The sequence below is a fragment of the Muscardinus avellanarius genome, assembly GCF_963383645.1.
Source record: "Muscardinus avellanarius genome assembly, chromosome: 16".
Classification (NCBI taxonomy): Eukaryota; Metazoa; Chordata; class Mammalia; order Rodentia; family Gliridae; genus Muscardinus; species Muscardinus avellanarius.
Window position 1 is genome coordinate 48722579 of NC_137802.1, and position 140805 is coordinate 48863383.

A 140805-nucleotide genomic window follows, 5' to 3' on the forward strand; every position below is an offset into this window, starting at 1 on the left:
CCCAATCCCACTTCCTGGCTGGAATGGAGAAAGGGTCCAGGGCCCTTGATAGAGGGGTTTTGTGGTGTTAAGGGCTGGGGAGAGGCAGGCCTTGGCTTCAGGAGTCAAAGCTGAGGGCCACAGGCCAACCGACTTCTAGGTACTGTCACAATGCCTGTGTGACGAGCTGCTGACCTCGAGCAAATCCCTGCCACCATCATGATCTCAGAGGGCAAAAGTAAATAGCCCAGCGCCTCTGGCTCTACGTAATCTTCACCCAGTGCCTCTGGCTCTACGTAATCTTCACCCAGCGCCTCTGGCTCTACGTAATCTTCACCCAGCGCCTCTGGCTCTACGTAATCTTCACCACTGCCCAGTCCTGCTAGTCTCTGTTCCTCCTCCTCATGCAGAGGCTGAGTCTTTGTCCCCAGAGGTGGAAGGCAGAGCTAGTACAGCTGGACGATTGTGCTCAGTCCACAGCTGGCCTGGGGGAGAAGAGGCCCAGGAAAGAGAGGGCTGTCAGCAGCTCTGGAGAGGGGAGAAGGCAGGCCCTTGGAGAGGGGCCTTGGGATTACCTAACGTCCCTTGGGAGAGGAATCAAGGCAGGGACTGGCTGAGATCTGCATAGCTGTCTGTGTTTTCAAAAGAGGATCTAGGGCTGGGGGTGGAACCCAGTGGTTCAGCCCTGGCCAACCACGTGCAAGGCTCTGGACTCCATCCCCGGCACCGCAAAAAAGAAAATAAAAATGAATAAAAACAGGGTCAAATGGAGGGGACTCTAGGCAGATCAATGGACGGAACACTACATCTGTCACTTTTTTTTTTTTTTTTTTTTTTACCATTTTCCAAATTTTCTCAGCTTTGCTGGACTTGACGGGTTTTACCCCTTGAGGGACACTCCATTGGATCACATAGTAATTACAGAGAAAAAACTGAAGTGGGAGGGGAGTGTCTGATGAAATTTTATTGACCTATATTCAGATACCTCTTTTTTCAGTGCTTTCAGCCTTGTGGGAAAATGGTGGGCATAGCTGAGCATGGTGGTGCACACTGGTAATCCCAGTACTTGAGGGGCTGAGACAGGAGGATCACAGGTTCTCGGCCAGCCTTGGCAAACTTGTGAGGCCCTCTGCAACTTAGTGCGACCCTGTTTCAAAAATAAATAAATAAATAAATAAATAAATGCCAGACGTGGTGGCGCACACTTGTAATCCCAGTACTTGGGGGTCTGAGACAGGAGGATCAAGGTTCTCTGACAGCCTCAGCTACTTAGTGAGGCCCTCTGCAACTTAGTGAGACCCTGTTTCAAAATAAAGAATTAAAAAATAGGGCTGGGGGTGTAGTTTGGAGGTAGAATGCCTCTGGGTTCCATCCCTAGTACTGCAAAAATAAATAAATAAATAAACAAACAAATAAATAAACAAACTAAAATAGGACTGGGGGTGTAGCTCAGAGGTAAATCCCTCTGGTCTCAATCTCCAATACCACACAAAAACAAAAACCAATACCAAGCATGGTGGCCTACACTCGTAATCCCAGCATTTGGGAGGCCGAGACCGGAGGATGGCAGTTCGCGGACAGCCTCAGCTACTTAGTGAGGCCCTCTGCAACTCAGTGAGACCCTGTTTCCAAATGAAGAATAAAAAATAGGGGAGGGGGTGTAGCTCGGAGGTCGAATGCCCCTGGGTTCCATCCTCAGACCTGCAAAAGCAAAAAAACAAACCAAAAAAAAAAAAAAAGAAAGAAACCCATGGGCATAAGGGACAAATGTAAAAATAGCACAAAACATTAGAAAAAACGATTCCCCCCCCCCCCGCAAGGAATTTCTCCTTGTTTTATCAGTTCAAGTGAAGAGTCTCCCTTCCCTTCTCACCAAAATATATCTCCAACCCCATCAAAAGAAATGAAGTACTCTGTCACCTTCCCTTCAGCAAGGGAAACGGCTCTGGCTCTTCCCCTGGGAGGAGCAGGCAGCAGGTGAGGACTTCCGCCAGCTCATGTGGCTGCGCAAATAAACAGATGTTAAGCTCATTGTTTCGGGAGCCAAGGGTGAGATCTGAAGTCATCACTATCCATCTTGTCGAGGGTCTCAACAGGCCCAGAGGAATCTGTCAGAATCCACAATCTGCTTCTATATTAAACTGTGGCCACGGGGTCCTGGCGTCGCCCCACAGTATGCAGAGAATGACCTGGGTTTGGGGATTGTCTCTGCCACCTACTAGCAAGCCACTTAAAGGGGCTGGCACATGGTAAAGGCTTAATGGATATACAGCAAATAAATAAATAAACAACATAAAAGTCTGAAACTCAGTTTCCTCAACTGGGAAATGGGGCAGCAGTGTCTCCCCAGCCTGCTGCAGTCCTGCAGGTAGAATCGTTCCTGGCAGCACTTCTTGTGGGTCACCTGGGGCTGCTCTAATGCAGGTCCTGACTTAGTGGGTCTGGGGAGGGTAGTCCTGAGCCCCACATTTCCAGCTAGCCCCAGGGATGCTCATGGCATCTCAGCACACTTTGTTCATGGTACTGGGGATTGAACCCAGGGGCATTCTATCTCCAAGCTACATCCCCAGCCCTTTTTATTTTTGTTTCTAAACAGGGTCTTACTAGGTTGTCGAGGCTGACCTCAAACCTGCAAATCCTCCTATCTCAGCTCCCAAGTACTGGGATTACAAGCATTGTGCCACCACACCCAGCTCAGCATACTTTGAATAGTGAGGCTCTAGATTGTACAGTGCTCAAATGCTTAAGATTTTTAAGATTATTTCTTCAGCCCATGGGATGGGAGAGCTGCTCCAAGGATAGCATGCCCCTGGTTGCCCCAGATCTAGCAGACTTGTGCGGCACAGGACTCTCAGCATTATAAACAAGAGAGTCTAGAGCCACCTCGAGCAAGTGGGCCACCCCGTCAGGATAATGGGAGAGAGCAGGATGCTCTAAGTTGTGCATGAACTGAAAACAAACACGAGGGGAAGGTCCTACCCGGGGCCTATTAGTCTGGCGCCCTCCCATCTCACAGAGGTGGGAACAGGCCCAGAGACGTTCAGTGGCCTGACCCACGTCCCGCAGCTACTCAAGGACAAGACCGGAGCCCACGCTTCCGCCTTCTGCCTTCGTGTGTAGCTCGGCACCTTCCAACACGTTCCTCTTTATCTGGCAAACATGGCGTGTTTATTTATAAATAGGCTGGTTTGGAGCCTGAAATTTGGCATCGTGGATTGGCTGTGAGGAGTTCAAATTTTTTCTCTTTGTTTTGGTTTGCTAAGTCATGTTTTGTGAGCAAAAGAAACACACACACACACACACACACACACACACACACACAGTAATAAAAAACAAAGGAAAGCGTCCAGAAACGTGAGCATGTCAACTCAGATTTATTTTGCATCTCTAGATAGTAGATGAAAAACGCATGAAGGTGACTTCCAGGGATTTACAAACTCAACAGCTGGGGTTGCTTCTCTAGATGTTTGAGCCGGGGCAGGAGGTTGGGGAAGGCAGCCACCTGTGGTGGGCCAGGGGCTGTTCCTGTGCTCCCGGGGAGGCCCTTGGTGAAGATGTCAAGACCAAGGGACGTGCACCTCCAGTCCTTTCATTGCATTTTGCACACAGCAGCGGTTGTAAAAGATTATTCCCTTTTATTATCAACACTGAGAATCCACGTGAAAGATGCGAACACATCGTGTTTAGGACAGCTGGGGTGCCTCAGCCCCAGTCCTGCCAGGTGCGCTGTAAACTCAGGTAGGTTTTTGTTGGGAGAGAGGGACGGCTGCATTTCACCTGTGACGGCTTCTGGAGTAGCTTCTCTCTGCCCGGGATCTAGGTGCAGCTCCTGAGCGCTGCCTCCTGCCAGCCTTCAAGTTTGTTCCAAAACCTGGGGAAAAGTCTCCGCCCAGCCTGCACCCAAATGAATGCCCAGCTCAAGTGGCAGATGCTGTGCCTGGAGCACGTGGCTGGCTGGCGGCTTTTGCCATTGTCTTAATGTAACAAACAAAGCTAAAGGCTGAGCATAGCTACAACTATGTCCAAAGTTTTAGAAATAAAATACATGTGGGTGTGCTTACGTACACACACACACAGGGAGGGATATATTATACAGGGGAGCCTTGGTAAAACAATTTTTTTTTTTTTTTGGTATTAGGGATCGAATACTAGGGGTATTCTATCTCTGAGCTATACCCCCAACCCTATTTTATTTTTCATTTTGTTTTTATTTTTTGGGGGGGTGGAACCCAGAGGCTTTCTACCTCCGGGCTATGCTCCCAGACCTATTTTATATTTTATTTGGAAACAGGGCCTCACTAAGTTGCTGAGAGCCTCACTAAGTAGCTGAGGCTGGCTTCGAACCTGCGCGATCCTCCTGTCTCAGCCTCCCAAATGCGGGGATTACAAGCATGCGCCACCATGCCAGGCTTATTTTTCATTTTGAAGCAGGCTCTTACTAAGGTGCTGAGGCTGGCTTGAACCTGCGATCCTCCTGTCTCAGCCTCCCAAGTACTGGGATTATAGGCGTCTGCCACCACATCTGGCTCATACAAATTGTTTTCATAGGTCCATCAAGAACCTGTAATTGTGACTGAGGAGAATTTTTGATGGCAGGCTCCAGGCTGAAACCTGAATGAGAGGCCTCCAGAGGGGCAGGGCCTGCCGGGGTGGGCTGGTGATACTTGACTGTGGCCAGAGGGAGGGAGGTGGCCAGCACCAAGCTTTCTAGTCAAGCTTGGGCCCTGGGGTAGGTGTTGTTGGCTGGGCTCACAGGATTTGTGTTTTAGAATCAGAAACCCCAGGGACCTTACTGGACAAGGTCACAGATCTAGGGATGGGTGAGTTAGCTTAATTAAGGGTCCTGGAACAAAAAAAAAAAAAAAAAAAAAGCCTCCTAGGACTCTCTAGTCTGTCTGAACAAGATGGACAACTTCCCAGTCCAGTTTCACAGAGTAGAGACCTCTTGTTGAGTGATGAACATGTGCTTTCATGGACCCTAAACCCCTGGATATCAAAAACACTACGTACACTCCATAGAGAAGGCGCCTCCCAGCTAAATTGCCGAGGTTGGCCTTGAACCTGTGATCCTTCTGTCCCAAGTACTGAAAAAACAGGTGTGCACCACCATGGCTGGTCCCTTATTTTATTTTTTATTTTGAAATAGGGTCTAGCTAAGATGCCCAGGCTGGCTCCAAACTTGGGATCCTCCTGTCTCATCCTCCCAAGTAGCTGGGATTATGGGTGCGGGCTTCTCACTTTTGAAGCACAGCAAGTCCGGCACTCACCCTCACTACCGAGTCAACCTGCTGTCACTCTTGGGGTTAAACTCCTGGGTCTGTGTAACAAACACTTATCTCATCAGAGACCCTAAGGATAGTCTGGGTCCGGCATTTATTGTGAGGTCCTTGGCTATTTCTTGGGAATCTTGGTCTAAGTGGGTCGACTTGAGAAATCCAGGGCTGTTAACATCCAAGGCCTCTCTCAGTGACACATCTTTAGTTCTTTCTGCTGTAAATAAACAAGGCCGCCTGCTGCCAAAGAGCTCCTCTGCCCTCACCGCTGACTTGCCACTGCCAGGCAGGCCGGTCTGCCGGGGACCAGCGAATCCTGAGCTTCCTTTCTGCCTTTCTGCACCTGCTGAGGTTAGCAGCTGAGGTCTCCAGCATCCCTGCCCCCCTCTCCACTCTCAGCCTTCTTTCCCTTCCAGGAATTCAGAAAGGTTGGCTGATGAGCTCAGCTGGGAAGAAGTGTGCTACAATTTGGGAGTGGGACAAATGGTGTTGTCCTCTCCTCTGCATTTGGCTATAGCAGGAGCTTCTCCTCTGGCCATTTCAGACCCATAGCTGTTGTGGGGGCGTTTCTGGTTAGGCACCCGAGAAGGTGCCGGGTCACTTACATGAGAGTTGTTATAGATCCTCTGTCTTCTGGAGCTTGCAAAGAGCTCTACTTCGCTGCACTGTCTTTCTTCTTTCTCAAATCCTGACCCCCCGCCCCTTCCACCCTTCTCCCCCAGCTCACCCTCCTCTGGTTTGTGAGAAGCAGAGCTGAGATCCAGCACGTTTATGACTCTGCTTGTCATCAGTGTCCTCACTGTGGATAAACCGTGGAGCAGCTGAAAAACCGCGTCAGTCCAGGCTCTGGATGGGGCTGATTATTTGCCGATGGCCTGCCCTTCCCTGCACCGATCGCCTGGTATTCTAACTAACTTTTCCTCTGCAGCATCCCTTGTGACAGGCGCAAAGGGCTGTGACCAAGTGGAGACTGCGACAACATTGCTGCTATATTTTTTACTTTGAATGAGGGTGCGCTCTAGATCTGAATTTCCAATGCCCTTCAGAAGCAGCCCGAGTTCATCACTGAGACAGAAGTCCCCTCAAACCAGGCTAAGTTTGGGAGCCTGGACTCCCTTCCCCCAAAACTTCTAGCAGAGCTAGGGAGATCGAGGCGACTTTCTGGGTCAAGGTCTTGTGTTGAGAGTCCCTCTCTTCCAGGCCAGCATCCTCTGTCCCAACCGCCCTGGCAGCTTCGCTTTTCACTGGGGTCCAACTGAAGAAGCTCCTGCTGAGTGGGTCTCCAGGACCCCAAGCCTCCTTGTCTGTCCTCCCTGGGTATAAAAATCCAGTTCAGAGGAGGCAAAATAGGAACCAGGTAAGATGTGCCTTTGGAAGTGCTTACTGGCACTGACTGAAGAACAGGCCAGTGGGTAAAACAGACACCAGACCTGTCACCAGAAGGAGTCACCTTCGAATTCCTCTGCTGCGCAGGGCGCAGCGGCCAGGTGGAGGGAGGCGGCAGGCCAGGGTAATGCCCGGGTCACAGGCTGCACACGCAGAAGTCCTGGGTCTCCACAGAAAGAGCAAGGGAAGTGAGCAAAGCCTGAAAAAAATCTACAAATTTCCCCACAACTTCTCTCTCTCTTCTTGTTTGGCTTCTCTCTTGTGACAACCTGTCCCAAGGGCTGGGACATCCCAGAGGAAGAAAACCCCTCCTCAGGCTCCCAGAGCCACAGAAGAGGGGGCTAAGCACACCGCCTCCAGACCCATGAGGACCAGCCCTTGAGTCTATGGACCCTGGGAGGCAGCAGCCCCAGCCTGGACTTCTGGTGGCCTGTGTCCTTCAGGCAGCCTGGGCAGGCACGAGGCAACTCCAGGTAGCAGGTGGCTCTGGGCCAACCACAGAGTAGACTGCTGAAAGACCCGGAGGGCATTTAAACCATCTAAACGGCAGAGATTTTGTTACTGTTCCTCGAGAAGCCCCACCTGGTGCTGTTCTGTGCCCTCTTTATCTGGACATAAGGACTAAACTACAGCTCCTAGGCCGCTGTCTGCCCAGCCCCCCAGCACGCGCAGAGGAAAAAAAGTCACTTCTCCTTTTAGCTGCGACTCGTCCTCTTTGCCGTCCTGGGGTCTTCTCGCCTGGCACCCTCAGCACTGCTCGGCCTCCACGAAGCCCTCCTTCTCGTGGCCCGAGGGCTCGACCTCCGTGTAGCTGGAGTGGTTGGGGTGGTTGCGGAACTTCATGGTTGGCCAGTGGTGAGGTCTGCGCTGCAGGGGGGCACAGAGACAGAGTCAGCGGAAGTGACTCTCTGTGGGAACCCCACCCCCATGGGCAGTGCCCAGGAGACAGGGCAGAAGAAATAAAAGAAATAACCCTATTGAGAAGATAGTGAAGGCCCCTCAGGACCTAGGGGGTGACTGAGACACCCCAAGTCAGCTGGTGACACTAGACTGATGTCATCCTCACAGACTTCCTCCTACGCGCCCCTCATGGAAGTCTCCTTTATTACTTTTTTTTAGTTTTGGGGGGATACTGGGGACAGAACCTAGGGGCATTCTACCTCTGAGCTACACCCAAGTCATTTATTTATTTAGTTAGTTATTTTTGGATTATTTTGGGCAGGTTTGGGGATGGAACCTAGGGGCATTCTACCTCTGAGCCCTATTTTTTATTCTTTATTTTGAAATAAGGTCTCACTAAGTTGCAGAGGGCCTCACTAAGAAGCTGAGGCTGTCCGTGAACTGCGATCCTCCTGTCTCAGCCTCCCAAATGCTGGGATTACAAGCGTGCACCACCACGCCTGGCTTTTTTTTTTTTTTTTTTTTTTTTTTTAACAGAGTGTCACTAAGTTGCTGAGTCTGGCCTCAAACCTGTGATCCTCCTGTCTCAGCCTCCAGAGTACTGTGTTTATAGGCATGTGCTATTGTGCTCAGCTGAAAGTTTCCTTTAAAAGAACGGGTGTGCCAGGTGTGATGGTATACCCTTGTGATCCCAGTACTTGGGAGGCGGAGACACAAGGATCAAAGTTTTGAAGCCAGGCTTGGCAACTTAACAAGGCCCTCTGCAACTTAGTAAGACCATGTTTCTAAATAAGAAATAAAATCAGGTTGGGGGTTAGGGTGTAATTTGAGATAGAATACCTTTGGGTTCAACCTCCGTACCAAAAAAAAAAAAAAAAAAAAAAAAAAGACCTGTGCTGGGTGTGGTGGCATTCACACTTGTAATCCCAGTACTTGGGAGGCTGAAGCAGGAGGATCACAGGTTTGAATCCAGTTTCAGAAACTTAGGCTGTCAGCAACTTAGCAAGACTCTGTTTCAAAACAAAGATAAAATAGGGCTGAGGGTATAGCTGGGAAGTAGAATGCTCCTGGGTGCTTCAACCCCCAGTACCACAAAAATTGAAGAGCTGTGAACCCCCTAAATGTGTCTCTCACTCTGAAGGTGGGCTGCATTTTCCCTTGGATGTGTTTTTCTTGCTTTTCTAAAAATATATCTCTGTCTCTGGTGCATGCGCAAATTCTTTTCCATCACCTAATTCAAGGGCCGATCCTGAGTCTCGTTCCCCTCTCTACAACTTGGAATGCCTCCGGAGCCTTCATGGAATCAGCCCTTCTCCTGTGACAGCAAGACTGTCTCTGTCGAGGGCTCTGGCGCCCTAGGTACCCTCTGGAAGCCAGATGACAGTCAGAGCCACTCTCCCTAGGAGACTCTCTGCTATGACGCCTCAACCATGGGAAGGGGAATCCTGCCAGGGTTTGGGAGGAGGCTGTTTCAACCCTCACTGCAGAATGCACAGCTAAAAGCTTCAGCAAAAGAGTGGAGACCTGAAACTTCAGAAAGCATTGGAATGGGTCACAGGTGACAGTGATCAGGGAGGCTGTGGAATGCCAAGATAGCCTTCCAGACAGTCTGCCTCAGAGGCAATTTGGGGCTCAGTGAAATGCAGATTCCTGAGCCCACCTTAGACTAACCCATTGGAGTCTCCACAGCCTGGTGATCTGCAGTTCCCAGGTGATAACCAAGTGGGGTGAGACTTCAGAAAGACTTGTTAGGACCGTAGGAAATGGGGTCATATTTAAAAAGCAGAAGGAGCCGGGTGTGGTGGCGCACGCATGTAATCCCAGCATTCGGGAGGCTGAAGCAGGAGGATCGCAGTTCGTGGACGGCCTCAGCTACTTAGTGAGGCCCTTTGCAACCCAGTGAGACCCTGTTTCAAAATAAAGAATAAAAAAATAGGGCAGGGCGTGTAGCTCGGAGGTAGAATGCCTCTGGGTTCCATCCCCAGTACCGTAAAAATAAATAAATAAGCCGGGCGTGGTGGCGCACGCTTGTAATCCCCGCTCTTGGGAGGCTGAGACAGGAGGATCACGCAGGTTCGAAGCCAGACTCAGCTACTTAGTGAGGCTCTCAGCAAGTTAGTGAGACCCTGTTTCCAAATAAAATATAAATTAGGTCTGGGGGGATAGCCGGGAGGTAGAAAGCCTCTGGGTTCCACTCCTAGTACCACAAAACAAACAAACAAACAAACAAACAAACAGCAGAAGGAACCACCTAGGCCTCAGGTAATTAGGTCAGAGGGCTCGTGACCTGTGTGGAGGAGACTGAGGTTCCAGAGGGGCCACCACTATGCCCTTTGGAAAACCTCTGAAATGATCCTCCTGACAAGGATCATGAGAAAAGTTCTCTCTGATACCATGACATGTGTGTGGTTACTGGGGAATGAACCCACAGGTATTCTACCTTTGAGCTATACCCCCAGCCCTATTGAGTTTTTATTTGGAAACAAGTTCTCGCTAAGTTGCTAAGAGCCTGGCTAAATTGCTAAGGCTGGCTTCAAACCTGAGATCCTCCTATCTCGGCCTCCCAAGTACTAGGATTATAGCCACCACCGTGCCCAGCTTCTATAATTCCTTCTAAGGGATTTTTTTTTTTTTTTTTTTTTTTTGCGGGTCTGGGTGTGGAACCCAGAGGCATTTGACCTCCAAGCTACACCCCCTGCCCTATTTTTTAGTTTTTATTTTGAAACCGGGTCTCACTGAGTTGCAGAGAGTCTCACTAAGTAGCTGAGGCTGTCCGTGAACCGCGATCCTCCAGGTCTCAGCCTCCCGAATGCTGGGATTACAAGCGTGCGCCACCGCGCCCGGCTAGCCTTCTAAGGGATTTACAAAGGGCACTACCAGACTGAGAGCCCTTGGAGGGCAAGGTCAGGGTCTTATTCATCTTTGTGTCCTCAGATCTTAGCAAAAATGGTGGACCCAGGAGCCCGGCATGGTGGTGCACGCTTGTAATCCAAGCATTTGGGAGGCTGAGACAGGAGGACCGGGGTTCCTGGACAGCCTCAGCTACTTAATGAGGTCCTTTGCAAATCAGTGAGACCCTGTTTCAAAATAAAGAATAAAAAAAAAATAGGACTGGGGATGTAACTTGGAGGCAGAAAGCACTGGGTTCCATTCCCAGTACTGCAAAAAAAAAAAAAAAAGGTGGACCCACTGTGGGTCTTCAGTCGAATTCCATAGAACAAACCAGATCCTCTGGAAGCTATTAATCCGGCTGAGAGTGGAAGGTTGTGGGTGGGAGCTGCTGAGCTCTGGCTCAGAGTGACAGGACTGAGCCTCACTTCCCATGCTGCCCTTGGGCTGGTCCTTCAGGATTCTGGGACGTTCAAAACTGCCGCATCCTCCACTAAAACTTCCAGAGAGCACAGCGCCCGTTATTACTTTGGCTTGCTGTTGGTCATCGACAAGCCCACAGAAGCAAGAAAACAGTTTGGTTCTATTATGGCTTTGGAAAAGTCCTGAGCCTGGAACTGGGGCATGAGAGACATAAATCATTAGGAAATGGCTACCTGGCCACCAAACAGGCACTTAATAGCATTTTTTGGCTTTCTTTCCACTAGAGGCTTTCCTAATTTCACAAATGGAGAATAGAAGCAGACAGACTGTTCCACAGGGACAGGGCCAAGGTGCCCATGCTGGTGTGATGGGCTCTGAGGGTGCCACCCTGGGAGATGTGCCTGGATGCAGAGGTGAAGGTTCCTCCGGTGTGTGGCGGGCAAGGGATGAGATGGGGAGAGGTAGGCACGGGTTGGCTTCTGAGAGCAAGTTCTCCACTGACCTCGATGAAGAAGAGCGCGGCATTGGAGTTGGGGTGGCCGTTGATGTAGATCCCAGCCAGAATGATGACCGCCACCAGGAGCATGGCTAGCACGATGCCCACGATGGTGCCCAGGTGCACGGGGGGGCCCTGTGTCTTCGGGGACAGGTTGTCCTGAAGGTCTGTGGAGAGATCATCAGGGCAAGAAGGGACTGTAGGGAAGTAGGGAAGGTTGGGCCATGGAATCCTGGACCTGACCAAGTCCCAGAGATGAAAGCCCGTGGAACCTTTGGGTCCACTTATCAAAAACATGACGAGGTGGGCAGGATTCGTGGGATCAGTGGACATGCGGCATTAAGGTTGCCCCTAGCACCTTTCAGGTGGGTTCCCAAAGTCACTTAAAAGTTGTCCAAATGTCTAATATGGATCATAAGGGAAGTTCTCCCTGACACCTGTGTCACGTAAGCATTTTTAAGGAATAATTCACAAAGGGCATGTGATGGTTAAAAGTTTGGGATCTGGAATCTGGCTGCTTGGGTTCAAATCTACCCTTTGCCACTTACTCGTGTGATCTTGGGCAAATTACTTAATTTCTCTGGGTCTCTATTATCACCTCTGTAGAACAAGAATAATAACTACCTCATGGATTAAAATGAGATAATTTATGTCAAGCTCTGAGGACCATGTCCCCCACCATGTAAGATGTCATTAAGTGTTAGTTTTTATGACGGCAAATTACCATAGTGGTTTGGGTTTTTGTTTGTTTGGTTTTTGTGGTACTGGGGTTTGAACCCAGGGGCATTCTACCTTCTACCTCGGAGTTATGCTCTCAGCCCTATTTTATTTTTATTTTAAAAGTCTTTATTTTTTTTTATTTTTATTTTTTTTTTTTTTGCGAGTTTGGGGGTAGAACCCAGGGGCATTCGACCTCCGAGCTACACCTCCTGCCCTATTTTTTATTCTTTATTTTGAAACTGGGTCTCACTGAGTTGCAGAGGGCCTCACTAAGTAGCTGATGCTGTCCGCGAACCGCGATCCTCCTGTCTCAGCCTCCCAAACGCTGGGATTACAAGCATGCACCACCATACCAGGCTTTGAAACAGAGTCTTGCTAAATTGGTGAGAGTCTCACTACTTGCTGAGGCTATCCTCGAACCTACAATCCTCCTGTCTCAATCTCCCAAGTACTGGGATTACAGGCACGGGTCATCATGCTGCAACTATACTTGTTTTTACCTGTCACTGTCTACTACCAGATTAAATGCTGTATCTTCTTCCTCCTCCTTCTCTTCCTCTTCCTCCTCCTCCTCTTTATGCTCCCTCCTCCTCTTCCTTTCCTTCTTCTAGTGGAACTGCAGACTAAACCCAGGGGTATTCTACCTCTGAGCTATAACCCCAGCCCTTTTTAATTTTTGTTTTGAAACAGGGTCCCACTAAATTACTGAGGGTCTTGCTAAATTGCTAAAGCTGTCTCAACCTCCCAAGTGCTGGGATTACAGGGGAGCACCACCGCGCCTGGCTCAGGGCTAGGGTCTTGTTCATCTTTGTGTCTTCAGCTCTTAGAAAAAACTCAGACTCACTGTGGGCCCACAGTTGAATTCTATGGAATGAACTAGGTCCTCTGGAAGCTAATAAGACAGCAGGCATGCTCTGAAAACATCCCAAGGATTTGAAATACATCCCAAGGAGTCCTTTCTCTAGACTGTATAGTTGGCAGTTCATCCAGTTCCACTCTTTCTTATAAGACTAAGGTAAGCCGTGCGTGGTGGTGCACACTTATAATCCCAGCATTCGGGAAGCTGAGACAGGAGGATTGCAGTTCACGGACAGCCTCAGCTACTTAGTGAGGCCCTCTGCAACTTAGTGAGACCCTGTTTCAAAATAAAGAATAAAAATTAGGGCAGGGGATGCAACTCAGAGGTCGAATGCCCCTGGATTTCATTCCCAGACCTGAAAAAGAAAAGAAAAAAAAAAAAAAAAGACTAAAGTAATGGAAACTGAGGTTCAGCAGTTTGCCCAAGGACACACAAATTCAGGGCCACACCAAGCAGTTCCCTGACCTTGTTTGGAGTGGGGAAGGGGTTTGCTATCTGCTTCTGCACCATACTGGAAAGCAGAGTGGAGAAAACGAGGTATAGAAGCCTGTGAGCATGTATTATCAGCAACAGAAATAGGGAACCCTTTTTACACAGCTGGTGGGTGAGAGGGGAGGCTCAGGGGGCAGGGCTTTAATAGGATGTTTGTTAGATGGGGTCAAAAGCATCCTCCTCCCATCCCTGTTCTATGCTGGGCAGTCTGTATGCAGAGGAAACTCAAGAGAGAAACAGCTGTGTGGCTACTGCCTCTGCCTAGCAACAGGAGGGAGAGTTGAGGTTACACAGCTCGCAGCCTGCAGCACCCCTGAAGGTCCCACCCGCTGACCTTGGCTGACAAGCGAGCCAGTGGTGCGGTCCCCACCCACTCCCTCCCTCTGCTGCCTGGAGAAGAGAAACGGCTCAGCCTCTGGTGGGAGATGCATCAAACATGTGGGAGATGCATCAAACATGCTGCCGGTAACATTCCCCTGCGGGAGTGGAGAACCAGCCCCAGGCTGTGGTGGCCTCCAGCGAAGTGAGGGAGAAGTGCCCGCCATCCCTGTAGAGCGTCCCTCCCCGGCTTCCCTAGACTGGGAGAATCCCACCTTGTGGCACCCTGTAGACTTTGCACAACTCCCCAGTGCTCCCGGGGTCAACCCAGTAGGGAACTTGATGTCACAGCACCTGGGTTCCCCCTTGCAGAGGGTGAGGCCTGGCAGCTGACTCCTGCCCCTTTCAGGATAGTGACTGCATGAGAAAGAGGCTTGGGTAGACCAGTTCCTTCAATCTGCGGCCTGTGCCCAGGCTGCCTCCCTTCCCACCCAGCAGGAGGCTGGCTCCTGCACCTTGCCTGCTGGAAGGCCCAGCCCCTGCTGCCCTCAGGATGGGATGGGGTGAGGGGTCAGAGCCAGTGGGTGTGATGAAGAGGGCAGACAGGTCTATACTCACCGTCTCCTCCTGCATAGGGGTTCAACTTGGTGTCATCTTCAAAGAGAGGACAGAGGAGGAAGATCAGTGGAATGGTTATGGCCATTGTTACCCAGGGTCTGGATGAGGCTTTGGGGAGGTTCCGGCCAACTTTTCCTCCTTCCTTCCTTCCTCCCTCCCCCCTCCCTCCTTTCCTTCCTTCTTTCCTTTCTTCTTTCCTTCTTTCTTTCCTTACTGGTGCTAGGAATTGAATCCAGAGGCATTCTACCTCTGAGCTACACCCCCAAACCGATTTTATTTTTCATTTGGAAACAGAGGCTCAATCAGTTGCTGAAGCTGGCCTTGAATCTGCAATCCTCCTTGTCTCAGCCTCCCAAGTACTGGGATTCCAGGCATGTGCCACCATGCCTAGCTGAGTGGTCATCTTTCTGTCGTTAGCTGTCAATTCTTGCTCCTTCTAAGACAAGCTCTTGTATTCCATGTCAGTGCCCGTCTCTCTTTGCAGTAAGTTCATGGGCATTTACTGCAAATGGGTGGTCTGGCCCGCTGGAGGGGGCGGCATTTGTGTGTGTGTGTGTGTGTGTGTGTGTGTGTGTGCGCGTGTGGTACTGGCAATTGAATCCAGAGGCATTCCACCTCTGAGCTACACCCCCAGCCCAGTTTTATTTTTTATTTAGAAACAGAGTCTCACTAGGTTGACAAGAGTCTCACTACTTGTTGAGGCTGTCCTCAAACCTGCAAAACTCCTATCTCAGCCTCCTAAGTACAGGGATTGCAGGTATGAGCCAGCATGCCTGGCCCTGATTTTTTTTTTTTTTTAATTTGGAAACAGGGTCTAGCTAAATTGCCAATAGCCTCACTAAGTTGCTGAGGCTGGCTTTGACTTGTGACCCTCCTATCATGGCCTCCCATCAACTAGGTGCACACCAGGCCTGGCTCACAAGTCAAGATTTGAATTGGGCTCAGATGCTGCATCCTGGGCTCTCCGTGCCCGTCACAGCCACATCTCCAGCCTCTGACATTGGGGTTTAGTCAGATGGTGAAGCTGAGTGTGTGTGGGGGGTGTCTGTGCCCCCAGCCCAGTGCTGGGCTCATGTCCTGTCCTCTAAGCATAGGGTGAGCTGGTGGGGTGACTGACCAGGGGCTGCCCCCTCTGCGCGGAGCTTCTTTTAACTGGAAGGTTCTCCTGGGCTCAGCTATGAACTCCTCAGGGCAAGGTTTATTTATGCTTCATTTTTATTTAATCCCAGGAAGCAGCAGTTCTTGGTCCCTGAGTTTGATGTAGGTCCTTGCTATTCCAGGCAGCCACCTCCAAATTAGCCTCACTTACAACCCTTTACTATTTTCCCCTATGCCCTGAATCTACACAGACCATTTCCATTTCTTGCAGCATCCAAACAAGGCAGTGATGTCAAGGAAAAAGATCGCTGCTTTGCAACTGGTTGACACCTGACTCCGTTTCTTCCTGGCTGTGTGACCTGGGCAGGTCAACCATCTCTCTGGGCCTTAGTGTCTTCTCTATAAACAGAGATATGCCAGTATTGTCAGGAGAATTGTTGGGGGACTGAATATTGATTCATGCATGACTTTTAGCACCCCATATGGCACATGGCCAGTCCCTTCAAAAGAGCTCTTTTTTTTTTTTCAGTACTGCGGTTGGAACCCAGTGGCATTCTACCTCTGAGCTACATCCCCAGCCCTATTTTTTATTCTTGATTTGAAACAAGGTCTCACTAAGTTTTGGTGGGCCTCACTCAGTAGCTGGGGCTGTTTGCGAACCTAGATCCTCCTGTCTCAGCCTCAGCCTCCAAGTACTGGGATTACAAGCATTTGCTGTCACGCCCAGCTGTTGTTGTTGTTGTTGTTGTTGTTGTTGTTGTTGTTGTTGTTGTTCTTCTTCTTCTTCTTCTTCTTCTTCTTCTTCTTCTCCTTCTCCTTCTCCTTCTCCTTCTTTCTCCTTCTTTCTCCTTCTCCTCCTTTTTGCAGTACTGGGGATTGAACTCAGGGGCATTCTACCTCCAAGCTACACTCCCACGGGGCCAGCACAGTGGTTCCACCCTGTGAGTGGCATCCACTTGGTCTAAACTTGCCTATGCTTTTCACCAGCTAGTGAACTGAGCTCTCTGAGCTTCAGGCCCCCCTCTGTAAAGGGGCAGGGCAATTCTTGTCCATGGGATGGTCCCTCAGGGCCCTGAGTGCCCAGGCAGTAGCTCTTCCCATGCCCTCCGGCTTTACCTTCAGTGGTGAGACTGTCGATGAAGAGGGAGGAGGAGGTGGTGGTGAGGTCGCCATCTGAGGGGCCGAAGGAGCTGTCAGGGGAGGCCGAGTAGAGGTCTTCATCCTGGAAGTCCTCACACGTCCTGCCCTCTGCCTGCAACAGAGACCCCAGCGCTGCTGCCCGGACAGAGCTGGGCCCTGAATACATTTTTTTTTTTTTTTTTTTTTTTGCAGGTCTGGAGATGGAACCCAGGGGCATTCTACCTCCGAGCTACACCCCCAGCCCTATTTTATATTCTTTATTTTGAAACAGGGTCTCACTGAGTTGCAAAGGGCCTCACTAAATAGCTGAGGCTGTCCACAAACTGTGATCCTCCTGACTCAGCCTCCCAAATGCAGGGATTACAAGTGTGCACCACCACACCAGCTTATTTATTTATTTTTTAGACTAGAAAAAGGCAGCTCACTGAGACTCAGACTAACTTAATAAAAGACCACGGTGAGTGCGTGGTGGTGAGGCTCAGCGCCTCTAGCTATGAGTGGCAGGCCAAGTCATCAAACCCCTCAGTTTCCCTGTTTGCCCAATGGGGGAGCTGGGCGTCATCTTAAATAAATAAAGAGCATGTGCAGAGGAGCACAGAGCAATGTGCTTGAACTGCAAGAAGAAATGGGGAGAGAAAGGGGGCAAAGAGAGACGCAGGGATGAACGCGTCCGTTGGCGTTAGGCCAGGGTGAGAGGATTACGCTCCCCATCCAGAGACAAAGTGTTGAGTATTCTGGGAAACTCTAGCAGGGAGAAGGAGCCTGTATGGGGTTCTACGTGGGAGGTGCTTGGTACAACCCTCCTCACCCCTCAGCAGATGCTCTATTCATGTCAGCAGGCACACAGCTTCCCGGGGACCCAGCCACGGCTGAGGCCATGCCCAACGTACCCTCTGCAGGGACCAAAAGTGTTCCTGCGGCGCTGCGTGCTCAAGGCCAAGTCACCCAAAGCTCCTGTCTCAAGGACCCACAGAGCCCTCTAGGACCTTCCAGAGTGGTCTGATCAGCTCAGAGCAGTCTGGAAAACAAATCTTAGATGGAGGAGAGGATAAAGACACCAAGGGCTACAGAGACTTTAAGAAGAGCCACCCGGGCACAGGGGCTGCAGCAGCTCACTCCTGCCTCTTACCTCCTGGGCACAGCCATAGGCCAGCCACTCCTGGCGGTAGCGGTCGAAGCCACTGGAACACCTGCAGGGGACAAAAGGTCAGCGATCAGAGGGGATTGGCAGAGATGCTATTTTCAAGGTCCTGTTCAGTACAGCTCTCTGATGATGGTGAAAGATGATAGTGGTTAGGCTTCCTAAGGCCGCTTTCAGGTACCCTGGTCACGAGGTGGCCCTGGGACCTGGAGTCAGACCATCCTGCCCTGCTACTAATATCCTGGGAGGAAGGAAAGATGTCGGTGGATCCCCACCCTCCTTCTGACTCGGCTCTCCTGGACTAAGGCCCCATCTGCCCAGATGTGTGTGTGCTGGGAACATGACCTCTGTGACCTGTAAGTCCCCTTGACTCTGCCACCACCGCACTGCTGCGAACTGAGGAAATTCCCACCCACGCTCTGTGCTCTCTGGAGGAAGGCTTGCTCGTCCGCAGGTTTCCTCATCAAATGGCCTGAACTTTGAAGCTGGACCTGGGGCTGGAGGTGAGCAGTAGCAGATTTAGCTGAGACGTCTCTGTGTGATCATTACAGGGCAGAAATGAGGGTCCTGCCAGAGGCTGGGCGAGATTAAAAACTGGCTGACAAGGATCTCCAGAGAGGACCCTGAGCGCTCAGCTGGGCTGGAAGAGACCGAGCACCTCCCTAGGGACAGGGTGGGGGCACGAGGATGAGCCAGAATAGGCTCTCCACAGCTTCATGCTCAGATTTTCATTCTTCACTCTGGTGCCAGGGAAAGCCACCAATCCCCGACCAAGCTCACATGCTCTTTGGGAATTCCTTAAAAGTGCTCAAGTTCAGGGACATCTGCATAGGAAAATAACATCCTGAGCCCCCAGGGCAGAGAAAGGATTCCCAGCAAGTTAACTCTGGAGCAGCGGCTGCCAGTCATCAGCCCCAGATCCAGTGGGACCAAGGCAAGCCTTTCAGAGACTGCCAGTCTTCCCTCTGAAGAGCCTCCGGGGCCTGAGCTGCAGAAGGATGGCTCCTTCTTTCAGGCCCTCCATGCCCACTGCTTTGGGGCATGGAAAATGGGGTGGGGGGTACTGGAAGCTAAAGACTGATCCCTTCAAAAATTGAGCCGCTAATATAGGTCTACAAGTATCTCATTCTAAGCCCTGAGCCAACCAATTCAGATTCAAAGAAGGGTATGAGAAGGCCGGGTGGCGGCCAATGCTTGTAATCCCAGCATCTGGGAGGCTGAGACAGGAGGATCATGGTTCGCGGACAGCCTCAGCTACTTAGTGAGGCCCTCTGCAACTCAGTGAGACCCTGTTTCAAAAGAAAGAATTAAAAAATAGGGCTGGGGATGTCTGCTCAGAGGTAAAATGTCCTTGGGTTCCATCCCCAGTACTGAAAAAAAAAAAAAAAGAATAAAATAAGGCTGGCGATGTAGATTGGAGGTAGAATGCCCCTTGGTTCTATCCCAGTACCGCAAAACCAAACCAAACAAAGAAGGGTATGAGAAATGGCCATTTACTGAGCGCCTCTTGAATGCCAGACTGCTCCAGCACCACCTCCCCACACTGGGATGCCTGCAGTGGCACTGAAAGGTAAGGCAATGGCCATGATCCTGAGCTAATCTGGGGTCTGAGGTCACCCTTCAATTCCAGAGTGGGCTGAGGGGGGCTGGCGCGGGATAATGGTTAAGTGAAACTGTCTCAGTTAGACCCAGCCAGGCAGAGAGGGGGAGCCGCCCAGGGAGGCTGCAGAGGGCAGAGCAGATACAGGGGACGAGAGAGGAGAACCACGGGGGCCCCACTGCACCAGCCCTACTCCTTGGGCCCTTCATGGAACGTCTCTTCTCCCATGATGGCCCCTGGGTGTCTGGGGACAGGGTGGTTTCCAGCTGGCATCAGCCTCAAATCCTCTGGTGGAGTGTCCCTCTGTGGAAACTGACTTGGCCACAGCAGAGGCGGAGGCCCTGCCCTTCCCACCTGACCTGCCTGTTCTTGTTGAGCTGGGCGATGCTCCTTAGCTGTCATGGTCTCTGAGTCGGGGCATAACCACTAATTGGAGGCTTGTGCTATTGTCTGACTCATGGTGCAGTTCCCATGGCTCAGCGCATGCTAATAGCTGAGTCACAGGGCAGCAGCCCCAAGATCTCAGGGCTCATCTGAGGTCACCCTGAGCGTCTCCCCAGTGCTGCCATGGTGGTGCTCTACTTTGTGCACAAGACAAAACCCATCCAAAAACCAGACTTCTGAGATGCTGGTCCCAGGTGTTGTGTGGACTAGGGACGGGGTAGGAGTCTGTATTTCTAACAAGCCTCGCAGATGATGCTAGGAGCCTCACACTGTGCAGAGGACTCCCCAAAGCTCCCTGCAGAAAGAAAGAACCTGGCTTTACATCTTTACAAATTCTCCGTGAGGCCTTGTGTCTTTCCTGTGGAGGCTCCTGCCTTCTTTGTTAAAAAAACAAAAAAAGCTACTTGCCATGGTTAAATAAGGATGCGTTCCTCTCCCTCATCTCCCTGAATCACATGGCCACGGCCCATTTTACAGGGTAAACACACTGAGCTCACAAGACAGTGAATAAAAGCACAGCAGAGCCGGGAGTCGTGGCACATGCCTATAATTCAGTACTTAGGAGGCTGAGAAAGGTTCGAAACCAGCCTCAGCAGTGTAGTGAGATGTTCGGCAACCCAGTGGGACCCTGCTTCAAAACAAAAAATAAAAAGGGCTGGGGGATATAGCTTGGAGGTAGAAAGCCCCTGGGTTCAATCCCCAGTTCCAAAACAATAAAATAAAATAAAAAATAAAAACAAGGCTTATCTGTGGGAAGAACACCTGGAAGGTCTGATACTCCCATGCCTCTCCTCCTGCACTGCCCGCTGCCTGTAGAGGCCAGAGCGCCTACTTCTGCTCAGTCATGTTGGAAAGGAGCAAAGGAAATGCTGACAGCTTCGCCACAGCTGTGTGGGAACTCAGAGACCGTAATTGTGCAATTTCTGAGATCGCCTTAAAGGCTTTTAGAGTTCCTAGGGCTTCCACTCTGCTGAGAGCCCTCGTCTCCAACCGCGTCCCTTCCTCCCCTCCTGCCACTTAGTTTATCTTGGACGGGAGACCAGAGCTTGAATTATAAATCCAATCTGCGAGGAAATGATTTCAGAGCGAGGAGTGAAAGACAAGTTGGGTTTAAGAACCTTATCCCTGGAACTGCGATCTCACCCGCAATTTTCTGGGCTTCTAAGGCCAGGCAAACCCAGCACTGCGGCCTCCCCCAACTTTCCACAGATGCTTGCAGCCATCCACACCCTGGTTTTCAGGAAACCCGCTGCAGCCCGAGAAAGCTCCTGGGGAGGTATTTCGGGGTCATGGGGCTCTCACCCAGTGGCTGTGGGCCTTTGGCTCCTGGCCTGTCTCCGAGCTGGAGGTCCCTCTCTTTTGTTTGGGGATGAGGTGCCATGTTAAAATGCAGGCTCCTGAATTCCCCCCAGAGATCCTGGTGCCAGGGCCTGGGAATATGCATGCTTAAGAGGAACTCTTGGTGGCTCTGGGATACCCATGCTGTAGCCTACCCTTTGAGAAGCCCTCCTCTAGGATGAACCAACCCTTCCTGGGTGTGAGGAGGGAGCTACAGCAGCTGGAATCCTTCATGATCTTCCAGAACCTAGTACCAGCCCAGTTCTCACCCTGCCATCTTGATCAGCCCCAAATCTTAGGGAGAAATGCTCTTCTGTGACATTCTTGTCCTAAGGGTCAGAGCAGCTTTGGACAGAGATACCTCTTGCTGGAAGACTGTGGGCCATGACCTGAGGCCAGGAGCAGGGCCTTGCCACCATCTGGTCCTCCTCCAGGCTCTGCTTAGGGGACTCAGTGTGTAACCCTGGGTACAAACCTCTGCAGGACGTGGCACCAGCTGCAGTTGAAGGTCAGGTCCGAGGACATGCAGGCGTCACAGCTCCGATGCTGCAGGCAAGCTACAAGAGAGACGGCAGCGCCCGCTCAGCAGCAGCACCTCATAGGCTCTGCAGGGTTTGAAACCTGAATTCTAGATCCTTTCAGAACTTCGCAGGAACCCTCTAGGTCAGTGTTATACCCTCACTGAGTCCAGCACTGATTCCTTCCTTCCTTTCATTACAGCGGTCAGGTTAGGCCCTGAGCTGGTGCTGGGGGTTTTGCGGTAAGATCTGGTCTCTGCCTTTTTGCTTTTCTATCTCTGAGCTATACTCCCAGACCTATTTTATACTTTATTTGGAAACAGGGTCTCACTAAGCAATTGAGAGACTCACTCAGTAGCTGAGGCTGGCTTCGAACCTATGTGATCCTCCTGTCTCAGCCTCCCAAGTGCTGGGATTACAAGTGTGCACCACCACGCCTGGCTCTAGGTCTCTGCCTTCTTGGAACTATAATCATATGAGGAGACAGACACTGATACTCAAACAAAAATAACTATATATCAGGGATGGTTGTGCATGCCTACAATCCCTTCTATTCAGGAGTACGAGAAGAGGATTGCAAATTTGAAGTCAATGTGTGCAACTTAGCAAGACCTTGTCTCAAGGTTTTTTGTGGTGGTGGTGGTGGTGATGGTACTGAGCTACACCCCTAGCCCTATTTTCTCTTCCTTTATTTTGAAATGGTCTTAAAATAAGTTACTGAATCTTGCCTCAAAACTGTGATCCTTCTTCAGTCTCTCAAGTACTGGTATTACAGACATGTACCATCAAACTGGGATCAATTTTTTTTGGGGGGGCTGGGGATGGAACCCAGGGGCATTCTACCTCCAAGCTACACCCTAGCCCTATTTTTTATTCTTTATTTTGAAACAGGGTCTCACTGAGTTGCAGAGGGGCTCACTAAGTAGCTGAGGCTGTCCGTGAACCATGAACCTCTCGAATGCTGGGATTGGGATAAAAAAAATTTTTTTTTTTTTTTTTTTTGGTGGTACTGGGGTTCCTGGAAGCCCTTCTACCTCTGGGCTACACTCCCAGACCTATTTTTACATTTTTATTTGGAAACAGGGTCTCCTAAGCCAGCGTGCGCGGCTGGCTTCGAACCTGCGCGATCCTCCTGTCTCTGCCTCCCAAGCGCAGGGATTACAAGCGTGCGCCACCACGCCCGGCGGGATCAAAATTTTTTAAAAATATATTTTTTAAAGAGAAAGCTGGAAGCTGGGTGTAGTGGTGCACATTTATAATCTCAGTACTTGGGAGGCTGAGACAGGAGGATCACAAGTTCACAGCCAGCCTTAGTAACTTAGTGAGGCCCTCTGCAACTTAGTGAGACCCTGTTTCAAAATAAATAATAAAATAGGACTGGGGATGTAGCTTGAAGGTAGACTATCCCTGGGTTCAGTGCCCAGTACTGTTAAAAAAAAAAAAAAGGAGGGAGCTAGAGCCATGTATGGTGGTGCACGCTTCTAATCCCAGAATTTGTGAGGCGGAGACAAGAAGATTGCAAGTTCAAAGCCAGCCTAGGCAACTTAGAAAGACCTTCAGCAACTTAGACCCTGTTTCAAAACAAAAATAAAAGCTGTGCATGGTGGCGCACGCTTGTAACCCCAGCATTTTGGAGGCTGAGACAGGAGGATCGTGGTTCACAGACAGCCTCAGCTACTACTTAGTGAGGTCCTCTGCAACTCAGTGAGACCCTGTTTCAAAATAAAGAATAAAAACCAGGGCTGCAGGTGTAGCTCGGAGGTCGAATGCCCCTGGGTTCCATTCCCAGCACTGCTAAATAAATAAATAAATAAATAAATAAATAAATAAATAAAAACTAAAAAGAGGTGAAGGCATAGCTCAGATAGAATACTCCTGGGTTCAATCCCAGTACAAAAAGAAAAAAAGAAAAAGAAAAAGAAAAAAAAGAGCGGGGGAAGTAAGTAGTAATGAAGTGTTTGCCTGGCATGTGCAAGGAAGGACCTGGGTTTGATTGTGAATCCCCAGTACTAATTATGCACACACACACCCTGTAGACTTATAATTGTCATGAGGTCTAAGGGAAAATTAGAGGGTGCTTAAGTGTGTGTGACTTTGGGGAAGTCATACTTCTGGGCACAGTTCCTAGATCACAGGCTGGACGGGATTTTCAAAGATGTTCTGGTTTGCCCTCCCTGGCTGACTGGGGCCCTCACTACCCGTGGCAGAGCCCGGGGAGTGATTGCGGCCAGAGTCCCACACACTTGCTTCTGGGCTCTCCGCCTCCCTATTGCTCATTCAGGTTCAGTCAGCAGCTATTTATTGAGCACTTAACGGGGGCCGGTGTTCTGGGTACTGGAGACCCAGAGGCGAGCAGGAAAAGACAGAGATGCTGCAGTGGGTGGACAAGTTTACCTCAGGGCTATGCACACCTGTCATCCCAGTACTTGGGAGGCTGAGACAGGAGGATTACAGGGTCAAGGCCAGCCTCAGCAATTTAGTGAGGCCCTCAGCAATTTAATAAGACTCTGTTTCAAAATAGAGATCAAGCCGGGCATGGTGGCGCATGCTTGTAATCCCAGCATTTGGGAGGCTGAGACCTGAGGATCGCAGTTTGTGGCCAGCCTCAGCTACTTAGTGAGACTCTTTGCAACTCAGTGAGACCCTGTTTCAAAATAAAGAATAAAAAATAGGGCTGGGGGTATAGCTTGGAGGTAGAATGCCCCTGGGTTCCATCCCCAGACCCGCAAAAAAAAAAAAAAAAAAAAAAAAAAAAAAAAAAAAAGAAAGAAAGAAAGAAGGAAGATAGGAAAGAGAAAGAAAGAAAGAAAACAAATAAAAGAGGAAGTCGGGTGTGGTGGCACACGTGTATAATCCCAGTACTTGGCTGAGTACTTGGCGCACGTGTGTAATCCCATTAGAAGGCTGAGACAGGAGGATCACAGGTACAAAGCCAGCCTCGGCAACTTGGCAAGGCGTTCTGCAACCTAATAGAGACCCTGTTTCCATATAAAAAATAAAAATTAATAAAATAGGGCTGGGGGGATAGCACAGAGGCAGAAAGGATTCAATTCCTGGTACTCAAAAGAAGGGGGACAGGGAGGCAGAAGGAGAGTGAGGAGGGCATCACTCAGGGAGGCCGAGGAAGGCCCTTGGGGGGAGGAACTTGGGACAGAGATGGGGGGCAGCAGCTGGGCGAGGGGAGCAGGAGGCCTGGGGGCTGGATTCGAAGAGTTGTTCACTCGCAACTGAACGGTGCCCTTGCCCTCCCCAGTGGGCCGGACCACCTCCGAGTGGCAAATAACTGTCACAAAGGCCATGCATTATTGTAAGGAGAGGCAGGCACGGACCCAGCACACGGGCTCATCTTAGAAGGAGCTGAGCAGAAGACGATGGTAACAGCAAGAAGCAGCAACCAACTACGGGAAAGCCGGCTCCTTCGGTAAGGAGCATTTCTCCCTCTGTGCGTTTTCATGGACGATACCACAATCCATTAACTAGGGAGGCAAGATTTCCATTCCATGGAACCCTGACAAGATGGCAGCTGGCAACCAGCCCAGGGTGAGCAGGAGAGAGGCTGCCGTGGGCACAGTGTGGCCACCTTTGGTGGCTCTGTGGGAGGAACAGCCAGTTGGTGGCCCCGTGTCCCTTTGTCTGCCATGGCATTGCAAGCCCCGGAAGGGCGGATGGACAGACACAGGCAGGAAAAAGAGGGCCTGTCGTGAGCAGGGCCGCATGCTCGCTGGCTCTACGGCCCCGGTGTGCCCGGCGCGTGCCCAGCGCATGGTATGGGAATCCATGGGTAGATGCTCTTCTTATATCCATTTTACAGACGTGGGAACGGAGAGAGTCATGGAACTAAGGTTGGCAGGTCTGGGTTTGAACCAGGGTCGTGTAAACACAGAGCTCTTAGTCTCCAGGTTCCGCGGGGGGTTCCCCTGGCACCCAGCCTCGCCCCAGGCTTTCTGTTCATGGGTGTCTCTTAGAAGGAGGGTCCTGCCTAGAGCATGATGGCCATCCACACCTCTAGAAACATCTTGGGTAAGTCCTCCCCACACTCCAACAGCAAAGGAGAAGCTGGGGAGGCAGGGAGTTCTGATGGGACAAAGCAACTGGCCTCCCACGTGGGCACCCACACAGGAGCCGTGGCCTTGCCACTCCAGCGGTGTTAGAGGCACTTACAGCCCCCAGCCAGGACAAAAAACCCGGGAGACTCGGGGTGTTCAGATACCTACTGACCTTAATCTCATCTCATGTCCTGCATGCTATTGATTCCCCCTCCCCCGCCCCGTAGTGCTGGGATTAAACCCAGGGGCGTTTTACCTCTGAGCTCCACCCCCAGCCCATTTTATTTTTTATTTGAGTTGCTGAGAGCCTCACTGAGTTGACGAAGCCGGCTTCAAACCTGTAATCCTCTTGTCTCAGCTTCCCATCATAGACTGGGATTACAGGCATGCGCCACCATGCCAGACTTTTTATTATTGATTTACTTTTGTACTGGGGCTTGAACCCATGGCCATTGTACCTCCAAGCTACACTCCTAACACTTTTTAATTTTGAAACAGCGCCTTGCTAAGTTGCTGAGGTTGCCTTGAACCTGCAATCCTCCTGTCCAACCCAGGGGTATTTGACCTCCAAGCTACACCCCTGCCCTTTTTTTTTTTTTTTTTTTTTTTTTTTTTTTTGCGGGTCTGGGGATGAAACCCAGGGGCATTCGACCTCCAAGTTACACCCCCTGCCCTGTTTTTTATTCTTTATTTTGAAACAAGCCCAGATCAATTCGGTTTCTGAATTACCTTTCCTTGAGGCTTAGTCTGCATGTTCTCAGCGATACATCTTACTGGAGTTGCAAGTGTGTGTTAATGACACTAACTGTCACATATCAGGCAAACCACACCCAGGCTGGGGACACACAGCCCATGCCAGAGCTGCCATTTCGTGCTGAGCTCCACCCATGCAGCCCTAGTCCTTACCACGGCTCTGGGACGGAGGTGTTATAGATGGGAAATGGAGGCCTGAGAAGTTGGGTGGCCGCAACTCTTTGGGGGTGAGTGGTGGGCCTGGGACCTGAACCCTGTCTGACTCAAAAGCCCATTCCAAGATGGAAGGATGCCCCCCATCAGCGGGAATGACTCCTACTCACTTGGCAGTGGGGTGAACTCCACAGCCGACCTGCTGATGATCTTGCGTGAGTCCAGCTCCACGCGGTGGTACTCGAAGATCGTCCTCCGCCGAGATTCTGAAACACAGGTGGAGCCTGTCATCAGGGCAGATCACAGCCAGAGGGCTTGGAACTCTGGACCCAGAGCCCAACAGGGCTTAGTGTGCAGCTGTTGAAGAAAACCCAGCCACCTTGTGACGGTGAAGCCACAGAGATGAGCGGGCAGGAGAGAGAGCCTTCTGTTACATCCAGGTTAAACTACTGGACGCAGGGGCCTGGCTGCTCGTGGGGTGAGGACCTGGGGCATTTTCTGCCTCTCCCATCTCTGTTCTCCGCAGCTCCTGTTCCTCAATTCTGGTGTTTTTCCTCCCTTGCCTCTGGTCTAGCTCACTCTTGCAGCTCCAGATCAGGGAACACCTCCTCTGAGCTCCTTTTGGTCAGCAGGCCAGGTGCCTTCCTCCCACTGCACTCTCCACCGTGGTGAAGACCATAGGGTCTATCTGAGGGGTGGGGGGCATCAGACTGTGACCCTCTGGTCCCAAATCCAACCCACGGTGTGTGCTCTGAAAAAGCCCGCACTTCCATCTACCTTGATGCCTGCAGAAACTCCCCTCGGACCCCAGAGTCAGGAGACCCGGGTTCTGATTCGAGTTCTGCTTCTGGCTTGGTGGATAACCTAAGGCAAGTCATTGGAGCCTCAGTTTCTCGCCTGTGAAGTGAAAAGACAGAAACACCTGCAGCGGTGCCTTTGGGGGGAAACGAGAGGACTTCCTAAAATGGCAATCTCTCGTGCTCTGATATTTCCCTCTTCTCTGCCATGCACAGCCTAGAACTTCGACTTGGGGTTGGTTTCCTTCAGCTCTGGAAGGAAGGCAGCCAGTCTCTGATCTTTAAAACTGAGTTTCCCCACAAGGGGACAGGGCACTTCGTGTGTGGTCTGCCCAACATCCCTTCCTCCTTCTGGGGTCAGCATTCCCTTCAGGGCCCAGCCCAGCCCTCCATGTGGACTACACAGGAGTGCCATCTTCCATGATTCTGTCCCATAGGGATTGGTTGAGAACCTGGTGACTGATTTGAGCTGGACCAATCAGAGCTCTTCCCTGGGACTTTGCAACTGGAACCGAGAAGCCTATTGCTCTTTGGTAAAATCCAGCTGAAAAGATGCAAGCTCAGAGCTTATGAATGGATGCAGTTCAGTCTCATGGCCAGACAATGTAGCCATTTTGTGGAGAGAAACAGGAAGTGCTGTTGGTGTTCTAGGACCTGCCCTGGCCCCGTCCTCCCAGCCTTTAGCTCTTCCTTTAGTCCTTTGGTCTATTTTGGTATTTCCCAATGCACCCCCTTTCTGCTTAAGCTAGTTTGGGTTGGGTTTTGGCACCAGGAGCCCAGCGTAGGAGGGAGATTAGTTTCTCATTCAGCTGAAGATGGTTTGGAGAAAAATTTCCCAAGATGGCAGTGGAGCTCAGGAGGGGCCTCATGCAAGGAGGGTATCCGTGCAGCTGCTGGGCACCCCTCGCACCCTCCTGTATGAAGACTCTAGCATTCGCTGCTTAGCAGAACAGCTCAGCTGTATTTCATCATTTACTTCTTAACCTTTTATTGTCTTATTGTTTGTTGATATTGGGGATTGAACCCAGAGGCATTCAACCTCCAAGCCACACCATCAGTCCTTTTTTATTTTTTGTTTTGAAACAGGGTCTCACTGGGTTGCTGAGAGCCCCGCTACATTGTGGAGGCTGGCTTTGAACCTGCGATCCCTCTTGTCTCAGCCTCCCAAGTATTAGGATTAGGATTACAGGCTTGTGTCACTACAATCTGGCTCTCTTTTCCATTTTGAAATGGTTCCCTCCTACTTAACCCAGGATTGAAACCCCGCTGGTCTAGTGTCAAAGCACGCGGTCTCTGCACCACCCCATGCTGCCCTTCTGCAGGTCACAGTGCACACCTCAGCCCCCTGAAACATTCCAGACCGCGCGTCATTCCATGAGACAAAGAGGAACTTGCTTTGACACTGGCGCTGGCAAAGTCCCCGGGAACTAACCGGACTCTGTGGCCTCGAGGCGCGAGCCGGAAAGGCCGGCGCACTTGCTCCCGCATTGAAAACCCACCTGTTACCCATGAGTGAGAGGCCCTGCTCTGGGCTGGGTGGGAAGGAGAAGAGGCTGATGGGATTGACAGAGACGTGGGCGCAAAGCCCTGCGCTGGAAGGGTGAGCACAAAGGAAGGAGGTGTTGGGTCCCTGCAAGCAGGCAGACAGGCTCTGTGCCTACTAGCTGGGTGGCCTTGGACGAGGGATGTAAGCTCAGTGGGCCACATCCAGAAAGGAGAGTAGTCATGCTTCGTTTGGAGGGTTGTTCTGAGAATTTTATTTTATTTTTTATGTTTTTTTTTTTTTCTTAGTGGTACTGGGGGTGGAATCCAGAGACTTTCTACCTCCGGGCTATACTCCCAGACCTTTTTTTTATATTTTATTTGGAAACAGGGTCTCACTAAGTTGCTGAGAGCCTCACTAAGTAGCTGAGGCTGGCTTCGAACCTGTGCGATCCTCCTGTCTCAGCCTCCCAAGCGCGGGGATTACAAGCGTGCGCCACCACGCCCGGCTTGTTCTGAGAATTTTACAATTAGAATTGTAAACACAAAGCACCTGAACTCCAGGAGCTACTTAAAGCCTGGGACCCACTCTTTCCTCTCAACCCTGGAGGCTTGTAATCCCAGTACTTGGGAGGCTGAGACAGGGGGATCGCAGGTTCAAAGCCAGCCTCGGCAAAGTAGCGAAGCTCAGAAACTTAGACCTTGTTTCCAAATAAATTAATAAAAAATAGGGCTGGGGGTATAGCTTTGGAGGTAGAATGTCTCTAGGTTCAATCTTAAGTACCAAAAAAAAAAAAAAAAAAAAGGAAAAAGAAATAAAGCAATAGAAGTAGGGGCAGTGCCCAGGTGGTGGAGAGGCCTGGGCGCTGGGGTTGGGTGAATCTCCCATGCCCCTCTGAGGGCTGCTTAGAGAGTACTGATCTCAGAAGCTCTCTGGTACAAGAGTGCACGCATGCACACTCACACACACACCTACTGGCCCTTGCAGGGAGAGCAGCTGGAGGACCTTGGCCTTGGCCTCCCTTTTCCTCCAATCCAGCCTGGGGCACTCTCCCTCCCCATGGACTCCTTAATCAGAGCCTGATGGTGTGAGATGAGATCCAGGCCTCCCCTGCTTTCCTCTCCCTCCCTCCCGTCCCACATAGCCCCAGGAATGTGCCACTCCTCAGACAAACAGCAGGGAAGACTGGGTGTAGGTGCCCAGCCAGGGAGCAGGGTCCAGGCAGGGTCCAGGCGCACGCTCTGTGAGAGGGGTGAGGGGCCGCGGCTCCGGACACTCTGACACTCCAGCCTGGAGGCGCCAGGGAGCTCGGAGGCCCAGCTGACCCGACGCTCATTTCACACAAGGGAAAAGCAAGGTTCAGATTAACCTCTGCACTGAAAACCATGTGTGACATTTTATAGTGCACCAAGCTTTTCCACGGCCTTAGTGGAAAACACCATGGTCACTAAATAACGGCACCAAAGCCCCGCTCCGCTGCTGCCACGTTCGCTTATCACTCAGCCCATGGGCATGGGCACCTGCTCTGCCCCGGGGGCCGTGCTGAGTCCCAAGCACTCAGTGACCTGCAACACGGTCCTGGTGCTAGCCACCTTGGTGCTCATACCAAGAGCTTACCTGGATCGGTGTCATCTCATTTGTCCTTTTGACTTTCTGGGATGCACAGACAAGATGTCCCCATGTAAAACTAAGACCTTGTTGCTCGGGCAGCTCCAGAAGATCTTCAAAGGCATGTGTGCAGATAAATGCTCACCAGCTGCCTGGGGCGGTGGGGAGGGGACTGAGAGGTTCTTACTTAGAGCTTTGGGTGATTCCCATGGTGTAAACACTTCCATGGGAGGGGGGGCTTTCAAGTGGTCCATTCAGTTACTGAATGTGGTGTTAGGGAGAGAGAGGTGCTCAGCTGGGTCCATGGCTTAGTGTGACCTTATTTGTCTTTTTTTAAGAGATACACAAATGTGTGTCTTAGAGATGTGGGAGCCGGCAAGGTGATGTACGCCTGTAATCCCAGTGCTTGGGAGGCTGAGACAGGAGGATCACAGGTTCAGAGCTGTGAGAGAGGAGCGACTTAGCAAGACCCTGTTTCAAAATAAAGAATCCTCAGCTGGGTGTGGGGGCGCACGCTTTGTAATCCCAGCATTCGGGAGGCTGAAACAGGAGGATCGCGGTTCGCGGACAGCCTCAGCTACTTAGTGAGGCTCTCAGCAACTTAGTGAGACCCTGTTTCCAAATAAATAACAAAATTGCCGGGCGTGGTGGCGCACGCTTGTAATCCCCATGCTTGGGAGTCTGAGACAGGAGGATCGCGCAGGTTCGAAGCCAGCCTCAGCTACTTAGTGAGGCTCTCAGCAACTTAGTGAGATCCTGTTTCCAAATAAAATATTAAATGGGTCTGGGAGTATAGCCCGGAGGTAGAAAACCTCTGGGTCCCACCCCCAGTACCACCAAAATAAATAAATAAATAATAATAATAATAAATAGGGCTGGGGTGTAACTCAGAGGTAGAATGCCCCTGGGTTCCACCCCTAGTACTACCAAAAAAAAAAAAAAAAAAAAGAAAAAGAATCCTCAGTACCACACACACAAAAAAGGATAGTTATGTGGGACGGAAACATTTACAGAACTGACCTGTCTTTAAAAATAAATAATTAGGCTGGGCGTGGTGGCGCACGCTGGTAATCCCAGCATTCGGGAGGCTGAGACCTGAGGATCACAGTTCGCGGACAGCCTCAGCTACTTAGTGAGGCCCTCTGCAACTCAGTGAGACCCTGTTTCAAAATAAAGAATAAAAAATTGGACAGGGGGTGTAGCTCGGAGGTCAAATGCCCCTGGGTTCCATCCCCAGACCTGAAAAAAATTTAAAAAATAATAAAAATAATAAAAAATAATTAAGCCAATATCCAAACGACTGCATGATTGTGTTTATTTTCCTCCTAAGCAGCCCTCAGTCTAGAGGAAAGAGGCCCAGGAGGCAAGCCTCAGAATGGCAGCCAGTAACTTCCAGGTCTCCATGAGGTTACTAAAAGGAGAGGCTCCCTTCAAGAGCTCAGTGGGTGAGGGCCCACAGAGCCTGTCCGTGTGCATGCACCTCCACAGGCACACAAACACACGTGTGCACCCACAGACACACACACATATACACAAGGATTCTTTTTTCTTTCCATATTTTTTTTTTTTTTTTTTTTTTGGTGGTACTGGGGTTCCTGGAAGCCCTTCTACCTCCAGGCTACACTCCCAGACCTATTTTTACATTTTTATATTTGGAAACAGGGTCTCCTAAGCCAACGCGCGCGGCTGGCTTCGAACCTGCGCGATCCTCCTGTCTCTGCCTCCCAAGCGCGGGGATTACAAGCGTGCGCCACCACGCCCGGCCTTTCCATATTTTTGACAAGCATACTACCACTGTGCCACAGCCCAAGCCAGGCATGGTGGCCCACATCTGTAATCCCAGTACTTGGGAGGCTGAGACAGGAGGATCTCAGGTTCGCTGCTAGCCTCAGCTACTTAGTGAGGCCCTCAGCAATTTAATGAGGCCCTATTTCAAAATAAAGAATAAAAATAGGGCTGGGGGAGTATCTCAGAGGTAGAATGTCCCTGGGTTCAATCCCCAGGACCACAAGGAAATTTAAAAAAGTAAAATAACGTCAGCCCAGAGCCCAGAAGAAGCAGGCCTTTCCTCCCCCGCCCACCACAGATTGCAGCCTTTCTCAAAAGGGCAGTGCCTAGATAGCCACAGAAAGACAGACAGACCTCTTCCTAGGTTAGAGTCCATAGAGGGAGCAGAGCCGGCTCTCAGGACCGTCTGCAAGGATGGAGGGGAGCGCTTGCCCTTGGTCAGAGGGAAAGTGAAAAGGGAGGGACAGAGGACTCAGGCAAGCTAGGTGCTGTGACGTACACCTATAATCTTGGTACTTGGAAGGCTGAGACAGGAGGATTGCAGGTTCAAAGCCAGGCTCAGCAACTTAGGGAGATCCTGTTTCAAAATATAAAATAGCCCGGCACAGTGGCACACATTTGTGTTAAGTTGGGTCCTGCACTCATGTGACTTTGTGTCACATGACCTCTGCAGGGCAAGGGAGGGGCTGAAACCCCCGCGAGAATTGGGCATTCCCACGAGTAAAACCCCCATCTCGCGAGATGCATGCCTTTAAAAGGAGAGCCCGCGTCCTCTAGCTTCGGACAGGCGCGCGGGCCCCACGGTGCCTCGCCCTGATCCCCGGGAGAGCCGTGCCATTAAAACTTTACATGCCACGTGTACCGGACCTCTCTCGTGTTTTTCACACTCCGCCGTACGCACATTATTTTTATTTTACTCGCATTTAATTTTTTATTTTACTTATCAATTTGTAATCCTAGTATTTGGGAGGCTGAGACAGGAGGATTGCAGGTTCTTGGCCAGCCTCAGCTACTTAGTCTCTCTGCAACTTAGTGAGACTCTAAATTGTGGGTACAAAAAAAAAAAACATTTTATTTAAAATAATTAAATATTTTATTTAAAAATAAAATAATAAAATAGGGCTGAAGGTGTAGCTCAGAGGTAAAAGTCCCCTGAGATCAATCCCCATTATCACAAAAAAATTAATTAATTAATTAATTAATTAAAATAAAAGATGAAATAGAGCTGGGGGTGTAGCTCAGAGGAAAACCACCCCTGGGTTCCATTCCCACTGCAATACACACACTCAAAAAGGGCTGGGGGGGTAGGTAGGTGAGAGGTAGATCTCCCCCTCCTTTGTCCAATCTTTCAATCTCCAGTCTCCCCCCCACAAGATCCAGGACTCAGGCACACTTGGTGTCAAGGAAGTTCACTTCAAGGACAGACACTTGTGGCAGTCTGGAGGGTGGAGGGCGAGGCTCCTGGAAAGCTCCACCCGAATCCAGGGAGGAAGGGGTTGCAGAGCTGGGGACCCGTGCAGGATTGCAGCCAGAGATGGCCAGATGATATCCCCAAACAAGTGCAGAGACTGAACCCAGGGGGGCAGGAGTAGTGACAGTGGAAATCTGTCTCTAATCGAAAATTCTGGCTCACTTCAACTGCCGACTTGTGCTTTTGTGAGTATATGGCTTTGGTAATATTTTATTTTTTCGTAAACAGAATCCCTGCCTGAGTAACTTGCCTTTGGATTATTCACCAACATCTGGGGCTCACCCAGCGACAATGATATCCATCTGCATGGCCTGCAGATCATTTCCGGAAGCAGGACGGGGACTGCCCCAGAGCCACATTTCTGGCAGTTGGAGACAGTTCTGTTTTCATCTCTGCTCCCAATCATCCAAGATTCAGACACACGGAGAAACCTGCTGGCCCATCAGGACATGGTAATGGCTCCAGAGAAAAAGCTACGCTCCCCGTTTTGTTTCCATATCGGCCTCCAGGAGGAGCGCATTGGGTTGGTCAGAAGAGCATGGGGTTGGTCAGGATACTGAAAGATCCAGCCGCCATCGTCTCCCAAAATGGGAAGTCATGGAAAATGTCAGATGGCGGGTCTGGGCACAGCCTTTATTCATACATTCCTTTGTTTAATTGATTATTCACTTGATTATCATGACTATAGCCCCAGCAGGGACCCCAAGGGGGAGGCAGGCGGATTCCGCCTTGTAATGAAGCAAAGTAGAAAAGGGCCAGAGAAAGAAGAGACGAGTCTCAGGGACAGAGAAAAGGGAGAATGAGCCCAGGCGGATTAAAATCCTCCCAGGAAGAGTTCTTTGAAGGATCCTCTATCAGGGGAGGTGCAGTTGGGCCAGATGTGGTGGCCACGCCCCTCCTCCTCCTCACGTCCTCCCTCCGCAGCCAGTGCAGGACCTCCCCCTCCCCCAGCCCAGCAGCCTGGCACAGGGGAGCAGCACGGGCCACTGACACACATCTGGTCTCAAGACTGCCTTGGAAAGGAAAGTTCTGGAAAAGGAGGAGGCCCACTGTGTTAGGGTGGTCCAAGGCCGTTCCGGGGCCAGCCAAAGGGCAGGCTACAGTTTGGAGCCCTGGATAATAAAATCCCCACCAGCCAATTCTACTAATTCAGGATCTGTCGGCTCCGCTCAAGTTGCCTTGATAGTATCCGTGAAATGAAGAGTTTCTTAAGCTAATACGCAGAGGGAATTGGACTGACTTCTGGAGGTCCCTCCAGCCAGACTGAGTGGCTGGGCTGCCCCCGGACACCCAGGCTGCTACCCGTGCGTGGGGTTTCTTTCTCTTCATCAAAGGCACCCTGTGGACTCTGCTTGAAGGGTGCGCGCAGAACAGTTGACAGAAGGAAGTCATGGTAAGAACAGCTTCTTCCCTCAACCCTTGGTAGGAGGCTGGCGGAGCCCTCCCCCAACCCGGCCGCGGCTGTGGGAGGTCTCTGGGGGAGGAGTCACTCCCCCCACGCGCAGGTTCTTGAACACTGGGGAGCCAAACCCCATTCCTTACATCACCCCGTGCAGGAATGAACCAAGCCTGGGTACAGGACCGAGATGCCGCTCATTCCGGCTTGGCTCCAACAATGGGAATGTCTGTGAAGAAAATCGGGTCTGCAGGCCAGCAGGCTCTCCCTGAACTTCTCAGTTAATAATGCCAGTTATTTGGGGCTTCATGTTATTTGTAACTTAAGATAATCCAAGTTCACTCTTCATTTGCCAGGTTGAATATCACACTTAGAGGAATCTGACCTCTTAGCCACAGACAAGCCTCCACTCCCAAAGCAGATGCTTATTTATTTAAAGCTATTTTTGTGGTGCTGGGGGTTGAACCAAGGGCCTTGAACATGCTATGTTGCCTGTTTTAAAAGCCAGTGAAGGAGGAGAGACTGTCCCAGAAAAATTACTATGAGTATGTTCTGCTTATATCTCACTATTCCATATTAGAGTCTAGGCTTGGTCCCCCATACTAAAACTACTGACAAAAAGCCATACAAACTGGGGGAGGTGGCGCATGCCTGCAATCCCAGTACATGGGAGGCTGAGATGAGAGGATTGCAGTTCAACGCCAGTCTCAGCAAATAAATGAGACCTGTTTCAATAGACGGGGTACTGCGGGTGTAGCCAGAGGCAGTATGCCCCTAGGATCAATCCCCTGTGCCCACTCCCCCCAAAAAAGGAATGCAATTTCCAAAACACTCCCAAACTCAAGTGGCATCAGCCCCTGGTTTGTTTTGTTTTGTTTTGTTGGTACTGGGGATTGAACCCAGGGACACTCAAGGTCACTGGGAAGAAGACAGCTGAGTTCTGAAAAGGTGCCAGCAGAATACTCTGGACGGAGAAGAGGAAACCAAGAATTCTGCATGAATTCAAGGCAACATCTGGGCTGGCCCAAGGATGGGTAGGATTATGACAAGTGGGAGAAAGGATTGGGTGGGAGAGGGACTTTTTCTACAAGGGAACCATGTCACACAGATGTGGCCAGCCCTATATCCAGAGAACACAGGCCCAGGCAGACAGCGGTGGCTGAAGGGAGGGTTTGGACATGAGCCAATATGGTTGGCTGTGCCCAGCTCTGCAGGATCGTGAGTGTCACCCTAAGAATTTTGCCTTGATCGCCGGGTGTGGTGGCGCTTGGGAGGCGGAGACAGGAGGATCGCGCAGGTTTGAAGCCAGCCGCTGGTGTAAGAGACCCTGTTTCAAAAATATAAAATAGGTCTGGGAGTGTAGCCCGGAGGTAGAAGGGCTTCCAGGAACTCCAGTACCACCAAAAAAAAAAAAAAAAAAAAGAATTTTGCCTTGAGCTGCAGGCAGTAGGGAGGTGGAGGATGGCATGATCAGATTTGGCAGTGGCAATAAGAAATGGGGGCTGAGGTGGAAGGGAGACAGGCAGGGAGGTGCTGGGCAGTATCTGGGGGCCGGGTGCGGGTTTCACCTGGCAAGCTGACCTAACCACGTGAGGGGTTAGACTCCAGAGGCTCCTCCCACAGGGCCTCAAGGGCCCTCCTGCCTTGCTGTCTCCCTGTTATTTTAGGTGGGTTGTGCTTCCTCCCGGACCTCTAACCCTCCCCACACCCCTTGGTTTGCTCAAAAATAACCTTTCATTCTAGAATCACAGAGGAGTCACAGATGCAGATCCCGGGGGACCCGACTTCACCCTCATTCAACAGTTCAAGCCAAGACACACTTCCTGAGGCTCAGCCCCACGCAGAGCCCCAAGGGAGGTAGAGAGGAGCCCACCAGCCCCACAGCTTCCGCGTACAGGGGATGAGAGGAGCCCAGGCACCAGGAACTGTCCCCAGAAGCAGCCTGGGGTGTCTGTACCAAGGGCGGGTGTCTGGGGGAGCCAAGAAAGAAACAATTCATTCCTCTGGTTGGAAGGGGGCAGGTCAGATTAAGAAAGGCTAAAGGGTAGACTCTGGGATGGATCTGTTGTGTTTTGATTTTTCAGTGCTGGAGATGAAACCAGGGCCTCAAATCTACTAGGCAAGCGCTCTACCACTAAGCCACACCCCAGCCCCTCTTCAATTTTTTCTGTGTGTGGTGGTACTGGGGTTCCTGGAAGCCCTTCTACCACCTCCGGACTACACTCCCAGACCCATTTTTATATTTTTATTTGGAAACAGGGTCTCTTAAACCAGCGCGGCTAACTTCGAACCTGCGTGATCCTCCTGTCTCTGCCTCCCAAGCGCGGGGATTACAAGCGTGCGCCACCACGCCCGGCTCTTCAAGCATGGCAGGATAGACCGCTGACTGTCAGCCCCATATCTAATAATTTAGATTGGAATTAGGACTCAAAGGACAGTGTGACCTCCATAGCATGATGCCAGAGAAGATATAATTTTTTTTTGTAGTACTGGAGATTGAATCTCGGGGTGTTCTACCTCTGAGCTATACCCTCAGACCTTTTTATATTTTTTATTTTGAAACAGGGTCTGGCTAAGCTGCTGAGAGTCTCACTGTGATGCTGAGGCTGTTCCGGATTCCCCTGATCCTCCTGTCTCAGTTTTCCAACGACTGGATGACGGGCGTGCACCACGGCACCCAGTTCCGGGAGGACACAAATCTGAGCTCAAGGAAGAGTTTTCTGCTATCACCTCTTTTGTGTGAATTCAAAGATGGCGCTACACACTTTCAACCAAGGAAGGAGGGCAGTCCAGTCCTGCTAGTGAGAAATGCAGACCATAAGATGTAACAAAAAGCCGGGCGTGGTGGCGCACGCTTGTAATCCCCGCGCTTGGGAGGCTGAGACAGGAGGATCGCACGGGTTCGAAGCCAGCCTCAGCTACTTAGTGAGGCTCTCAGCAACTTAGTGAGACCCTGTTTCCAAATAAAATATTAAAAAGTTCTGGGAGTATAGCCTGGAGGTAGAAAGCCTCTGGGTTCCACCCCCAGTACCACCAAAAAAAAAAAAAAAGATGTAACGAAAAGCGGCGGGGACGGTAGTGTGGGTAGTGGATGCCTTTTTTTTTTTTTTTTTTGGTGGCACTGGGGATTGAACCCAAGGGTGTTCTACCTTCAAACTACACTCCAGCCCTGTTTATTTTATTTATTGAGTATTTATTTATTTATTTATTTTTGCGGTACTGGAAATGGAACCCAGGGGCATTCTACCTCTAAGCTGTGCCCCCAGCCCTATATTCCTTATTCTTTATTTTGAAACAGGGTCTCACTGACTTGCAGAGGGCCTCACTAAGTAGCTGAGGCTGGCCTTGAACCGTGACTCTCCTGTCTCAGCCTCTCAAATGCTGGGATTACACACATGTGCCACCATGCCTGGCCCTATTTTATTTTTATTTTGAAACAGGGTCTTGCTAGGTTGATGAGAGTCTCACTACTTGCTGAGACTGTCCTGGAACCTGTCATCTTCCTGTCTCAGCCTCCTAAGTACTGGCATTACAGATGTGTGCCACCACACCCAGCTAGTGGATTCTTTTGAACATCCACAGAGTTTGGTACCTGCAGAGTCCCTGGATCTCAGGTGACAAGTGTACTTAAAGGAAGATTTGTAACTTTAACCTGGTAGCTTGGTTGACTTCGGTGTCTTTGGGGGGGCGGGGTGTGTCAAAGGGAGGGGATGGGAAACAGCAGTCAGGGACAGAAGAAAATCCTAACCTTTACCGTATATCCTTCTGTATCTTTTGAATTTTAGACCAGATACATTAATTCATGAAAAATACATATAATTTCACCTATAGACCCAGCTATTTGAGAGACTGAGGCAGGAGGGTTGGTTGAGCCTAGGAATTCAAGACCAGATTGGACAACATAGGGAGGACTCAGCCAGGTGCAGTGGTGCGCACCTGTAATCCCAATACTAGAGACGCCAAGACAGGAGGATCGCAGGTTCGAAACCAGTATCAGCAACTTAGCAAGACCTTGTTTCCAAATAAAAAATTAAATAGGTCTAAGGGTATAGTTTGGAGGTAGAATGTCCCTGGGTGCTGATTCAATCCCTAGCATCACATACACACACACACACACACACACACACACACACACACACAATAAATAAAAATAAAATAAATAACATTTTATAAATGAATATAACAAAAAGTGTCAGTAAATAATAGTCATTCATGGAACTGGCAACACTCTTAAATCCTGGTGTGCAAAGGAGGGAATTTGGAGGAAGTCTGCCACTAAATCATGTGACATTTTGCTTCTAGTCACAAAAGCCACATGGAAGAGCTATGGTTGTGTCCTCTGACCTGAGGGAGCAGCTTCGGGTATCACCAGCTGGCTCAGATTCCTGCAGCGTTTGCCACAGTCCCAGGAGTCTCTGGGTCACAGAGCCCTGAGCTGTTACTCTGGCTGGGGAGGAGGATGTTGGGCCAAACACCGTCTGCCCACCGCTGCCTACAGCGCCACAGTAACTGTGGGGCCAAGTGCGCACCAGCAGCTGAGACACCCATCAAGCAAGAAACCCAGTGAAGTTAAGTGGCTTTCCAGGGGCCACAGGCAGGTGGGGAGCTTGGACTCCAGCCCAGGCTTCAGCTCCTGTGCTATCCCGGCAGTCTCGCACACAGACGGTGGGTGCTGCAGGAAGCCTTGAAACTCTAGCCTGGCCCTTTCTTGCATTGAGGACAGAGTCTTTGCAGAGGAGGAACTCCTCAAGGGCAGGACCATCTTCCTCTTCCTGGTGTCTCACCTAAGCCCGACACATAGCAGCCTCAGAACATTGAGCCGGTCACAGTGGTATGCACCTGTAATCCTAGTACTTGGGAGGCTGAGACAGGAGGATCCTGTCACAGGTTTGAAGCCAGCCTCAGCAACTTAGTGAGACCCTGTTTTCAAATTAAAAATAAAATAGGTCTGGGGTGTAGCCTGGAGGTAGAAGGCTCCTTAGTTCCATCCCTAGTACCACCAAAAAAAAAAAAAAAAAAAAAGGAAGAAAGAGTAAAAGAAAGAAAGAGGAAAGGAAAGAAAAGAGAAGAGAAGAAAAAAGGGAAAAAAAAACATGTATACTGCCTCCCTAGGAGTCCTGGATTTCACAGGATGGTGGTGCCTGGCGCCTCTGCAGGGGCTTATTCTCACCCAGCCTAGCATGGCTGGGAAGAGTTCAGAATGTCCCCAGTCCCAGCGGGCACTGGTGGGAGGGAGAACGGACAATGGCTTTCCCCAGCTCTGCCTGGGGTCCTGAAGGTCACATGGTAGATTTATTTATTATTTTTTTTACGGGTCTAGGGATGGAACCCAGGGGCATTCAACCTCCGAGCTACACCCCCTGCACTATTTCTTTATTCTTTTTATTTGAAACAGGGTCTCGCTGAGTTGCAAAGGGCCTCACTAAGTAGCTGAGGCTGTCCGTGAACCTCGATCCTCCAGTCTCAGCCTCCCAAATGCTGGGATTACAAGCGTGCGCCACCCCGCCACCCCGCCCGGCACATGGTAGAATTTTTGAACACACAACTCCCAGAAGAGGCCAAGGGTCTGGAAGCAGTGGGTGGTGTATCCGCAGCCTCCCCATGGGTGTGAATCACGACTCTCCTGGGCATGGGCTGGGTTCTAAAGCAGGAGAGAAAGAGCGGTGGTCCCCAAAAATGTCAGCATTGAGAGAGAGTTGGGAGGAAGCACCCCTCTAGTTACTCCCCCGTCTTACAGAGGAGGTAACTGGGACCAGAGAGGGTGTGGTCTGATGAAGGGCAGAGCTCACAACACGGCTGAGGCTGGATTCCCTGGCTCCCGACAACCCCAAGTGGTGCTTCAGTCACGTGGGGTGGGCGGCCATTATGGTTGCCTTTGGGAAACTCAAAAACTCCTCACCTGGCATCTTTGGGACCTTTCATTTTCTGGAACTGGAGATGAAACCCAGAGGCATTCTATCTCTGAGCTACTCCCCCAGACCCATTTTTTTTTTATTTTCATCTTGAAACAGGATCTCACTAAGTTGTGGAGGGCCTCACTAATTAGCTGAGGCTGGCTTTGAACCTGAGATCCTGCTGTCTCAGCCTCCCAAGTACTGGGATTACAAGTGTGCACCACCACGCCCGGCTTGTCTCTGGGGCTTTTCTAAATAGAAAAGGACTAAACGGAGGACTCTGGCCTCCTACCAACAACCAGACCAGTGTCTACCACTGGTTGGAATAAAATGGTCCCTGTGCAGTAACTAGAAAATGCTGGGACTCAGTGTGACCCTTCAACCCTGACACCCCTCCACGGCCCCCACCGCCATCCCCACTGGCCGGGTTTGCACTGAGCTGGGTCCTATCCCAAGTCTCTGTGGGATCCCTGGGGACTCACCTGGCACATCCAGCGATGGGTTGAGAATCATGAAGGCATCTGACAGGCCCGCTTTGACGGGGTGCTGAGAGGAGCTGATTTCCAGGACAGACATAGGAATCTGCAGCAGGGAGAAGAAACTGCATCTACCTCCCAAACTCCCTCAGGCCAGCAGACTTTCCCCTCTGAGCCATCAACCTGCTCAGCGTCATCTCTTGGAAGACTCAAAGACACCTCGAGCCCAAACTCTCATCCAAATTCCAACCCACCTCCACGTGACCTCCAGCACGGTCCTCCATGTCAACAGGCAGGAAGCCGGGGGTCACCTTGGCCCCTCTTTTTTTCCTTTCCTTCTCCATCTAATATATCTCCAAACCCTGTCAATAAGCCCAGCGGCTCTCAAATGTGTTCAGTTATCTCCATCTCCCTTTTCCAAGCAGCCATCCCCACTACCCTAAAATATCTCCCAGCCTTCCCTCTGAGCCTCAATCTCCACTCTGAAGCCAAAGAGGCCTTTTTCAAAGGTCACTTGGTCATTCCCCTGCCTTATCCTGCCCCCCTCTACCCTCCAGCCATGCTGTCTCCTTCCAGGGCTTGGAACCAGCCACACTCTGTCCTGCCACAGGACATTTGCATGTGTTGCTCTTTCTCCTGGAACACTTTCCACTTTCCTTTTTGCTTTCTTCTAATCATTCTGCAGACTTCAGCTCTTTTCCCCAGGGAAGCCTCCTCTGGCCCCAAGATGGGTCCCTCTAGCACCTTTCCTCAGAAACACTTGTCATAGCTGGGCGTGGTGGCGCACACTTGTAATCCCCACACTTGGGAGGCGGAGACAGGAGGATCGTGCAGGTTCGAAGCCAGCCTTGCTGGCTTAAGAGAACCTGTTTCCAAATAAAAACATATAAAAATAGGTCTGGGAGTGGAGCCTGGAGGTAGAAAGGACTTCCAGGAATCCCAGTACCACCACCAAAAACAAACAAACAAACAAAAAGAAACACTTGTCATAGTAAGGATTCTGCATTTGCCCCTAAGATACGTTTTTTCTTTGTTAGAGTACTGGAGATTGAGCCCAGGGGTGCTCTACCTTTGAGCTACACCAGCAGCCCTTTCTTTTTCTTTTCTTTTTTTTTTTTTTTTTTTTTTGCATTACTGAGGATTGAACCCAGGGGCATTTTACCTCTGAGCTACACCCCCAGCCCTAATTTTTATTCTTTATTTGGAAACAGGGTCTCACTAAGTTGCAGAGGACCTCACTAAGTAGCTAAATCTAGTTGTGAAACTGCAGTCCTCCTATCTCAGCCTCCTAAGTACTGGGATTACAAGTGTGTACCACCACGCCCGGCCCCCCAACCCATTTTTATTTTTTAATTTTAAAACAGGGTCTCACTAAGTTGTCGAGGCTGGCTCAAACCTGTGATTCTCCTGTTGTAGCCTCCCAAATACTGGGATTACAGGCGTGTGCCTCCAGATTGTTTTATCCCTGGGATTATCATCTGTCTCTCAACCAGACTTACAGTTTCACAAGGACAGGGTTCACAGGTAGGCCCGCAGCTGTCTTAGCATTGAGCCCCATGCCTGGATCACTGCAGATGCGCTCTCTATATTTATTAGATGCACGAAAGGCTCCAAGACCCAGCTGTCTCGGCCTCCAGGCCCACTCACCTCTTTGTAGCCAAAGACGATGTGGCCGTCGCGGTGCAGAGCTGCCTGGAACGTGAAGCTGCCCCTGTCCTCCCGGCCTTGGAGGTAAACGTGGTCCCACTGAACAATAAACACAGTCCCTACAGAGAAGGACAGAGATCCGGCTGGCTGGGGAGACCTTCTTGGCAGGACCCTATGAGGGTCCACCCTAGAGTGGACTGCTCTGGCTCGGGTCCCTGTGGGTGGTGGGGGCAGTATGCAGTGTGAGAGGGCAGGAGCTGCGCAGCGTGGCTTCCACGCGCAGAGGAGCCAGAAGGTCCCGCTCAGCCCCCCGGGTCCTGTGCACAATCACCTCTTACCTATCCAGACCCCTCCAGATGCACAAGAGAAATGGGAGAAATGTCTCTTCTGGGGTAGTGTGATAGCGTGAGAAACGGTAAAGGGGCCAAACATTTAGCTCACCTCCGCTAAGCCAGGCTCTTCACCTCATCTCCGCAGACTCTGCTAGGCAGCGGGCACTTCTTACAGAAAGCGGGCAGCGTGGCCCGTGTGACCCTGGGCAAGCCCCTCACCCTTGGGCGCCTTGGGCTTGGACCTCAGTGGGGCTGGACCCAGGGATCCCTGCAGCGTGGCACCTTACACGCCGAGACCTGGCCTCACCGTTGTCAAAATAAGCGACTGTGGAGTTGTCAGAGTAGCCAGGATTGAAGTTGGCCATCAGGGGCGCCACGTACTGGGTGGCCGTGAGCATCCGGTGGACCACGTCGCCCATGAAGATGAAGCCTAGGGCGGGAGAGGCGGAGGAGCCACATGAGATGGCCTCTGGGGCAGCCTCCACCCCCGTCCACCCCACCTGGTGGGCTTTGGGCCTGGCACGCATGGAGCAACAGGGCCCCAGGCCAGAGGAGGTCTTCTCCCTGTGCCTCAGGGTGGGCATTCACTGCAGGGTGAAGGGGCAGGAAGAGGGGGTGCCTCCCACCTCCCCTGCCCCTGGAGAAGCGGGGCACGGAATTGAACTGCACGGGAATCAGAGTGGGTCCTCATAGCAACAGGGGCCCAGGATCCCAGGCTCTCCTCTTCCTCTGAGACTGAGAAACACAAGAATCACACTGGCCTGTGTTAGTCTAGAAGGATATACACACGCATGTACACACACACACACACACACACACACACACACACACACACACACACAGGTTGCTCCTACATTCCCTGTTCTCCCTTCCGAAAATGGAGCTCCAAAACAGTCAAACGCGGGCCCCGCCCCAGTCCATCTCCCCATCCTCTCTAGTGAGTTCAGTATGAGATTTCTAAACCCTCCCCAGGCCCCGTGCCTCGGCCTTACCTCCAGTTGCTATGGTGATCTGCCGCAGAGGATGCCCGTAGAAAGGGAAATCAAAGGACAAGACCACTCTCTGTGGGAGACAGGAGGGAGTCAACAGGAGCCAGGCCCCAGGCGCAGGGTGGGCGCCCTCACTGCCCTATACTTGTCCGGATAAACAGATGCAAGCACATCGAGGGCAGGCCTCTGGGTGTGCAGGTGGGTACCCCACTCTGGCTGAGCCCACGGGATCCCCTGAGAGGTCTCTCCCAGGTCACAGGCCTCAGACCACAGCCATACCTGCTCCCCAGCCCCCACCCAGACTGCCCTGCAGGACCGGGGCACTCACCGAAGCCTGCCGGTGGGTGTTGGAGAGGATCCTGTGGACCTTCACTTGGCTCTGGTTGGCCTCGGTCACATCCACCCACAGGTCCCGGCTGCGGGGCTCGCCGGGGCCATAGGCGCGGGACACGTAGTAGCTGTGGTTGTCCTCCTGCCGGGGCAGAGACAAACCCACAGGAGGCATGAGGCGTTAGGCAAAGCGGACGCCATCCTCTGCCCCTCCCTGCTCACACTAAGGATACAAGAAGCCCCCCTGTCCAGGGTGTTGGACCAGTGGACCAGATGGCTGGTTTCAGCTCAAGAGCCCCTTGGCCTGGGACAGATAATCACCTGATTTTTAACCATTCCCCAGATCCACACCTGCTACACCTACACCCAACACTGACATTCCCAGACAAGCCAGAAGGTCTATCCTGTAGCCCTGGATGCCTTCAGAGTATGACCAAGGACAAGTTCAGCTTGAGACATAGTAACAGACAGGACAGCCCCACACAGAGGCCCTGACTTCAGAGCCTGCCTGTATTCCCAGTACTTGGGAGGCTGGGGCAGGGGGACCGCAGGTTCAAGACCAGTGCGCAGTAACTTAGTGAGCCCCTGTCTCAAAAAAAAAAAAAAAAAAAAAAAAAGGGGTAGGGTGTAGCTCAGAGATAGAATGCCTCTGGGTTTAATCCCCAGTAAGACACACACACACACACACGCACACACGCACGCACGCATGCACACACACGATGTCTAAGCTGAATGCTGAAGACGCAGGAACCTGCTGAGGAGAGAAGACAAGTCACCATGCTACCCAAAGGCCAACCTGGGCAAGGGCGAAGAGTGACTACCGGTGGCCAGAGATGCTCTGGGGGAGACTGGTAGGCAGGTGGGTGCCCACATGGGGGCAGGAGAGGGGGAGAGAAGCGGAGCCAGAGGGAAGGGGCTGGCTCACGCTGGCACCTCGCATGCCAGCCTCAGAGATTTGAGCTTATCTCCAGGACAGCATCTCACGGGAGCCCCAGCGCTGTGAACCCCGCAGGTGCTTTAGAAGCAGAGGGGACACCCCACTCTGCTCACATGTCTTCTCTCATTTTCCCCCAGGGTGCCCTGGGGTGACCCCAGGTGCTCAGAGTGTGTGGTTCGCCAGAAAAACAGAGCCTGCTTCCCGGCAGGTGAGAACAGACACCCCAGGCCCTGCGCATGCCGAGCCCAGGGCAAGGGCTGTCTGGGCAGCTGGCAGCTTGGCAGGGAGGACATCGTTTTCTCTGCAGTGTCTGCAGTCTCTGCTGCAGGGCTGCGTGATTAATGACCCATGACGCCCAGGGCAGCTCTGTGGTGTGGCTGCCAAGAGAGGCTGCCGCCCTGCCTCCTGACTGCCTCGGCAGGTGCTCTCAGGCAGCCTCAGGAGAGTGCGATGACAGTGCCCGCTCCCTGGCCCTTCACGCTTTCTACCAACCATTTTTCCAGTCTCCTTTAAACCCTGGCCCCAAATGCTCCTCTGCAGGAGAGACTTCAGAATGAACCCCAGCCCTCCGCATTCTGACTTCTTCCTTATGTGATCCCTATGGGCCACACAGGAGATTCAAAAGGAAGCCTTGAGCCAGGCGTGGTGGAACATGCCTGTAATCCCAGTACTTGGGAGGCTGAGACAGGAGGATCGCAGGTTTGCAGCCAGCCTCAGCAATTTAGTGAGGCCCTCCGCAAATTAGTAAAACCCATTTCAAAATAAAAAATAAAATAGGGTTGGGGTATAGCTTAGAGGTAGAATGCCCCTGAGTTTAGTCTCGAATGACACAAAACAAAATAAACCTACATCCCAGTCCTATTTTATTTATTTATTTTGCAGTACTGGGGATGAAAGTGCTGGGATTACAGGCATGCACCACCACACATGGCAGACCGGTATCTTTTTAAGAAAGATGGAAGCTGGGCACACACCTGTAATCCTAGTACTTGGGAGGCTGAGACAGGAGGATCTCAGGTTCAAAATCAACCTCAGCAACTTAGGGATACCGTGCTTCAAAGTAAAAAAAATAAAAAGGGCTGGGCGTGGTGGCACATGCTTGTAATCCCTACGCTTGGGAGGCAGAGACAGGAGGATTGCACAGGTTTGAAGCCAGCCTCGCTGGCTTAAGAGACCCTGTTTCCAAATTATATATATGTGTGTGTGTGTGTGTGTGTGTGTGTGTGTGTGTGTGTGTGTCCCAGAGGTAGAAGGGTTTCCAGGAATCTCAGTACCACCAAAAAAAAAAAAGATAAAATAAAATAGTAAAAAGGGCTGGGAGTGTAACTTGAAGGTAGAACACCCCTGAGTTCGATCCGTCCCCAAGAAAAGATAATACATAAGAAAGAGGAGATAGGGGCACAGACACATGAGGAGACAGGGAGAAGACCATGCATGTGATGGTGCAGCAGCTACAAGCTGACCACCAACCATTGCTAGGAGCCAGGAAGAGACAAGAAAGGCTTCTTTCTTCCTAGGCCTTCAGAGGGAGCAGGGCTCTAGCAACACCTTGATGTCCGACTTCTAGTCTCCAGAACTGGAAGAGAATAAATGGCCATTGTATGAGCCATCAAATTTGCAGTCCTTTTCTGTGGCAGCCCTAGCACACAGGTGCGTGGTGCTGGGGTTCAGCTGGGGCAACTGCAGGCTGTTCTCCTGCTTAGAACATTCTGTGGCTACCCAACTGCATCCAGAACAGAAGGTGCCCCTCTTCCCTGTGGGGCCCTGTGGGGCACGCTGCTCACCCATCCAACAGCCACTCCCGTTTCTTCTTACTATCAGAAGATTGATTTTGTAGCAAGCAGCATAATAGAGCCAGAAAAACAGACAGACAGACAGACAAAAACCCCATTCCTTGGATGGCTTAAGGGCTGCCTTGTAACCCAGGCTGGCTAATGAGAGCAGCAGAAAGTTCCAGTGGAGCCTCCGGAAAGAAGTCAAATTTACGGAAAGAAGCCGTAATCCTAGTACTTGGGAGATTGAGACAGGAGGATCACGGTTCTGGGACAGCCTCAGCTACTTAGTGAGGTCCTCTGCAACTCAGTGAGACACTGTTTCACAAGTAAAGAAAAAGCCGGGCATGCTGGAGTACTGTTTGTAATCCCAGCGTTTGGGAGGCTGAGACCTGGAGGATCGTGGTTCTCGGACGGCTTCAGCTACTTAGTGAGGCCCTTTGTAACTCAGTAAGACCCCGTTTCAAAATGAAGAATAAGAGCCGGGTGTGGTGGCGCACGCTTGTAATCCCCGCACTTGGGAGGCGGAGACGGGAGGATTGCGCTGGTATAGAGACCCTGTTTCCAAATAGAAATATAAAAAAATAGGTCTGGGAGTGTAGCCCGGAGAAGGGTTTCCAGGAACCCCAGTACCACCAAAATAAATAAATAAATAAATAAATAAATAAATAAATAAATAAAATAAAACAAAAGAAGAAGAAAAAACAAGGCAGGGGGTGTAGCTTGGAGGTCAAATGCCCCTGGGTTCCATCCGCAGACCCACAAAAAGAAAAGAAAAAAAGAAAAAGTCAAATTTAACTGCGTGTCCCTATTACCTTTTTCCTTCTCCTTCCTCCTGTCTGGAATGCAGACATGATGGCTGGAGCGCCAATTGCCATTCTGTGAGTATCAGGATAAGAGCCACAGCTTAGGGGTGATGCCCCTGGAGTCTCTGGGTGCAGCTGTTGCATTCAAACATAAACTCTTCCAGCAGGATGAGTGGTGATCCGGGCCCACCCAGCACCTCTTCTCTCCCTGTTCTCTGTGCTTTGGTTCTAGAAAACGCCAAGCGCAGTCCGCCTCGAGGATTCCTTGAAACCTCTTGGCTCACCCTGTTCAGGTGCTGACTCCTCCTCCACAGTCAGGCTTAGCCCAGGCGCCACTTCCCCACGGTGGCCTCCCACGTCCCTGTTAACTCCCACACGCCGAGCTCCCCCTCAGTGTCTCGCACACGCTGGATGATTTACCTGGCTTTTAGGTCTGTTGTCCCTCCTAAGACCACACTTTCCCTAAGGGCGGGTCCCGCCTTCCCCCCTGGGCGCTTTAGCACAGAGCAGACGCTCCGCTGCTGGGCAAAGAGTGGTCAGAACGTCTAGTTCCCAGAAGGCCTGCTCATGTCTTGCTTTATGGCTACCACCAGGTGTTCTACTCATAGAACAGGATGCTGTGACCTGGCAGCAGGAGGCAGCAAATGTTGTGTCCAGAGTCTCTAGAAGCCAGCTCGACCGGCTCCCACGTGGGACCCTGAGCTGGCCAGTGCTGAAGACGGCTCCATGGTGGGGACTTTCCCCGAACTGCCAGCTGCGCACAGAAGCCACGCTCTGCAGCTGCGAGGCCCAAACAGACGCCGACATGCCTCGCGCTGCCTCCCCAAGCCTGAACAAGGAGGGGCTCAAGAAAGTGCGATGATGGCCCCCGCTCCCTGGCCCTTCACGCTTTCTGCAAACCATTTTTCCAGTTTCCTTTAAACCCTGGCCCCATATGCTCCTCTGCAGGAGAGACTTCAGAATGACCCCCAGCCCTCTGCGTTCCAGCTTCTTCCTTATTTGATCCCTATGGAGCATGCAGGAGATTCAAAATGATGTCTTGAGCCAGGCGTGGTGGTGCATGCCTGTAATCCCAGTACTTGGGAGGCTGAGACAGGAGGATCGCAGGCTCGCAGCCAGCTTCAGCTATTTAGTGAGGCCCTTCGAAACTTAGTGAGACCCTGTTTCAAATAAAGAATAAGAAAGCCGGGCGTGGTGGCACACGCTTGTAATCCCTGCACTTGGGAGGTGGAGACAGGAGGATCACGCAGGTTTGAAGCCAGCCTCACTGACTTAAGAGACCCTGTTTAAAAATAATATATATATATATATATAGTATATATATATAGTACATATATATATGTAGAATATATATATATATATATATATATATATATATATATATATATATATATATATATATATATATTGTAGGTCTGGGAGTGTAGCCCAGAGGTAGAGGGGTTTCCAGGAACCTCAATACCACCAAAAAAAAAAAAAAAAAAAAGAATAAGAAATAGGGCTGGTGGTATGTATGGCTCAGAGGTAGAATACCTCTGGATTCTAGTGTTCATGAAAGGAGTCAAGGAAACAAAGTCATATAAAGTTTTTAGTCCAGTGCCTGGGAAGCTTTGGTAAGTGGAAGCTATTAGAGGTTGGGGGGGTACTGGGGGTGGAGCCCAGGGGCTTTTCTACCTCCAGGGTATACTCTCAGATCTATTTTGTTCTTTATTTGGAAACAGGGTCTCACTAAGTTACTGAGAGCCTCACTAAGTAGCTGAGGCTGGCTTCGAACCTGAGCGATCCTCCTGTCTCTGCCTCCCAAGGACTGGGATTACAAGCGTGCGCCACCACGCCCAGCTCTATTAGAGGTTTTGTTGGACCTTTCCAGAAAAATATCTTGACTGTGGAGGCTGCTTCCTCAAAACAATCCCTCTCTCCATGCTAAACGCCTACCTGCGTTTCAGTCTCTTCTGCCTCAGTTATTCCTCCCGGAGGTGCACCAGACACTTGTTTCTGACAGCGGGGCTGCATTTACCTTGGCTGAGCTGTAGACGATTCTGAACAGGAAATCCAGCTAAGCTGTCACAATCAGCCTGTCACCTGCGGCCAGCTGGCAGGTGGAGGAGATGCTGGGGGGTAGGCAGCCAGGGGCGCCCTGCAGGGCCTGCCAGCCAGGCGGCCAGAAGGGGGCTGGAACACTGCCGAGAGAGAGACGGGGGGGGGGGGGGGGGGGGGGGACGACAATCGGCCCCTGCTGCCTCCATTCCATGAGGCGTTACAAAATCGACAGGAATGACTTCCAGATCCCTGTGAGCTAAGGTATGCCTCCTGAGCAGCCACGTGAGCCTTGTTCAGGAACATGTTAGAAACGCAGGGTCCTGGGCCTGCCCCAGACCTGCTGAATCAGAAGGGCCACCCCAGCAGGAGTCCCAGTGGTGTACATATTGGTGCATTTCCCATATCCTGAATGGTTTCCCCTGCTCGAAGGTCTTTGAGAGAAAACGGTGCTTCTCAAATTTGAGTGTGCCTAGGAATCACCTGGGAGTCAGAGTTTGATTCTGCTGGTCAGAAATTCTGCGTTTCTAGCAGCTCCCAGGGCCTGTGGCTACTGCAGGTCACCCATTAGCTATGAAGGGGAATAAGTGCCTGAGGCCTCCTAGTTTTATACTTTCAGGCAAGGTCTGGGAGGGATCTTTCTGGTAAACTTTCTCAACCAATTAGCTTGTCTGGTCTTTTCTTTTCTTTTCTTTTCTTTTTTTTGTGGTACTGGAGCTTGAACTCAGGGACATTCTACCTCCAAGCTACATCTCCAACCCTATTTTATTATTTTATTTTGAAACAATGTCTCATTTGTTAAGTTGATGAGGCTGGCCTTGAACCTGGACCCTCCTGTCTCAGTCTCCCAAGTACTGTGATTACAGGCATGGGCCTCTATGCCCAGCAAAGCTGAATGTTCTTTAGCTTGGTTCCTCCCAAACCCTGGCCCGAGACCTGAACCATGAAAAGCCTTGGGGCAGGATTTGGAAATCCAGGCTGGAAGGGAAACTTGGTCCACGGCCTCTTCTTCCAGTCTCATGGGTAATAAGCTGCAATCTATTCCAGATTTCTGACCTAGCACAATGGCTCCCTCAGCCAGTGTTCCCAGGGCCTCAGGACTGCTCTTGGTGAACAATCCCTGGACGTGTTGAGTCTGAACAAGAGTCCGTTTCCACTAGGATGTGGTGATGAAGTGGGCGTGGAAATCAGACTTAAGGAGGAGGAGGTTCAGAGCAGGGGTCTCAGAGCTGCCGCCCCAGAGAGTACAGAGTGCGCGGAGTGCACGCTGCCCCCTCGCAGCCTCCAAAGATTCTGGGTTGGAAGAAGCTGGGTGGCAAGAAGCCGGGCAGGAGCGCTGGGAGAAGGGCTGAGCACAGGGCTGAGGATGCGGGACAGGTGGACTGAGCCAAACAGCAGCTCGCAGACAGGAAGGCATTCTGAGGGACCAGGGAACTCGAGGGTGCCCTGGGGTGGATGGTGGGGAGGTGCCGTGGCTTGCACCTATGTTGAAGGCTTGGTCCCCAAGGCAGGGGGCTTTCGGGAAGTGGCTGGATCGTGAAGACTCTGAACTCACTGATGAGATGGCCTACGGATGGATGTGGGGCTCACGGAGCACTGGGAGGTGGAGGTAGAAGCCATTGGAGGGAGTGGGTTCTTGGGGGCCTGTCCTTGAGGACCACATCTTCTTCCCAGCCCCTCTTCTCTTTTTCTTTCTCCCCCTTCTCCCCTTCCTCTCCCTCTCCCCTCCCTCTCCTCTTCCTCTTCTTCTTCCTCCTCCTCCTTGTTCTTCTTCTTCCTGCTCCTCCTCCATTCTCCTCCTTCTCCTTCTTCTCTCTGTCTGTCTTGAGCTGAGCACCTTGCTTGGTCACTGCCATGACCCTCCCGCCATGATAATACAGGCCTAGAAACAACGGAGCCAGCCGACCAGGGGCTAAAATCTCTTAAACCAAAAGCCCCCAAAATAAAACGTTACTCCTCTAAGTTGTTCTACTTGGGTATTTTGTCGCAGCAACAAAAAGCTGACTGACAGTGAGGAGAGGGCCATGGCGGCCCCCGAGGGGGCCCAGAGCAGCACTCCTCGAGCCCGGCTGCTGTGTATGAGCCAGGCCCGGGACACTGATGGCCAGTGGGGGTGTTTGCCTGTTGAAACCCAAGAAAACTCTGAACGGGCCAAATTGACTGTGCTGTTAACATCTGCTTCCTACAAGCCACCCGTTGACAGCAGGTCATGGTGGAGAGCAGATGTCCCGAGGGCACGCAGCCGCCAAGCGCCTGGAGGTGCAGGAGAAGCAGGTGTCGCCTGGCCCCTTCGCTGGGCTCCTCCAGGTCGAGGATGCCCATCTGCGGTTGGGGGTGAGGCCTGGCTGTGCCGAGGGTCATCAGCATCCTCGGCTGAACACTGCTTGGCCAAGGCCCAAGAGTTCAAGGCAGAGGAGGGAACGAAGGTGGCCCTCTGGGGACCTGGGCAGGGTCATGCCTGCCGCCAGCTCTGATGTGTGTAATCACTGTTCCTTAGGAGGGGCCTAAGAGTCAGTGAGGCTCTTAGGGTTCACTGAGGCCCACAGGCCACCCCGGGACAACGCCTGTCTTCAATAATGACTCTTTAGAGACCTCTAGGGATGGAGAAAGCCCTCCTTCCTTTGTTCCCTCAGGGAAGGAAGCCTGCCACCAGCCCGGCCCTGACCAGGAGGGACAAGACAGCCCCAGCTCTCAAGGGGCTTGTGTTCCAGGGGGAAGACAGGCAAGATAAACAAATCCACTCATAATTCAGTGCAGGGTGATAGTGACAGAAAAGCAAAGTTCCATGCCGGGTGTGGTGGTGCACGCTTATAATCCCCGCGCTTGGGAGGCTGAGGCAGGAGGATCTCACAGGTTCAAAGCCAGCCTCAGCTACTTAGTGAGGCTCTCAGCAACTTAGTGAGACCCTGTTTCCAAATAAAATATAAAATGGGTCTGGGAGTATAGCCCGGAGGTAGAACGCTTCTGGGTTCCACCCTCAGTACCACCCAAAAATAAATCAATATATAAAATTAAATTTAAAAGACCAAAAAATAGGGCTGGGGGTGTAGCTCAGAGATAAAATGTCCCTGGGTCCCATCCCCAGTACCGCAAAAATAAATAATTAAATCATAAAATAAATAAATCATAAAGGGCTGAGGGTATAGCTCAAAGGTAGAATACCTCTGGGTTCCATTCCCAGTACCACAACAAAACAAAACAAAAAAAAAGGAGAAAGAAAAGAGAAGAGACAGAAAGAAAGAGAAAAGGTAGGCAGGCGATATGTCTTGAGCCTTCTCTACACCAGAACTATAACCCAAATGCTTTCTGCCATTCCTTCCAGGACACCATCCTGTCTACCATCTCCTGGACTCTTCTGATCCAAGGCCCTCAGCTGTGGTCAGCCCATGAAATAGGCCCAGGGATCCCCAGAGCTCTGGGCCAGGCCCCAGTGTCTCCGATTTACAAGGCTGTTTCCCACCTCGGTGCCTGGCAGCCACTCTGTGCGTCTGACTCACCCCAGCCCACAGGCACGAGGAGCCCCAAGTACTTTCCTCAGGAACTGCTGTGAACCACATCTCCTGCAACTAACTCTAGACCCACGCGCCAGGATTTACGTTTATCCAAGTGGTGTCATCCTGCCTGACACAGCTATTCCAGCCCACTGACTACAAGGCTTCTGGCCAGACTCAACTCTTCCAGACAAGTAACCTCTGAAGATCTGATCCTTCCATCAGGAAAAATAAAAAGGGTTGGGTAGAGCTGGGGACAACCCCTGAGGCAGAAGAGGGGCTTCTTCCTGGGTGGTTGGGTGGGCCTGTTCTTCAGTGTAGTCTCTTTTTTTTTTTTTTTTTGGTGGTACTGGTACTGGGGATGGAACTCGGGGGCATTCTACCTCTGAGCTACTCCTCCAGCCCTATTTTTTATTCTTTATTTTGAAAGAGTCTCATTGAGCCAGGCATGGTGGCGCACACTTGTAATCCCCGCGCTTGGGAGGTGGAGACAGGAGGATCGCGCAGGTTCGAAGCCAGCCGCGCTGGTGTAAGAGACCCTGTTTCGAAAATATAAAATAGAGCCGGGCGTGGTGGCGCACGCTTGTAATCCCAGCATTCGGGAGGCTGAGACCGGAGGATCGCAGTTCGCGGACAACCTCAGCTACTTAGTGAGGCCCTCTGCAACTCAGTGAGACCCGATTTCAAAATAAAGAATAAAAAATAGGGCAGGGGGTGTATCTTGGAGGTCGAATGCCCCTGGGTTCCACCCCCAGACCCGCAAAAAAAAAAAAAAAAAAAAAAAAAAATATATATATATATATATATATATATATATATATATATATATATATGATAGGTCTGGGAGTGTAGCCCGGAGGTAAAAGGGCTTCCAGGAACCCCAGTACCACCAAAAAAAAAAAAAGGAAGAGTCTCATTGAGTTGCAAACGGCCTCACTAAGTAGTAGCGGAGGCTGCCCTCAAACCTTCCCAAAATGCTGGGATTACAAGTGTGTGCCACCACGCCCGGCTCAGTGTAGACTCTTGATGTGTGGCTGCGGAGGGGTCCTGAAGCCCCTGGGGAGGTTGGAATCACATGAGGAACTTTTTTTTTTTCAGTGCTGGGGAATTGAACCCAGGGCCTCATGCATGCTAGGCAAGCACTCTAGTGCTGAGTCACATTTCCACATGGGAAACTTTCAAAGAAACAAATTTCCAGTCTCCATCTCCAGTCTGTCCAGGGTGGAGCCCGAGAATGTGTGTTGTTTTTTAAGCTCTGGCATTATTAAATCCATACTGGCTCTTAATAACCCCCACTGCCCTTTCTGAACACCCACAGCCAGTTGCTTCCAGAACCCACGCCTCTGTGGCTCTCTTCTGCAAGATCCTCTTTGCAGATTGAGGCGTAGCCTTTCTGACCACTGTGTAGGCCCCGAGCAGGTATCTGTTATTTAACCAAGGGCCCAACAAAGCCTCGGGGTGGAGGGTGAGCAGCCAGGAGCCCCTCCTCAGGGGCTGCCCCTATCACGCTCTCATGCCTGCCCTGCTTCCTGGTCCTGCAGGATCCAGAAGGCGGGCCGAAGGAGAGCAAGTAGGGCTGTGTCCACTGAGGTTCTGCCCCAGGGCCAGGCAAGGGCCAGGCAAGAGGGGCATTTACCTCAGGTGCCATGTTTAAGGTGGCTCCAAAAAGCTCAGGAGTCAAGAATTATTATTATTGTTATTTATTTATTTATTTATTTATTTATTTATTTATTTTGGTGGTACTGGGGTTCCTGGAAGCCCTTCTACCTCCGGGCTACACTCTCAGACCTATTTTTACATTTTTATTTGGAAACAGGGTCTCCTAAGCCAGCGCGCGGGGCTGGCTTCGAACCTGCGCGATCCTCCTGTCTCTGCCTCCCAAGTGCAGGGATTACAAGCGTGCGCCACCACACCCGGCACTATTTTTAATTTTTGTTTTGTGGTACTGAGGATCAAACTCAGGGGCATTCTATCTCTGAGCTACACCCCTAGCCCCATTTTATAATTTATTTTATTTTATTTTGGAGGATACTGGATATTAAACTCAGGGGTATTCTACCTCCAAGCTACACTCCTAGCCCAATTTTATTCATTTATTTATTTATTTATTGGTGGTACTAAGGAACATTCTACTTCTGAGCTATACCCCTAGACCTATTTTATTCTTTTGCTTGGAAACAGGGTCTCACTAAGTTGAAGATGGCCTCATTAAATTGCTGTGGCTGGCTGCAAACCTGTGACTCTCCTGTCTCAGCCTCCCAAATACTGGGATTACAAGCATGCGCCATCTTGCCTGGCTAATTTTTCTATTTTGAAACAGGTCTCACTAATTTTCTTTCTTTCTTTCTTTCTTTCTTTCTTTCTTTCTTTCTTTCTATCTGTGTGTGTGTGTGTGTGTGTGTGTGTGTGTGTGTGTGTGTGTGTGTGTTGCAGTGGAGATTGAACTCAGGGCTCAGGGGAATTCTACCCCTGAGCTAAATCCCTATCCCATTTTATTTTTTAGTTTGAATGTTTGAACTAGAGTTTCACAAAATTTCTGGGGCTAGTCTCCAACCTGTGATTCTCCTGTTTCAGCCTCCCATGTACTGGGATTGCAGGTGTGCACCACCACACCCAGCCTAATGTGGTATTTCTAAAATAAAATTAATGTAAAAAACGGTGATATTTTCCTAGGTAGAGTGACACAGGCCTGTAATTCCAGTTCTTGGGAGACTGAGACAGAAAGATTGCAGATTAAAGGCCTGCCTCAGCAAGTCCGGGAGATTCTGTTTCAAAATTAAAAAAAACTAAAGCCAGGTGTGGTGTGCACGCTTGTAACCCCAGCATTTGAGAGGCTGAGACAAGAGGATTATGGTTTGTGAACAGCCTCAGCTACTACTTAGCGAGGCCCTTTACAACTCAGTGAGACCTTGTTTCAAAAATAAATAATGAAAAATAGGGCTGGGGGTGTAGCTTGGAGGTAGAATGCCCCTGGGTTCCATCCCCAGTACCACAGAAACAAACAAACAAACAAACAAACAAACAAACAAACAAAGCTGAGCTGGGCGTGGTGGCGCACGCTTGTAATCCCAGGATTGGGGAGGCTGAGACCGGAGGATCACGGTTCGCGGACAGCCTCAGCTACTTAGTGAGGCCCTCTGTAATTTAGTGAGATCCTGTTTCAAAATAAAGAATAAAAAATAGGGCAGGGGGTGTAGCTCGGAGGTCGAATGCCCCTGGGTTCCATCCCCAGACCCGCAAAAATAAATAAATAAATAAATAAATAAAGCTGTGTGTGTTTTGGGGGGTGAGATTCAGAGGTAGAATGCCCTTGAATATTCCAATCCCAGTACCAAATACAAACAAAAGTACCTGATGATATTTTGGTGAGCATAATACAGAATCAGTTACAGTGGCAAGCCATTTGAGATTCTGAGGTAAGAGGAAACAGTAACAGAAATGATACAGAGGGCAGAAAAAAAATAACAAATCTTTTAAAATATCCTCAGATTTCTTTACTTTCTTTCTTTTTATACTGGGGATGGAACCCAGGGGCATTCTACCTCTGAGCTGCCCAATTTTTTATTCTTTATTTTGAAACAGGGTCTCACTGAGTTGCAGAGGGCTTCACTAAGTAGCTGAGGCTGTCTGCGAACTGCGATCCTCCAGTCTCAGCTTCCCGAATGCTGGGATTACAAGCCTGCGCCACCACGCCTGGTTTATCCTCAGAGATTTCACCATGGTACAAGGGCAGGAATTTTTTTTTTTTTTTTTTTGGTGGTACTGGGGTTCCTCAAAACCCTTCTACCTCCGGGTTATACTCCCAGATCTATTTTTATATTTTTATTTGGAAACAGGGTCTCTGAACCTGTGCGATCCTCCTGTCTCTGCCTCCCAAGCACGGGGATTACAAGCGTGCACCACCACGCCCGGCCCAAAAATATTTTTAAAAAAGAATAACCCCAAACCTCTTAACGGTGACATTGAAGAGGGAAGGCATTGGTGAGACATCTTCAAACTTCAGAAAGGAAATTATTTTTAATCCGGAAGTCTATATTCAGCAAACCCTCAATCAAATGAGAAGACAGAGCTAAGACATTTTCAGACCCACAAGTTCTCCCGAGGACTTTCATCCTTGTGCTCGTCTTGGGGCTCTGAGCCGCCAAGGGGTGACACGGAGAAGACACAAGGTCAGGGGTGCAGAGGCTCAGGAGGGAGGAGGCCGGGCCGGTGGCAGCCGTGAGGCTGGCGGGCAGCCCATCCAGGTCTGATGGGCGTCAGGAAAGACATTTCTGGGGGAAAAGAAGAACTGACAGGTTTGACCACACTGGAAATTATATTTGAAGCCAAAGGCTGACTGTACGAAAAACGTAGCTTCGGTCAGCTCAGCGTACTAAGTGGGTGGGTTGGCAAGGATCCAGGAAAACGAAAATTACACAAGAGAAGAAGCACGGGCATTGCCTGCCGCGATCGGAGTGAGCGATGTTTACGTGACGGTGATGATGTAAGACAGGGCCGGGGCTGAACAAAAGGCTGCAGAGGTGGGGGAGAGCCAGGCCAGGGGAGGGTATGAAAGCCAAGTCTTCTTCCTCCACTGCGGGCAGCACACACACAAGTGAGACTGATTCACCAAGAGGCCTGAGAGCAAGCTGCTTGGAAAGATGGATGTGGACGCCCGTCCGGAGGACACCGGGGGCACCTGCTGAGGGCGGGCGGGGCGGTGTGGAGCGCAGGCAGGAGGGCAGCCGCCTTTGCCTTATGCTTCTACCACTATTTTCTTTTTCTTTTCTTTTCTTTTTTGCTACTGATTGAACCCGGTGCATTCTACCTGTGAACTACACCCCTAGCAACTTTTTATTAGTTTTTATTTTAAAACAGGATCTTGCTAAGTTGCTGAGGATGGCCTGGAACCTGTGATTCTCCTGGCTCAGCCTCCCAAGTACCAGGCATTCACTACTACACCTGGCTTCCTTTTTCTTCTCTCCTCCTCCTCCTCTTCCTCCTCCTCCTCCTCCTCCTCCTCCTTCTCCTCCTTCTCTTCCTCCTCCTCTTCTCTCTCTCTCTCTCTCTCTCTCTCTCTCTCTCTCTCTCTCTCTCTCTCTCTCTCTCACCTGGGGTCCTTATGTGGCTCAGGCAGGCCTCAAATTCCTAGGCTCAGGGGGATCCTCCTGCCTCAGCCTCCTGAGTAGACACCTTGACTGGCTATTTCCAGCAGCATTTGATTTTTTTTTTCTTTTCTTTTTTTTCAGTATTAGGGATGGAACCCAGGGGCATTCTACCTTTGAGCTGCAGGCTCAGCCCTATTTTTTATTCTTTATTGTGAAACTGGGTCTCACTGAGTTGCAAAGGGCCTCACTAAGTAGCTGAGGCTGGCTGTGAGCTGCGATCCTCCTGTCTCAGCCTCCCAAATGCTGGGATTACAAGCGTGTGCCACCACGCCTGGCAGCATTTGATCTTTTTAACTATCTGTGGGTTCTTCTTTAAGAAAATAGTTATTAAAACATAAAGAAATATAAGCAAATAGTGACACTCTCAACAACCTAGTAAGACCTTGTTTCAAAATAAGAATAAAATAGGGCTGGGAGCCGGGCGTGGTGGCGTACCCTTGTAATCTCAGCATTCGGGAGGCTGAGACAGGAGGATTGCGGTTCGTGGACAGCCTCAGCTACTTAGTGAGGCCCTCTGCAACTTATTGAGACCCTGTTTTCTTAAAAAAAAAGAATAAAAAAAGGACAGGGGTGTAGCTCGGAGGTCAAATGCCCCTGGGTTCCATCCCCAGAACTGCAACAACAACAACAACAAGAAAAATTGGGCTGGGGGTAGGTATCTCGGAGATAGAACACCCCTGGTATCAAGCCCTAGTAACACACACACACACACACACACACACACACACACACACACACACCCCATAAAGAAATGTACAACTAGAAGCATGTCTCTCCTTTCGGTTTTGCTGCATCCTGAGCCGCCCTCGCGCCCCGTGGCCCTCTCCTGCTCGCAGTCACCCATCACAGACATCCCAAACAGCCACAGTGACAGACGCGTGGCACATAACGCATGAAACCCCAAGACACACGTGCAGGCACACCCCACAGACACACACATTCCGAGAGATGCAGGCGGAGGCAGCCTCCCAGCGTGCCTGCCGCCCGCATTCTGAAGCTGTACCTTGCCGCTCTCTCTGCTCAGCCCACGCAGGGCCCCCCGTCCTCAGGCAGAGTGGCCTGTGCTCTGGACCCTTAACTTTTTGTGGCCCTGCCTGCCGTCTGGGGCAGATGGGACTGGGGGTGGGCCTGAACTGGCAGCTGGGATGTACCGACTAATGCCTGCTTTGAGCCTGCCAGCAGGCTGTGCACCCAGAGCAAGCACCCCTCTTCTCTGGGTCCTCGAGGGGGCAGGCGGCCTATGAAGCTCTGCCATGCTATGATTTATGACCCAGTCTGGGCTCCATTCCGTCCCCTCTGGGATCTCTCTCCACTCCAAGCCACCAGAGGATTCGTGATTTGCATGTCTGGCAAGCATGCAGGGGTACCTGGAGAGACCCCTCGAGCGCCCCCCACCTACACACCTTCTCGTGACACTCACCACCACCCTGGTCCTGTTATCCGGAAGTGTGTCGATAGCCAGGGTGCCCCCACCCAGGTCCTGGCTCAGCTGGGTCCTGTCCGGCTCCGATACCAGCCCAGGACTCTCTGGAGCTCTCCGACCTGAGCCTCCCGAGCCTCGGCCTTCATCGTGACCTGGGAGAAGAGACGCAAAATTGAGCCCTGGCTCTGTGGAGTTAGGATTGGAGAGTGGGACCCGCCCACTTCCGCAGAGACTGGACACCACGCCATCAGTGACCCTAGGGACACGTGACTACCAGGGCAGGAGAGTCCCTGCCAGCAGCTTACAGGTGGCTGTTCTAAACCCTCCCACCTGCCAGGCCAATACTTGGAGGTTGAGACAGGAGAATCACAGGTTCCAGGACAGCCTCAACAAGGAGTGAGACTCCCATCAACCTAGTGAGACCCTGTTTCCAAATAAAAATAAAAGTCAGGTTGAGGATGTAACTCGGAGATAGACTGCCCCTGTGTTCAATCCCCAGTACCGCAAGAAAAAAAAAAAAAAATAAAAGAATAAAAAATTGGGCTGGGCCAGGTGTGGTGGTCCACGTTTGTAATCCCCGCGCTTGGGAGGCAGAGACAGGAGGATCGGGCTGGTTCGAAGTCAGCCTCTCTGGCTTAAGAGACCCTGTTTCCAAATAAAAATATAAAATAGGTCTGGGAGTGTAGCCCAGAAGTAGAAGGGTTTCCAGGAACCCCAGTACCACCATTAAAAAAAAAAAAATTGGGCTGGGAGTGTAGCTCAGAGGCAGGGTGCCCCTGGGTTTAATCCCTGGCACTGAAACAATGGAGAGAACTTCTTCTATGAAACGCTAACCAGATCAACCATCACCACCAGCCATCCCCGTAACTCTTTTTGTCTTGTAAAACTGACGCTACATATCCTCCCTATCTTTCCCCTCTCCCCAGCTCCTGGCAACCACCCTTCTACTGCCTTCCTCTCTGATTTTGACAACTCAACTATCTCATATACGTGGTATCATACAGTATTTGTCTTTATGTGATCAGCCTATTTCACTTAGTATATATATCTGCTAGGTTTGATCATGTTGCATTATGTTACAGAATTTTCATTTTCAAGGCTAAATAATATTCCGTTGTATGTACATACCACATTTTGCTTATCCATTCATGTATTGATGGACACTCAAATTGCTTCCTTGGTGTGTGTGTGTGTGTGTGTGTGTGTTACTAGGGATGGAACCTAGGGGCTATCTACCTCCGGGTTATACTCCTAGACATATATACATATGTATATATGTATGCCTATATATATATATATATATATATATATATATATACACACACACACACACACACACACGTCTAGGAGTACATATATATATATATATATATATATTTTTTTTTTTTTTTTTTTTTTTTTTTTTTTTTTGCTAGTCTGGGGATGTAACCCAGGGGCATTTGACCTCTGAGATACACCCCTGCCCTGATTTTTATTCTTTATTTTGAAACAGGGTCTCGCTAAATTGCAGAGGGCCTCACTAAGTAGCAGAGGGTGAACTGCGATGCTCTGGTCTCAGCCTCCCGAATGCTGGGATTACAAGCGTGCACCACCACGCCTGGCTTATTTTTATATTTTATTTGGAAACAGGGTCTCACTAAATAGCTGAGGCTGACTTCGAACCTGCAAGATCCTCCTGTCTCAGCTTGATTACTGGGATTACATGCCTAGCCAGCTTGCGTATTTTAATTCTTGTAAATAATGCTTATTACAAGAGTACAAATATCTTTATTTTTTGTCAGTACTGGGGATTGAACCCAGGGTCTCACGCATGTCAGGCAATTGCTCTACCACTGAGGGTTTTTTGTTTTGGTTTTGGTTTGGTTTGCAGGTCTGGGGATGAAACCCAGGGGCATTTGACCTCCAACCTACACCCCCCTGTCCTATTTTTTATTCTTTATCTTGAAACGGGGTCTCACTGAGTTGCAGAGGGCCTCACTAAGTAGCTGAGGCTGTCCGCGAACCGTGATCCTCCAGTCTCAGCCTCCCAGATGCTGGGATTACAAGCGTGTGCCACCACGCCTGGCACTACCGCTGAGTTTTTTCCTGAGCCCACAAACATTGTTTCCAATTTGGGGGGTGGGGGTCTGTATTCCAAAGTGGAGTAATCTGGATCATACAGTAATTCTCTTTAATTTTTGGAGAAACCGCCATATTGTTTCCCATGTAAAGCTGTTGCACCATTTTATATTCCCAGTGACAGTTCCCAGGTTTCCAGTCTCTCTATATTCTCGCCAAGACTTGTTATTTTCTGTTTTTTGGTGGTCCCCATCCTAATGGGTACAAGGTAGTCCCTCCTTGTAGTTTCGGTTTGCAGTCCCCTAATGTAGGCTGCGTGTGTTCCTACTGGCCGTTTGTATATTTTCTCTGGTGAAATGTCTATGTAAGTCTTTTGCCTGTTTTTAAATTCAGTTGTTTGTTGGGCTGGATAAATCTTTGTGGTGGGGAGCTTTCAGTATGGAAGATATTTAGCAGCATCCTTGACCCTAGATGCCAGTAGCACCTGCCCTGACCCTAAGTTGCAACAATTGAAAATGTCTCTGAAAGTCACAAATATCTCCTGGGAAACAAAATTGTGCCTTCCATTGAGAACCACAGTTTCAGTCCTATCGCTGCCTTTGAACATCTGGGGAAAGTCACTTTCCCCACAAAACAAGAGGGTTCAGTACCACTAAGGATGTCAAATAGGTTTCTTAAAGGCCATCTCCAGGAGCACTCTAATTGAGAAGAATTCTGGGGCTTCATTTGCCTGTAGCAGAAAGAGTGTCATGATCGATTAGCAATGTCTGCCACGGGCACAGGATTAGAGAATGGTCGCTCCAGGGCAGCCATTCCAAGACTCAGTATTCGCTCCAGTTTCCTTGATGTTGTTAAATTAACTCTAAGTGATATAAAAAGCATTTTTATTTTCCATTTCTGAAAGATGTTTGCTCCTAAAGCTGTGCCTCGTATTGTCATTCCAATTATCACATCTACACTGGATAAGAGACAGAGACTATCAGATGGGTAGATGGATAAGATATTCCTCACCTGTGAACTTCATCAAATTGCAGACCCATGCATTCTCCTCCTCTGGCTGACCCATCCCGCTCCAGGGGCTTCCAGGACTGTCTCCACCTTCTTCAAAGCCTAAACATTATGCTCAGTCCTTGCATAATGGAGGATACGGTGCCGCGTGGGAGGCAGGCAGCAAGGTCAGAGCTGGGCCAGGACCAGGCCAGGCTGCTGCTGTGGAGCTCCGGCTTGTCATAAGACATTTTATTCAATTAAGTCACTGTTGGCCTTGGTGCTGCTGGCCCCCTGCCGGGTCCCTCACACTTCTATTACCTAATCACAACCAGATGCTTCTGGAAAACGTAGGGAGAGGGGCAGTCCCCAGTCCCCTTCCACACGCTGCCCACGGATGGCCTGGAGCCCGGTGCTAGGAAGGCAGACTGCCCAGGGCTGGACCCCACGCCAGGGCTGCCCTGCCCCTCGAGGGCGGGCCGCAGCTAGGGACAGAACTGTTTGTGCTGGGCTGCAATGCGGCTCCTGGGCCTCCTGGGGCCTGGGCGGCAGGAAAGGAGGGTGCTGAGAACTAGTGCATGGGGCTGCCAAGGGCACCCATAAGAGTGAGACGCCCACCAGAGGCAGGTGTCCCTGGTGGAGCCTGAGGCCGGGCCGGGGTCAGGAAGGGAAGCCTGGAGGACACGCCGGGGTGTGCCTCTCCATCCAGGCTGTCACCACAAGTGGCACAGTGGCTTCACCTCTGCAAGCGTCAGCTCCCATTGCTCATGAGGATGAGAGGGTGGCGCCCTTGGCCTCAGAGCAGGCTGCCTCTGCCATCCGTTGAGAAAGAAAAATGAGGTTTGTTTTTCAGGGTTTGGGGGAGTATTTTTGTTTTTGTTTCTGTTCTTTTTTTGGTGCTGGGGACTGAACTCGGGGGCATTCTACCTCTGAACTACACCCCCAGCCCTTTCTTTTTTTTTTTTTTTAATTTTGGAACAGGGTCTCAATTGCTGAGAGGCTTGCTGAATTGCCGAGGCTAGCCGTGAACCTGTGATCCCCTCTCTCAGCCTCCCAAGTACTGGGCTTATAGGCGTGCGCCATGGCGCCCAACTAAAAATGAGGTTTTATAAAGGGAGGGCTCCAGGCCGGGGTCGGGGCACAGAGTCCACACCATGCGCAGGGCGGGGTAGATAGGGGGGAAGGCCTGCAGGAGCCTGCCCTCCCCGAGCGCCCGAAGCTTCCCCTCCCGCTCTGCACATCTGTCTCCTTTCCTCCTCCCACATGGCTGGGATAGGACGTCACCGCTCAACCCACCAAGGAACCAAAGCAGCTGGCTGCTGTCATGCGAGCGCGCAGTGCGCATGCCCACAAAACCCACCGAAAGCCTGGCCCCAGCCGCCTCTGCCTCCCAGCGCCCAGTCTACGCTAATGCACGTGAGAGTCCCACGCATATGCGAGGTCAGGAAGCTTCCAGAACACGAGCTTTCATTCACCCGTGGCTCTGTCTGGTGTAACCCGACATTGTAACGGCAGCATCGGTGAGAACCACTGTAGCTGACTTAGAAACGGCTACTTCGGGCTGGCACAGTTGCAAGAGCTTTATTTCTTTTTCTTTTTGCTTTCTGTGGTGCTGAGGGTTGAACCCAGGGACGTTCTACCTCTAAACTATACCCCAGCCCTATCCCCGCGCCCCCCTTTGGAAACGGGCTGGCTAAGTTGCTGAGGCTGGCTTTGAACCTACTATCCTTCTGTCTCAGCCTCCCAAGTATAAGGATTGTAGGCCTGTGCCACTACGCCTAGTTTGGATTTTTTTTTTTTTTTTTTTTTTTTGGTGGTACTGGGCTTCCTGGAAGCCCTTCTACCTCCAGGCTACACTCTCAGACCTATTTTATATTTTTGAAACAGGGTCTCTTAAACCATCGTGGCTGGCTACGAACCTGCGCGATCCTCCTGTCTCCGCCTCCCAAGTGCGGGGATTACAAGCGTGCGCCACCATGCCCGGCTGGAAATGTTTTACACATGTTAACTCACTTGACCCCCACAGCAACCTCAGGAGATAGGTGCTAGTTTTAGGTCTGTTTTGCCAATAGAGAAACTGAGGCACGAGGACATTAAGGACCCTCCCAAGGTCACACAACCAGTCTGTATCAGGATCTGGACACAGCCGGTGGGTCTGGAGCCTGCTCAGAGCCACAGTGGCCGCAGTGAGAAGTGACCAGCAAAGCCCTACCTGTTCCCCGAGGTGCCAGGCAGCCGGGGCAGGACTGGCCTGCGGGCAGTGTTCTTGGAAAGTTCCCTGGGGGCTGCCCTGGAGGACTGTGTGCCCCAGCACACAGGGGGAGGGCCCAGGAGAGGTGCCCCAGCACCCTCGCCTGGCACCGCCCTGCTCTAGGGTAAGAGGCAGTGAGCTGACCGCAGGAGGCCCAGTGCTGCCACCCAGAGCTAGGCCAAGCCACCCTCATACCGCCCATCAGCTTGGTGGCCACCACACCATCCAGGCCAAGGCCTCACTCTCAGGATGTCTAGGGGCCCCCACCTTCGTGCCCTGGAGTCAGTCTCCCACACAGCAGGTCCAAGAAGCTGTCCAACGGGGTTCCTTTCTCAGCACATGCTGCTCCAGCTGATGGGAGGCCCTTTGTGAGCAGACCCCTGGTATTCTCCAGCCTCTTGCAACCCTTGAAGGCCTGGACCTGCTCCTTCGGGCCATGGGGCTCCCCTCGGGCCATGGGGCTCCCCCTGGGACAATTTTCTCAGCCACGGCCATTTTGCTCCACAAATAAACCTTTCTCCTGATAAATAAACCTTCCTCCTGATAAATAGACCTTTCTCCTGTTCCTGCTCATCCATCACGTCTCCCCAGCCGTCAGTTCTTCCGGGGCCTTCCCAACTCCTCGTCCTCTTGCCCCAGTTGCCAGATGAGGCATCCCAGTTCAGATCCCACAGGTAGGGACCCAAGGAGGACCCTCGCCAGGGGGTTGTTGGTTGGTTGGTTGGTGCTGAGGATTGAGTCTAGGGGCATTCTACCTCCAGGCTACACCTATTATTCTGTGTGTGTGTGGGGGGGGTACTGGGGGTGGAACCCAGAGGCTTTCTACCTCCAGGCTATACTCCCAGACCTATTTTATATTTTATTTGGAAACAGGGTCTCACTAAGTTGCTGAGAACCTCACTAAGTAGCTGAGGCTGGCTTTGAACCTGTGAGATCCTCCTGTCTCAGCCTCCCAAGGGCTGGGATTACAAGCATGAACCACCACGCCCGGCTCTTGTTTATTATCTTATTTATTTTGAAGCAGGGTCTCACTGTTTCAAAGTTGAAGAGAGAGAGCCGGGCGTAGTGGCGCACGCTTGCAATCCCCGCGCTTGGGAGGCTGAGACAGGAGGATCGTGCGGGTTCGAAGCCAGCCTCAGCTGGTTTAAGAGACCCTGTCTCCAAATATAAAATAAATAGGTCTGAGATTATAGCCCGGAGGTAGAAGGCCCCTGGGTTCTATTCCCAGTACCACCAAAGTTGAAGAGAGGCTCACTCAGTAGCTGAGGCTGGCCGTGAACCTGGGCTCCTCCTGTCTCAGCCTCCCAGGTACTGGGATTACAAATGTGCACCACCACGTCTGGCTGAGCCTCACTTTTATAAGTATAGAAATAGACCCAGAGAGAAAAATAACTTGCCCGAGGTCACACAGCAAGTAAAGTGGTAAGACCAGAAGCCCCGCCGCTGGTCACAATCTGTGTGGTCTCCCTGAACACTGCTGGACACCACATCCACTGCCCTGTCCCCTTCTCAACTCCACGCTGGAGCCATTAAAATGAAGAACACAGTCCCTGACACCCTGCGCCTGATGCCGGCACACCCCTGAGACCCAGCAGCCCAGATACAGCATCCCAGTGCATAACCCTTCCCCTCACCCCACTTGACAGGCCCCGAGGCCATGATACACAGATCTATCTCCCCGATTCCATCAAGAGCCCTGGCTGCAACTTACCCCTTTCCTCAACCCCAGAGAAAGTCTGGGTGCATGAACAGAAAGGAGAACATGAACTACATGCTAAAAGAAAAGTCCTTTATAACATGAGGGGGTTCAGGGTAGAGCTCAGAAGGAACTTCCAGGTAGGTGAGATGATTTGGGAAATCTGGTATGGGGGAAGAGGAGTGTGAAGGATGAAAGCCCCCTCCCCCGGAACCAGAGCAGCTGAAGGACCCAGGCCACCAGGGCAGAACCCGCGGGAGTGATAGGAGGACCCTGGGGGTGGGGGGGACGGCAAAGTACTCCTTTCTGCCTCTCTGGTACCAAACGGGCCGGGGAGCGCAGGTGGGCCGCTGTGCTTGCCCAGAGAGAGCGGCTGGGTACCCGCCATCCCCTGGTTTGGGGGTCCATCCCCTGGCTGGGAAGGAGGGGCCCCATCCAGCCCCAAGCCCGGCCCACCTGGGTCAGCTGGTAGGGGGGAGAATGGGAAGGCAGACGCACGGGACCCCTTCTCACAAGAGTCCAGCCTCGCCTGTGGCGGCGGGGGTCCCTTAAACTCTCCCACGGTGCCCCCGGCCCGAGCCCGTGGCTCCCGGTCCCTCCGGGTCCTTCCACCCGGGAGCAGAGCCGGGACCTCGCTAGCGATGCTTCTCCCCCTCCCACCCCCGGAGGGTTTGGGAAAGTGGGGTCCCGCTCAGCTGCCCCCGGCCCCCCACCCCGGCCTCCTGCGGACAGTCCTCGCGGCCGCACCTGCCCCGACCCCGCCGCCCGCCGGCCAGTCCTACCTGCAGCGGGCTGGGGGCTCAGCGCCCGGGCAGCCTCCCTGAGCACCAGCGCCAGGAGCCAGAGCTCGCCCCGCATGGTGGCGCCAGGACCCGCCCCGGCCGGGGCGCGGGCGGCCACTGGCCAGGAGGGGGCCGAGGGCGCGGGGTCCCGGCGGGCGGCGCGGAGCCGCGGGGCGCGGGAGCGGCGGGAGCGCGAGTGGGCGGCAGCCAGCAGAGCCGCCGGGCGGCCTCCCGGGACCCAGCCGGGGGGAGAGGAGGGCGGGGCGGGGCGGGCGCGGGAGCCTCCCAGCCTCGCGGCCTCGCAGTCCTCCAGCCTCTCAGCCTCCCAGCCTCCCAGCTCCCAGGGTGCAGCACATTGGGGGGGGGGGGGTGTACAGGGAACCAGCAGGGACCCCAGGACGGGGCTGGGGGACGCCTAGAGAAAGCTTCAGCCTCCCTGCGCGGCTGGCTGTTTCCCTTCCCCTCTCTCCTCTGCTCCCCTGGGGAAAGTCTAGAGAGAAGACCTGAGGGGGACCCCAAGAAGCACCCCTGCCTAGGCCACGGCTCCTGCCACCACCCCATCCCCCAGACTATGAGGCTTTCTGAGACACTTATGGAGTCTGTGGGTTTCGATGTTTTACACGTGCACCGCAACACACACACACACACACACACACACACACACACACGCATCGCCCCTGGCAGTCAAGACCCCCAGCTTCTCCTTGCCCCCGGCCCCTCCACACCTATTTCAGTAGCCGTTGGCGTGGAGGGGCCTGGCTCACCCTTATCCCCAAATAGCCTGGTCCCCCACCCCCTGAGAAAGCACAGCCCTCTCTGGAGGCTGCTCAGGCCAAACCCAGGCCATCCTCAAAACCAGCGGCTCTCTCCCGCCGCAGCCACTTTCTACCAGGCTCTGGGGATAGACCGATCAGCCTTTTTAACTTCCAGGACAGAATAAAAATACCTGCAATTTAGGAGATTTAATAAGACGGCAGGGAATCAGGTCAGGACATGGAGGTGCCTTTGACCTACTTTATGGGATCGCAAGGAGCAGGGGCCCGAGAGGGCAGAGATTTGGGGCTCCCTGGTGTCCACAGAGCTGGGGCCTAGGCACCAGAGGGGCCCGGAGAGGATGTGTATGGACGCCAAGCTTCAAAGGAGAAGCCTGCAGAAGGAGGCGTACAGCTGGGCCTGGGGTCTGTGTGGGCTGGAGGAGGAAGGTGACCTGGAACTGAGGAAGGGAACAAGAACTAAAGGTTCCCTGGTCCCAAAGATCCCAAAGAATCCTGATTCCTCCCTCCTCTGACCCCAGATCAGAGACGACTCAGGATCCTAGAGACGATCTCCTTCAGCTCTACACCCCTCTATCCCTTTGCTATGGGACAAGGTAATGTCTACTTAAATCCCAACAGGCCCGCAGCACAAGTGAAATAAAATGGGCTGCGGTTTCCAGCGGCGGCTTCCTACTGCCCTCCAGTGGCCACGCGTGGAGCAGCACCGCTCCTATTTTACGGTTCAGGCTGCAGCTGTGCTGCGCAGGCGCCCTGCAGACCTCCGCTCGGTCCCGAGGGTCCCCACCTCCTCCGCGCTAGCTCCTCCGAGGTCCGAGTGACAGATCCCAGGATGGACTTCCAGCCCCGGCTCAGTGTCTTCGTACATGCCCAGGTCTGGGGTACCCGCGATCTGACGTATAGGACGCGGGCAGAAGCAGCAACTTGGAAAATTTAAAAGAAAACGACCTGCTCGTTTTTAAAAACTGTAAACCTCAAATATTTGAACATACATCAGAATCACTTGTAGCGCTCATTAAAACGCAGAATGGTGGACTCCATCCCCAAGTTTCTAATTCGCCGGTCTAGAATGAGGCCCAAGGATCTGCATTGCTTTTCCTTTTTTTTTTTTTTTTTTTTTTTTTTTTGCGGTACCGGGGATGAAACCCAGGGCCATTCGACTTCCGAGCTACACCCCCTGCACTCTTTTTTATTCTTTATTTTAAAACAGGTTGCAGGGGACCTCACTAAGTAGCTGAGGCTGTCCACGAACCTCGATCCTCCGTTCTCAGCCTCCCAAAGGCTGGGATTAGTTGGGAGAGGGTTAGACTACAGTATCCGCCTTTCTAACGCAGACCAAGGTGCTGCTGCTGGTCCCGGGACATTTTGTGAGTCATTGTTCTAGATGATCCCAGTGTCTGTCACTCTCTCCCGCTCCTACAGTGTCCGAAAGAGAGGCGGCGAAGGAAATGTCAACGCTTATTTCAAAGAAACAGCTTTGAAGAAAATTGTAGCTAAGAAAAAGCAAGGAAGGGGGCACCCGGATTTGAACCGGGGACCTCTTGATCTGCAGTCAAATGCTCTACCACTGAGCTATACCCCCTCTGCTGGCGAGCGGGCGCTGAAAGCTCCTTAGTTCCACTCCTACGCAGGCGCTGTACCGTCCTTACCAAAAGGAAAGGGAAGTGGGATTTCGCGTTCCCTAAGGAAATGGAATGGAAATTCCAGATTACTCGCTTGGAAGTCGGGGATGATTCCTGAAGCTCTGAGCTAAAGATTCCTACTGATGGTGTAAGAAAGTTTCACTCAGAAGGTGTGGAGCGGGAGTCTTTGGAGATCCTCAGAGGTCCACACTCCGCGGGGTTCCTCGACACGGGTCCCTTTTTTCCAGGCCTTCGGACAGCTCTTCGACTTCTTTCTCCTTCCACAAGCTCACGCGGCGTCTCCCGGAGGTCCTTCCCCAGCCCAAGCCCAGCTCTCAGAAGCTCAGCTCCTCCCGGAGGGAGAGCCGTCGGGGTCACCATCACCTGGGGTGCGCTCGCCTGCACCCCGCCGTCTCTCGAGATGGCTGACTGCGTCCTCCAGAGGAAAGCCAGAGTCACTCGGCCACGCAAGCATTGCAGACCGACCGTGGACAGACACTCAGCGCCTGGCAAGGCCCAGGATTCCTTCCTCACCTGCCTGTAAAAAGAGAGGGTGCTGGCTACGGGGCTCTCTCTGCCTCACTCCGGGTTTGCTAAACCGCATTTAAAAGGTGGATGGGCACATTAACAGATGTAAAAAAGCCTAGGGCCCAGAGGGGGCACCCGGATTTGAACCGGGGACCTCTTGATCTGCAGTCAAATGCTCTACCACTGAGCTATACCCCCACTTGCTGGTCTCTCTCATTAGAAAGATTTTCTGTGGAATAAAGGTGTAGTACTATTTGCTTTTTATGGTTTTGATCTAAAGGTTATGTAAAGAGTAATTCGATAAAAAAAAAAAACCATAAATTATACAGTGTGAACTGCTAAATGTCTGAATTCTTCTCCATAATCACATCTCAGGAGAACCACAAGTTCAAAGAAACCCTGGGTCCTCCATGTCCCTTCCAGACTCTCCCAGACCTGCACTGTATGGCCAAGGAAGGAGAAAAACCTACTGTTCCCTGGGCCATACCAGGTCTTCGGGGCAATAGCACTGCTTCGTGAAGGTAGGACAGCATGCACGTCCATCTGCCTCCAGCTCTACCTAGATAACTCCTGGGCTTTTCCTCCGGATCCTTCCTGCTTCTCCATGGATCCAATCACCGCCTCCCCTAGGCCTAGGCCCAGCCAGGAGCTCCCGGTCCTGGCACACCAGGGACCCGTGCCCTCCGGAGTGGTCCAGATGGTATAGGGCAGGGCCTAGAAGCCAGTCTCCTAGTCAGGGGGGCCCTTGAAGCAGCTCCCACCCCATTTCCAGGGTGGATTTTCTGAGAGTTTTGGACAAAGACCAGAAACCAGTTTGAGGAACAGGCAGAAGTAAGAGGTGAAGTTTTCAGTGGCATTTATTACACCTTTATTTTTTTTTAATCCAATGTAAATACACACAAAAATAAAAATAAAAAATAAAATAAAATAAGCAGGACCTGTAGGAATCTGGGACATTTGGGAGGAGCAGGAGTCACACCGGATGGACACCGGGAGTGAACAGAACACCACTGCGTGCCTCAAAGGCCAGACGCTGAGGTCAGAGTCAGCATCTCAAGCTCAGCTCCTCCCGCAGCGAGAGCCGTGGGGGTCACCAGCACCTGGGGCGCTGGAGTCTGGCAGTGCGAGGACTGTCCCTGTCTGGGACAAAAATGACAGAGTCCCTAGCAATCTGGGGATGGTGGAAAGATGGGAAGGTGGGTATTTGTAAGAAATGAAGAGCAATTTCTGTTGGGGGGGCGCTGGGGATGGAACCCAGCGGCATTCTACCTCTGAGCTCCACCCCCAGCCCTATTTTACTTTTATTTTGAAACAGACTCACTCAGTTGATGAGTGTCACTACTTGCAGAGACTGTCCTCAAACCTGCAATCCTCCCATCTCAGCCTACCAAGTACTAGAATTACAGGTGTGCTCCAGCACTCTCAGTTATGAAGAGCAATTTCACAGACTTCTGACTCTGCTGCTATCCCTGTATCTCCTGCAGAGAGGATGAGAGCCTAGAGAGAGGAGACTCGACGTCTGAATCCCCAGGCTCATGAAAGCGTCCCTGGTGTCTCCAAGAAGGTCTCTTGCAGCCATGGAGCGAGGGACAGCTTTTTCTGTGTCTTGTCTGCAGCAACCCCAGGCCTGCAGTCCAGCTCCTTCATGAGGGGTCCGGTGGACAGTGGCAACCTCACAGTCTGTAGCTGCCCCTGCTCCCACAAGAGAATGAACGAAAAGTAAGATTATCACTTGGGTTTTCCACCCAAGCTGACCAGGCAGAACCCCCGAGGCTTCTGGCTGGCCTCAGGCTGGGACGTCAGTTGGCTGTGGCCTGAGATCGCATCCACTGGAGCCCAGCGGGCATAAAGATGGGGCCTTCACCACAGAGGAGAAATCCCAGTATTGTGCCTCCTGGGACTTGACCCAGTGAGGGAGTGGTGGTGGCAGAGATATCACACCATAGGAGAGCGTGCAACCTGGCACCCCCCATAGTTTAAAGCAGCCTCTATCGACTCCCTGGGTCGGAGACTCTGTGATACAACCCAGTAAAGGAGTAGTAGGGTCTGAGATAATACAGACTCGAGATCCAGAGCACCTTAAGTGAAGCCATAGTGACCCAAGGGAAGAACCCAGAGAAGGCACAAACCTCCGAAATCATGGGAAAGAGGAATAACACTGAAGTAATGAATGTGCACAACCCCACAACATCAGAACCTGATAAAACAGAAAATCAGAGATTTCTAGAAGATCAAATCAGGAAAATAACTGTAGAAATAATAGAGGTGCTTCGAAAAGAACTCAGAGAGAGCCAAAAAGAGATAAAGGATGCAATTAATGAAGTAAAGGCCTCAATTCAAAGCACAAACAACCGATTAGACCACATGGAGAACAGAATCTCGCTCTTAGAAGATGAGCAATCCAAAAATGAATGCATAGTTTCTAATCTAGAAAAAGATATCCAACAGCAGGAATCTGACATTGAAGAAATATGGGCCCATCTTAAGAGAGCTAACCTAAGAATAATTGGAATAGAGGAGGGAAAAGAAAGTGATACCAAAGGGATCAACAATCTCTTCAAGGAAGTAATAGCAGAAAATTTTCCAAATATAGAGCAAGAGGTTGATACACAGATCCAGGAAACTTATAGAACTCCCTTTAGACAGGATCCAAGAAGAGGATCCCCACGCCATATAATTGTCAAAATGACCAATGTGGAAGCCGAGCAGAGAATCTTAAAGGCAACAAAAACAAAGGGCCAAGTGACATTCAGAGGCAAACCAATTAGAATCACTCCAGACTTCCCAAACCAAGTCATGAGAGCCAGAAGGGCTTGGAGTAACATATTCCAAACTCTGAAAGAAAACAACTTCCAGCCAAAAATTTCCTATCCAGCAAAACTTTCTATCAAATTAGATGGAGAAATAAGAAGCTTCCATGACAAACAGAAACTGAAGGAATTTATGTCTTCAAAACCAGCGCTAGAGAAAATACTCAAAGAGATTAACTACAAAGAAGAAATAGGTAACACTCACCAGAACCAGAGAAACAAGAGTTTCCATCCAACAGACAACTAAGATTGGTTATCTGTGGAGATTCATTATTTATGTTAGTCTTTTACCTATCTCTAAATTGTATTGTTTGCCTTTATTGTTAATTTTTAGGATTTCTAGTTGGAATATTAATATACCTTCAGATATAGCATTTGGAAATATTTTATCCAATTCTATTAGTAACTTTTACCTCTGTTTACATTGTCTTTGGATATACAATATTTTCTTTTATTTTTTAGGGAGTTTGTATATTCTTCTGTTGCCTGTGCCATTGAAATCATATCCAAGAAATCACTGCCAATTTCAATGTTGTGAGGTTTTATGACCCAGATTTTCTCCTAAAAGTTTATAGTCTTAAGATTTATATTTAGGTCTTTTATCTAGTTTGAATTAATACTTGTATGTGGGATTAGGTAAGGGTCCAATTTTATTCTTTTCCATGTAATTATTATTTTTCAACAATATTTAGTTAAAAGATTATTATTTCCACCACCAAATCTTCGTGGAAACCTTGTCAAAAATAACTTGACAATATAGGGAAGAAGTTAGCTCTAGGCTTGTATTTAACTCCAATGGTCTATATATCTGCCTTTAGAACAGTACTACACTGTTTCAATTATTGTAGCTTTATATGGTTTGAAATCAGAAAATATACATCTTCTAGCTTTGTTTTTGCTTCAAGATTGTTTTGGGTATCTAGAGTCCATATTCCATATCAGGATAGATTTTTTTCTGAAAAATAAATATATGATAGTTTCACCTAAAAAAAAGAAAAAAATATTCTCTGGTAAGAAAGAAAGCAAAAAGAAATATTGAAATGTTATCTTTAAGTCATCAAAAGCTTGGTATCAGACAAATGAAACTGTTATGTGAGATTATCATTTTTAATTTTGGATAAATTGCTATAATACTAGATGTCAACCACTAAGCCAAGCATGGGAGGGAGGGATGGGGAGAGAATGGGGTGGGGATCGGGTGGGGGCTGACTGGGCGATGTGTGCATGTATGTCTACAAAAGTTTGTATCCCACTATGATGTATGAATACAGTGCACCAATAAAATAAAAAAAAAGACTAAAAAAAAAATAAAATAAAATAAAATAAAAAAAGATGGGGCCTTCAGCCAAAGTTCCAGCCCATCTTTAAGTACCCAAGGCTCTGCGGGCTGGGATCGCTGGTGAAAAGCGGCCCGCCCTCTGAGGCTCACTGGCTAGCAGAGGGGGGCGCTAAGCAGGGAGTCAGGGAGTGTCCTGGACTCTTCAGCAGTCTCTCTGGGCAAGCCTCCCATGCCCTCTTCCCCCACTTGCCCTGTCCCTAGGGGCAGTGGCAGGGCGACTTCAAAGGCCTGGGAAGAGGCTCCATAACCAAGGTTCCCATGAAACACTCACCTCTGTATCACCCGGCAGAGGCATGCCACATGGGGGTGCGAAGAAGAGCTACTTGAACTGAACTGACTGTAGGCTGGGGGAGAGGAGGGTCCTCCTTGATGCCGCGGGAGTAAGTACACTGCCCCTTGCGCTGACTCACCTGGAGTCTCCCTGTCTTCAAAGAAGCATCTGAGCCCCTGGCCTGCAGCTGGTCCACTTAAGGGGGGGAGGGGCATTTCCTAGGCGGATCAGGGCTCTTGAGGTGGCCCAGCCCTTGGCACCCTGCAGGGGTGTGCTGAGGAGCTACCTCCTCAGCAGCCCTGCCCATCCCTTTCCTCAGCTGGCAGCTTTCACCAGGGAGTGGTGACTCTATCTTGTAGTCTCCATTACTTGGGGGACTGCGGCAGGGGGATCACTTGAGCCCAGGAGCTCCAGCTTGACACCAGCCTAAGCAACAGAGTGAGACCTCATCTCAAAAACTAAATAAAGCTGCTGAGTGTGGTGGCACCCACTTGTAAACCCAGTATTTGGGAGGTTGAGACAGGAGAATTGCAGGCTCGCAGAGATAGGGCTAGAGGTGTAGCTCAGAGGTAGAATGCTCCTGAGTTCAATTTCCAGTAACACACACACACACACACACACACACACACACACACACACACACATAAAAATATAAATATATATAACAATAAGCCTGGCCTGGCCACTTGTTTGTAATTCCAGCATTTGGGAGGCTGAGACAGGAGGATCATAGTCTGCAGATAGCCTCAGCTACTTAGTGAAGCCCTTCGCAACTCAGTGAGACCCTGTTTCAAATTAAAGAATAAAAAATAGGGCTGGTGGTATAGCTTGAAGGTAGAATGCCCCTGGGTTCCATCCCCAGTACCACAAAAAAAATTATATATATATATATGTATATATGTGTGTGTGTGTGTGTGTGTGTGTAACAATAATAATAAAAAACAAAAATATTCAGATGTGGTGGCACAGGCCTGTAATCCCAGCAATCTGGGAGGCTAAAGCAAGAGGGTCTCAAGTTCAAGGCAAGCCGGGGCAACTTGGAGAGATCTTGTCTCTAAAAGTATGAAAAAAGCTGGGGTATAGCTCAGCAGTAGAACATCTCTGGTTTCAATCCTTAGTACCACAAAAATAAATAAATAAAAATAAAATTGCAGCCAGGCGTGGTGGTGCATGCTTGTAATCCCAGCATTTGGGAGGCTGAGACCAGAGGATTGCAGTTTGCAGACAGCCTCAGCTACTTAGTGAGGCCCTCCGCAACTCGGTGAGACCTGGTTTCAAAGTAAAGAATAAAAAATAGGGCAGGGACTGTACTGTAGCTCGGAGATGGAATGCCCCTGGGTTCCATCCCCAGACCCGCAAAAAATAAATAATAAATAATAAATAAAATTGCAACATTTCTTCTTCCACATGCTTCCAAACTCTGTGTGTGTGTGTGTGTGTGTGTGTGTGTGTGTGTGTGTGTGTGTGTGTGTGTGTGTTTGTTTTCTGTTTGGTACTGGGGGTTGGACCAGGGGCATTCTACATCAGAACTACACTCCCAGCCTCATTTTATTCTTTGTTTTTCAAACAGGTTCTGATGAAGCCGTCATCAAACCTGAGATCCTCCTGTCTCAGCCTCCCAAGTACTGGGGCTGTAGGCATGCACCCCATGCCCGGCTTCCAATCTTCTTTTCCTACCTTTCTACCTTTCCCACTTTTAGCATTTATCACTGTTAAACTTTTTGAAAAGGCGTTCCATGAGGGTCAGAGTTTTCGTCTGTTTTGTTCTCTGCTGTTCATTGCTGTTTCTCCAATGTCTAGAGTAATGTCTGGCACAAAACTGTTGCTCAGCAAAGATTTCTTGATGGAATAGTGTCACTTACTCCCTGCAGAAACTTGGGGGGAGGAGAGGGACAAAGAGCCTCCTCTTTACACATAAGGGAGTTGAGGGTCAGAAAGAGCCGGCGGCTTCTGTCTGGAAGCCGTGGCCTTAGACTGCCCACAGCTTTCTCCTTCCCTTTACTTGGGTCTCAGTTTGACAACCACATCCTAGGAGAGGCACCCTGACCACCAGAGCTCTCTCTATCATTCAGATTCACTTTCTTCCAAGCACTTCTCAGGCCCTAAAATGATTGTGTTTAGCTGGGGGTGGTGCACAGGAGGATCGCAGGTTGGAGCACAAGACCCTGTTTATGTGGAGGGCTACTCTCAGGGCACAGCTTACCCACAGCACCCCAACTGCCGTGGCCCAGGCTCTTGTGAGCCAGCACCTGCCAGGAGACGGGTTCTGAGGGCTGTGTGTTGGGCAGGCCGGCCCTGGAGGTCCAGGCAGGGTGGCCACTCACCCTTCCCGGTGAGGGTGCAGAAGCCTTGGATATGCCACGGGTGTTCTTTGATGGCACTCAGAGTGAGAAACTGGGAGATCTCCACCATGCTCCTGGAGTCCTTCACGTTCTACTTATTGGCAAAGATAAGGACCGTGGCTTTTTGAAATGTCTGTGGAAGAAGAGCCGCCCCAGTCAGCCAGCCAGGACGCTGCCTCCTTCCCCTGCCCAGGGGAGGACGAGATGGGCGCCCACCCAACAGCAGCCCCCACGTCAAGTGACAAAGACAGCCACAGCCGGCGGATGCCTCCCAACCAGCTCAGAACCCTCATGACAACCTCGTGAGGTGGGAAGGATGGTCCTCAACTTTTGGGGAGTCTGAGGATGAGAGAGGTGACATGTCTTGCCCAGGGTCCCACTGTGAGCAGGAGGAGGCAGCAGCCTTGAACCAGCAGATCTGGCTCCTTTCATGGTTGTCCTGGGGGCTCTGTCACCCTCCATCTTCAATAAATCAGGCCTCCCCAGGCTGCTGGGATGGAGGTTCTCAGATGAGGGCAACAGGGATGAACCCCAAAGAGGCTGAGTGACTAACCTGACGGCACACAGCTAGAGCCCCTGGTCCGTCTCCCAAGTGGGGGAAGCTTACCTCATGGTCCAGCATCCTGTACAGCTCCCCCCCAAATGGTCAGCAGCCAATCCTGGTCTGTGCTGTCAATCACAAGGATGATGAACTAGTAGGCAGAGGTGGGGCTGCGAGCACTGGGCTTTCTCCTGTCCCTGTGCTGACCACTGGCCTCTGCCCTGCCCATGTGCCAGACCCGCACAGGAACTGTGCAGCCTCAAGACCTCGCCAGCCAGGCCTTGGTTCCCCCCCCCCCATGCTGGGAATGGAACTTAGGGACATTTACCTCCGAATTACACCCCAGGTCCAATTTTTTATTCTTTATTTTGAAACAAGGTCGCATTAAGTTACAGAGAGCCTCACTAAGTAGCTGAGGCTGGCTGGCCAGCCTGGGATCCTCCTGTCTCAGCCTCTCAAGTACTGGAATTCCAAGTGTGTGCTGCCACACCCAGCTGGCAGGCCTAGTTTTAATTGCCATCTCTCTCTCTCTCTCTTCTTTGTTTCTTTCTGTTTCTGTTTCTCTTTCTCTCTTTCTCTTTCTTCCATTGACCAGACAGGGGTATTCTATCTCTGAGCTACACCTCCAGCCCTTTAAAAATTTTTTTTTAATTTTAATGATTATTTTTATTTATTTATTATTATTATTATTTTGGTGGTACTGGGGGTGGAACCCAGAGGCTTTCTACCTCCAAGCTGTACTCCCAGACCTTTTTTAAAACTTTTATTTGGAAACAGGATCTCACTAAGTTGCTGAGAGCTTCACTCAGTAGCTGAGGCTGGCTTTGAACCTGTGCGACCCTCCTGTCTCAGCCTCCCAAGAGCGGGGATTACAAGCGTGCGCCACCACGCCCGGCTTTTAATTTTTATTTTTTATTTTTGTAGCCCTGAGGGAATTGAATCCAGGGGCATTCTACTTAGGAGCTACATCTCCAGACCTTTTTATTTTAAAACAGGGTCCCACTAAATTGCTGAGGGTTTCACTAAGTTCCTGATGCTGGCCTCAAACCTGTGATCCCCCTAGCTCAGCCTCTCAAGTACTGGAATTATAAGCATGCACCACCCCACCTGGTTTGTTTGTTTGTTTGTTTATTTATTTGGGGGTACTGGAGATTGAATCCAGGAGCATTCTACCTCTGAGCTATACCTCCATCCCCATTTTTTATTCTTTATTTTGAAATCGGGTCTCACTGAGTTGCAAAGAGCCTCACTAAGTAGCTGAGGCTGTCGGCGAACCCAGATCCTGTTGCCTCAGCCTCCCACATGCCCGGCCCTACTCAAAACTCAGTTGCATTAGCTATTGTTTTCTTATTTCATTTCAGGGAGGTCATTATGAGAAGGCCACTGCATAGGCCCAGAGAGGGTGCGTGACTGGCTACAAAGACCCTAGCCCTGTGTCCTGCTCACCTCAGCGCTAGGGTAGTACATGCACGATGATGACCTTGTGCTCTGGAGGCCTAGGGAAGGGAAGGGCAGGGTCAGAGCCAACGCCATGTCCAAGGGGCTGCGTGCCCCCAGCAGGCCTCCAAGGAAGACGAGGGCTCCAGGTAGACTGGGAAACCTCTGGGCACCCTAACACTTCCACTCCCCACCCAGCCGGCCACCTGCACTGCTCCCAGACATTAAAGAGAGCCAAGCCCCACCTCCCTGCCCCTGCATTTCTTTCTCTCTCTCTCTCTCTCTCTCTCTCTCTCTCTCTCTCTGGTGGTACTGAGGATGGAACCCAGCCTTTCTACCTCTGGGCTACACTCCCAGACCTAATTTTATATTTTGTTAGAAACAGGGTCTCACTAAGTTGCTGAGAGCCTCACTAAGTAGCTGCGGCTGGCTTTGAACCTGTGCGATACTCCTGTCTCAGCCTCCCAAGCGCTAGGATTACAAGTGTGCGCCACCATGCCCAGCCTCCCTGCACTTTTTTAGAAAAGTGATTCTTGAAGGGTCCCGGGCGCTCTGGGGCTGTCAATAGACAGGATCTGGGGAAAGTGCCGAGCACTGGGCCACAATCACAGGAAACCAGCAGCTGCCCCAGCCCAGCCTCCAGAGCGGGTTAACCCTGAGGAAGAGCTCGCCCAGCCCTGCCAAGCGCAGGGCCGGGGAGGAGCGGGCGAGGAGAGGCATGGAGGAGGCCACCGTGGAGGCCCACGCAGGACTCCAGGAGTCCCAGGTTCCCTTGAATGTTGGATCAGGCGACCTCAGACCTAGGGAGCCCCAGGAGACAACAGAATGAAAGTGGCCGCTGGGATGCCCTATGTGCCCTTTACCCTGGTTCCCAAGAGGCCCATCAGCTTAGCGATCAGCTGTCCCACGGCAAGTCCCTAGCGGGTAAGTGCAGGACTCCAGGGCCTCGGGGGTGGGGGGGCGGGGGGTGGCAGGGTGGAGCCCAAGTCCTTGAAGCCTGGTCCCTGGGTTGGGGGTGGTGTGGGGGAGGTAGGCTCCGCCTAAGAGATCGGGTAAACCCTGCATCCGCCGGACCCTGGGGAATCCCCAGGACTCTGACACCCTCCAGGTCTTTGTGGTGACAAAAAACTACCTGCCCAGGACCTTGGAGGTGCAAGGAAAATGGGGTTCTAGACTTCAAACCCTCTCCCTCGTCCTGAGAAAACTCTGAAGAGCTCTATGGGTGTTTTGCTTCCTGGCTTCAAAGCAAGAGTCTAGGCACCAGTACACCAAACCAGATGCCAGCGCTCCCTCCTCCACCCACTGGGGCAAAACCCTAGGCCAAGCAAAACCTCAGGCCGACCACCTTCAGCACCTACCAGCTGTGGGACAGAGGACTCAGTAGTCCTCTCCAAGCTGGGCTAACCTAAGTGGGCTCCCCTGGGGAAGGGCAGGGTTTCTTCTTCTTCTTCTTCTTCTTCTTCTTCTTCTTCTTCTTCTTCTTCTTCTTCTCCTTCTCCTTCTCCTTCTCCTTCTCCTTCTCCTTCTTCTTTTGTGGTACTGGGAATGGAACCCAGTTGCATTCTACCTCCAAGCTACACTCCCAGCCCTATTTTTTATTCTATATTTTGAAACAGGGTCTCACTGAACTGCAAAGGACCTCACTAAGTAGCTGAGGCTGGTCACAAACTGTGATCCTCCTGTCTCAGCCTCTCAAATGCTGGGATTACAAGCATGTGCCAACACGCCTGGCTAGTCTCCCCTCTTCTTACAGGTCCCTAGATACAACATCTAGGGAGAAATCAGGGCTGTATCTACAATCAACTGACAAACCAGCTGCTCGGGCAGCTGATCCCAAGAGTGGGCGTCTGAAGACAAAGATGGAACAGGAGGAGACCCCCAGACACCAGGTGGTACCCACCTGTAATCCCAGTACTTGAAGGGCTCAGACAGGAGAACTTTGGGGGGCTGAGACAGGAGGATCACAGGTTTGAGGCCAGGCCTCAGCAACTTAGCAGACCCTGTTTCAAGGTAACAAAGGATTGGGAGTTTTTTTTGTTTTTGTTTTTGTTGTTGTTTTTTTAATAAAAAAGGGCTGGGGGTATAAAGGCTCTTGTATAGCTCCAAAGTAGAATGCCCTGGGCTCAATCCGGGGTGGGGGTGGGGGGCTGACTCACAGAATAGTTGGGGCCATCAATGGTGGTAGACCTGGCAGAAGAGAACATGGGCCCAAAGAGAAAAACCAGAACCAGGAGTCCAGGAAGGAAGAGGAAGATGAAAGGGGGGATTCTGGTTATTTATGAATTTCTTTCTTTGCGTAAACTGGAGGAAAAAATAAAACTAAAAGAGAAATGGGAAGGACGAGTGAACCTCAGACTGGGGAGGTTAGAAGGACTTTGGTCTTCACATCAGAGCAAGGGCCCCTTCACTCCACCACTGTCCTCCCACAGCCCCGGGCTGGCTCCCCACCCACTATAGCGGCCCCCTTCACCTGGCCCAGGTTCCCCTGCCTCCCCTTTACCCAGGGCATCCTGCTCAAAAGCATGGGGCTTTTTGTTGTTGTTGTTGTTGTTTTTGTTTTTGTTTTTGTTTTTGTTTCATGGTGCTGGAAATTGCATCCAGGGGTATTCTATCTACCTCCAAGCTACACCTCTAGCCTGTTTTTGTTTTGTTTTGTTTTGTCTTTTTGGGGGGTTTTTTGTTTTGTTTTGTTTTGGTTTTTTGCAGGTCTAGTGCTGGAACCCAGGGGCATTCTACTTCCGAGCTACACCCCAGCCCTATTTTTTATTCTTTATTTTGAAACAGGGTCTCACTGAGCTGCAAAGGACCTCACTAAGTAGCTGAGGCTGGCCATGCCACAGTCTTCCTGTCTCAGCCTCCCTAATGCTAGGGTTACAACCGTGCGCCACCAAGCCTGGCTCCCAGCTGGATTTATTTATTTATTTATTTAATTTATTTATTTAGTGGTACTGAGGATGGAGCCCAGGGGCATTCTACCTCCGAGCAACATCCCTGGCCCTGCTTTTTATTCTTTTTTTTTTTTTTTTTTTTTTGCAGGTCTGGGGATGGAACCCAGGGGCATTTGACCTCCGAGCTACACCCCCTGCCTTATTTTGTGTGTGTGTGTGGTACTGGGGTTCCTGGAAGCCCTTCTACCTCCGGGCTACACTCCCAGACCTATTTTATATTTTTGAAACAGGGTCTCTTACGCCAGTGCGACTGGCTTCGAACCTGCGCGATCCTCCTGTCTCTGCCTCCCAAGTGTGGGGATTACAAGTGTGCGCCACCATGCCCGGCCCCCTGCCCTATTTTTTATTCTTTATTTTGAAACCGGGTCTCACTGAGTTGCAGAGGGCCTCACTAAGTAGCTTAGGCTGTCCGCGAACCACTATCCTCCAGGTCTCAGCCTTCCGAATGCTGGGATTACAAGCGTGCGCCACCACGCCCAGCTTTTATTCTTTATTTTGAAACAGGGTCTCCCTAAGTTGTGGAGGACCTCACTAAACAGCTGAGGCTGATTGTGATCCTCCTATCTCAGCCTCCCAACTACTGGGATGACAAGCGTGCATCACCACATCCGGCTCACAAGCCTGTTGGCCTTCCTAAAGCACAGTTCAGGGGCTGGTGCTCCCCAGCTCCAAGCCCTCACTGGATCCAGATCAGCCTCCTAACCTGACAGGAACAGCTTCCACCTGCCTTTGTGGTTGGGTTCCCAGGGCGTGTGTGTGTGTGTGTGTGTGTGTGTGTGTGTGTGTGTGTGTGTGTGTGTTTATACTGGGGAGTTCTATCTCTGAGCTATACTCCCATCCCCACTTTATTTTCCCTTTGGAAACAGGGTCTCACTAATTTCTGAGTCGGCCGTGAACGTGCCATCCTGCTGTCTCAGCCTCCCAAGTACTGGGATGACAAGTGTGTGCCATCATACCCAGCTGACCTCCCAGGTTCTGACTCTCCTGCACCTCGTCCACACGTGCCAGCTCTTACAGGGAGGGACAGCTTCTCAGAAAGGGACAACAGCTGGGACCCTCCAGCTGCCTTACCATAAAGCCACCCCATCTGATTCTCAAGCCCTGGCTTGGTTTTCCAGGCACAGTGGGCCTCTCTACACCAGGACTGTGTGTAGCCGAGCTAGTCTGTTTCCCTCGGTTGCCTTGAGTCCTGGAGGGTTGGTATCTTGTGCATCTGTGTACGCCCCCCCCCCACGCCCCGTCCCACCCACCCCAGTGCCTAGCAGACACTGGAATGTGTAAGCTACAGCCTGAGAAATGGTGCTTGGGGTGTTAAAACAGGAATGTGAGCACAAGCTTAAGAGGACTGAGGACGGCTGGGAAGTTTATGGAGAGAAGGAAACCCTTGCTCAGGACAGAATTCTGCCCCAACCAGCCTGGTCCCAGAGTTAGAAGGATGGAGAATCAACTTCCAGAGCCCATCTGGCTCATTCCCTTTCAACCCTAGGAAAGGAGGGGCTGACAACTGGTGTTCAGGTTGGGTAATCCCAGCATTTGGGAGGCTGAGACAGGAGGATGGCGCTTCGCAGCCAGCCTCAGCTACTTAATGAGGCCCTTTGCAACTCAGTGAGAACATTTCAAAATATAGAATAAGCTGGGTATGGTGGCGCACGCTTGTAATCCCCGTGCTTAGGAGGTGGAGACAGGAGGATCGGCTTGCTGGCTTAAGAGACCCTGTTTCAAAAAAAAAAAAAAGGATAAAATAGGTCTGGGAGTGTAGCCTGAGGTAGAAGGGTTTCCAGGAACCCCAGTACCACCAAAAAAATAAATAAATAAAAAATAGGGCTAGGGGTGTAGCTCAGAGGTAGAATGCACCTAGGTTCCACTCCTAGTACATGCCAGAAAACACACCAAGTAGCTATAGCTAAAATACCTAGTGTGGATCTTTGTGGAACCTTTGGTCTAGAGAGGGAGTCAGAAAGAAAGCAGGTGGGAAGGCCTGCTTAGAAGAAAGGCCAGGCACTTGTCCAAGGAAACAATTATTGGAGCTAACACAAGACTTCTTTGTAGCATTATGCCTCTAGCCTATGGATAGAGACAGCCCCTTGCCCCTCGGCCATAGTGACATCAGATCATTTTATTTTAGGACAGTGGAGACCTTAGGTCACACTTAGAACTTGTGACCTGTCCCACTCAACTTATTCTGGGTCAGAACCCACCACAAAAAAAAAAAAAAAAAAAAAAAAAAAATGGAAGCCACTAGGCTGGGTGTGGTGGCGCACGCCTATAATCTCAGTACTTGGGAGGCTGAGACAGGAGGATCACAGGTTTGAAGTCAGCCTCAGCTACTTAGCAAGACCCTTAGCTACTTAGTGAGATCCTGTTTCAAAATAAAAAATAAAAAGGAAGCTGCTAGTCAGGAAAGGTGCCAGCTGATCATGGTAGTGGAGCCAGCTGACGTCACGGCTGTTAAAACCCTCACATGTTGACAGCCACATGTGCTGATTGAGCAGCCAGAGTCGGCTGTGGGCCTGCGGTTACCAAGAAACAAGAACCTCTCCTCATCTCTCAGTAGTTCTACACCAGCTAAAAATGCCCTTGTTTTCAAGTTCTGGGCAAATGTAACCTCAAGGAGAAGGCAGGTGGGGAGAAGACAGAAACATTCAGACACCCATCTCCTCCCCACCCACCTCCTCCCCAGCTCCCCATGCCCACCCTTGCAGAAGCGGATGCATTCTGGGGCAGAGGAATTAGCAATGGATTCAGAGGTCACAGGCACCACAGAACCTGAAATCCAAATATCTGAGTTCAGTCCCTTGGCTCTATGACTGTGTAAATGCAGACTTCGCAGCTCAACACATCCCTCCTCCTCCTCCTCCCCTCCCCCTCCCCCTCCCCTTCCCCCCTCCCCTCCTCCCCCTCCCCCTCCCTTCCTCCTCCTCTTTCTTCTTCCTTCTCAGTATCAGTTATTGAACCCCAGGCATTTTACCTCTGAGCCACACCCTCAGCTCCATTTTTTAATTTCAGTTTGAAACAAGGTCTCACTAAGTTGATGAGAGAACTTCACTAAGTTGTTATGACTAGCTTTGAACCTGCAATCCAACTCTCAGCCTCTCCATACTGGGATTACAGACATGCACCCCCATGCTCAGTTTTAGTTTCTCTTTATCTGTAAACTGGGTTCATAATCCCTGCCCTTGGCTGGGCGTGGAGGTTCACCCTTGTTATACCAGTACTTGGGAGGCTGAGACAGGAGGACGTGAGCAGTCAGTCTCAGCTACTTAGTGAGGCCCTCTGCAACTTAGTAACACCTGCTTTTTTTGTTGTTTGTTTTGCCGTACAGGGGCATTGTACCTGCCTTATTTTTTAGTCTTTTTTTTTGGTGATACTGTGGTTCCTTGAAACCCTTCTACCTCTGGGCTACACTCCCAGGCCTATTTTTATTTTTTATTTTTATTTGGAAACAGGGTCTCTTAAGCCAGTGCGGCTGGCTTCTAACCTACACGATCCTCCTGTCTCCACCTCCCAAGCGTGGGGATTACAAGTGTGCCACCACGCCCGGTGTTTAAGTCTCTTTATTTTATTTATTTATTTATTATTTATTTATTTATTTGCGGGTCTGGTGATGGAACCCAGGGGCATTCGACCTCCGAGCTACACCCTCTGCCCTATTTTTTATTCTTTATTTTGAAACCAGGTCTCACTGAGTTGCAGAGGGCCTCACTAAGTAGCTGAGGCTGTCCGCGAACTGCGATCCTCCAGGTCTCAGCCTCCCAAATGCTGGGATTACAAGCGTGTGCCACCACGCCTGGCTAGTCTCTTTAGTTTTGAAACAGGGTCTCACTGAGTTGCAAAGGGCCTCACTAAGTAGCTGAGGCTGTCCTCAAGTCACGATCCTCCAGTCTTAGCCTACTGAATGCTGGGATTACAAGCGTGCGCCACCATGCCCGGCCCCTGTTTTAATATAAAGAATAAAACACAGGGCTGGGCAGTAGGCACAGTCTTATTATAATCCTGAGACAGGAGGATCACAGGTTCATGGCCAGCCTCAGCTACTTAGTGAGGCTCTCAGAAACTTAGTGAGACCCTGTTTCAAAATAAAATAAAAATAAGACTGGGGATATAGGTCAGAGGCAGAATGCCCCTGGGTTTCATTCCCAGTTTTGGAAAAAAAAAAAAAAAAACAGGGCTGGGGCTGTAGCTCAGAGGTAGAATACTCCTGGGTTCAATCTCCAGTACTGCAAAAAGCATCATACCATCACCATCATCATCAACATCACTATCATCAGCATCATCAGCATTAGCATCACCATCATCCCTGCCCTTGACTCAGAATACCAGACCTCTCTCTGTAGAATTCCAGATCGCGCTGTCTTCTCTTCTCTTCAGTGTCCCATAGGTATCTTAAACCCACTTTATTTAAAGCTGGACTCATTACTTCGGCTTCTAATCTAGCTTTTTCACCTGCTTCTATGTCTGGAAAGAACCCCACCCACAGTCACCACAGTGTGTGTATATGGTGCCCTCTCCCTCGGTTCCTCTCCCTCCCTCCCTCCTTCCCTCTCTCTGGATTCTAGCTGCTGGATGTTTCTTTTCTTTTTCTTTTTCTTTTTCTTTTTCTTTCTTTCTTTTTTTTTTTTGGTGGTATTGGGGTTCCTGTAAATCCTTCTACTTCCAGGCTACACTCCCAGACCTATTTTTTATACATTTTTTATTTGGAGACAGGGTCTCTTAAGTCAGTGCGACTGGCTTCGAACCTGCGGGATCCTCCTGTCTCCGCCTCCCAAGCCCAGGGATTACAAGCGTGCACCACCACCAGGCTGGATGTTTCTTTCTTTTTTTTTTTTTTTTTTTTTTTGGTGGTACTGGGGTTCCTGGAAGCCCTTCTATCTCCGGGCTACACTCCCAGACCTTTTTTTTTTTTATATTTTATTTGGAAACAGGGTCTCCTAAGCCAGCGCGCAGCTGGCTTCGAACCTGTGCGATCCTCCTGTCTCTGCCTCCCAGGCGCGGGGATTACAAGCGAGCGCCACCACGCCCGGCCATCAGGCTGGATGTTTCTGAAGTCACTGCCAAGCTTCCCATTCCACTGCTGTGGCACCTTGGAAACACCTGTAGTTCTGCATGTGTTTCCAAGTGGTGCCTTCCAATCCGTGCTCTGAATGGCAGCCATGGCAATCTGTTTATTCTCCTTCAATTCCTGCGCACCAGCTTCAAGACCAAACCCAAACTCCGTGTCTGTGTGCCCAAGCACATGTAAGCACCGTGTGGCACTGTGGATTGAAGCCATTGACTCTCTACTACTGAGCTACAGCCCTAGTCCTTTTTGAGACAGGGTCTTCTTAAATCGCCTGGGCTGACCTGGACCTTGCAATCCTCCTGCCACAGCCTCCAAGTTGCTGGAATTACAGGTGCACGTGGCCATGCTTGGCAAAACCCAAACTCCTAACATAATTCAAGGCGCACTATGGGTTGCTCCTGTCCAACTCCTCTGGCCACCACCTTGACAGGATGCTTTGCTAGTGAAGTGCTAAAAGCATGTCATGCATGCCTCTGCCTTGAACACTGCCCCCACTTATCTGTCCAGGTTAGCACCTAACTGCTTCTAGGCTCAAAGCCAGCCTCGCCTCCTCCAGGAAGCCTTCCTTGACCTTTCCCTGTTAAGGGAAGGACCCTTTTCTTGGCTCCTGCACTATCCAGAGCTTCCCTCAGCAGAGAGCTCATTGTGCTGTCCTGGAATTGTCTGTGGCTCCTACTTCCACTTTGTACCTAGAAGGTGTCTAATAAATGTGTGTTCAATGAACAAACACAGGGACAGATGACCCAAGCTCCCTGGGGCTGATGAGAGAGCTTGGGTCAGCCACCTGATCCCTGGCCCTGCCCAGTTCCTGAGATGGGAATCTAACTCTTCTGGAAGGACTTGGGGCCCATAGCCCTCTGCGTGCACGCACAGATGCACACTTCGGGCTGGGTTCTCAGGCAGAGGACCCAGGGCCATCTCAGAAGCAAGGGTGAAGTCAAGCACGATGGCGTATGCCTGTGACCCCAGTACTTGGGAAGCTGAGACAGGAGAACCACAGGTTCAAGGACAGTCTCAATAATATTGCAGGACTCTCAGCAACCCAGCAAGAAGAACCTGTTTCAAAATAGGTAGCTTTTGTCGGGCGTGGTGGCGCACGCTTGTAATCCCAGTGCTTGGGAGGCTGAGACAGGAGGATCGTGCAGGTTTGAAGCCAGCCTCAGCTACTGAGTGAGGTTCTCAGCAACTTAGCGAGACCCTGTTTCCAAATAAAGTATAAAGTAGGTCTGGGAGTATAGCCCGGAGGTAGAAAAGCCCCTGGGTTCCACCCCCAGTACCACACACACAAAAAAACAGGTAGCTTTGGCTTCAATCCAAAGAACAGAAAGAAAACGGGTGTGGTGATGCACACTTGTCATTCCAGTACTTGGGAGGCTGAGACAGGAGGATCACGGGTTCAAAGCCAGCTTCAGCAACTCAGTGAGGTTGTCAGCAACTTAGATCCTGTTGTTTCTAAATAATAAAATAAAAAGGGGTGGGGGTGTAGCCCAGAGAAAAAAATGCCCTTGGGTTCAATCCCCCTTCAAAAACGAAAGCTAGCTAGCTTGCAGGTGCTCCATGACACAGGATACAGGACACAGCTGTCAGAGTCCACATCCTGCTGGCAGGTGACGGGGATGCACTGGCCAGCCGCCTGCTGACTTTCTTCTTCTGGAGTCTCAGTCTGCAACTGGCAGTCTCCAATTTTCTGTTTCTGTTTCTCTTACACACACACACACACACACACACACACACACACACACACACACACGACAGTTCCCCCAGCCCCAGAGCTGGATTGTGGGCTGGCATCAGTGGAGCAGGAAGCTCAGTCACTCCTCCCAAGATGTTGGCACACAGCGAGACCAGAGGAATGAAAAAACAACAAAAAGAAGTATGTGCCTTTAAGTCTTTGCCCCAGTGGGTCTGGGTCACCCCACTAAGTGACAACCCAGGTTCCCATCTCCCTGGTTCTGCTTGTGGGGTGACAGGTAAGATATAGGCTTGAGACTCACCACACAGCAACTGTTAGGCTGGTTTGTCACGTATCAGAAAGCTGCAAAACCAAGCACCGTGTCCATTGTGTGTGTGTGTGTGTGTGTGTGTGTGTGTGTGTGTGTGTGTAACTGAGGATGGAACCCAGGGCTCTCTACCTCCAGGATACTATTTTATATTTTATTTGGAAACAGGATCTCACTAAGTTGCTGAGAGCCTCACTAAGTAGCTGAGGCTGGCTTCGAACCCGTGCCATCCTCCTTCTCAGCCTCCCAAGCGTGGGGATTACAAGCGTGCGCCACCATGCCCGGCTACTGTGTCTCCTTCACTGCCCTCAGCTACCACGTCTCCCTTGAGTCAGCAAAGCGGGGCAGTTCCCTCCTGCGCCTCACCCGAGCTCCCCACCCCAAGAACCCCTCTCCAGCAGGTCCTAGACAGGCTGCCGACCGCGGGGTGGGGACAAAAAAAAAAAGCAGGCTCAGAAGGTGGCCGCGAAGGACAGGACGGCGGTTTTATATGTGGCAAAATACTTCTCCTAGAGGAGTACAGACGAGGAGACAGACAAACGGGGCAGGCACAGGACACTAGACAGGCATGGGGAAGGTTGGGCAGTGGTGTCCTCTAACCGGTAAGTGGAAGCTGCACCCACCCCAGGTGGGTGGGACGACATTGGCACAGGAGGTGGCGAGATAGGCCTGAGGTGCCCAGCCGGGCAGGGCCCAGTCCTGGTTGGCACAGTCGGCTCTCTCTGGCCCAGCTGGGGTGCTGGGGAAGGGCAGGGCTGCTGAGCGATGGGGATGTGACGGGTACCCCAGGGGAGAGGGGCTACCAAGGCCTCTCCTGGGAAAGGAGACGTGGGCAAAGGACAGGGCCACAGGGGCAAATACAGAGCAGCAGCAGCAGCAGCAGCAGCAGCAGCCAAGGCCCCCAGGGGAGACCCGAGGTCCCAGGCAACCCCTAGGGGTAGTGGTCACCTCTTGGGCACCGATTCACAGGGCCTCTCCCTGGGGTCTCAGGATGAAGGTGAAGAAGCTTTTTTTTGTTTTTTCGGTTTTTTTTTTTTTTTTTTTTTTTTTGGTTTAGAATGAGGTGGACCAGAGCGTTCCAGGGTCTCCACACCCAGGTGGCGTGGAGATGGGGGGCTCAGATGCAGAGGGCCCCCCTCTTCTGATGGCAGCAGGCAAGGGATCTTGTAGGCAAAGCTCATTCCTGGGGTGGGGAAGGGCTGAGGCATGGAAGTGGGGTCTGAAAGCAGCATCTGGGGTCACCCACCCTGCAGGGTTCTAGGCCCGACACTGCCATGGCCACCATGGCAGAGGTACCCATCTAAGGCCCGCTGGTGTCCTCCAGAACCCCTCCCAAAGACGAGCCCCCCCACCCCCGGGTTTCTACACTACAGCTTCCACCTATCAGACCATGCTGCCAGGAAGCTGGGGCAGGGTGTGAAAGGCGAGGGACCTGGATCTGGGGTTTGGGAAGAGACCCCCCCACACACACCTGGAAGATTCTGTGTCCTTCCTCTCCAAGAAAAACGCCCAACCCTTCCCACATGCCCCAGGGTGGGAAAAGCAGGGTCGCCCATTTAGACCTTCACTAAGAGTCCCCAGTTGAAAGAGTTAAGGAAGTGCACCTTTTCTCGGGGAGGGGGAGGGGGCCCCGTCGATGGCCGAAGGGGACACTTCAGAAAAGTGGGTCTCCCCCACCCATCCACAGAATAATAAGGGGTAAGCCTACAGCTGGGGCGAAGGGCCTCCCAGGAGCTGGGATGATACCAAGAAACCCCAAACGCTGAGCGAAGGCATCTGAAAGGAGGGAGACAGCGCCCCCTGGAGGCAAGATACGTCTCAGGTGGTGAGCCCCTGGGTCCCTCCCCGGCCCGGGCTCAGAGCCCTTCCTCTCACAGCGCCCCTGCCCTCCTCAGCGGATGTAGACGCCGCGCCCCCAGCCCTCCAGCTCATTCTTGTTGCGCCCCAGAACCGGACCCCCACCCTCCGCACAGTAGCGGGCCTTATTCCGGCCGCGGTTCCTGTTGTCGGTGAGCTCCTCCTCATAGGCTTCTTCCTCGTCCTCCCAGGAGCCCTGCCGGGCTGGGGGGGTGCCGCCCCCTGCAGGGTCTCCAGGCCCGGGCCCCTCTGAGGGGTCAGTCTCCATGTCCACACACGAGTCTCCCGGCTCCGTGTAGGCAGAGTTTCGGCTGCCGGGGGTGTCGGCATCAAACGTGTCTTGGCGGGACAGTGCCCGCAGGGTGCCTGCCCGGCCTGGTGGGTGGCTGCCGGGGTAAAGGCCTGGGGGCTGGCCCAGCACCCCGGGGCACTCGTGCACGCTGGCGTGCTCCCCCGTGGCCCGTTCCAGTGGCTGGTCCCCGGAAGCAAGGTAGGGTCCCTGGTTAGCAGACAGACGGCACACACCATGCAGATCAGGCAGGGGTGAGAAAACACAACAAAGCAAGACAGGTTAGTGACACAGCAAGACACCCACCTGGCTGCAGGAGGAGGGCGCTCGCTTTAGGGGAGGGACACCCACAGGGGACACACGGCTCTAGAGCCCGGCCAGAGGACAGGCCTCAGCACATCTGCTTCTCAATTAGGACGGAATGCCCAACTTCACAGACGTCAGGACGCAGGAACTCTCATGGTAACCATGGCAGAGCTCCTGCACAATTAGTCACCGCTTCCTGAACGCATGTTATTAGCGCTGTCTTGGGGTTAATCATCATTAACAGCTCATTAGCGCTGCCACTCAGTGGTTGATTGGGTTAGTCAATGCCTCCAGTTTTCCAAATACATTGAGATTTCAGCTCAAAATCACTGACCCCAGCTTCTTCAGCCCACACCGGACCTCCGTCATAGGCTTTAAGAACCCCACGCCTCTCCCGTTCCCTACGCAGATGCGTCTCCGAGGCTGAGGGGCTTCCTGTCCGTCCCCCAGCAAGGACTGGGGACAGCCTGCTGGGGAGGGTGTTGGGCCACCCTCCCCTACTGGGGACCACAGAGGAGGTGGCCCAATGTCCTCACCACCAGATTCCACGAGGTGAGCTGATGGCCGCCAGAGGTTGCGGGTGGGGCGGAAAGAGGCCAGGGTTCTAGTCCTACCCCTGCACCTCAAGCTGTGTGACCCTAGGCATATGACTCTCCTCTCTGCAGCCCCGTTTCTTGGTCATACTGTGATGGGGATTAGACTACAGCAGCCATCTCCAAACTGTTTCCTGAGGAATCTGGGGTTGAAGGAAAAGCACAGATGTGTCCAGGATTCCCATGGAGGAAAGAGGAGGCCGGGCCCCTCGCTCCCTCTGAGCAGAGCAGGGATTCCTTATCTGCACACTCGCTTCTACCGCCTGTCAGTGGGCAAGTGGGCTCTGTGGCTAAGGACACATTTGAAAAGCTGCAGTCTCAGGTTTCTTCTGCTCAAACCTAGAACCATATTCTTAACGGTGCGGTCTCTCTCGGAGATGGCTGTGGCTTCCATGGGAGAAAGGCAGGGCAGGATGGGAGGCCTTTCCTGGACTCTCTTTAACTGGAAGAAAGGCAGACAGCACAGCACCAACTCATAGAAGATGCTGGGTCCTGGGTCCCTCCTCGGAGGCCTCCTGGAGTCAGGGTTGGGGGGGCAGTCTCTACGGGTTTCTTGAGTTTAAGGGCCCTGCTCTGTTGGGTCTAAAATGGATGTGGAATTCACAGAATGGGCGTTACCAGTCTTCCTCATAGTTTCTTCCTAGTCCCTGTTTTTATAAGGGCCAGGATCAGGCCTCATGCCCAACAGGCAGATGTAATACTGTGGAACCAGATTCGGGGAGGTAGCCCCAGTCCCACCAAAAACCACAGACACCAGAGGCTGCCGCTCACCATATTTTTTACAAAATAAACCTCTTCCCTTCCTTCCCCATGTTCCCTGCACTCCAGGACGGGAGGGAAGACAGGCCACACGGCGAGCCCGCTACATGGCTTGCTCCTGCTGCTGGGGCACCGCGCCGCCCCGCTGCGAGGCCTCCAGCCCGCCCCAGAAGCTGAGATTTCTCCTGAGCGAGGTGAGCACCTGTACCTGGAGGTTGGAGACGGGGGCAGGGCTGGCAGCCAGGGCTGCAGAAGCCATGGTGCGGTTCAGCAGCGGATTGGGCGGCGTGCTGCTGGGCGGGTGTGTGGCCTTCCAATAGGCTTCCAAGTACTCGGCCAGGTGCTCGCAGGCATCCTCCAATTGGTTCTCGTCCAGGATGATGTCAAACATTTCCTGTGGAGGTGGGGTTAGGGGCGGGGCTGGGATGAGTGGGGCGTGGCCAAGGGTTGAGGGTGTGGCCTGGGTGCGGTGGGTGGAGTCAAGGGGTTGAAGGACAAGGTTAAAAAGGTCTCTGGATGTGGAGGAAAGGAAGGAAAGAACTCAGATCTACAAATTGGCAGAACTCCAAGGGGTCTGGATAGTCCAACTCAGCCCAACTTCCTCAATCTGGAACCAAGGCAGGGAGAGGGCTTGGCTCCTAACCAAGAAGGGGTGCTTGAGTCCGCTCTCTGCCTGTCTAGCCCTCTTTCCCTTAAGTCAAATCTGTACCTACAGACCTGGCACAGGCGTGCACAACCACTGTCTCCCGTGCAAGACAGAGGAAACCGGGAGAACCCAAACGCCCTCCCTGCCTTCCCTCCCCAGGGTCTGGGCACTCACGGGAGGACACTGTGCCAGCTTCTCCGAGGCTGCTATTTGGACATTGAGGTGTTTCGACTGAGACTTCCCTCGGGATTTGATGAGCCTCTGAAGTACCTGGTTTGGGGAGAAGAGGAGAAGAGGAGCTAGAGGGACTCAGGCAACGAACCAAGTTCTAGTTGAAGTCTGTGTGAGGATTCGGTGGCAGGGTGGTGGAATGTTCCATGACTCTCAGCCCTGGACACCTGCAGAAATGACCTCACCAGCCCTGCGTCCACTCTACACAGGGCTCTGGCTCTCTCTCCTGGGTCTCATGACAGCCTCTCTTCCAGGGCTATATAAAAGATAGTGACTCTTTCTCCATCCTCTAACCTTGCCTATAGGCTTCCTTCTTCTGGATTAAGCCCCTAATCAAAGGTGGGGGGGGGCAATATCCTTGATAGGACATGTGCTATGCACCAACACTATTCTGTGGTTTTGTTTTGTTTTGTTTGTGGAAGGGGTGGTAGCACAGGGTATTGCTATGTTGCCCAAACTGGCCTTGAACACACATCCTGGGATGAGGCAATCCTCCTGTGGCCTCCCAAGAGGCTGAGTTGTATGTATTTTCCACAGTCAATTTAGTTCTGGCAACAGCCCCATCAGAGAGCTATTATTATTACTGTTGTCCCAATAGTAATACCGATGGTAATGATAATAAAATGCAGAACCTAGCCTAGTCATAAGAAAATATTGAACAAATTCTAATTGAGGGACAGTCTACAAAATAGTTGACCTGCTTCTTCCAAACTGTCTGTGTCATGAGAATCCAAGAAAGGCTGAAGGACAGCTCCACAGTAAAGAAAATTGAGATATAACAACTAAATGCAACAAATGAACACGGGCCGTTTCCTGGATTAGGGAAGATGTGGCCATAAGAGGCACTATTGGGTCAACCAAGGAGAGCTGAACATCGGACTCCATTTTAGATGTTTCTTGAATTTTATAGTTATTTGAGGATTATGTAAGATAATATTCTTGCTCTGAAATATATACTGACCCATATAGGGATAAAAGTATAAGACTGATAGGCCTAGTGGTGCAGACCTGTAATCACAGTACTTGGGAGGCTGAGGCAGGAATAGCACAGGTTCAAGCCAGCCTCAGCAATGTAGCAAGACTCTAAGCAACCTAGCATGACCCTATTTCAAAACAAAAAGTAAAGAAGGGCTGAGGGTGTAGCTTAGAGGTAGGATGCCCTGGGCTCAATCCCCAGTACCACAAAAATCAAAACAAAACAAAACTGAGCTAGTGTTGGTAGTGCATGTCTATAATCCACTCAGTTCTTGGGAAGCTGAGATGAGAGGGTCTCAACTTCAAGGTCAGTCTCAGCAACTGAACAAGGCCCTCAGCAAATTAGTGAGACCCTGTTTCAAACTAAAAAATAAAATAGGGCTGGGGGGGGGGGTTAGCTTAGAGGTAAAATGCCTCTGGGTTCAGTCCCCAGTACCACATACAAAAACTTAAATAGAACTGGGTTGTGGTGTATACTTGCCTAGTATTCACAAGGTTCGGGGTTTGATTCCCACCACCATCACTGGTAGAATACATGCTTAGCATTCAAGAGGTCCTGGGTTCCGTCTTTAGCATCCTTCCCCCCCAAACTTAAATTTGAAAATATTAACGTGCTCTTTAAATGGCTATACTTGCTGAATGTGACAGCGCACGCTTGTAATCACAGTACTTAGAGGCTACAACAGAAGGATTGCACGTTTGCCCCCAGCCTCAGCAGCTAAGGCCCTCCGCAACTTAGCAAGACCCTATTTCAAAATAAAAAATAAAGCTGGGCGTGGTGGCACCCGCTTGTAATCCCCGCCCTTGGGAGGCTGAGACAGGAGGATCGCACAGGTTCAAAGCCAGCCTCAGCTGGCTTAAGAGACCCTGTTTCCAAATAAAATATAAAAAATAGGTCTGGGAGTATAGCCCAGAGGTAGAAGGACCCTGGGTTCCATCCCCAGTACCACCAAAAAAAAAAAAAAAGAAAAAAAGAAAAAAAATAGGGGTGGGGATATAGCTTAGTGGTAGAATACCCTTAGATTCAATCCCCAGTGCCACAAAAATAAATAAGTACATAAATAAATAAATAAATAAATGGCTGTCTCTGTCTATGTCTGAAAAGGTAGCTCAGTACACCCCTAGCCCTATTTTATTTTTAATTAATTAATTATTTATTTATTTAGTGGTGCCGGGGTTCCTGGAATCCCTTCTATCTCTGGGCTACACTCCCAGACCTATTATATATATATATTTTTGGGAACAGGGTCTCTTAAGCCAGGGAGGCTGGGTTCGAACCTGTGCAATCCTCCTATCTCCACCTCCCAAGCACGGGGATTACAAGTGTGCACCACCACGCCCGGCCCTATTTTATTTTTTATTTTGAAACAAGGTCATACTAAATTGCTGAGGCAAGCCGGGTATGGTGTCACACACTTGTAATCCCAATATTTGGGAAGCTGAGACAATAGGATCATGGTTCGAGGACAGCCTCAGCTACTTAATGAGGCCCTTTGCAACTCAGTGAGACCTTCTTTCAAAATAAAGAATAAAAAATAGGGCTGGGGGTGTAGCTCTGAGGTAGAATACCACTAGATTCCATCTCCAGTATTGCATAAAAATAAAATAAGCCAGGTGTGGTGGCGCACACTTGTAATCCCAGCATTTGGGAGGCTGAGACAGGAGGATTGTGCAGATTTGAAGTCAGCCTCCGCTACTTAGGGAGGCCCTTTTGCAACTCAGTGAGACCCTGCTTCAAAATAAAGAATAAAAAATAGGGCTGGGGGTGCCGCTCGGAGGTAGAATGCCCCTTCGTTCCATCCCCAGTACCGCAAAAATAAATAAATAAATTTTAAATAAAAAATTAAGCTGGGATTGGTAGAAAATGCTGTAATCCCAGTACTTGGAAGGCTGAGACTGGAGGATTGCAGGTTGTGGCCAGCCTCAGCAACTTTGTGAGGCCCTCCACAACTTAGTGAGACTCCATTTCAAAATAAAAAATATAATAGTGCTGGGTTGTAGCTCAGAGTTACAAAGCCCCTGGATTCAATCTTCAGTAACACACACACACACACACACACACACACACACACACACACACACACATTCAAATCAAAATAAATAAAATAGGGCTGGGTTGTGGCTCAAAGAGAGAAAGCCCCTGGGTTCAATCTCCAGTACCAAAAAAGGAAAATGAAGAAATGAAGCCAGGCGTGGTGCCACATTCTTGTAATCCAGCATTGGGGAGGCTGAGACAGGAGGATCGCAGACAGCCTCTCAGCTACTTGGTGAGACCCTCTGCAACTCAGTGAGACTCTGTTTCAAAATAAAGAGTAAAAAAAATAGGGCTTGGAGTGTAGCCAAGAGGTAGAATGCCCAGGGTTCAATCCCCAGTACAGAAAAAAAAAAAAACAAACACACACAACAGATACAGTGTATAGTGGGTACCAGGCATTTTGCATGATTAATCCATTTATTTAATCTTCCTGTGTTGCAGATGAGGAAATTAGGGCACAAAGATGTTAGATGACTTGCCAAAAGAACCCAGTGCTGGTAAATGACACCCTGGTAGGAAACCCAGGCAGTCTGGCTCCAGAGTCCCCGCCCTTCCCCTCAGTGGGGAAAAGGAATGCATTTGGTACTTTCTAGGTCACAGAGTGTTTTTGCATCCATTATCACATTTGATCCTTTCAACCCCCACATCCCCAAGTGCTTAAATCCCATCACCCCTTTTATCTCATTAGAAATTTAGGACTCAAAGCCAGCCACTGCAGCATCTGCTTGTGATTTCAGTACTTGGGTGGCTGAGACAGGAGGATTGCAAGTTCTCAGGCAGCCTCAGCAATTTAGGCCCTTTGCAACTTAGTGAGATCCTGTTTCAAAATAAAATAATAAAATAGGGCTGGGGGTGTAGTTCGGAGGTAGAATGCCCAAGTTCCAGTCTCAGTACCACATACACACACACACACACACACACACACACACACACACACAACTAGGGATATAGCTGGGAGGTAAAATGTCCTTGGGTTCAATCTCTAGTACCAAAGAATAAAATGAAATAGGACTGGGGTATAGCTTGGAGGTAGAATAACCTTAGGTTAGATACCCAGTACTAGAAGAAGAAAAAAAAATTAGGGGTCAGAAAGTTAAGGAACTGACCAAGGGTGCTCAGCTCCTAGAATGCTACCAGGTAATGAAGACATTTATCACCACTCATTCCCATTGGTCTACTGGGGCCTCTTCATCGTATTTACCTCCAGTCCTCTCAAAAAATAACACAAGGAGACTGGGGCTGTAGCTCAGTGACAGGGCACGTGCTCAGCATGCTCAGGCCCTGGGTCCCATCCCAAGCACCAACAATAATAACACCAGAGAGAGATTCAAACCCCATCTTGTAGGCAAAGAAATTGAGGCTCAGAGACTAATTCCCCTCAAACCCCAAACTTAATAAAACAACACACCACCACCAACAAATAAATATCAACCAATCAGAATAGGGATTTGAACTCTTTGAACTTCAAAACCTTTACAGAAATTCACCCTTCATGTTTCTCAAATTCCCACTAACATCTAGAAGGGAAAGTTCATGGAACCTCAACATAACAGAGACCTAAACCAGTCTTCCCACCAATATCCACTCCAAGTCCAAATGAGGACAGCACAACCCCAAAAAAAGGACCAAAACCAGAATTCAGGAAAGACCTCACAGCTGCCAAGTAGTTGGGTGGCACTGGGACAAAAACCATAGAAGGTTGAACCTCTGGTTCAACAATGGGAGGTCAACTAGGGTAGAGACAGGGGCCTGGACTACATGACCCCAGCAATAATAATAGCAGCTAATACAAAACTCCAGATTCTTTGCTAAGCGCATATTAGGTCACTTTTTTTTTTTTTTTTTTTTTTTTAGTACTGGGGATGGAACCCAGGGCCACCTACCTCTGAGCTACACCCTCAACCCTACTTTATTTTTCAGTTTGAAACCAGGTGTCGGTAAGTTGCAAAGGGCCTGGCTAAATTGACGAGGCTGACTACAAACCTGTCATCCTCCTGTCTCAGCCCCCCGAGTACTGGGATTATAGGCATGCACCACCATGCCTAGCTAGGTCACATCTTTACAGCACTTAAATGTTTTGTTGTTGTTGTTGTTGTTGTTTTGTGGTACCATGAGCATTCTACCTCTGAACTATATTCTCAGCCCTTCAGCCCTGATTTTTTTTTTTTTTTTTTGGTAGTACTAGGGATGGAACCCAGGGGGCCTTCTATCTCTGGGCTACATTGCCAGACCTATTTTTTATTCTTTATTTTGAAATAGGGTCTCACTAAGTTGCAAAGGGCCTCACTAAGTAGCTGAGGCTGGCTGCGAACTTGTGATCCTCCTCTCAGCCTCCCAAGTACTGGGATTACAAGCCTGCACCACCATGCCTGGCTTTGATGGGGTTTCATAGAGAAGAAAACTAAGGCTTGGGGAGATTGAGTTACCCAGATAGTAAGCATTGCTGGAAACCCAAAAGCACCTCTTTTAAGCTAAGCTGCCGGCTGGGCCAGGCTCCCCGGCTTCTACACTCACCTTGGGAGAGGTGATCTTGATGTAAACAATGATGGGAGCCAGTGAGGTCTTGGAGAGCTGGGCCGGGTGGTTGATGGTGTCAGCGTCAAGAGCCACCAGCTGAAGGGTCCGGGCCAGCTCAAAGATTCGCTCGATCTCACTCTGCACCTCAGCTGGGGGACACGTGGGGAGGGGGACTGTAAGGCACCCCCAGGAGGCAGTGGTGGGAGGGAACACTGCCAGGGGCATCCTGCCCACCACCGGCCCTCTGACGGGGCTCAGAAGCTGGGAGCACAGCAGGCGGCAGCTCACCCAGGCTGGAGCGCGTGTTGGAACGCTCGATGATGATGTGCTTGCTGGGGTTATTGAGGACGGAGCGCTTAGCCAGGGAGATGTCGGCCGTCACCCGGGTGATGGAGATCCTGCACACGGGCAGGGCAGGCGGTCAGGGGCCAGGGCAGGTAGGATACTCTGTCCACTCTCTGGGCTCCAGGCCCGCCTCCTTCCCTCAGTCCAAGTGTCCCGGGGTTGTCCTCCAAGAACAAGACATCCAGCAGAGTCGTGGCGGGAGTGGGGAGCCAGCTCCCAGGTCTTACCTGCCATCAAACCGATGCTTCAAGAAGTCAAATAATGCTTTCTGCATCATGTCTGTAACCTGGGGTTGGGAAGGGAGGAGAAATCAGCATTAAAGTCACTTGGGAGGTTGGGGTGCTGGGATCCCTGCCCCGACATTCCATTTTCTTTTGAAATTTCTGAGATGGAGAGGCCTCTGTGGAGGGGGGGGGGATTCCTTCTGGGAATAAAAGGCGCCTTCTCCAAGCTTTGGCTCCAGGGCTCTTCTGGGGTTTCTTTGGGGCTTGCCTGGGCCCTTTTGAATGGGTCTCCCATGGGTCAGCCCCTCTGGGGGTTCCCTTTGAAGGTCTGTGGGCCTCTGGGGATGTGAGCCCTTCTGGGCAGTGTCTCTGTGGTCTGGGCCCCTCTGGATCCCCTTCCCTCTAGGGCTCCTACCTCATAGCCCTTGAGCGACGGTCCCACCAGGATGATGGGCCTCATGGAAGGCACCACGTCATAGGGGGGCACATGCTCTGTCTGGGGGAAGCAGGGAGGGGACCCCAGGAGAGATGGCGTTAGCCCCTCTCCTGGTCTCCAGCTCCCCCATGCACCCCTTCCTCCCCCTGGTCCAAGCCCAGATGTGGTGATCAGGGAAAGGGCGGGGAGGAATGGCCAAGGAGGACCAGGAAGGGTGCGGGGAAGGGGGCAGATGTGGGAATGGATGTTAGAAGGTCTCCCAGCTCATCCCAGGGGTGGGAAGGGGGACACGGAAAGCTGTGATACTCACCGACTTCTGCTTCTGTTTGGCTGGGTCCAGAGATTGCCAGGAAAGGGGAGGGGAGGAGAGAAGGGAGGGCACCCAGGTGGGGGCAGGGAAAGAGCCAGGGCAAGAGGGAGGGAGAGCGGGCAGACAGGAGAGATAACAGGGCATGCGTGTTAGTGACAGACAGAGCCGGAGAGGGGACGGACCCCATGCCGAGGGGGAGCTGGAGGCAGGACTGACTTGCAGTCGAGTGGACTTGAGAAAAGTCTAAAAAGCGCAACCCCCTTTCTGGGTCTTGGAAAAGAACCGGAGAAAGTGGCAGCCCTAATTTGGTGCCTGCCTCCTGCCCCAGGGCACAGCCACCTGTTCCTTTGAAGGGTTCCCTTGGCATCCTGCTCTGCAGCAAGATCCCTTGGTGCCCACTGATGGAGTCAGGGAAGGGCACAGAAGGAAGGCCCTTCCTTCCCCTTTTCACAGCCAGAGAAGGGCACACCCTGGAGAATCCCACTCCACTGGAAGTGAGGGCAAAGGCCAGGTCTCCTGACCACCACCAGAACCTGCTTCCTCAGGGTGGGGCAGCCACCCAAGGGGGGCATCAAGCCCTTCCTGGGAGCGGGCCAAGGTGGGATTGTGCATAGAAAGGAATGTGCCCAGCTCAGGAAGCTTCGAGGCCTGCAGGACAGGCTGGTACCACACCTGGACCCCTCCAGCCCCCTCTCCCTGGCAGAGAACTGGGCCCTGACCCCTCCCCACACCTTGCAAGAGCCCAGCAAGAATTAATTACCTTCTTAAAGAAGGGGATGCGTTTGCCATGGGGCGGCGGGGTGGTGACGCTGCTAACGCTAGTCTTGGCAGAGCCGCTCTGCTCGCCCAGCTCTGCCTCCTCCTCCTCTAACTCTAGGGGGTCTAGTTCAAAGGCTAAGTTAGTCATTTCATTACCTGGACCGCAGTCAGAAGACAGGGAGGAGGGAGGTGAGGGGCAGGGTAAGAATGAGATGGACACAGAGACACGGGACAGAACACAGGGAGGGGATGGGGGAAAAAGAAAGAAGAAGAAGTGAATGGAACAGGGCTGGGAGAAATGAATGGAGGTGGGGAGGGCATGGGGGGGAGGGGGCAGAGAGATGGAGCTACCAAAGAAAGGGGGAGGAGAGACACGACAGGCCCAGGCAGTAGGAGGTCCTATCCTTCATGGAGAGGGGCCCCCACTTGTGTCTGGGGGACACAGACTTGGGGTGCTTCCTACCCAGGGGAGAGGAGGGCCAGGCAGTGGGGAGACCACCCCACCCAGGAGCTCCCCCACCCCGGGCTGGTGGCAGCTCTTACCACTGGCGGGGGGTGTGGGGCGGCGGGTGCCAGTCACCACGTCTCCCAGGCTGGAGCTGGAGTTGTCACCTGACTTGCTGCGTAGGCAGGGAAGCAAAGGAGCGGGTGAGCAAAGCGGGGGCGTGGGGTGGGTGAGTCTTGTTACACGCTGCACCCTCGGAAGTCCTCCAGCACCCCGCTGATGGCCCTGAGCCCTTGGGCCAGGGGTCAGCCTGAGGCCTCCAGGGTTGGGGGTGCCCGCCCCCAACCAGGCACCTGGAGCTGAGGCGGTTCTGGCGGAGTTTCTGCTCCTGCAGCAGTCGCAGGCTGTCCAGTTTGACCGGGCTGGGGATGAAGCCCACCTCGCAGCCCTCCTTCACCAGACGCCCGATCCACCAGTCATTGTTGTATTTCTGCAAACAACACAGGCAGGGTGGGGGACCCCGAGAAGAAGACTGAAGGTGTGAACCGGCAGTCACTCTCCAGGGACCTACCCAGATCTGCCCACTGCTGGAGGGTGGCATCCCCAGAGACCCCTACCCCCGGCTCCAGCCTCTGAGGATAGCCCCCAAATCTCAAGATAACTTCAGAACCAACATCCTGTCTGGCCCTGGATACCCCTCCCTTAGAGAGGAGGGGAGACACTCCCTTCCTCCTGCACACCTCCATATGCCCAGCTCATTGCGACTCTGCCGGTAGGCCCTCTACAAACCCTCCAACAACCTAATGACCAGGCATTACCACCCATTTACCAATGAAAACTTAGATGCTCAGAGAGGCAGAGAGATTTCTCTTAAAAACATACAGCAGATTCTGCTTGGCTCAAGAAGCTTCTTCCCACTAAAGTTTGCCACTGAAACACCCACAGCCCCGCCCTCCTCGGGATGCCAAGCACCGGCCCCACCTCCTTGATGTGCAGGAAGTCCTTGGGCTCGAAGGTGATGGCCACTCCCTGCACAGGCACCTCATCCCCCGGAGACGGGTTGTAGCCAACATTTGTTCGCACGGCAAATGCCACTGGTTTGGTCTAGAGGAGGTACACAGGGGAGGATGGCACCAGAGGGTTAAACCACGACACACCATGTACGAACGGCTCCCCGATAGATGCTAACTTTTACAATAAAAAAGAAAGCAAAAAATGGAATTCATCCCTCTCAGAGTGGAGAGGGCACTGGGAAATGATAAATATTGGAGGAGCCTGGGGTGTTACCCAGAAGGAAAGAAATATCACTATTGTCATCAGAGTAACTAACAGTAGCTATGATATAGCATCATGCTACTTAGGTCTTACAGGTTTCACAGGCATTATCTCGTTTATTTGTCACAAAAATCTTATGAAGTACTTAATACCTTCATTTTATGTATTTGTTTACTTTGTATATATGTGTTTTATCTATAAGAACAGAACTCCAGGATTTTCCTGCCTATGTGATTTTTTTTTTTTTTTTTTTGCGGTACTGGGATTGGAACCCAGGGGCATTCTACCTCCAAGCTACACCCGTGGCCTTATTTTTTTAGTCTTTTTATTTTGAAACAGGATCTCACTGAGTTGCAGAAGGCCTCACTAAGTTGCTGAGGCTGTTTGAGAACCTCGATCCTCCAGTCTCATCCTCCAGTCTCCGCTTCCCCAATGCAGGGATTACAAGTGTGCGCCACCACGCCCTGCTCCGCTTGGTGTTTTCCTCTTGCTTCTGTGTGGTCCATGAGGCCAGCTGAGGTTGTCAGAACAATGAAATTAAAGCCAAGTGTGATGGCACACACCTGTGATCCTAGTGCTTGGAAGGCTAAGACAGGAGAATTGCAGGTTCAAGGACAACCTCAGCAAGTAATGAGACTCTTCAACCTAGCAAGACTCTGTTTTCAAAAAAAAAATAAATAAATAGGGCTAGGTGTGTAGCTCAGAGGTAGAATGCTCTTGAGTTCAATCTCTAGTACAAAAAAAAAAACAAAAAACTGGTGTGGTGGTACATGCTTGCATTCCCAGTACTAGAGAGGCTGAGACAGGAGAATCACAGGGTCATAGCCAGCTTCAGCAACTTAATGAGACCCTGTTTTGGTGGTACTGGGGGTGGAAGCCAGAGGCTTTCTACCTCCGGGCTATACTCCCAGACCTTTTTTTTTTTTTAATATTTTATTTGGAAACAGGGTCTCACTAAGTTGCTGAAAGCCTCACTAAGTAGCTGAGGCTGGCTTCGAACCTGTGCAATCTTCTTGTCTCAGCCTCCCAAGCGCGGGGATTACAAGCGTGCGCCACCACGCCCGGCTAATGAGACCCTGTTTTGAAACTAAAGAATAAGACAGGCATGGTGATGCATACCTATGATCTCTGTATTTGAGCATCTGAGACAGGAGGATCGCAGGTTCAAGGGCAGCCTCAGCAAATAGTGAGACTCTCAGCAACCTAGCAAGACCCTGTTTCCAAATAAGGGATCAAACTGGGCTGGGGTATAGCCCAAAGGGAGAATGCTTTTGGCTTCAATCCCCAATTCCGCAAAAAAAAAAAAAAATTAAACCGATGAGAGGAGTAGATTATGCTACCATTTCTCCTCCCTTCTCCCCCCTTTTTAAAATTTTCTTTCCTTTCCTTTTTTGGGTTTTGTTTGTTTGTTTGTTTGTTTGTTTGACATGGGATCTCACTATGCTCACTATGTTGCCCCTGGTGTTGAACTCCCGGGCTCGAGTGATTTTCCTGCCTCAGCCTCCTAAGTGGCTGGGCCCTCAGGCACACACCACTGTGCCTGGCTGGCTGCCATTTCCCTCCATCTTTGAGGTGCACATCACATCTGAGGTTGATCACTCTTTGCTTGCTTAACCTGCCTTGAGGTTCACGATTTTCCCATCTCATGATCATCAATGATTTTCAATCACCGATGCAAACATGCTTCATCACCAGTTAGAAACCTATTGATGGCTTTGGAGCAGGGCCTAATAACCTGACATTTGTTGGGCACGGTGGCACAAACTTGTGATCCCAGTACTTGGGAGGTTGAGTGAGATAGGAAGGATACCCCTAAGCCTTTTTTTTTTTTTTTGCGGTACTGAGGATGGAACCCAGGGACATTCTATCTCTGAGCTACACTCCCAGCCCTATTTTTGATACTCTTTTTTTTTTTTTTTTTTTTTTTTTACGGGTCTGGGGATGAAATCCAGGGGCATTCAACATCCGAGGTACACCCCCTGCCCTATTTTTTATTCTTTATTTTGAAACCGGGTCTCACTGAGTTGCAGAGGGCCTCACTAAGTAGCTGAGGCTGTCCATGAGCTGCGTTCCTCCAGTCTCAGCCTCCCAAATGCTGGGATTACAAGTGTGCGCCACCACGCCCGGCTTTCCATACTTATTTTGAAACAAGGTCTCCCTGAGTGGCAAAGAGCCTCACTAAGTAGCTGAGGCTGTCCATAAACTGCGATCCTCCAGTCTCAGCCTCTTGAATGCTGGGATTACAAGTGTGCGCCACCGCACCCAGTTTCCCCAGACCTATTTTTTATTCTTTATTTTAAAATCAGGTCTAAAGGCCGGGCGTGGTGGTGCACGCTTGTAATCCCCGCGCTTGGGAGGCAGAGACAGGAGGATCGCGCAGGTTCAAAGCCAGCCGCGCGCGTTGGCTTAGGAGACCCTGTTTCCAAATAAAAATGTAAAAAAATAGGTCTGGGAGTGTAGCCCGGAGATAGAAGGGCTTCCAGGAACCCCAGTACCAACAACAACAAAAAAAATAAATAAATAAAATAAAATAAAATCAGGTCTAAAATGCCAGGTGTAATGGCTCATGCTTGTAATCCCAGCATTTGGGAAGCTGACAGGAGGGCCACGGTTCGTGGACAGCCTCAGCTACTACTTAGTGAGGCCCCGTGCAACTCAGTGAGATCCTGTTTCAAAATAAAGAGTAAAAAATAGGGCTAGGGGTGTAGCTCAGAGGTAGAATGCCCCTGGGTTCCATCCCTGGTACCACAGAAATAAATAAATTAATTAATTTTTTTTAAAAAACAGGTCTAAGTTGTGTAGTGCCTCACTAAGTAGCTGAGACTGGCCACAAACCTGTAATTCTCTTGTCTCAGCTTCCCTCCCAAGAACTGGGATTACAAGCATGTGCTACCACACCTGGTTTCAGTGTGTGTGTGTGTGTGTGTGTGTGTGTGTGTGTGTTTACTGGAAATCAAACCCAGAGACATTTGACTTCCAAGCTACAACCCTAGCCCTTCTTTTTAAATTAATTTACTTATTGTGTGTGTGTGTGTGTGTGTGTGTGTGTGTGTGTGTGTGTGTGTTACTAAGGATTGAACCCAGGGGCATTTTACCTCTGAGCTATATCTCCCAACCCTTTTTATTTTTTATTTGAAACAGCATCTCTTAGGTTGCTGAAGAGTCTTGCTAAATTGCTAAGGATGGCCTTGCACCTGCAATCCTCCTATCTCAGTCTCCCAAGTACTGGGTTTATAGATGTATACCACCTTGCCCAGATAAACGACCTCCATTTTAATCAATAAGAAAACTGTAGTTCAGAGAAGTTAAGTGACTTTCCTAACAACACACAGTTATTAAGAGTTAGGGCTTAGCTGGGCGTGATGACGCACGCTTGTAATCCCAGCATTTGGGAGGCTGAGATGGGAGGATCGTGGTTTGCGGGCAGCCTCAGCTGCTTAGTGAGGTCCTTTGCAACTCAGTGAGACCCAGTTTCAAAATAAAGAATAAAAAATAGGGCAGGGGGTATAGCTCAGATGTTGAATGCCCCTGGGTTCCATCCCCAGACCCGCAAAAAAAAAAAAAAAAAAGTGCTGAAACTGGGCATGGTGGCATATGCTTGTAGTCCCAGTACTGGGGAGGCTGAGACAGGAGGATCGCACAGGTTCAAAGCCAGCCTCAGCTGCTTATTGAGGCTCTCAGCAACTTAGTGAGACCCTGTTTCCAAATAAAATATAAAATAGGTCTTAAGAGTGTAGCCCAGAGGTAGAAAGCCCCTGGGTTCCATCCCCAGCACCACAAAAAATAGATAAATAAAAAATAAAAAAAATAGTTAGGGCTAACCCAGGTGTGGTGGCACACACTTGTAATCCCAGCATTTGCGAGGTTGAGACAGGAGGATCTCAGTTCAAGGAAGGACAGCCTCAGCTACTTAATGAAGCTCTTTGCAACTCAGTGAGACTCTGTTTCAAAATAAAGAATAAAAAAGGGCTGGGGGTATAGCTTGGAGGTAGAATGCCCCTGGGCTCCATCCCCAGTACTGCAAAAAAAAAAAAAAAAAAAAAAAAAAAAAAAAAAAGGGTTAAGGCCGTGATTCCAGCTCAGCAAGTTTGATTCCAGGAAAAAGTAGACATTTTCCTCTCTTATCAAGCTCCTATCGTGTGGAAACAGTAGTGGCACTTCCCATACTGTAGAAGGAGACAGGTATTATACCCCGCACTTTGCAGGGGCAGGGCAGACCCACAGTGGGATCAGAGGTACCAGGCAGTAAGTGATGGAGCTAAGCTGTGAGCCTGGGTGGGCCCTCTGGGCCTGGGTATGGGAGGGATAAGGCATCCCGGCCCCTCCCCACATCTCACCTTGGCTTTCTCTAGCTGAGCTAAGGCTTGGCGCTCTGCCTCTTTCCTTAAGGCTTCCCGGTCCTCCTCCAGAGACACATCAGAGTCTGACGGGCGGCTGGTGTAGGACTCTGCTGAGCCCTGAAAGCAGAGAGAGCCAGCTCAGTGCTACCTCTCCCAAACCCTGGGCCTGGGAGGGCAGGAAGGCCACCTATCATGGTGCCTCGGGCCCCAGCATGATGCCACAAGGCTGGGGAAGTGGTAGTATTAGGTACTGGGCATAAAGGCCTGTGGCCAGGGTGAGGCCCTAGGAAGGGTGACAGCAGCAAGCAGGGGGTTAAGGCAGGTCCAAGGACAGCTGCTTAGATTCCCTGGAGGGGCTGGAACTTGATAGGGGCCTGGCGTTGCAGGGGAGGAGTGCCAGCCTCTGCTCCCTGCTCCTCCTGCCCCGCCCCACCCTGCCCCCAGCATCAGTGGCTGAGAAGCGTCATCAGGAGTCCCTGCCCTTCCAGGGCTGCAGCCACCAGAGGCCTGACTGCACCATTGCCTGCGGGCAGCCTGCTCAGCACAATGGGGCCACGAAAAATTTTGCTATCTTCTCCCATGGTGGGGGGAAACAGACTCCCACTTCCCCGGCCTCTCTAGTCGGTACTGTCTGAATCAGGCTACCCCACTCAGAGTCAACCCCCAGCTCAAAAGAGAGCCCAAGATTCTCAGGGTGACGCAGGCACAAGCGGAGAGTTAAGAGCAGGATATGACAGGCCTCTTCCCAACCCCAGGGCTGCCAGGCGCCAGGGCTAGGCAGGCTCAGGAGGCCGGGCATGCCAGGAAGCTGGCTTTCACACTGACCAACCCAGGGCACAAGGGACTCTAGGTGCACACATATGTGTGAGACACACGCAACCCATATAGACCTAGGAGTACAGATAGTCCCGATTCACGTGCACATGTGGCAGTAAAAGAGCAAGTGTGTTTGGGAGGGTGTGTTCCATGATGTGTGCTGGCCCAGGGGCCACCCTGGGGGTCTGTGTTCCTGAGGATGGGAGGTGTGTGAGGGTACGGGACAGGATGTATGGATTTGCCTATAACTTCCAGGATGGTGGCACCCAGGGGTGGGAGAGGAGAAACAGGACTGCAGAGAGGCGAGGGACCTTTCCTGAGCGCTGGGAATGTCCACTGGCTTGGTACAGAGGTGATCCAGGAAGAGAAGACAAAGTCCCACCTCTCCCCAAAGCATCCCGGTCACTAGTTGGTGCAGAGAGAGGCCTGTCCCATTCCCAGCCAAATCATGAGAACAGGAGACTCCTGGAGGAAGGGGTGGGCTGGGGATGGAAGTTGCTAACAGAAGCTGGCAAAGAGGCACAAAGTAGGGAGAGGAAAATGCAGCCCTCCTGACTGGAGCATTCAGCTAGGAGCCAGACGCCCAGAGAGGCAGAAACAGACCCAGAGATGGCAGAGACGCGCTCTGACCCGAGACACCTGCAGACACAACACGGCCCAGAAACGGCAGGACACAGGAAAGAGTGAGGAGGCAGGGAGACAGGCTGGCACGGAGCCCCCTACCAAGTCTTCTGCGGGCTGTTCTACCCACCCACTACCTTGCCCCATCCCCAGCTCACCACCACAAGGGTCCGGCTGGACATCTCCATCCCGGCGCCCTCAGCGCCCGGCCCTGCTGGCCTAGGGGGTGGCCCAAAGTGCCCGTTCCCCCAGGGGCTCAGGTTACAAGCAGATTGCTACATGTGCAAACTGCTGGGGTATATTTAGCTCAGAGATGTGGCAAGGACTGCCCACCACTCCTGCCACCGACTGGGGGTCAGAGCAGGAGCTGAGTGAGAGGAGGAAGAATCCAAGGTTGAGGTCTGACCCCCTCAGTTGGCAAACACTGAAAGAACCAAGGCCTGCTTCTGCCAAGAGGGGGGTAAAAAAAAAAACCAGCCTCATTCTTCCTAGTACTGGCTCTGGCAGGGCTCTGCAACAGGAGGGATGAGGGAGTGACTGAAGAAAGGACTTCCGTCTGTGTACTCAGGAAATGCCTGAAGGCCTTCCATCCCCACTCTCCCAAATCAGGCCTGTGCGCACATGTGCCAAGTATAGAGACAGAAGATTCAGAGCAGGGCCTCTCTTCAGTCTGCGGTGGGTCTGCCTGCTCTACTCTCTGGCTCCTGGTCCCAGGGGGCTTCTCAGGGTGGGGTGGGGGTACTCCCCACTGTCCTCTGCCCTCATATGCCCTTCCTGTTCTCTCTTAATGCATTCCTTTCCTTGTTTGATCCCAAACCCCTCTGCCTTTTTTGGGTACCAGGCTTTGTTGAGATGTTCAGTAGTCATAGCAACCACATGCCTCCCTCACTGCCTCTCCCCAAGCCTAAGATGGCCTGGGGTTGAGAGTTAGGATGGAAAAGCTCATCCTGGAAGAGCGGAGAGGACCCAGAAAGAGAGTTAGGAGGGAGAGCTCACCCTGGGTGAGCAGAGAGGACCCAGAAAGCCATTCTTAGGTACCCCCCTTCAGTCACAGGGTACTGGGCTACAGTCCTCTCTAAAATAAAACACTTCCTGCCCACCCCCAGCACACTTTCTCTGGGTACACTAAACAGTCCTGTTTGGATATGGACAGCCTGTTTCCCTGACCCATCCCTAATCAGGGCTCCAGGGGCCCTAGTCCTAGCTCCTCGTTTTCCAGCACCTGCCTCCGCCCACCCTGTCAGATTCTGGGGGAGGACAGGGAAGCAGACAGCCGGCAGGGGGAGTGGGTGACAGCCCGAAGCAAGCTAGAAGGAGGCAGGCCAGGCTGTCCCTGAATGAGATGACGCAGGCAGGCAGCAGGGGCTGGTGCCTGGTGCTGGGGGAGGGGCTAAGCGGGGGCGGGGGCTGAGGCCGTGGGCGCAGCTGCCAGCACATCCAGGAGAGGTCACGGGGTGTCAGGGTGTTGGGGTAGTTCCAGGCAGGTGACAAACGACGCGGGGAAGGGTGCCGCAGACCAGCTCACCCACCCCGGCCTCCACCAACCAGCCACCTCCCTCCCTCGGCCCAGCCTCCCTCTTACCTGGCGGACAAAGCTGTTGGATGTTGTATCGGAGGACGTGCTCCCGTCTGACCGTTTGAACCGTCCTTTCCTCTTGCTGTATTTGCCCTGGAAAGGCCAGGAAGGAACAAGAGTGGAATCAGAAAGGACCTTTCCCCACCCCTCAAGCCACCAGGTCCAGAGCTACCGCCAAGTCTTGGGAATATCGTGCACTGATCTGCTCGGCTTCGCCCCACCCCCACCCCCCTGTATCTTCTTCCAGAGGTGGTACAGCCCGAGGGGAGGGAGGGTCTCCCATCTCACAGAGAGGGCCCAGACCACCAGTCAAGCTGGGGAAACAAGTGCAAGAAGAGCCTAGGAGACACACGCAGAAGCCCCCAAACCTAGCCAGAGGCTGGGGGAGCCGATGGAGGAGCCAGAGGCTCTTAAGGCAGCAAAGCTAATTAAGATGCTGGGCAGGCTGCGAGGCCTCCAGGGGAGGGAGAGGCTGCCTGCAGTGCTCTGCCGGAGCGGAGAGCAGGGGAAGTCCCCTCCCACTCCTCAGCTGGGGCCCTGGGGTCTGAGTGTGCCAGTGGCCCCAGGGAGGAGGGACTGCCAACCCAGGGCCCAGCTTGGCTTCTCCCATGAGCCCAACTCTCTACTTCCCTGAGTGGGGAGGAGATGGCTGCTGGGCTCTTGAAGACCCAAAGCTAGATAGATATCTGGTTTGGGAGGATACAGCATGGAACCTTGTTTTTAAAGTAAACATCTGACCCTAACTGTGGCCTGGCTCCCTGGGGGCCAACTTTGCTCTCTATTCCCACCTTCCTGGAAGGACTTTTTCTCAGCCCTCTACAGCTGGTCACTGTGGCCACACCCCTCCCCAAGAGGGTAAGAGGGACCCACCCTGACCCCCAGGTGCCACTGCCCAGGCCCCATAGCCTTGTTACCAACCCTGCTACATCAACACAAAGGTCCCTAGGGCCCTCCCAAGCTGAGCCTAGGACGCAGGGCCACAGGTGGGGGGGGGGGCAGCCTGGCCTCATGGATGGAGCTCTGGCCTGGTGTGGGGTGTGCCGCGGGACCCCTAGGGCAGCCACACACTCAGGTTAAGGCTTCCTGTGAGGGAGCTACTTCTCTGCCCTCCCCCACTCCACACACACACACACACACACACACACACACACACACACACACACACCACAGTCAGGAACAGGCAGGAGGATGGAAGGCTGGCCCCTGCCCCCAGCCCAGACTTTCTTTGCCTCAAGCAAGAACTCTGGTGAGCCATAACTAAACTGCAGACTCTGGATGCTGGGACCTGGGTACAAGGAGGATGGGCGATGGGAGAGGAGGGCACCTGGGGACCTTTCCAGGATGCTCCCTCCCCTGTCCTGTCTTTCAAACAGGACACAGACCTTAAGTAGCTTTGGGACTCCCTACAAGACTAGGGATCTTGCTCAGAGCCCCCAACACCACTACCACTGGGGGGGGGGGGCTGGGCCAAGGGAGTGGTGCTCAGAGGGACAGCAGACAGCTGAAAGGAAGGCCTCAGCCAGCTGCCTCCCAGGCTCCAAGGGGCCTGGGGTGGAGGGAGGAGGTATTTTTAGGCCTGACCTGACCCCTACACACCCATCAACTACATTGGCATAGTGGCTACAGCTGCTCCAGGCTGGCCACAGCAACTCAAGAGTTAATGCTATCCTTGGAGAAGGACTTGTCCTAGAGAAATCCCCTGGCAGACCACCCCAGACTGTGCGGGTCACTTTATGGGAACCCACCACACCCAAGAACGTCCCAGCCAGGGGTAACCCAGGGAGTGGTTAAAGTGTGAGAGTGGGTGGGGCCGCAGACCCCTCCCCCAGGTAAAACAGCTTCCTCTCCTCCAGGACAGTGAGTTGGCATCCATCCAACTTTCCAAACTTTGGAGGCGTTTCCTCCCCCCCCTTCGGGGTGGGGGGGAGGGGTGAGCCATCGTGGGTGTGGGGAGAGAGGAACTGGTCCAAGATAGGAATGGAGTCTAGGTAGCAGGCAGGGGCCCTGGCCAGGGCTGGTCCCTTCCCCACCCTCAAGAGCATATGTCTGAGGCTTCCAAGGCCTGTTGGCACCGCCCTCTGACCATCGCCTCGGCCATCTCCCAGTGCCACCCCCGCCCCACCCACCCCGCCCGGCGCCCCCAAACGTGCTCTGCGTCGCCCCCTTTCTTGGCTCGCTTTCTAGCCTCCCTCAACCTCCCCTTCTTAAAGCCCAGTTTCCCCCACCAGCACTCTCCCCCCCCCCCTCCGCTCTCAGCCCACTGGAGCCGGCAGCAGGGACCGTGACGCGGGGAGCTGGGGAGGCGAGGGTGACAGGCAGCCCACCCGCCCCCTCCCAGCTCCGCAACACCGCAGCCCAACTCCCGGCCAAGCACCCATCAATCATTAACCCGCGGGGTGGGGGGCGCGCGGGGACCCCTCTCCCCTGGGCGCCAGGCAGATATAACCTTCCCTCCCCGAGGCCCCTCGAGCCGGTCCCAAGGTCCGCCGGAGGAGCCCCCTTCCCTCGGGCCCGCACCACGTCTCACCTGTGGGCTGGGATCGAAGACCTCCATGGGGATCTCCTGGGAGGGTGGGTAGGGACCCCGGGACATGCTGCTCTTCTGGACCATGGAGAGGAGCCTCCCCTCCGGCCGCCGGCCCGGCCCAGCCGGGCGCCCTCAGCGCATGGGAGAGGCCGTGGGAGCCGGGAGCGGCGCCGGGCCGCGCAGCAGACGCCGGGCGGCCACCAGCCCGGCCTTCGCGGCCCCTCGCTGCCTCGCCTCCCTCCGCGCTCGCGCTCGCTCCGTGCCGCCGCCGCCGCCGCCCCCGGAGGCTCAGCATCTCCCCCGCCCGCCCGCCCCGCCCCCGCCCCGCCCTCCGCCCGCGGCCCCGCCCCGCGCAGACAATGCCGGGCCGCGGAGGGGCCGGGGGCGAGGCTCGGAGGTGTATGGGGGACGGGGGGCAGTGTTTGCCGAGCGCTGATGGGGGTGAAGCGCAGGCTGGCATGGCGGTCCCGCCTCCCTCTGTCCCAAACTGCTCTTCCAGCGGGTCTCCCCAACCCACTCCTGCTTGGGCCGCCGGAACTTCCCGCTCCCGGTGTTCCCGGGACCTGGCTTTAACTCCTTTCTCCCCAGTGTGGGGCCCCGGCCCGCCTGGAATCAAGTCAAATGGTCGCTGCTTCTTCAACCTGGCTCTGGGGCTGCAGGCGGAAGGCTGAGGCTGGGATGGGGTGAGCGTCCCAAGGGAGACAGCGACGAGGAATGCGAGGAGATTCTGCCCTGGTCAGTTACTAGGATTCCCAGATTCTCCCCCAAACCAGGAGTGAGATCGCTGTTCCTTAGAAAAGGAAAGAGGAAGAGAAATTGGGAGCCGAGCCGGAAGAGAATGGCCAAATCAGGCCCTATGTCCTTTGACCTAGGGTTGCTCTCCCTTTATGCTTAACTTGGGGACAAATATGTAAGGTCCAGACCCACCCACCATGACTGATGGAGATGGAGGGGAGCTTGGGATTCAATTCAGTTCAGGCTCTTTCTGGTTATGAGGCCCCAACGGAACCTATACACGTGTCTAAGGCTCAGTTTCCCTTCCTGTAAAATGAGGTTTCTGGTACTGTGGTGCCTTTATCACCTAGAATTACTGGGCGGATCAGAGAGAGAATTAAAAGATTACTAGGGCCAGGCACGGTGGTACACACGTGCAATCCCAGTATCTGGGAGGCTGAGACAGGAGCATCACAGGTTTTATGCCAGCCTCGGCAACTTAGTGAGGCCCTCCCCAATTTACTGAGACCCTGTTTCAAATAAAAAATAGTAATTAAAGCCGGGTGTGGTGGCGCACGCTTGTAATCCCAGTGCTTGGGAGGCTGAGACAGGAGGATCGCACAGGTTCGAAGCCAGCCTCAGCTACTGAGTGAGGCTCTCATCAACTTAGTGAGACCCTGTTTCCAAATAAAGTAAAAAATAAGTCTGGGAATATAGCCCGGAGGTAGAAAAGCCCCTGGGTTCCACCTCCAGCACTACACATACACACACAAAAAAAGCTAACACATGCTTGTAATCCCAATACTTGGGAGGCTGAGACAGAGGAATCAGAGGTTCAAGGCCAACCTCTGCAATTTAGTGTAATTCTGTTTCAAAATAATAAAATAGTGCTGGAGATATAGCTCAGAAGGTAGAATGCCTCTGGGTTCCATTCCCAGTATCACAATAAATAAATAAATAAATAAATAAATAAATAAATAAATAAGAGCTGGAGAGGTAGCTTGGAGGTAGACTCCCCTGGGTTCATTCCCCAGTTGTGTATACACACACACACACACACACACACACACACACACACACACAAAGATTGCCAGGATTCTGGAAGGGCTGTAAGGTGCCTAGCAGGGTCAGCCATAACAGGAGGACCCATTTCCTCCCTACTTCATCCTTTCCCCTGCTCCACAGAAAGGAGAGATGAGAAAGAAGACAAAGACTTGCCAGGTCAAGTGTCCCTGAAACAAGGCTAGCCCGCTGTGTTCTGCTGGAAGGGACACTGTGGGACATGCTGAGTCTTCAACTCCTCACCTGGATTCTGTGTGTGTGTGTGTGTGTGTGTGTGTGTGTGTGCGCGTGCGCACGCGCACGCGCACTATTAGAGATTGAACTCAGGGACATTCTACCTCCGAGCTACACCCCCCAGCAACTCTTCTTACTTTTTTTTTTTTTGCGGGTATTTTTTTATTCTTTATTTTGAAACCGGGTCTCACTGAGTTGCGGAGGGCCTCACTAAGTAGCTGAGGCTGTCCGCGAACCGCGATCCTCCAGTCTCAGCTTCCCAAATGCTGGGATTACAAGTGTGCACCACCACGCCCAACTCATCTTTGTTTTTTTGTTTGGAAAAAAAAAAAAGAGTCTCACTAGGTCACTAAGAGGCTCCTTGTGTTGCTGAGGCTGGCCACACACCTGTGATCCTCTTGACTCTGCCTGCCAAGTACTGGAATTACAGATGTGCCCCACTGAACCTGGCTTCTCACCCAGGATTCTGATAACAAGTCAATAGTCACAGTTATTTCTCTGATCACATCAATTTGGGGGAAGGGAGGACTGAAGCCCAGTAGTATTGTTCTATAAACAGCAAACAGCTCCAACCCTGGGCAGGGTTCCCACCTGCCCATTGGGTACCAGAGAGCCTAACATGACAGGGAAGGCATGGTCTTTGCAGCCAGAAAGACTTGTGGAGCCGGGTGTGGTGGTGCACGCTTGTAATCCCAGTACTTGGGATCCTGAGACAGGAGGATCGCAGTTCGCATCCAGCCTCAGCTACTTAGGCCCTTTGCAACTCAGAGACCCGGTTTCAAAATAAAAAATAAGCCAGGCGTGGTGGTGCACGCTTGTAATCCCAGCATTTGGGAGGCTGAGACCGGAGGATCGTGGCTTGCAGACAGCCTCAGCTACTTAGTGAGGCCCTCTGCAACTCAGTGAGACACGGTTTTAAAATAAAGAATAAAAAATAGGGCAGGGGGTGTAGCTCAGAGGCCGAATGCCCCTGGGTCTGTTCCATACCCAGACCCGTAAAATAAATAAATAAATAAAATAATATAAAAGATAGGGCTGGGGGGACTTGTGTTCTTAGTCTATTACCTCAGGAGTAAAATGCGGATGAAAAGGTGTGCAGGGCTGTTCACAGTGGTGTAAATGTTGGTTTTCTTTACCTTTATTAACCTTCTCAGCTGTATTTAGCTGCTAAGGAAGTTCAAAGAGAGTGATCAGCTTTGCCCTAACCAAACAGAAGTTAGAGCCAGAGCCAGAACTCAGAGGACTTTTTTTTTTTTTTGGTGCTGGAGATTGAACCCAGGGGGGATTATTCTACTTCTGGACTACACCTCCCATCCTGTCCTTTTAATTTTAATTATTTTGTGTGGTACTGGGGATTAAATCCAGGGATATTCTATCCCTGAGCTATACTCTCAGCATATTTTATTTTACATTTTTTGCGGTACTGGGGATGGAACCCAGAAACATTCTACCTCCAAGCAATACCCTCACCCCTCCAGCCCTATTTGTGTGTGTGTGTGTGTGTGTGTGTGTGTGTGTGTGTGTGTGTGTGTGGTACCAGGGAGGATGGAACTCAGGAACATTCTACCTCCGAGCTACACACGCACAGCCCAATTTTTAAATTTTTTTTTGGTGGTACTGGGGTTCCTGGAAACCCTTCTACTTTCAGGCTACACTTCCAGACCTATTTTTATACTTTAAAAAAATTTGGAAACAGGGTCTCTTAAGCCAGCACAGCTGGCTTGGAACCTGCGCAATCCTCCTGTCCCCACCTCCCAAGTGCGGGGATTACAAACCTGTGCCACCACACCTGGCTCCAAATTTTAATTTTTAAACAGGATCTCCCTGAGTTGCAAAGGGCCTCACTAAGTAGCTGAGGCTGTCCTCCAACCGCGATCCTCCTGTCTCAGCCTCCCAAATGCTGAGATTACAAGTGTGCACTACCATGCCCAACTTTATTTTTTATTTTGAAACAAGGTTCTCGCTAAGCTATTGAGGGTCGTGTTAAATTGCTCTGTCTGCCCTGAATCCTGGGATCTTTCTGTGACAGTCTTCCCAGTACTGGGATTACAGGCTTGTACCACCAAGCCTGGTCAGATCTAGGGGGTGTGTGTGTATTACTGGGGGTTGAACCCAGGAGCATTCTACCTCTGAACTACACCCCCAGCCCTATTTTGTATTCTTTATTTTGAAATGGGGTCTCACTAAGTTGCGGAGGGCCTCACTAAGTGGCTGAGGCTGGCTGAGAACCTGTGGTCCTTCTGTCTCAGCCTCCCAGTTCCAAGAACTAGTATTACAAGTGTGCAGTCACCAAGTCCAGCTCCTATTTTACTTTTGAAACAGGGTCTAAGTTCCACAGGGCCTATGTTGCTAAGGCTTCCTGTCTCAGCCTCCCAAATACTAGAATTACAGGCATGTGCCACCATACCTGGCTGCTAGAATTCTTGAACCTCAGAATACTCTTTGGTTTGTACGTGTGTGTATATGACGGGAGGGGAAAGGGTACTGGTGAATCAGCCATGGCCTTTCTTTCCTTTTTTTGGTATTGGGATGGAATCCAGGGGCATTCAACCTCTGAACTACACCCCCTGCCCAATTTTTTATTCTTTATTTTGAAACCGGGTCTCACTGAGTTGTGGAGGGCCTAAGTAGCTGAGGCTGTCTGCGAACCGTGATCCTCCAGTCTCAGCTTCCCAAATGCTGGGATTACAAGCGTGCGCCACCACTCCCTGCTAGCCATGGCCTTTCTACCTCTGAGCTAAATCCTCAAACCTGTCGAGTGGCTCTCCTTGGTTTTTTGTTTAGGCAGAGTATCCGGAGCCACTGGACTACCCTACCCCCACTTTTGGCAATCTTTCATTTACTTAGCCAATGCAGTATTTCTCAGGTGTACACTACTTAGGAGGCTCTGCCTGCTGCAGTACGGTGTGCGCCAAACAATACTGGTTCTGGCTCTTAAGAAGCTTGCTGTCTTAATGCCTTTTTAAATTCTTTTTTATTGGTACATTGTAGTCATACATCTTAATGGAATACAAGACGGTAGACATACATGCACACTTCACTCAATTAGCCCTTCCCCAATTCCCACCCCACTCTCTCCCCTCCCTCTTTTTTTTTTTTGCAGGTCTGGGGATGGAACCCAGGGGCATATGACCTCCGAGCTACACCCCCTGCCCTATTTTTTTTTAATTTTGAAACAGGGTTTCATTAAGTTGCAGAAGGCATCACTAAGTAGTGGCTGAGGCTGTCCGCGAACCGTGATCCTAAGGTCTCAGCCTCCCGAATGCTGGGATTACAGCGTGCGCCACCACGCCCGGCTCCCCTCCCTCTTTATACCTTCTTTTGCAAAATTTAACTCGCGTGTATTTCACAACTGGACGGCAGAAATATCAGGACTGGGTCCACTTTACAGAGGAGGAAATGGAAGCACCCAGAGATAAAGGGCCTGCAAGTGGCGCAAAAAATTAAACTATGGTCATTTAATGGTCATCTATTCGGCGCCCCAGGGGCTTCCACACGACTACGAGAATGAATAAGAAGTTGCCTTGTACGACATCGGCCACGATTCCCTCTCGCTCCACGCGCTATTCCCCCCCAACCTGTATTTCACACACTCCTGGAGGCCTGCGAGGTTACTCCAGCGGAACCCGCTCACCCGCCTGCGCCTCCCAGAGCGACTTCCGGCCACCCGGCGCCCACGTGATCCAGCACGCTTACTGCGCATGTCTGCTGCGAAGATGGGCTATTCCATCTTGCGGAACGGAGGGGGTGTGTTTTCTATATTTTTATGTTTAAAGCCGACCCTCTATCTCAGACTTCTATTATCCCAGATTTTTAGGAAGGGTTTAAGTGGTTTTAAAGTGGCAGAAGGCGAAATTACTGGGAAGAAATACAAACAAAAAAGACTGGGCTTTGGGCTCTCCCCTTCGCAGATAATGGGAGCGACCCGGCCGGAGCGAATTCTTTCCTTTCGCTGCGGCGGCCGCGGCCATGAGGTGAGTGCGCGCGGGGCCCGGCTTTGGGCCTCCCCGGCCCGGCGCGGGGCGCGGGGCTCTGTGCTGTGGCTCCAGGTAGGGGAGAGGAGATGGGGGCGCTTGACGCTGTCGGTCCCGGAGCTTGGAGCCGACTGGAGCACCCTAGGCCCGGGTTCCTAGAAGATGGGGGTGGGGAGCGTCGCGGGAACTCGGGACCCGGAAAGGGCTGCGGGTCGGGCGCCGCGCCCCGCACCTGTCGGGGCGACCCACGCGGGCAGGCGGGGAGAAAGCGGGGTCCCCTGGGTCGCTGGGCGTGCCAGGAGTCGAGCGGATCCCAGCCACCATGTGACCTGGGCAAGCCTCAGGCAAGCCCCAGGCTTCCCACCCCAGGGTGAGGCGGTGCGACGCCCTCCCAAGGCTGGCTGGACGTAGTTTATTACTGGGAGAGAACGAGGAAACGAGCCCGGAAAGCAAAGGAAAATGTCTGCACTCATAGATAATGCAGTTTACGGTGCAATCAGGCCCACCGGTCCCATATACGTAATTTGAAACACTTTCACAATGGATGTCAGAAAGGACGTAAGTTCCTTCATACCAATTTTGTGTGTGTGGTACTGGGGATTGAACCCAGGGGCATTCTACCTCTGAGCTACATCCCCAGCCCTATTTTGTATTCTTTATTTTGAAACAGGGTCTCAGTAAGTCTTAAAGGCCCTCACCAAGTAGTTGAGGCTGGCTTCAAACCTCCCATCCTCCTGTCTTCAGCCTCCCAAGTACTGGAATTGAAGGCGTGGGACATCACACCCCACCCTTTCGCCCCAATTTTGTCTTTAATTGTAGAGGAGAACTGAGGCACAAAGCGGTTAAGTCATAGTTTGGACTCAGTGGTCTTATACAGGGCCACCCCTTGCACTGCCCAGGGATCTAACAAAGGTCTTGGTTTGGGAAAGATTCTTTCTTGCTGGATGTGAGTGGGTAGGCTCTGGGCTACACTCCCAGACCGATTTTATATTTTTATTTGGAAATAGGGTCTCTTAAGCCAGCAAGGCTGGCTTCAAACCTGCGGGATTCTTCTGTCTCCGCCTCCCAAGCACGGTGTGCCACCACACCCAGTGCACTTTCGCCTTTTTAAGACAGGATCTCCCTGGGTTGCCCAGTCTGGCCTTGGACTCTTTGTAGTCCTGCCTCTGGGATTACAGTTGTCTCACCGCCCATGTCCCCCCACCACCACCACCACCTTTATTTTCTGTGTCAGGGATTCAGCCAAGGGGTGTTTTGTCACTGCTCAGTTGTGTGTGATGTTTGGCTTTGGAGGGCAGGTCTAGTTTAGGGTGTCATTCTTACTGAGGAGTGGCTTCCAAGGCCTGATTCTGTTTTCTCTGTATCCCAGTATGCTCAGGCTGCAGAAGAGGCTGGCCTCCAGCGTCCTCCGCTGTGGCAAAAAGAAGGTCTGGTTGGATCCCAATGAGACCAATGAAATCGCCAATGCCAACTCCCGTGAGTACTCTTGTCCCTTCTCCACCCTGTCCCTTCGCTTGTCCTGCATCTGATGAGTGGAAATATAGCTGTGTTGTCTCCACAAACCTAGGAGTTCAAGATCCAGGGAACGCAAAAATATGAAGAAACCAGGGGGCCCTTTTCATGCCATTTGCCTGAAGTATAAGATGATGTGGTTAATGGAACCACCTAATGTTGGGTTAATAAACTATTTCTGGAGTGGATATTTTGTTTTATAGCTGTGTGGAGGTTTGTGTAAAGGAAGAGCCTAGTGCTCTAAGACTGGGGTTGAGAGGTAGGGTGAAAAGGAGACCAAATAAATTGGGAAGGCCTGGGCTCTCATAGCAGTGGAGGCCTGCTGGCGCATGATTATTAATAGCTTTTAAGCAGATGACTGTCCAGCTCTGGGATAGCTGCATTACATCTCCCTTATATCAGCAAGTGTGTTATGGAACATTTAAGGTAAAAATGTTTTTAAGCTAGGCTTGGTGTGCTGCTATAATCCCAGTGCTTAGGAGGCTGAAAGGTCACAACAGTGAGATTCTAAGCAGCCTAGTGAGAAGTTGTTCCCAAAACAAAAAAAGGATGGGAGTGTAGCTCAGGTAGAATGCCCCTGATTTCATCCCCCAGTGCCACCAATAAAGACGAGTTTTTAAAAGGCAGGAACAGTAGTTACGTATTTGAGGCCAGTGGGTAGAGATGTGAGAAGTGTTTCTGCCCCATCGTGTTGTGGCTGGGTCCCTTGTGCCTGATGAGATGTGTGTACTTTCCTAGGTCAGCAGATCCGGAAGCTGATCAAAGATGGGCTGATCATCCGCAAGCCTGTGACTGTCCATTCCCGGGCTCGATGCCGGAAAAACACCTTGGCTCGCCGGAAGGGCAGGCATATGGGCATAGGTAAACAAGTACTCCTTTCTCTATAACTTAAATAATAGAGCCTGTGGGTGGCACACACTTATAATTCCAGTACTTGGGAGGCTGAGACGGGAGGATCCCAAGTTCAAGGCCAATCTCAGCAATTTAGTGAGACCTTGTTTCAAAATGAAGAGGGTGATATATACTTGTAATCCCAGTACTTAGGAGTCTGACACAGGAGGATTGCAGGTTTGAGGACAGCCTCGGCAAGTAGTGAGGGTCAAATCAACCTAGCAAGACCCTGTTTCTAAATGAAAATTTTAAAAATTGGGTTGAGTACGTAACTTGGAGGTAGAATGTCTCTGGCTTCCATCCCTAATGCATAATGAGTAAATAAATAACTTAGCGAGACCCTGTTTCAAAATAAAAGTTTTTAAAATAGGGTTGGGGTGTAGCTTGGACGTAGAATATTCCTGGGCTGTATATCTAGTACCACCAAGTAAATAAAATGAAATAGGGCTTGGGGGTACAGCTCAGAGGTAGGGTGCCCCAGGTTCAATCCTCAGTTTCGCACACAAAAAAATAGGTCCTGAAATCTAGATAAAAGTATATTTCCTGTTCTCTTTGCCCACTATGTGATACTCCTTGACTTTTTCTTTTTGCCTTTGCAAATAAAATCGGTGCTAGCATTGGAGTTAAAGGTATTTTTGGTGGAAAGAAGTCACATTGATTAGAGTCCTTAACCTATGCCAAATTCTACTGGGCATTTGAAAATCCTAAAACCAAAAGCTGGGCGTGGTGGCACACACTTGTAATCCCAGCATTCGGGAGGCTGAGATCAGAGGATCGGGGTTTGAGGACAGCCTCAGCTACTTAATGAGGCCCTCCACAACTTAGGCCCTTTTTCAAAATAAAGGATAAAAATAGGGCAGGGGGGGTGTCTCGGAGGTAGAATGCCACTGGGTTCCATCCCAGACCCACAAAAAAAAAAAAGAAAATGCTAAAAGTATTCTCAAGTAGCAGTGATTAAATCTAGTGATCTAAGGAGATGGCAGCCATACTCTATTCAAAGCCAATTTGAGTCAGTGATACAGTTGAAAGTAGAAAGGGCTGGCATAAGCTTCGTGAGGTACTGGATTCGATTCACCAGCACCACCAAAAGTGTGTTGGGTTTTTTTTTGTTGTTGTTATGGGGTTTTTTTTTGTTTGTTTGTTTGTTTGTTTTTGCGGGTCTGGGGATGGAGCCCAGAGGCATTTGACCTCCAAGATACACCCCTGCCCATTTTTTTAATTATTTTGAAACAGGGTCTCACTGAGTTGCAGAGGGCCTCACTAAGTAGCTAAGGCTCTCCGCGAACTGTGATCCTCCTGTCTCAGCCTCCCAAATGCTGGGATTACAAGCATGAGTCACCACGCCCAATTTTTTTTTTTTTTTTTTTTTTTTTTTGTGGTACTGGGGTTCCTGGAAGCCCTTCTACCTCTGGGCTACACTCCCAGACCTATTTTTACATTTTTATTTGGAAACAGGGTCTCCTAAGCCAGCGCGCGTGGCTGGCTTCGAACCTGTGTGATCCTCCTGTCTCTGCCTCCCAAGCGCGGGGATTACAAGCGTGCGCCACCACGCCCGGCTTTTTTTTTTTTTTTTTTTTTAAGAAAAGAAAATAACGAAATGTTTAAACACTTGAAATTACCATTTGTAAAATGGAAATCTGCTTAGAAATGGAATTAGAGCTGGGCATATTGGTGCATGCTTCCTTTTTTTGTGTGGTACTGGGGGTGGAACCCAGAGGCTTTCTACCTCCGGGCTATATTCCTAAACCTTTTTTATATTTTATTTGGAAACAGGCTCTCACTAAGTTGCTGAAAGCCTTACTAAGTAGCTGAGGCTGGCTTTGAACCTGTGCGATCCTCCTGTCTCAGCCTCCCAAGCACAGGGATTATAAGCGTATGCTACCACGCCTGACCTTGGCGCATGCTTCTAATCCCAGCATTTGGGAGGCTGAAACCAGAGGATTGCAGTTCGTGGGCAGCCACAGCTACTTAGTGAGGCCCTTTGCAACTTGGACCCTGTTTAAAAAATTAAAAGACAAAAAAATAGGGCTGGGGTGTAGCTTGGAGGTAGAATGCCCCTGGGTTTTATTCCCAGTACCACCAGAAAAATAAGCATTAAATAGGGAAACACCTATGAGCTGCAGTGGGCTTGGGTGGTGGGTTCCTAACTCATCTTTCCCTTAGGTAAGCGGAAGGGTACAGCCAATGCTCGAATGCCAGAGAAGGTGACCTGGATGAGGAGGATGCGGATCCTGCGCAGGCTGCTCAGGAGATACCGTGAGTCTAAGAAGATCGACCGGCATATGTAAGTTAATCCTCTGGCCCAGCACCCATTTCCCGCTTTGATGGCATATTCTTTACTCAGAGCTCTGTCTTCGTGGGTAGGGAGCCTTTGGTAAGAAAGTGTTTTCTTGTATTTTCTCCCTATGGCATCAAGATGGCCCAATAATTGGGTTTATTTGCCAGGCAGGTTCTTCTAAGAACTACACAGTCTTGTTTGGGGAAAGTACTTCTTATAGCAATAGGAAAGAAAAAGGAACTCCACGAGCCGGGCATGTGGTGCAGGCCCGTAATCCTAGAAACTGAGACGGGAAGATTGCAGGTTTGAAGCTAGCCTCAACAACTTAGTGAAGCCGTGTTTCAAAAAAAGATTAAAAGGGCTTGGGGAGCCAGGCATGGTGGCACATACCTGTAATCCCAGTATTTGGGAGGCTAAAACAGGAAGATTACAAGTTCTAGGCCAGCCTCAGCAACTGAGATCTTATTTCAAAATTAAAAATAAAAAGGGCTAGTGTGTGACTCAGAAATAGAATGCCCCTGGGTTCAACCCCCAATACCAAAAGGGAGGCTGGGGTGTAACTTGGAAGTAGAGTGCCCTGCTTAGTGACCTTGGGTTGAGCACCTTAGGGCCGCCCTCTGGTCCCATCACTGGACCTTGCTCTGCTCTTGTACCCTGCAGGTACCACAGCCTGTACCTGAAGGTGAAGGGGAATGTGTTCAAAAACAAGCGGATTCTCATGGAGCACATCCACAAGCTGAAGGCAGACAAAGCCCGCAAGAAGCTCCTGGCGTAAGTTTTAGGCATTGACTTGGATGGGGCAGAGATTCTCCTGAGATCCCACGCTGGTGTCTGGATCTTGACTTGCACATTTACTCTGGGACGCTGGCTGTGTGTTCAAGGCCTGTGCTGCGCCTTGTACACGCGCACAGGACCTGCCCACGCCGGCGGAGTGGGGACTGGAGGTTGTTGGAGCAGCAGCCCTTGGGCCCAGCAACTCGCTTCTCAGGCTCACTAGGCTCACAGGTCTTAGCAGTCTGAGGATGTGCTGCTCTCTCCAGCTGCTCACCTGTTCCAGTGCTGATGCCTCTTTTCTTTTCCCTCATCAGTGACCAGGCCGAGGCCCGCAGGTCCAAGACCAAGGAGGCACGCAAGCGCCGTGAGGAGCGCCTCCAGGCCAAGAAGGAAGAAATCATCAAGACTCTGTCCAAGGAGGAGGAGACCAAAAAATAAAGCTCCCCTCTCGTGTCTGTACATAGTGGCCTCGGAGATCAGTCATTTAAATAAAAGGAGCCTTTACGTGTTGCTGCAGCTTTGTGTGAGGTTTCTGGCCGCTGCTCAGTGAGTCCTCACAATTTGAGGTCCCATGTCGGGGTACAGTCTCTTTCCAAGGGTGCCCATTCTGTGTCTTCTACTGAGACTTTTCCCCAGGTCAGACTTAGGACCCCACCATTTTTTTTTTCTTCAGGGTATCTGGGGATAGAACCCAGGGGCATTTGGTCTCTGAGCTATAGCCCCTGCCCTATTTTTTTTATTTATTTTGAAACGGTCTCACTAAGTTGTGGAAGACCTCACTAAGTACCCAAGGCTGTCCACGAACCACCATCCTCCTCCACCTACCAAATGATGGGATTACAAGCATGCACCACCATGCCTGGCTTTTGTTTGTTTTAGTGGAATGTGGGACCAACTTGGAAGAAAAGACTGGCTTTTACGAAGTCCCCAAAGTACTGTGCTTCAGACCTGTTCCTCAAAGCCGCCCTTGGCATGCTAGGTAGGACTAGTGGATTGTAACCTCAGTTGAAGTGCTGTTGCTCTGTTGCCCAGGCTGGCCTAGACCTGGGCTCAAGTGAGCCTCCTTGCTCCGCCTGCAAGTAATGGGACTAAAGTCATGGGACTAAAGTCATGGGTCCAGAGCCTAGCTGAGGTCAGAGTGAGAGACCTTGTTTCAAAATAAAATGGCCAAGAGAGTAGCTCAGAGGTAGAATACCCCTGGCTTCAAGGAAAAAAGACGAGTGCTTGTAATCTCAGTGCTTGGGAGGCTGAGGATTGTGCAGATTTGAGGCCAATTAAAGCAGCTTAGACTATTTCAAATTTATTTTTTTGTGTGTGTGTGGTACTGGGGTGTGGAACCCAGTGGCTTTTTTTTTTTTTTTAACCTCCAGGCTACACTCCCAGACCTATTTTTTGTACTTTATTTGAAACGGTCTCAGTAGCTGAAGCTGGCTTTGAACCTGTGATCCTCCTGTCTCAGCCTTCCAAGCACTGGGATTACAAGCATGTGCCACCACACCCAGCTCCAAATTTTTAAAAAAGGGTAGAGTAGCCAGGTGTGGTGGCATGCGCTTGTATTCCCAGCATTCAGAAGGCTGAGACAAAGAGGATCACAGTTCACAGCCTCAGCTACTTATGCCCTACACAACTCTGAGACCGTTTCAAAATGAAGAATAAAAAGGGAATAGCTGGGCATGGTGGCGCACGCTTGTAATCCCAGCATTCAGGAGGCTGAGACTGGAGGATCGCGGTTCCCAGACAGCCTCAGCTACTTAGACCCTGTTTCAAATTAAAAAGAATTTTAAAAAGGGCCAGGCGTCTAGCTCGGAGGTCACATTCCCCTGGGTTCCATCCACAGACCTGCAAAAAAGGGCTGGAGGTGTAGCTCGGAGGTAGAATGCCCCTGGGTTCTGCCCCCAGTACCAAAAAATTTAAAGGGCAAAGCCGGGCGTGGTGGCGCACGTTTGTAATCCCTGCGCTTGGGAGATGGAGACAGGAGGATCGCACAGGTTCGAAGCCAGCCTCGGCTACTTAGTGAAGCTCTCAGCAACTTAGACCCTGTTTCCAAATAAAAAATACAAAATAGGTCTGGGAGTATAGCTTGGAGGTAGAAAGCCTCTGGGTTCTACCCTCAGTACCACACACACAAAAAGGACAGAGGATATAGGTCAAGTAGAATTTTCACTAGATTCCATCCTCAGTACCACAAAAATTGGTGTTAATTGGCCATGGTGGTACATATCTATAATCCTTGTACTTGGGATGCTGAGACAGAAGGATCACAGGTTTGAGGCTGTCCTCAGAATTTAGTAAGGCCCTGTTTTAAAAGGGTTGGGGCTAAACCAGGCGTGGTGGCGCACACTTGTAATTCTAGCATTTGGGAGGCTGAGATTGGTTTAGTAGACAGCCTCAGCTACTTAGGCCCTCTGCAGCTTAGACCCTATTTCAAAATAAAATATAGGGCAGGGGTGTATCTCAGAGGTAGAATGCCCCTGGGTTCCATCCCTAGACCTGCAAAATAAAAGGGTTGGGGCTGGACCTCAGGTGAAATGGTCCTGGGTTCAATCCCCAACACCCAAAAAATTTAAAAAATTGGTGTGTTTTGCTTCTCAACTACACTGAAATCCACACTTGAAATATGTTAAGATTCCAGGACTGGAGGTTTTATTAGCCACCATCCAGAAGCTGTAAGACTAAGTTTCAATTACCTGAGTTGTCTATAAATAGCTTTATTGAAGTATAATTGAGGCTGTCTTTCTTTTGAACAATCTGATTACTAAGTTGGGGTTTTTTTTCTTTAAGAGTTTTTATCTTGGCTCATACCTACCATGTAGGGCACAAAAGTAAATTGGAAACAGGCACATAGTATGAAAGCCAGTATTGTCACAGCTGTTACGAGCTGCTTAATTCGTCTCTGCTTAATGAATTTGCTCTTAAACAGGAAATGGATTTTATTTTCCCACTTAACTAGTAATAATAACAAGTTTTTCAGTGAAGAATTTGCTTTGTGAGCCAAGTACTGTTAGGTACTTTCCATTGATTTACATCAATAGTCTAATCTTCACAACATTGTGAAGTTATTAGCATCTCCACTTTGCAGTTGAGAAGACAGATCAAATGACAAGATTAACCATAAACTGTGGTAGCACTTGGGTAAATGGGATTTGGAAACACACTGGCCAAGCCTTGAGCTTTAGATATTTACTTTTTGTAGTACTGGTGATGGAAGCCAGGGGCACTCTATCTCCAAGCTATTCCTCCAGCCCTACTTTTTATTCTTTATTTTTTAAATTTTATTTTATTCATTTTTGCAGGACTAGAGATGGAACCCAGGGGAATTCTACCTCCAAACTACGGCCCGGCCCATATTTTTATTCTTTATTTTGAAACAGGGTTTCACTGAGTTGCAGAGAGCCTCACTAAATAGCTGAGGCTATCCGTGAACCATGATCCTCCTGTCTCAGCCTCCTGAAACCTGGGATTACAAGCGTGTGCCACCACGCCCAGCCTTTTTTCTTTATTTTGAAACAGAGTCTCACTAAGTAGCTGAGACTGTGAACCGTGATACTCCTGTCTCAGCCTCCCAAATGCTGGGATTACAAGTGTCACGCTACCACACCAGGCTAGTCTTTGGTTTTATTTATGAGCCTTAGCCGATCTGGAGAAGAAACCCACCAGGATGGGGAGAGTGGCTGAAAGAGTGGAATTTTTCAAGGGTTTGATGGTTTGAGGGATAGATATCCAGTGAAAGGGGTCAATCGACCAGTTAAATACAGGGGCAGAGCCAAATGGTGACCCACATTTGTAATCCTACTAGTTGGGAAGCTGAGACATGAGGAACTTAGATTCGAGACCAGCCTCACAAGTAGTGAGACTCATCAACCCAGAGAGACCCTATTTCAAAATAAAAAGGGTGTAGTGGTGCACCCTGTAATTCTAGTACTTAGGAAGCTGAAACAGAACGATCTCCACTACTTAGGCCCTCTGCGGCTTAGATCCTATTTAAAAATAAATAAGAGCCTGGCGTGGTGGCCCATGTTTGTAATCCCAGTACTTGGGATTACAAGCATTGGGTTCAAGGACGGCCTCAGCTACTCAGGCCCATTGTAATTCAGTGAAACCCTGTTCAAAATAAAAAATAGGGCTGGGAAGCCAGGCATAGTAGTGCACACTTGTAATCCCAGGACTTGGGAGGCCGAGACAAGAGGATCACAAGCTGGTGGCTGCCCTCAGCTACTTAGGCCCACCACAACTCAGTGAGATCCTGTTTCAAAATAAATAATAAAAAACAGCTGGGGATGTAGCTCAGAGGTAGAATGCCCCTGGGTTCAATCCTCAGGACTGGAAAAAAAAAATTGGGGCTGGGGTATAACAGAGGTAGAATACCCCTGGGTTCAATCCCCAGTACCACAATAAAAATTAAATAAGGCTGAGAATGTAGCTCAGAGGTAGAATGTCCCCTGGATTCAATCCCTAATACTACTAAACCGGGCGTGGTGGCGCACGCTTGTAATCCCCGCACTTGGGAGGCGGAGACAGGAGGATCGCGCAGGTTCGAAGCCAGCCGTGCTGGCGTAAGAGACCCTGTTTCAAAAATATAAAATAGGTCTGGGAGTGTAGCCCGGAGGTAGAAGGGCTTCCAGGAACCCCAGTACCACCAAAAAAAAAAAAAAAAAGAACAATCCCTAGTACTACACACACACACACACACACACACACACACACTCAGATGTTGGGCAAAGGGGACCTTCTCAGTATTGTGCATACCTAGGACTGGTGTGCCCTTCCTGCCTTGCTCCCCGTTCCAGCCCTCTCCTGAGGAACTCCTGTCTTGGGGCCACATCAAGGGATGTATGGGGCAAATGGGAAAGAACAAGGCAAGAGAGAAAGGCAAGTGTTGGGGTCTGCAGACCCCTTAAGCTCTTTCTCCAGTGTCCTTGTGCAGTTTGTGGGGAATGGGGCTTAGCAGAAAGCAGGGAAACCCAGACTCAGAAATGCCCAGAGGCCTCCCACACCCCTCCAACCACGTGTGTCAGAGCCTGGGGTAAGGGAGGCACTAATTTCTAGACTATTTTCATCCATATAGCAACCTGGGCCTATTCTACCCATGGGTTCTGGCTCTAAATCTGTGTCATTCCAAGTGGCTTAGGAAGGGTTCTTGCGCCAGGCGTGGTGGTGCATGCTTGTAATTCCAATACTTGGAGGCTGAGACAGGAGGGTCACAGGTGAGGCCCTTATAAAAAATAGGACTGGAGCCGGTTGTGGTGGCGCACACTTGTAATCCCAGCATTTGGGAGGCTGAGACAGGAGGATCGCAGTTCGAGGACACCCTCAGCTACTTAGTGAGGCCCTCTGCAACTCAGTGAGACTCTGTTTCAAAATAAAGAATAAAAAATAGGGCTGGAAAGCTGGGCATGGTGTCGCATGCTTGTAATCCCAGCATTTGGGAGGCTGAGACCAGAGGATCCTGCTTTGCAAACAGCCTCAGCTACTTAGGCCCTGTGCAACTTAGTGAGACCCTGTTTCAAAATAATAAAAAACAGGGTAGGGGGTGTAGTTAGGAGGTCAAATGCCCTTGGGTTCCATCCCCAGACTGACAAATTAATAATAATAATAATAATAATAATAATAATAATAAAGGCTGGAGGTGTAGTTCAGAGGTAGAATGCCCCTGGGATTCATCCTTAGTACTGCAAAAAAAAAAAAAAAAAGGAAGGGGACTTGCGAGGACCTCTCCTTGTCAGGCATGGATCCGAGAGGAAGAGTGTGTAGAGCACCCCATCTCAACCCCTCTGCAGTAGAGGGATGAGGACCACAGGAAGGAGAACGGTAACCCAGCCGGGGCCTCCCAGCCCAGGCACCCGTTCCTCCCTGAGCCGGGAGATGGTGCTGTTCCCTCACAGGTGGCTGCACGCAGAGTCTGAGGCCTCGCTGGCAGTTTTTGTTTGTTTGGCAGACTAACTGGGTCTTTAGGGAAGGCGGAGGGGGAAGGGTTTGAGGAGTTTACCTCTTGGGAAGCCCTGAGCTTTGCCACAGCCCCTCCGCTTGCTTGGCCAGTGCTCTAGGGACTCAGCTACACCCCCGGCCCTGCAGCAGGATTTCTGAAGCTCACCTCTGTGGATGTTGCCTCTTCCCACCATGAGCCTCCAGCCCCTTCCTAGGTGATGCCCCGTGAAGGTCCCATTCCCAGGGAGCCTCAATCAGAAAGAACCCCTAAAGTAACCAGCGCATTTCTTCCTGGTCCTGGAACCTTGTGAAAATCTGTTTGAAACATGTTCTGGCCTCGGACGTAGCTCAGTGTTACAGTGCTTGCCTGGTATGGACCAGGTTTGATTCCCAGGCTACTCATCTCCTAAGATGTGCCTTTTCTCTCAAGAGCACAGTACTATCCCATCATAATATAGATATCCCCATCACACACAGATGATAGATGATAGATAGGTAGATAGATGATAGGTTTTTTGTTTGTTTGTTTTTGCAGTACTGGGGACGGAACCCAGGGGCATTCTACCTCTGAGCTATACCCCCAGCCCATTTTTTTTTTTTTTTTTTTTTTTTTTGTGGTACTGGGATGGAACCGAGGGACTTTCTATCCCTGGGCTACATTCTCAGACCTATTTTATATTTTACTTGAAAACAGGGTCTCATTAAGTTGCTGAGAGCCTCACTAAGTAGCTGAGGCTAGCTTCAAACCTGTAAGATCCTCCTGTCTCAGCCTCCCAAGCTGCGCCACCATGCCCGGATCCCCAGCCTTATTTTTATTCTTTATTTGGAAACTGGGTCTCACTGAGTTGCAAAGGGCCTCACTAAGTAGCTGAGATTGTCTGCGAACCATGATCCTCCTGTCTCAGCCTCCCAAATTACAAGAGTGTGCCACCACACTTGACCCCAGCTCTATTTTTCATCCCTTACTTTGAAACAGGGTTTCACAAAGTAGCTGAGGCTGTGAGGCTGGCTGTGAACCTGTGATCCTCCTATCTCAGCTTCCCAAGCACTGAACTTACAACTGTGCACCACCACACCCAGCTTTTTTTTTTTTTTTTTTTTTTTTGGGTGGTACTGGGGATGGAACCCAGGGGCCTTCTACCTCCAGGCTACACTCCCAGACCTATTTTATATTTTATTTGGAAACAGGGTCTCTTAAGCCAGCAGAGGCTAGCTTCGAACCTGCGTGATCCTCCTGTCTCAGCCTCCCAAGCGCAGGGATTACAAGTGTGCGCCACCACGCCCGGCTCACACCCAGTTTTTATTTATTTATTTTTGCAGAACTGGGCATTAAACCCAGGACGTCTCCCTAAATTTCACAGGCTGGCCTCAAGTCTGTGATCCTCTTGCCTCGACTTTCCAAGAGGTTGGGATTTCAGGCATCCACTACCATGCTCAGCTCTAACCCCCCATTTTCTAGTGTTGCCTGAACTCTAGCACTGCCTCCGACTCCAGCTCCCCTCTTTCTCCATCTCCCCTGAGCTCAGGTAACCTTCCCCCTCACAGCACAGACCAGGTTAAGTGCAGGGTGGTGCATGTGTGTTGTGGGGGCGGAATAAAAGGCATGTGTAGGTCAGAGACAGCAGGGCCAAATGGTGGGTAGCTCCAGCAGCAGGTCCTGGGCATCCTCTCCCCAGGCCAATAGTGTTGCTGCCCCAGAGCCCCGCCCCCCCCTCGAGCAGGCACAGAGGAGCGTAGAGGCTGCGGTGGGCACACCAGCTGTTCCCAGCCCCTAGGCTGTGAGCATGCTGTCGGAGGCTCAGCCACCCGAAAAAGCTGCTGTGCTCAGCAGTGCGGCAAACAGGCTGGGAGGAGGGGTCCAGGCCAGCTGCTGGCTGGCGCAGACACGGGTGTGTAGAAAGCTAAGCCGCAAGCTTCTTGCTGTCTCCAGTGAGCCCCAGCCCAGCATCTCAGGATGTCTCCACGTTGGTGGATTAAGGCATGAGGGACTCGGCAGGGGAGGGAAGGAGCTCAAGTGGGAGGAAAAACATGGTTTCTGGGACCGTCTTCACCACCGTTGTACCGAGTGACCTCGGACACATCGTTAGCCTGCTCTGGGCCTCGCTTCCCCATGTATGAAAAGCGTGGGGATGCCAGGCATGGCGGCGCACACTTATAATCCCAGTACTTGGGAGGCTGACACAGGAGAGTCGCAGGTTTGAGAACAGCCTCAGCTACTTAGTGAGGCCCTCTGCAAGTCAGTGAGACCCTGTTTCAAAATAAAGGATAATAAATAGGGTTGGGGGTGTAGCTTGGAGGTAGAATGCCCCTGGGTTCAAACCCAGTACCACACACACAAAAGCACGCGCGCAGTCACAGGTTTGGGCTGTGTAATCTACATGACCTGGGTGAACCACTTGCCATCTCTATGCCCCAGTGTTCTCATCTGAGAAATGGGACAGCAGATTCCCGGCTGTCATTGAGAGGATCACAGGGCGTGAGTCTGGCTCCCTGGGCAGCATGTGCCTAGGTATGGGAGTCCCCCTTCTTTAGGCCTTCAGTCAGCCGGGGTGACCCCTTCTTCCTCTCCCAAGGCCTGGGACCCTAGAAAGAGAGAGAGCTGCCCTCACTCCCCTGGGTCCCCCAACCTCTAGGGGCCAAAAGCAACAAGGATGGGCCCCAAGGTCTGGTGCCACCTGGTACACGCTGTGTACCTAGCTCAGGAGCTGTGACCCGCGCCGGATGGAGGAGGGGTCGCCGTCAGGAGGAGCGGCCCCCACCCCGCCGCAGTCTGGCAGCCCCGCAGCCCGCCTCCTGCTCCCCTCCGCCTATAAATAGCCCAGGACGTGCGGGCGCGCGGTGCGGGTGACGCGGCCGGGCAGCTGCTGGGAACGAGGCCGCCGAGCGGTGCGGGCGGGTGGGCGGCGGGCGGCCCGGGAGCCAGGCTGAGTCATCGCGGGGCCCCAGAGTCCGAGACTGTCCCTGCCGCCTGCGTTGCCGTCTGGGGGCTGCGGGGCCAGGCTGGTCTCCCGGGGCCCTCGCCCTCGGGGGAGCACAGTCTCAGGTGTGGCCCAGCCCCAGCGCCTCTCCCAGCTCCCAGCCCTCTCCCAGCATCCGCCCCTCTGGGGCTGCCTATCTGGGAGGGGTGGAGGCAGGGCACCAAGCCCCCTGTCCAGAGGTCAACAACTCCTTCCACCCTGCTCCCTCACCTTTCCTTCCTCCCAGTCAGATGCAGAGCACACAGGTTGGGACAAGAAACATTTACTTAGGGCCCTGGGGCTCAGCAGTGCCCCGGTGCCCGTCATGCAGCCTTGTGTACAGTGGGCATGGGGCCCGCCCGGAGGGTATTGCTGGGGGGCCTCGTGGCAGCAAACAGGGCAGTGTGGCTTGAGCCCCCCTCTGCGGGGGGGAAAGTGGGGGTAGGGTCCGTTGGGCAGGAAAACCCATCCCTCTCACTGCATGGTGTGTGTGACTGTACCCAGGATAGGGGTGGCATTGGCTGGGAGGGACCAAGGACACAAGAAGAGGCTCTGAGCTTGAGGGAGGGGGCTGGCACCAGAAAGAAAGCAGCCTGCAAGGGAGAGGTCCTCTTTGGCTGTGTCCACCCACCCCAGGGGCTCCCACTCCCCTCCTCTGCCCGGGGCCAAGCAGACCACTCCATCCTCCTTGCCTGTCTCTCACCCCTCCCTTTCCTCCTAGGGCTCTGTATCCAGGGTGAGAGAGGCAGAAAGGAGATTCCTAAAGCATCAGTCTGGTGCCCTGCAGAGCCAGGGGAGGGGGTAAGGAGAGTCGACCCTGAGGGCGGGGCTCCTGGAAGGACAGGAGCCCACAATCACAGGCTCCCTGGCTGGCCATTCCTGCTGGCTTGGGGCTCTTGGAGTCAGTCCTGACAGTCAAAATGGGGGTATTTTGACCAAGCATGAAACCAGTGCTTTGCTCCCAGTAGGTTTCTGTGTGCAGGCTGTTCTTGGGCACCCTCCTCCTGTAGACATAGGTAGGGCTAGGCTCCTACTTAAGGGGACAGTCTTCCATCTGTCACCTCCCCCCAGACCTCAGCCCTCCTCTGCTCTGCTGGCCCAGGTTTCAAGTAATGGGAGAGGTTCCTGCAGAACTTTCCTGAGAATTGACGGTGACGGAGGCGACAAAACCAAGAGGTGGACTCGGGGCCCTCCCATGGCCCTGGATCCCCACCCAACCCGGGTGGAGGGCTGGGGGAGGCAGAAAGGCCCCCCTCGCGACGTCCCAGTTGCAAAGGGGTGGACACATATAGACCCAAGCAGAGGCTCTGTGGGCAGAGGGGGTCTGGCATGCAGAGGCAGTGTGGGCAGATGGAGGCTCTCTGCAGGGACTTCCCCAGGGACCCTCCCCAGGGCAGGAGTGTGTGGCGACCGGACCGGGGGCACCTGGGCACTGGGTGGACCTACCTGCAGATTCCTTATTCCTTCCCAATCTCTCTTCCACCTCCCAAGTCCCAGAGGAGAGACCCACTCAGGGAACCCCACCCAGGAAATCAAGCCCTCCTCAGTGCAGAGGGCTCCTAAGCCATGGAGGGTGGCGTTTAGGAGAGGGGCAGAGGGAAGAAAGGTGTGGCCAGGACACCTGCCCCCCTCCCAGGCCAGAAGCAAAGGCCAGGCACGGGCAGGGTGGCATCTCGGTTCTCTTCACTCCTGTCAGATCTCGGTCAGGGCGTCGGCTGGCACCAGGCCCCGCTTCTTGCCGCTGCTGACTCTGACGAAGCCGTCGGCATCCTTGCTCTTGCCGACGCCCACACAGATCTGCGCGGGAGAGAGAGCTGGGGCCTGGGGCTCGCGGCCCTGGCCCACTCCTCCAGTGACCCCAGGGGAGCACGTGGGACTCTGCAGATGAAGCCCTTAGCTGGGCTGACGGGAGCAGATCTCCCATGAGCGCGCAGGCTCAACAGCGGGACCAGAATCCTGCAGCACTTCTGGGCTGACCTCAAGGATCTGCACCCATTTCACAGAGCAACTGCACCCATTTCACAGAGCCTAGGGGCTGGCCCAGGCTACACAGCAAGCCGGAGGCAGAGGCAGCTGCAAAGCCAGCATTTAAATATGAGTGTCGCCGGGCGCGGTGGCGCACCCTTGTAATCCCCGTGCTTGGGAGGCTGAGGCAGGAGGATCACACAGGTTCGAAGCCAGCCTCAGCTACTTAGTGAGGCTCTCAGCAGCTTAGTGAGACCCTGTTTCCATATATATATATATATATATATATATATATATATATATATATATATATATATATAGTCTGGGAGTGTAGCCCAGAGGTAGAAAGACTTTGGGTTCCACCCCCAGTACCACCTAAATCTGAGTGTCTGGACTTGGAATCCAGTACTCCCGCCCTATCCCAGCTGCCTCTGACATCATTCAGCCTCCTTCAGATTCCCCAGCAGGTGATGAGGAAGACCCTGCCATCCTGTTTCTTCAGTAATTTTTTTCTGTACTGGGGATTAATTTCAGTGGTGTAGAGCTACACCTCCCTCCAGGCCTTTTCATTTTGTGTTGTTGTTATTTGTGGCACTAGAGATTGAACCCAGAAGCATTCTACCTCTAAGTTACACCCCTCAACCCCATTTTATTTTTTATTTTGATACAGGGTCTCACTAAATGACCACAAACTGGCCTCGAACCTGTGAGTTTCATCTCGTCTCAGCTTCCCAAACTGGGATTGTAGGTGCTCAACACTGCGTCTGGCACCTGGCCAGGCCCTTCCCTCTTTTTCCTTTTTTCCAAAAAATCAGAACTTTCCACAATTTTTTTTCTTTTTTTTTTTTTAGTATTAGGGATTGAGCCCAGGGGCATTCTACCTCCAAGCTACATCTCCAGACATATTTTATTTTTATTTTTTATTTTTGTTCATTTATTTATTATACTGAGGATTGAACCCAGGGGCATTGTAACTCTGAGCTATACCCCCAGCCCTATTTTTTATTCTTTTTTTTCTTTCTTTTTGCATGTGGTACTGGGAATGGAACCCAGGGGCTTCTACCTCCGGGCTACACCCCAGACCTATTTTATATTTTGTTTGGAAACAGGGTCTCACTAAGTTGCTGAGAGCCTCATTAAGTAGCCGAGGCTGGCTTCAAACCTGTGCAATCCTCCTGTCTCAGACTCCCAAGTACTGGGATTACAAGATTACACCACACCCTGCTTCCATTCTCTTTCTTTCTTTCTTTCTTTCTTTCTTTCCTTCCTTCCTTCCTTCCTTCCTTCCTTCCTTCCTTCCTTCCTTCCTTCCTTCTTTCTTTCTTTCTTTCTTTCTTTCTTTCTTTCTTTCTTTCTTTCTTTCTTTCTGTGGTACCGGGGTTCCTGGACGCCCTTCTACCTCTGGGCTACACTCCCAGACCTATTTTTTATATTTTTATTTGGAAACAGGGTCTTTTAAGCCAGCGCGGCTGGCTTTGAACCTGTGCGATCCTTCTGTCTCCGCCTCCCAAGCGCGGGGATTACAAGCGTGAGCCACCACACCCAGCTTTATTCTTTATTTTGAAACAAGGTCTCACTGAGTTGCAAAGGGCCTCACTAAGTAGCTGAGGGGATTACAAGCGTGCACCACCACGCCAGGACCTTTCTTTCCTTCCTTCCTTCCTTCCTTTCTTTCTTTCTTTCTTTCTTTCTTTCTTTCTTTCTTTCTTTCTTTCTATCTCGCAGTATTGGAGATGGAACCCAGGGGCATTCTATCTCTGGTCTACTGTCCTGTCTCAGCCTCTATTCTTTATTTTGAAACAGGGTCTCACTAAGTTGTGAAGGGTCTCCTAAGTAGCTGAGTCTGATCATGAACCTGCAATCCTCCTGTCTCAGCCTCACAAGTACTAGGATTACAAGCATAAGCCATCATGTCCAACTTTTTTTTTTTTTTTCAGAACTAGGGATGGGACTCAGGGGCATTCTATCTATGAGCTACACTCCCAGCCATATTTTTTATTTTTTATTTTGAAACAGAGTCTCACTAAGTTGCTAAGAGCTTCAATAAGTAGCTGAGGCTGACCATTAACCTTTGATAGTCCTGTCTCAGCCTCCCAAGTACTGGGATTACAAACCTGCGCCACCAAGCCTGGCTTTATTTTTTGAAACATGGTCTCACTAGGTTAATGAGAGTGTACTTCTTGAGGCTGCCCTTGAACCTGTGATCTTCCTGTCTAGACCTCCCAAGTACGGCAGTCTTTTTTTTTTGGGGGGGGGGAAAGGGGTCTGGGGATGGAACCCAAGAGCATTTGACCTCCAAGCTACACCCCCTGCCCTAATTTTTATTATTTATTTTATTTATTTATTTATTTGGTGGTACTGGGGGTGGAACCCAGAGGCTTTCTACCTCCGGGCTACACTCCCAGACCTATTTTATATTTTAATTGGAAACAGGGTCTCACTAAGTTGCTGAGAGCCTCACTAAGTAGCTGAGTCTGGCTTCGAACCTGTGCGATCCTCCTGTCTCAGCCTCCCAAGCGCAGGGATTACAAGCGTGCGCCACCACACCCAGCTTATCATTTATTTTGAAACAGGGTCTCAGTAAGGGCTCACTAAGTAGCTGAGGCTGTCTGCGAACCGTGATTCTCTGGTCTCAGCCCTCTGAATGCTGGGATTTCAAGCGTGTGTCACCATGCCTGGCCAGTCCCTTCATGTCTAATGTGCTTTCTCTCCAGCTGCCAGGCTGCAAGCATCCTCCTCCAGGGCACTCACCCCTTCCCTGCCGCCCTTTCCCATGCTCCCTGCAGGGCCCAGGCTGACCCAGCGGGTGCTCACCTGGTTCTCCTTGACACTCATGTAACCCTGTTCCTTGTTCCCGGAGAAGGGCTGGCAGCAGCGCCAAACATTCTCTCCTGGCCTCACGCGCTGTACAAAATTGGCTGGGAAGAAGCCAACCCGGTCGCCAATCTTCCCCTGGGGAGGAGGTTGGCAGTGAGCCCCGGCGCCACCCCCACCCCCACTGCTTTCTCTAGATCCACTTCCCACTCAACGCCAAGGCCCCCATCCTCCGGATCCCGGGCTCTGTTATTCCGTCAGATAGGGCTTGAGGTGGGCAGAGGGGGAAAGCCGCAGTAAGGAGGGTCCAGCCAACAACTGGGCCCCGGTTTGGTCCTGGGCGTGGTGAGGGCCAGCAGTTGGAGGAAGGAGGTCTCTGGGGCCTGGAGAGAAGGCGAGGGAGGGCAGAGCGCTCTGAGGGTGGGGCTGCTGAGGTGCCTTCCAGAGTCCCTTCACACCCCACCCTGCCAAGTCACCTTCCACCAGTCCTCGTTAGAGTCATCCACCAGCATGATTCGATCTCCAGGCCTGGGGAGGAGAGAGCCGGGCAGCGCACGGGCACCTGGGTGCCCCGTGTGCCCCTCAGCTGGGAGCAGCTTCCTCGTGCCTTAGAAGGATGCTGTGTGCCCGACCCAGAAAGGGGGCGGGAGACAGGACATGGCACCAATAACCCTGGGCAGCTCTGGCTACCGTCTGGGCTCAGCAACCTCAAGCTTGCGAGGAGAGGGTTCCAGAAGGTCCCCCTCACCCTCGTGTTCCAAGGTCAGTGGGGGTGGAGCAGAGCCCTGAAGCTGGAGCCCGCAGCTGCCCAGTGGGCTGGACCAGAGTGAGGACTTACTGCAGAGCCAGGTCGTTGTTCTCCTGGGGTAGAAACTTGTAGAGTGCGACGTAGGAGTACATGGGCCCCAGGTCCTTCCGCAGCGGGGCCTTGGGGGCCTGCGGGCAAGCTGGGGTCAGTGATGGGGAGCAACACCCTCACCTTCCCCAGCCCCCATGTACCCCGAGGGTGCCTGCCCGGGGGGACCCGCCTCCCCACCTCCACCCTCACCTCTGGTGCCTCCCTCCCTGCCATTGCCGGTCCCTCAGGACTGAGTGCAAGGGAGGAGTGAGGAATGCCCCACAAGCCTATGGATCAACGACATCCCTTCCTGTCCCGTCCTGTGGGCTCTTTGCAAACAGGGGCTCACCTGCTGTCCGGGGCTCCTCTCCTCTGGTCCCGACCCTTCAGTTTCAGCTGGGGCTGTGAATACTGGAGAGTATACTGGGTGTGAATACTGAGAATACTGGGCGCAAGGCCGCAGGGAGCCACCCCACCCTGTGCCCATCCTGCCCGGGCCCTCGCGTGCGCTCACCGCTGTCCCCGGGGGCCTCCTCTGAGCTGCGGATGCTGCCTTCCCCATCTTCTGCGAGCTCATCCCTCTCACTCTGGAAGTGCAGCGGGGGAGGGGCTCAGGCCCCGAGCCCTCTGGCATGCTAGGCTGCCCCCCATGCCAGGTTCCCCTTCTGCCCAGCATACCAGGCTCCGAGTGGGGGACTCGGACGTGCTGCTGAAGCTGGAGCGATTCATCAGTGCCAGGGACGTGCCGTAGCGCAGGGTCTCATAGACTGGGTCCACCTTCCCGCTGGTACCTGCCGAACAGCCAGCTTGGCAGTCTGGCACGCAGAGCCCAGCCTCGTCCACCCCAAACTCTGTGTCTCCAGCCCCGGCTGCCCGGCCTGGTGCTCAGCTTCGCGCCCCCGACCAGGCTGATCTGTAGGCTGAGCCATCTTAAGTCTTCCTTCTCAACTGCCCCGCAGGCCTTCCCCATCCCAGCGGCAGTCCTGTGCCCATGATGCCCGTGAAGACGCCTGGAGACTCCTTGCTGCCCTCGCTCCTGCAGCGATCCCAACACTTTGTGCAGCCTCCCAACATCCCCGCAGTCTGCCTGTTTCCTTGCCCTCTGCCGCCAGCCTGATTCAAGCTCCCAAACT

The 140805-nt window shown here is 51.4% G+C and overlaps 4 protein-coding genes across 7 annotated transcripts in view; 1 reads left to right on the forward strand and 3 right to left on the reverse strand.

The window, feature by feature from the left end:
* Window positions 1-7385: 7385 nt before the first annotated feature.
* On the reverse strand, window positions 7386-68258 carry PLXDC1 (plexin domain containing 1; the record flags this gene model as incomplete). The annotated part of the gene is made up of 14 exons (XM_080713535.1): window positions 7386-7505; window positions 11353-11513; window positions 14354-14389; window positions 16568-16703; window positions 17721-17781; window positions 21590-21671; window positions 26755-26850; window positions 41504-41603; window positions 43145-43263; window positions 43784-43906; window positions 44469-44538; window positions 44794-44937; window positions 60406-60560; window positions 68183-68258. 14 exons carry the CDS (start codon window positions 68256-68258, stop codon window positions 7386-7388), a joined length of 1479 nt encoding a protein of 492 aa, XP_080569661.1.
* Window positions 68259-91743: 23485 nt separating this feature from the next.
* On the reverse strand, window positions 91744-113818 carry CACNB1 (calcium voltage-gated channel auxiliary subunit beta 1; the record flags this gene model as incomplete). 4 transcript variants are annotated; one of them, XM_080712712.1, is made up of 14 exons in its annotated part: window positions 91744-92208; window positions 93865-94050; window positions 94477-94572; window positions 100058-100209; window positions 100349-100458; window positions 100633-100691; window positions 101045-101125; window positions 101376-101395; window positions 102678-102754; window positions 102933-103069; window positions 103561-103683; window positions 108192-108311; window positions 111214-111300; window positions 113735-113818. In XM_080712712.1, 14 exons carry the CDS (start codon window positions 113816-113818, stop codon window positions 91744-91746), a joined length of 1797 nt encoding a protein of 598 aa, XP_080568838.1. The 4 variants fall into 4 exon arrangements, with proteins under 4 accessions (XP_080568838.1, XP_080568837.1, XP_080568840.1 ...); XM_080712711.1 differs by lacking the exon at window positions 101376-101395 and adding an exon at window positions 102136-102290; XM_080712714.1 differs by lacking the exons at window positions 91744-92208; window positions 101376-101395 and having other exon boundaries at window positions 93760-94050; window positions 101045-101121.
* Window positions 113819-119707: 5889 nt separating this feature from the next.
* RPL19 (ribosomal protein L19) lies at window positions 119708-125623 on the forward strand. The gene is made up of 6 exons (XM_080713309.1): window positions 119708-119718; window positions 121088-121194; window positions 121969-122091; window positions 124285-124405; window positions 125060-125170; window positions 125488-125623. Exons 1-6 carry the CDS (start codon window positions 119714-119716, stop codon window positions 125609-125611), a joined length of 591 nt encoding a protein of 196 aa, XP_080569435.1. The 5' UTR covers window positions 119708-119713; the 3' UTR covers window positions 125612-125623.
* A 10124-nt stretch (window positions 125624-135747) lies between these two features.
* Window positions 135748-140805, reverse strand: part of STAC2 (SH3 and cysteine rich domain 2) — a gene marked incomplete at both ends in the record, with an annotated part of 18036 nt that continues 12978 nt past the window's right edge. The window contains 7 exons of the mRNA XM_080712522.1: window positions 135748-135852; window positions 138835-138972; window positions 139311-139362; window positions 139673-139770; window positions 140022-140095; window positions 140187-140259; window positions 140351-140463. Of these exons, the coding sequence (XP_080568648.1) occupies window positions 135748-135852; window positions 138835-138972; window positions 139311-139362; window positions 139673-139770; window positions 140022-140095; window positions 140187-140259; window positions 140351-140463 (653 nt within the window). The remainder of the gene's footprint in view (window positions 135853-138834; window positions 138973-139310; window positions 139363-139672; window positions 139771-140021; window positions 140096-140186; window positions 140260-140350; window positions 140464-140805) is intronic.

Coding starts and splice junctions, on each gene's coding strand:
- RPL19 (XM_080713309.1), top strand. Junction 121,195..121,968: donor AATCGCCAATGCCAACTCCC/GTGAGTACTCTT, acceptor GTACTTTCCTAG/GTCAGCAGATCCGGAAGCTG. Junction 125,171..125,487: donor GCCCGCAAGAAGCTCCTGGC/GTAAGTTTTAGG, acceptor TTCCCTCATCAG/TGACCAGGCCGAGGCCCGCA.